This window comes from Macrosteles quadrilineatus, unplaced genomic scaffold, assembly GCF_028750875.1.
Source record: "Macrosteles quadrilineatus isolate MER2022 unplaced genomic scaffold, UCM_ALF_1.0 Scaffold_48__1_contigs__length_938360, whole genome shotgun sequence".
Classification (NCBI taxonomy): domain Eukaryota; kingdom Metazoa; phylum Arthropoda; class Insecta; order Hemiptera; family Cicadellidae; genus Macrosteles; species Macrosteles quadrilineatus.
In genome coordinates this window covers 278268-411836 of record NW_026542641.1, presented here as the reverse complement: position 1 = coordinate 411836, position 133569 = coordinate 278268, and the positions used below count along the sequence as shown (strand labels likewise).

The following is a 133569-nucleotide window of genomic DNA, read 5'->3' as shown; positions in this document are numbered from 1 at the left end:
AATCGGAAATGCTGGACCTCCTTGACTTAGTCTCAACGTCATCTCTCCAAAATGCAAGTATTACAGAAAGTAGTAAATCCAACTCTTTTCTCAGACCAAAATTGCCTCAAATATCTTTGCCACAGTTTGCAGGAGATTATCAATCCTGGAAACCGTTTAGCGATCTTTTCGATTCTTTAGTAATTTCTAATCCTAACTTAACTGATGTAACAAGATTACATTACCTCAAAAATAGCTTGGTAGGCGAGGCTGCTCAGTTGATATCTAGTTTTCAAATCACTGGGGAAAACTTTATTCCAGCTTGGGAAAAACTAGTAGCTAGGTTTGAAAACAAACGGGTCTTGATTAACAAACATCTAGATGACATTTTCAATATCCAACCTTTAAAACAAAAATCTGCCAAAGGTCTTAATCATTTGATCTCAACTGTAAATGAGAGTTTGGGCTCACTTAAATCTCTTGGCTCGCCGATCGATCAATGGGATCACATCTTAGTATATCTGACTGTTCATCGTCTAGATCCTGATACACACGAGGCATGGGAGCTTCACCAAGGCGTATCGACGGAACCATCATCGCTGCAAAACCTACAGACCTTCATCGAGGGACGTGTACGGGCTTTGGAAAACATCGAAGCCAGGGAAGTGTCTCACTCGAATGGAATGGTGAATCAACCAAAACCTCAAGGTAAACCTCAGCACAATCCTAAGATAAATGCAGCTTTGGTAGCAGAATCTAAAGAAACAAGTATGTGTAAACTGTGTAGTCATGCTCATTACATAGTATATTGCAAAGAGTTTTAGGCTAGGCCTTTTAGACTTTTACCTGGGCAAAATTAATAACAAAGCAAAACCAACTGGAATGTGTTAGGCATGCTTCCCTTAACATTTTGTGAAAATTCCCAACTTTTCCCAATGTAGCAAAATCCGCCATCTTGGAAAATGGCGGACAATCTGTAAAATACTGCAAGGTTCCACTTAAAAACTTATTGTTCCCTAACCATTCCATCTAGAAAAGTCTAATTAGTCTTAGATTCTTCGCCATAATATTATCCACAAGAAAACATCATATTAAATAATAGTAATATGATTTTTAATAGTGAAAAAACAAATTAAACTTTGAAATATGTAAAAAAGTAAGACATATTCTTACTTTTTGGGGGTTTTCGCCATTATTATTGAGGAAATGCAGATTTTACCTTCAACAATCATGTAGAGCTTTAAATGCCGCTTCATTTCCATATATAATATAACAATGTTTGGGCAATATTGACGTAAACGGCGAGTGTCAAAGTACACTCTCATGTAACGCACCTGTGGGACCAAAATGTATATAGTGTGGTTGTATAAAGTGGCATAATACTTCAGTTCTGGCGGGGAACATGCAACTTGAGGTGGTAGCATAGTATAGAAGTCCCTGAACGTAACTGCCCAGACCCCAATTTTTAAGGACCTCGGTCGTCCGTAATGACGTCATCAAGATGGGGGCTGTAAAAGGATGCTGGGTCGCCATGAATCGGTTATAACCTCCAATTGCCTGAACCGATTTTAATGAAATTTGGCATACAAGTGCTTGAATACATTCTCTCAGCCCAGGTTGTCAATGGTCGAGTTTGATTAAGTCATTTCAAAATGGCGGTCGTTAATAATTAAAATAATACAAATGTATCAGTTTGTTGTGTTTTCAACTCCCTCCAGAGAACTGCATCACCCTATTAATTTTCCTTGCAACCACAGGTTGTGATGCCGTCCCTACTTTTCATGGAATTGGTTCCCCCACCACAGCAAACCTGCAGACCAAGTGAGTTCCATTTGCCTATTTTGATATTCAATTAAATATATTTCAATAACATTCGTTTTCATGAGTACCTAGGTTTGCTGCCACAGGGAGAGTTATAAAGTGAGTTTTTATTAATATAATAATAGCTTAGTTGAAAATAAATAAATTTGCCTAGTTTCATCAAAATATATCTCCAACCAAGCAAACTAAAACAGTTTATTTATTATCCGTAAGAATAATTGTAAATTTACAATTCTTTTAATTATCTCCGTAACCAATACCCGTACAAAAATACATCAGTATACTAAATTATTTGTTTGCCTAAGCTCTTCACAATTTTTTAGAGATAAATTAGGGATTTCTATGTTTTGATGGTCAAAAATGAGAAAAACCAATTTTTACCCCATAAATCCCCCCAACCACCCCGTTCCCATGGTCCGGTCAAGCTGGTTCGTGAACTTATTCGAAGAAATGTAGGTTTACACGTTTGTACAAAATTTCATCGAAATCGAATCATTTTTGTGTGATTTATTGTGCTAACGGACACACACATAAACAGGATGTTCAAAAACACCTACATACCAATTTTAGGGAAAATAATTACCTTGGTCCAATTCAAAATTTCAAAATGGCGGGCAATTTAATTTTTAAAATCAAAATTACTGAAAATGGCAGATTTTATGAAAAAGTGTCAAGAAAACTTTTGGTTAGCATTTAAATTTCCTATCAAACTACTTCCAGTTAAAAACGATCGAATAAAAATTATTTAAATATTAAGACTTTTAGTTGTAAATTGAAGAAAACCTGGCTAGCTTAGCCTCATTCCGACTATATTTACAACTAAAATCATCATCATCATCATTGAACTTGGTATCGTTTGATAGGGAATTTTAAATGTTAAACAGAAGTGTCCTTGACACTTTTTCATAAAATCTTCAATTTTCAATAATTTTGTATTTAAAAATTAAACAAACGCCATTTTAAATTTTTTAATTGGACCAAGGTAATTTTTTTACCTAAAATTGGCATATTCTACCTTTACAAACATAGCAAGTTTCATAAAGTTCAGTCAAAATAATCCAAAGATAAAAACTTTAATAAAAAATTACAAAACAGTGGATATCTGAACGAAACTATGTTCTTCTTATTTTGGCACAAGGGATCAATTTGTAAATTTTGTTCCTACCCTTTTTGAACACGCTGTTTGTATAAATGTGTGTCCGTTAGGAAAAATTATCCGATTTTGATGACATTTGGTACAAACGTGTAAACCTACATTTCTTCGAACAAGTTCGCGAACCAGCGTGATCGGACCATGGGAACGGGGTTTTAGGCGGGATTTAAGGGGTAAAAATTGGGGTTTCTTATGTTTAAACCTCAAAACATGACATTCTCCAATTTATCTTTAAACAATTCCAAGATCTTGAAAAAACAAAAATAATTTAGTGTATTGAAGTGTATTTGTACGGTTATAGTTTACGGAGAAAGTTAAATTTTTTTTATTATTCCCATGTTATTCTTACGGAGAATACATAAACTGTTGTAGTTTGCCTGTTTATGAATATATTTTATGAAACATGGCAAATGCATTTATTTTAAACTATGCTACTATTATATAAATAAAAAAACTTGCTTTATTACTCTCCCTGGAGCAACAAACCCAGGTACTCATGAAGACTAATGTTATTGAAATAGATTTAATTTAAAATCAAATCAGGCAAATAGAAACTCACTTGGTCTGCAGGTTTGCTGTGGTGGGGGAACCAATTCCATGAAAAGTAGGGACGGCATCACAACCTGTGGTTGCAAGGAAAATTAATAGGGTGATGCAGTTCTCTGGAGGGAGTTGAAAACACAACAAACTGATACATTTGTATTATTTTAATTATTAACGGCCGCCATTTTGAAATGACTTAATCAAACTCGACCATTGACAACCTGGGCTGAGAGAATGTATTCAAGCACTTGTATGCCAAATTTCATTAAAATCGGTTCAGGCAATTGGAGGTTATAACCGATTCATGGCGACCCAGCATCCTTTTACAGCCCCCATCTTGATGACGTCATTACGGACAACCGAGGTCCTTAAAAATTGGGGTCTGGGCAGTTACGTTCAGGGACATCTATACTATGCTACCACCTCAAGTTGCATGTTACCCGCCAGAACTGAAGTATTCTGCCACTTTATACAACCACACTATATACATTTTGGTCCCACAGGTGCGTTACATCAGAGTGTACTTTGACACTCGCCGTTTACGTCAATATTGCTCAAACATTGTTATATTATATATGGAAATGAAGCGGAATTTAAAGCTCTACATGTTTGTGCAGGTAAAATCTGCATTTACTCAATAATAATGGCAAAAACCCAAAAAAAGTTAGAATGTGTCTACTTTTATTTACATATTTTAAAATTTAATTTGTTTTTTCACTATTAAAAGTCATATTACTATTATTTAATATGATGTTTTCTTGTAGATAATATTATGGCGAAGAATCTAAGACTAACTAGACTTTTCTAGATGGAATGGTTTGGGAACAATAAGTTTTTAAGTGGAACCTTGCAGTGTTTATAGATTGTCCGCCATTTTCCAAGATGGCGGATTTTGCTACAGTGGGAAAAGTTGGGAATTTTCACAAAATGTTAAGGGAAGCATCCCTAACACATTCCAGTTGGTTTTGCTTTGTTATTAATTTTGCCGAGGTCAGGCCTAGTTTTATGCTACTGGTCTTAGACTATTTCTCGCTAAAACACCCGTTCAACGTAAGGACTTCTTATCAAGTAAAAGGTTATGTTTCAACTGTCTTGGTCCTCACTTAATCAAAGAATGCCGATCTCAAAAATCATGTGTGAAATGTGGTAATCTCCACCATACATTGATTCATGACGCTGTCAGTAAATCGTTTGATACATCTAGTCAAATAAAATCCACTTATCAAACCCCAAATCCACCAAATTCTGAAAGCAAACCATCAAACACGCCTCAAGTGTCCTCAAATTCTCTCCCCACTGTAAATCGACACACAGTTCTTTTAGCTACTGCTCAAGTTAGAGTAATCGGCTCGAAAGGTAACAACATTGTGTGTAGAGCTCTAATCGACCAAGGCTTCGAAATTTCCTTTATCAGCGAGCATCTAGTGCAGACTCTTCATATTGAACGCTCCTCATCCTCACTCTCTCGTCCTAAGGCCCTTTTCGGGGCCCTTTTTGTTCCGAGGGGGGGGGGGTAATTCCTGAATGATTTTGTTTTTACGTTTAAGGTCGAGTGAGGTGTCGTTTTCGATGGTTTTAGTTATTTTAAAATGATTGGGACTAGTTTTACGTGTATTAAACCACTCCACAGAGTGTTCACAAATATTATTACTTTTTACGATATTTAAACATCTATATCTATAAAAGAGGAACTATGTATGTATGTGTGTATATATATATGTATATACGTTATGGACTCCAAAACCGCTCGACAGATTGTAATGAAACTTTCAGGGATTGTTAAGCATCTTTCAAGGATGGTTCGAGTAAAGTTTGGTGCAGATCCGTCAAAAGGGCTCTGCCCCAGAGGGTTTTAAGTGGGAAAATGTCAGACTTTTTGATCTACAATGTTTACAAATAAATATAATTAAAAAGCAGATGTTTACTTTCACCAACTGTTTTGTAGGTTTGAATAATCACAACATTCTGTATTAGCAGTCATGATTTGAAATAGTGCCACAGTGTTTCTACAGAGTGCAGCACAGAGAACTATTTTACTTTTTAATAAGTCCAAATGTATTAAACCCCAATCGCAGCACACCTGTGCAGTCAACAACGTTTAAATTCTCCAATGTTAAATATTAAAACATAAAAACCTTTAGCAAACAATTTATGACAACCGCTAATTTGCAACCAAAAGGTGAGTGAGCGTAGCGAACGAACATCAACCTGGAGGCGAGTAAGCGTAGCGAACGAGCTAACCTGAAAACATGTGAGCGCAGCGAACGATTTCCAACCTGAAGGTGAGTGAGCGTAGCGAACGAACTTCAACCAGGACGTGATTGAGCCATGCGAATACTTATGAAGTTAAGCGGGGCAAAGCCCGCGGGTACAGCTAGTTAATTCATAAAGTAATAAAATTAGTACCCTTATGCTCTATAAAAAGTGGATTATTGAAAATAACTGTAATTCTTTACTACGTAAGGAGGAAGGATCACAAGGATTGAGAGAAAATATTAAATACCCCCGTCACAGCAAACCTGCAGACTAAGCGGATTTCCATTTACTTTAATTGATTTTCAATTGAATCAATTGCAATAGCATTGGGTTTAACGATTACCAAGGTTTGCTGCTACAAGGAGGCTAATAAAGGTTGTTTTTAGTAAAATATTAATAGCCTAGTATAAAACAATTAAATTTTACATGATTCATAAACAAACTAACTAAATCATTTTACACTCACAAACTTTCTCACTCACAAACACTCACTGACAAAATTTCTTGTACCTACGATGCTGCTCTGATGTCTTAGTGCTGTCCTGGCTGTCATAACCATCAAAGACAACCGTACTTGTATGGGTTTATTGATTGAAAATGGTATTGATACAAGTTGCAAACGTCAGTATGCATGAAAGGTGTTTTTACACCACATCACATTATTCGTGCTTCAAGATTGGTGTTTCCTGTTCTGTAATCTGCAATGTTTGTGAGGGAGAATCCTGCTTGAACAACAACTTGAACAAAATCAGTAAAGATGGACTGACAAGTTGCTAAGATTAATAACATTTTTAATGAGTCGTTTGAGAATAATTATTGTGGTGATGAAATTGTAGAGATACTACGGAAATTGTAGAAAAATAGTTTTAGTTAAGTATTTAATTTTAATTTGTAATGTAAAGTTTTATGTAAATACAATTGTTTTAATTTTTAATAAATGTTAAACAAAAATAATTTATATAACTGAGGAAAACACATATCAATTTCAATTTGGTCTTAATATATTTCCATAAATATTTCAAACCACCGAAAAAAATGAAATTAAAAACCTATGTTAAAAGTTCTCATGGTAAGACATAGTAAAATAATGTGTTTTTGAAAGGTTATTGGTTACGGATAGAATTCAAACATTTTTAATTTTAAATTCCCATGTTATTCTTATTTAGAATAGTGTAAAATGATTTAGTTAGTTTGTTTATAAATATGTCTTAATCAAACTTGTAAAATTTATTTGTTTTATACTAGGCTATTAATATTTTACTAAAACACACACTTTATTAGCCTCGTTGCAGCAGCAAACCTAGGTAATCGTTAAACACAAAGCTATTGCAATTGATTCAATTGAAAATCAACTAAAGTAAATGGAAATCCGCTTAGTCTGCAGGTTTGCTGTGACAGGGGTATTTAATATTTTCTCTTAATCCTTGTGATCCTTCCTCCTTACGTAGTAAAGAATTACAGTTATTTTAATAATCCACTTTTATATAGAGCATAAGGGTACTAATTTTATTACTTTATGAATTAATGTTTAAATATCGTAAAAAGTAATAATATTTGTGAACACTCTGTGGAGTGGTTTAATACACGTAAAACTAGTCCCAATCATTTTAAAATAACTAAAACCATCGAAAACGACACCTCACTCGACCTTAAACGTAAAAACAAAATCATTCAGGAATTACCCCCCCCCTCGGAACAAAAAGGGGCCCCGAAAAGGGCCTTAGGACACCCAAAATTTTGGGGACTCATCGGATCTTCATTTCTCATATTATTAGTAACTCACAGGTGAAATTTCATGAATGTACAAATTGTGTTGTTTATACGGTGTGTTTTTGTATTATTTTACCTGTACTAATAAGTGCAAAAACAATAATGATATTAATTGCGTTAGTTACCAATTATGATTGATCATTCAATGAATAAAATATTACCCATACCGTACGTCATCGGAGTTATTATTAGTAAGTTATCTGGTATCTCTTCCTTTGGAAGAACCTTTAAATAGTATTAAAATCGTATTGGTAGATCTTTTGTAGTTAAACACTTCCGTGATTTCATCAGTGTAATGCAGATTAACCTATGGTTTTATTTGAAAAAAAAAATATCTGTTTATTGGGACGACACGTTCTAACTTCAAAGGGAGGTATATCCGTTGCAGTGAATGCGAGTTTGAGCATTTTGTATCTATATGGGTAAGTTACATAGATTTTTTAGATTCCCGCTCAATGCACTTTATGAATAGGTATATTTTTTAGAAATAAATTAAATTGTTTTTGTTGCTGAGTAGCGCTAGTAAACATGCACAACCCTTTTCATTAGTCTAATAACATTCAAAGGCTCTCTAAGAGCTCAAGTTCTTATTTGTATACATATCTAGGCTATATCATATTTTCACTAAGCTGAATGAATACATCGAAGTAACCTCTCTCAAAAGTCTGCAGTATATTGCAGTTTTCCAGCTTAATGACCTTCTAAATCATACACATATTTCAACATAAATATTGTAAAATGTTTTATCCAGTTGCTGTAAACCACTATTAATTTAACAAAATATGGACACGGCTCAAATAGGCAACGTGCCTTTCTGCAATTGTATTATTTTGTATCGTATTACAAAATCGAAGATTTTTCCAAATAATTGAAAGCATGTATGACAATAATCTCATGAACCTATGATGATCTGTCTAGAATAATATGATAAAATATAGGGAAAAGGTGTGAAAAAGGCACACACCAACCCGTAAAATAGATATAAGATAGTTCAATTAGAAATAATTGTAAGAGTTATTGTGATAAAAGGATTTTCCACTGATTTCGTAATGGAACTTTAAATCTATTGGCAATCATAAATTAATATGATTTGACTTTTTTTGCCTCCTACGAATGAAATACCATGTGCATATTGGGCCTCTGGTCCTGTTAATACAATTTTGTGAAGGGTTTCTTTTATGATTTAAAACTATATCATTGCACAAGCATTTTCAAGGACTCTCTGCAGTTTTGCGTACTCTTGCAACTACTAATTCAAAAATTCCAGAATCAGTTTGGTGACCAATTAAAAATAATGTGTTGATACGTTATAAAAATTCAACTGTTAAATATCATAGTTTTTGAGGGTGGGACTGGAAATTTAGACTATATTAAAGATTTGCATTCATAGTAGAACATTATAGACTTTAAGTGAACCAACAGAAAAAAAGATTGTTTAGAATTTTCAAGTTCATTTTAGAACAAACTGTTTTCTCCGCCTCCCAGTTAACTGAGAATTTCAAGAAGTAGAAACATATTAAATAAATAATAAGTGAAGTTAAATATAACACATAGTGTTTTTAAAAAACATGACACAAACTTCACGGATGCCAATCTATTTCCAACCATACTAGGAATTTCCTAAAATTGATATTGTATGTTGAAATAGATTTATTATAAATAAAGATGAGAATACTAAAGGTTCTACAAAACCAAACTATGAATAATAAAAATACATTTGTATTAAGGTAACAGATAGATTGACAAAATTGTAAAACGATCGTATAATATCAAACAATATCAAATGATTTGCAGTATCACGGTTACAACTTTTAAACTACTCTTGTTATGACTCAAAGTTAACCTCTTATGACCTTTCATTTAATGCTTTTGTTAGTGGGGACTGGTTAAAACACCACAGTAGGTTTTGCAAATATGATTGTGAGATGATATATAATCTGAACTAGTTTATGCGTGTTGATAATAATATGTACTTTAATTGATTCGGTTATATGTTTACCTCATGTAACATTTGAACATGGATTGAAACATTAGATGTCTTTGGAATACTCTGAGAGTGAGAAGCAAAACATAACTTTCAGCAATGATGCATCGAAATCTACCTTTACTGAGTGATTCAGAAATGTAATTGTAAAATATTTTGTCAACATGACTAGAATGTTAATAAAATAGATGTACCAGCACGAAATAGTTTGTAAGATAAAAAATTGCAGCATAGGACAACTTATATAGTGTTCTAACCTAAAACATTGTTATTGTTTCAATGTAAAAATTCAATTGATACAAAATAACTACGTTACGTTACCAATTTATGTTTGTAAACAAAAATAAATTTTTTAATGGTGGCATAAAATCAATTTAAATAATTATTTACTAAAAAAATTATTTGTAATGTAAAACATTGTTCACCACTCGGAGCAAAAGTATATTATTTATGGTACTTAAATTGTTTTATAGTACGTGGCAGTACAGTATTATTAGTTTATTAGTTGCTTGTTGCACTGTTCTACACACTGCTCAAGCGCTACAACTCATTAAGTGGCATCCTGTACACACACTGTTGATATATACTGAATTGCGGCATGGTGCCTTTGGTGGACCCTTACTACTGTATATTGATACTTTACACTGTAGTTTATTTTTTGCATAATACTATCAACAACGATATTTAAGATACCTAGTGTCCCTGCTGCTCGAATTCGAGCAATTGCTAAGTATTACAGGCGTTATTTTAAAACGAATAACAGTAATAATTTATGATGACTTTATAAGATTCGACTCAAAGGTTATGGAAATACTCAAGATGTACATAACAGATCGATATAATAAACATTTCTTATAAGTATCTTATCATTTTTCAAAAGCTGATCTTGTTTTTAAGTGTTTTCTACAAATAGCCTTACTAATAGCCTCAATTGGTTGTCCATAATAACGATTATAAATTTAAAAAAACATTATTTCTCTATTTCTTCTCCTTGGTGGTGTTCTATGACTTTCCTATGTTTCCAATAGTTTGCAAATCGGCTCTTTCAATGGTTACTAAGAAATGCAGCACAGTGTTAATCAGTTTTCGTTTTTGCATGTTTCCTAATTTAAGGAAAGGAAAGAAGGGAGGAGGGATTTTAATTTTTGTAAAAGAAAATATAAAAGTAGAGGAGAAACCCTGCAATAGTAACCATTTTGAAAGCGCTATAATTAGTATTAAAAAATGTAATATTGATTTGAATATTATTGCTGTCTACAGACCACCATCTAAAAGCAAAATATTATTTATAGGCCTATAAGAGCTGGACCACATTATAAAAGATCATAAAGAAAATTTATTAGTAATGGGTGACGTGAACATTGATATAAAAAATTTACAAAAGAATTATGTCCAGGAATATATGAGTGTTTTGGCAAGCCATGGTTTAAAATCTTACATAAATGACTTTACAAGAGAAGAAATCAGAGCAGGAAAACTGTGTCAGAGTTGCATTGACCATGCATGCTTGAGAATAAGGAAGGCCAAAGCTCAGTCAGATATCGTTCAAGTCAAGATAGCTGACCACTACGCCTGTGTGATCAACATCCAGCCTGACGATTCCTGCCCAGCTTATCTGGTAGATAAGACATACAAGGCTGTCAATGGTCACCAGCTAGGATAGGTCTTAGGGATTCCGTCTCCCGAGCGCCGAGTCTCCCGAGCGCCGCGTCTCTCCAGCGCCGCACAGGTTATCTGGTATAATCTGACAGTTTTGACAGCCGAATTGGAATTCACAAAAGCAACGAACTGCGGTTAAGGCGTGTGCCAAAATGCCCAATTGAGCATTGTAGACAATCAGCACTGGAATTACGTTAATTTTACATACATTTCATCGCAGACATGATACGTTTCGAATTCTAAATTGACATGTAATGAATATTTTTAATTCAGCTTACCGACTCTCGTACTTTTGAGATGCTCGCATTTAATCTTAAATAATTAACCTAACCCAACCTAACCTAACCTAACCTAACCTAACCTAACCTAACCTAACCTAACCTAACCTAACCTAACCTAACCTAACCTAACCCAACTTAACCTAACCTTTACTGCTTCACAGATTAAAATAATTGATACTGTTGGATATGTTTAACTTAGTCTCCTTTGAATTATTTTTGAACAACACTTTGGGAAAACCATATGTTATTAGTTTTCAATTTACATATATCTGAATAATGATATAATTGTGTTTTAGAAATAAAATAAACATATACCATTTCAAAATAGAAGGTATTAACCCTCGTCAATTCTGCATCACTGAGCAGACCCTTTGGTAATTTATGGCTTCGGCGCTCGGGATACTCATTTGCCTTCGGCGCTCGGGAGACTCGGCGCTCGGGAGACGCAACGGGTCTGATTGCAGATGGACTGGCAATCTGTAGATAATATAGATGATATTGATGAGCAGTACAGAATGTTTTGCTCTTACTTTACAAAAGCGTATAATGAATGTACGTATGATAAAAAAGTTAGTAAAAATAAAACACCTAAAAAACGTTGGATGACCCATAACATTTTAAACATGATTAAAGATAGAGATGCATTGTTTATCAAATATAAGAAACATCCCAACAGAGTTGATTATAAAGAGGGATTCATGTTTCTGAGAAATAAAATCAACAAAGAAATTGTTAAAGCAAAAAGGAATTTCTATCACAATATTTTTACCATTAATAAAAGAAATATCAGAAAAACATGGTCCCAAATAAATAATATTTTAGGACAAAATCACAAAGAAAGTATAGATAATATTATGATTAAATTAAAAAACAACATGAAACTTAAAATACTTAACACAGGTTATCTCAGTAAAGCAACAGTTTTCTTCAATTCTCAATGATAGAACAACTTTTTTGCAACATGTTAACTCGAATTGAAGCAGTGTGTTAGCATTCATTAGACAAGGTGACAAGGTGATCTCAAATTGTCCCTCCGCCATTTCTTAGCTGATTTTATCTATTGTCGTCTGATTGGAAAGAGCGTGTCGCGTAGATTTGCAAACTGACCTTACATTTTTTTAAAGTCCCTTGGGCTCTGCCCCAGTGGCTTTTAAAGTTCCCATGTTATCCTTATGAAGAACATAATTGTTTACATTTTGATCAGCTGTATAATGTAATGCTGTTATTAATTTTTCAATTCGAAACGCATTGAGTACATTTATTTACTACTAGCTTTTTGCCCGTTCTACGTACGGGAATCTTGTAGTAAGTTAAAACCTTATATTCAAAACAGGAGTTGGTTTGCATATTTAGTGTGCATTTTTCCAGATATGATGGCAAAACTATAACTGTTTAGGAATACATATAAACCTTCTCAAATACAATATCTGACAGTTTCAAAGCCAAAACGAATGCTTCGCAATTAAATGTCACCCGATCGTGTTTGTCCATATTTTATATCTAACGATGAAAGGAATTGCTTTATAGTATAGATCTATGAGGCATAGCCCTAAGGTAGGCCTGTAATTGAAAGTTACTTTTCACACTGGTTAAACGTAGTTAAAACACTACCTCAACCTCACTACTGCACGCTTTATTCGGGTTGAAATTTTTATTAACAATGGTGCTCTTGTCTTTTCCACGAAAAATAAGGACATTAATGCATTACCAATAGACATACACACACAAATACAGAATTGAGTCCACACAACATTTTGGAGTCCAGACAGAAAACGCTAAAAATTATACAGTAAGACATCAATTAAATTTAATAAGCAGTAAGGTGCAGTGTTTATAAATAAATAGTGAAAATAGTGATGTGTTTGTATGTAAAAATTATTCTTACTGCTACCACCGGTTCTAAGGAAAAGTAGCAGTACCGGTACCAAAAACCAACGTTTACATTTGAGAAAAGAACTGTAGTACTTACGGCTAATTCAAACTGTCCTTCTAATCAAACTGTATTATAGGTGTTAATCAGTTGGCAATTATATAAATAAATACCCCCGCCGCAGCAAACCTGCCGACTAAGCGAATTTCTATTTGTCTTAATTGATTTTCAAATAAATATATTTTAATAACATTAGGTTTAACGAGTACCTAGGTTTGCTGCTACAAGGAAACTAATAAAGTGTGTTTTTTTGTAAAATATTGATAGCTTAGTACAAAATAAATAAATTTGCCAAGTTTGATCAAAATATATCCATAAACAAGCAAACTACAACATTTGACAATATTCTCCATAAGAATAACATGGGAATTTTAAATTTACAATTTTTTTTTTATTTTCTCCGTTACTATTAACCGAACAAAAATACTTTTATATACTAAATTAATTGCTTTTTAAGCTCTTTAAAAAGGTCTAAAGAGAAATTGGGAAATTTTGTGTTTTGAGGGTCAAAAGTGAGAAAACCCAATTTTTACCCCATAAAACCCCCCGTAAAGCCTCGTTCCCATGGTCCGATCATGGTGGTTCGCGAACTCATTCAAGTTTATCCCGCTTTACACCTTTAAACCAAATTTAATCAAAATCGGACAAAGATTACTCAAGTTATCGCGTTCACGGACGTATATATATATATATATATATATATATACTTTTGTGCCCACCCGGTTTGGCAGTCAGTGCGCTGGTAATTTACTCGGTGTGGCAGTCACCCGCCCGAAAGCCAGTCAGCTCTCCCATAAGCCAGTCAGGTATGGCTTCCCGTGCACTTTATACGAATGAAAACAGCAAACCGGTGCTGCTGCCTGTGTCGATAAGCGTAACTGCAATACTAATGCGGAGACTGTCTCATCGTGTGTTCTATCGTGGAGTAGTGTAGCCAAGTACGTCACCCTACCCTACTTTGTAGCGGTAACACCCAGCGGTCTGTAACCTTCGTTTACTCCTTGTTACTATTTGTTTTGGGATAGTGATTAACTACGTGTTAATGTTTAAACATGTTCATGCTCCAAATAAATATGATGCACCTCTAATAAGGATCGTCGAATATTAATTAATTATAATTGGTTGAATCTTGATCTTACCCGTTCATCATCTCATATTTTAAGTTATTTTAATTTTTTTTACCTTCAGTTGAAATTTTAGTCAACTTCTCCTTTATACAATATTTTATATCCTAGTACAATATTTACAGTGTTTCTACGGACCGGGAACTATACGGGTTTTCTTTATCTCGAGAAATATACGTAAATCTTGTCCGAGATACGGGAACTGTTTTTTACGCAATTGCGTAACGCGAAGGAGTAACTATTACATATGACAACAATATTATTCTATCTGAAAAGAATAACCATGAAACTACACTCGAAAGATAAAAGATTTTTATAATAATTTTAATTTTACAAACAAACTATTACAGGAATTCTATTTTGGGACGGATGAATGATAAGGAAGCAACAAAAAGTGGTCACGAGTGCAAATGCGGGGGAGAGGGGGGTACAATATAACAAACGCCAGAAACGATTATTTGTTTACTTTTCAGATTCCTTATCAAATCTCTCTCTCTCTCTCTCTCCCTCTCTCTCTCTCTCTCTCTCTCTCTCTCTCTCTCTCTCTCTCTCTCTCTCTCTCTCTCTCTCTCTCTCTCTCGCTCTCTAACGATGTACAGATTGTGGACTTTACGATTTAAGTTTTCCTGCAATTATTTCAGTTCAATCCCATACCTATCCTTATGGTTTCCTATCTATTTTTTTTCAAAATAAATAGTAAAGCTGGTTAAACTATTTTTTATTTTATTTTCTTGAAACCAAACACTCTTTACCATCCGGTATTCCGCAGAGTCAAATGTTTAACACTGTGTTTATAAAAATTGAATGGCCACACAATTTCGTGTTTTATTTTTTTTTAGTAATAGTAACTGGGATATTTATATATATCAATAAGTGCTGCAAGCTGTAATAAATGCTTCTGATTAATATCAAAATAAGTTATAATTTATTTTGTATAATACATCGGTCATTGAATACAAACCATAATGGGTTTTCTATTTGTAACTTTAACTTGCAAATACTGTACAGTAGAACCTCGCTTAACTGGAGTCGCATCATCATGATGCCTATATATTATATAACCTCACAAATCCCAAGAAAATGTTTTATGAACTGTGTTTTTCAGTCTAATATTTCGATATGAACGATATATTTAACTATTTACGGTAATTTTTATGTGCAGTAGGTTCCCAATTATTGAAATATTACAGTTCATTTGACAAAAATAAGATGGAAGCAAATCGGAGAAATATCGATTAGTAGCGTCAAGGTCAAGCTATACGCTCGCACCTACAGACTGACAATCTTGCACTGTGCTCCTGTCTGCTGTCACAACACTACAATATTTTGTGGTTGGGTCGTTGGGTGATTAGTAACCATGACAACTTGTGGATGGAGAGAAATTAAAGAAAGAATAGAACAAAGAGAAATAATAAGAGGTGTTTTACATCATTGTTATCTTTATCTTATTATTATGTTATTTTCCCATAAAAACCCCATAAAATGACGAAAAATAGGATTTTAGAAGAATTTGGTTTTTATTTAACATAGTATGTTATGGTCATTACAATTTTGATAGTTTTTTCAATTTTTTTGAAATTTTGATTTTTAATGGGCATTTTCCCATAAAACCCCATAAAATAACGGAAAAATAGGATTTTCCCAAAAACGGCAAAGACCGAACGATTTTGATAAAAATTTAGTATGTTATAGTCCTTTATATTCTAAACAAAATGGTACAAATCCCATTTCTTTAAAAATTACGGTTCAAAAGTTATTGTAAATTATGTTATTTTCCCATAAAAACCCCATAAAATAACGGAAAAATCGGATTTTCACAAAAATGGCCCGAACGATTTTGATAAAAATTTAGTACGTTATAGTCCTTTAAATTCTGATCAAAATTGTACTAATCCCATTTCCGGATATTTACTCTCACCGCTTACACATAATAAAAGCTGTTGACAAACTTATGGGAGAAAGTATGTGTCAGAATGCTGATACCGTTTATTATCATTGTTATTATTACCAGAAAGACTTAAGTACAGTACTATGATTTTATGGTGTTTTATGAGTTATTTAATATTTTTATCCCATACTTCTGTTCTGAAACATCATGTAGTAGTAGCCTAGGATGACTACGGTATCAGTAGTCTTCTAGTCTACATTTTCTTTTGTTTTGTTCTTTACGTGATTTATTGCTGTACAGTAAGCAAGTTTTGTTTTGTTTGAGTAAGCATACGGTGTAGTTTTTATTAATGAACCAAGGTTAATGACTTAACATATCACGGTTGCGCAATACCTATTGTATTTTGACTATGTAAAATGCAAATTTATAATCACGTTAACGTCCATTTATATAGTGTCCTGGAACGGCATTGTTCCTGAGTAAGAAACATATAAATATCATATTTAAATTATCCAGAAGCCCTTAGTTACTCACACAGGAAAAAAAAGTTTTAGGCCTAAATCATTTGAAACCTGTACATTCTACATATTTTTGGTCGAGTTTTCGACCATTGGACGACCACTAGTTAAAGTTAATTGTATTACAACAATTTTTATAGTAAGCAAAATAAGCTTGAATTGGACTTATCTGCCTTCAGCTAATCCATCATATGATAGTACGTTAGAGAGTATGCCCATGCTGAAGTTTTACTTATACTTGAAGAGTGACTTAATTTAGTACCAAGAAATAAATCACACCCCTTACATACACTGTGCTGTTTTAATGCTGTGTAGTTGATTGCTACTGTATTAACCTGTGATCGCATATTAATTCCTTCATTAGGAACGTATTTAAAAAAAATACTACTTTATTTTTTTAAATTTCTATGATTTATTTACAATAACAGAAATGTTTAAGATTAAAATAAATTAATGTGTTGCATAGTCCATTTAAAGTTACATCATAGTAAATTAAAATTCCACTGAAACTTAAACAATAAAAGCCGAAATTAGTTATAAAGAAAACACGAGTTTCCTTTATATATCTTTTACAATCGAAATAAACACAGGCCTACTGAGCCACGGCTCGATCCCCCGGTACTTTTCATTTTAAATATTCAAATAAAGTCGATTATTTAAAATTTTTTATGAAACGTGACATGTCAAATTTCCACGGAACTTGTTTTGTCGGCTACTACTTTATTTTATTTTTTGGTCAGGTAAGTTTAAAAACAGTGGATTCTGTATACAAAAAGTAAAATGTTCTAAATCATATTTTTTTTATTTTTGGCTTATGTACGTAATTTAAATTGTACGAGAGGGGCTTCCCACCGTGCCGGGTTGCGCCGTCCGGGCATATTTTGATCCAGTTGCGGGTCTATCTTTGGTGTTTTGAATAAGAATACTGAATTGCTCGTTTTAAGATCGTATCATTACAAATCCTATCATTTTCAGATTTGCTTACACTTACGAGAAATGCATTTTCCATTTGTAAATTTCTCAGGTACAATTTTTATGAAATAACGTACATTATTGCGTTGTTTGACAACAAGTAGCTAGGGACCGAGCTTTGTTCGGGAAACTTTATCACTACACTACACTTTCAGAGTATTCCTTGGTCAATGTAATTCTATCCCAAAAATAATAATTTGCGGTATTTTTTTTTCTTGACATTTAACTTCTATTCAAATAATATCATAGTTTACTGAAATGATGAGATAGAAGAGTTTTTAAAATTTGTTTTGGTTCCCCTAAATGGCCCAAACTATAGAAATTATCCAGTATTTTTCACGCTGAATTCAAAGAAGGCTATTAGCAGTAAGAAAATCTTCCCACCTTCCTTCCTTTGAAGTATTAGTCACTGCAAGAACTTGGACTCGCTCCAAAACCAGAACCGAAACGTTTAATTTACCCTTAATTTTTCAAATGTAATAAGTTACAATTTTCTGGAAACTCTGGACACTTTCTGACTGAAAACAATTACGGTTGATCCTTGTTGGTGAGTACCAAAAAGGAACCTTAGGTATAAACATGGTTGTATATCCAAGTTTGGTTGTCCTTGATATTGCACTATTTCATTGACACTGACAAATTAGGGCTAGGCTGCACTATAAGTTAATTGGGAGTTTATTTGATATCTAGTCCTAAGCTTATAGCCATCTTAAGGAAAACATAACCAAAACCTAACCACAGAGATATAAATATAAGTGATATAAATATAAACACTCATCCTCTGTAGGCCTAAAGCTACCTATCTATATTTTTTGGATTAGGATTAGTACTTTTTTGAGTGTGTGTCATTATGTACTGAGCACACTTAGATGATATAGGGTATCAGTGATTTATGAAATTATTTATTTATAAAAAGCAACCTAACGGAGTTACCTTAATGATGCACCCAGTATTTAATACAAAAATTAAAGCTTATGCCTATGTATATTAGTTTTAAAACGGAGTAGAATAAGGCACGTATAATCTAGATTAGGCATTGATTAGTGTTTATAAACTAAACATGGATGAACCACTAAGTCAAGCTACTAATCCAGTTGTTCAGGCTAGGCTAAACTGGCTAAACTGAGCTCTGAAAGCATCCATCTCAAAACGGCCACAACTTAAGAACAGATCCTAGAATTTGATTTATTTTAAACTTTATTTTTCTGAAATAGATAGCTAAACTGTCCAGTGCAATCATCACACACTGCAAATAGCAACACTCAAACTTAGTTAGGTAAGCTAGTGGTAGGTTACAACTAATTATTATCCCTGTGACCGATTCAGTGTAACATCTGACATCAGTCAGAATCAGACGACATTATTGACAACGACACGACTCGATAACTGACGAAAAGAGTGATTTAGTGATAATAATTATTATAAAAAGCGTTAAAAATAAAAAAATAAAATGTATCGCTCGTTTATATTGGCAAAAGTATTAAATAAACAGTAATACACCTGAGGATAATGTAAGAATAGTCTTTTAATGGATTAGAAACTCATTACTCTGGAAAGTTTTATAATGTAATACAAATTCTTATACATCAAACTATTTAATGAAGTGGAGCAAAGTCGAGTCGTCCTCTTTCTCTCTGTCTCTAGTTGACAAAATTGTATGTCAGAAGCTAATACACATCAGAAGTACAACAGTTACCTCGGAAAGTGCTTCAAGAGCTTTCTGCGCATGCGCAAGCTGAGGTGCCCGTGGGTACAGAACGCCGAGTTATCTTAAAATGTAAACAAATGACAATAATGGCGGAATGTTTTCTCATAAGGCCCATGTTAAATTTTCAAAAGTTTGTACTCATATTATGGCGAAAATAGAATTTTCCTGGCTATACCACTGGTCTAGAACTTATTTTTGACCCAGAACTTATTTATTCCGTAAAAATAAACGTTTTTGTTACTGCGGACTTGCATTTGCTATTTTATATTCAGGTCGGATTTTTTTTTAAACTAAACATAACAAACTCATTCGTGGTCCAAAAATCCCCCTCTTCCAAGTAAGGCTATAACGGCATATTGCAAAACGAGAAAGTTGAAATTCTCAGAAGTCATCTGAATGTTCCTCTACCTCTGCGCGCATCCCTTGCAGTGATTCAATGGTGTCAGATTCAGACCAGCTTGTCGAGCAACTCTGACGAGTGCTTGAAACTGTGCAAATGTAGTCTTCTTCTATAGAAATAAAATTACAGTTTTGTCTGTCCATTGCGTAGAATCATGCAGTTTTTGGTTATTTTTACGTTTCTGGGCTATGAAGGCTCAAACGAGTCTCATTTCAATTTCTGTCTGTCTTTCTGTCATTCTGTCTGTACCGACAAAATGTAAATTTACGCTGCCTACTCCGAAAAAACTATATTACCGATTATGATTCAAATCTTTTTCCTGCATTCACTGGATTGGTTATAGTGAGTTTGGCTATTAAAATATGACCTCGCTACTTTGGAAATAAAATAACGAACCATCAAATTCTGCAGGTTTGCTTCGGCCTTGGTATTTCACTGTTAGCAGGGTAGTGATTATTATTAAAAAAATATCACATTTTAAAACTTATCTTGCCTGCTATAGTTGGTAGATAATCAAAAATAGGATTTTTCAAGATATGTTTGGCCTACAGGATGTTTTAGCGAATTGTATCACTCAGTTTATACGTAAACTAAATTTACTCCCATGTGCCTATGGGAGTTTTGGTTTTTCTTTTCCGAGTTCGTTTGGCTCTTCCACCCGACCGATTTTCATGATTGAAGCCTCAAATTGAAGGTATGCACGCAGAGATTTCACATCAAGCATCGGCATATTGATATTTATTTATTTAATAATGATATTTATTTCAATACTGCGGGGCAGCATAGGTCCTCTAGTCTTATATATATATGTATTTAAAAAAATTGGTTTTTATTTTCCGAGTTCGTTTGGCTCTTCTACCCGACCGATTTCCATGATTGAGGTCTTATGTTTAAGGAATGTTCGCACAGATTTCACATAAAGTATCGGCAATATTTATCTAATGTATTACTCCACCAAAAATATATATTTGATTTTTTTTAATTTCTACTTCGATTTAAGATGCATTTCACCAGTTACAATTTTATCTAATCCTATATATTTTGGTCTAAGAACCTTCAGTGAAATACCGGATTTAATTTAAGCTATTAGTTATTGAAATCGGACGAGTTTCAAGCAAACACAAGATGAATAACCAAAATAAAACTTATTTTTCATAAGGTTTTTCTATGGTTAAAAACCAATAGTTCCACTGTAATTTATCTTTTAGATTTAAAATAATCCGTGAATTATATTAATTTGAGCTATTAATCTTTGGCTTTAATTTTAACTATTAATCTTTTGAAACAGTTAAGTCCAAGATACTGTATTACTCGATATAAAATCTTAAATTTGACATAAATCGAAGGCATATATTTTAGTGGAGACCTAGGTTTCTACGTCAAAACGTTATCGTCAGTCCTGTTGTATCATAAATTTGTTTATATCTAGGATATGCTATGTTATTGTAAAGCTGCGTAGCAGCACAGGGCTAGAGATATCTCTAGCCCTGGTAGCAGCACGAGTCCGCTAGTTTTGTTTAAATTTCAAATCACACTTAATTTTATATAGTTAACCCTCTATCTAGTATTTGTCCAAAAAAGGACATGAAAAGTTGACGTGTGGGATAGCAATGTCATGTTTTTTACATTTCGGACATTATTGGACCAAACAATTAAATATTGTAACCAGCAAACGGCCTCAAACCGTAAAAAAAATCAACGCTGGAGGACACGTATTGAGAACATTTGGTTTTTCTTTAATTTACAGTATAATATAGTATAAAACATCTACCACATCCATAATAATGTTCTACCACTGCACCTAAACAGCAGAAAAAAGCAAATCACCAAAGATTCGCACAATATGACAAATTATTTATAAATCAAAAACAGTATATTTTCTGTGCCAGTTATTAATGCGTGATTGAACTTCAAACAAACAAACACACAAACTTTCACATTTATAATATTAGTAAGATAAGATGTATTAATTAAATATTAATTACTAACTGTGTGCCCGTTCTACACACGGGGATCCTCATCTAGTGGTCAGTTGAAACCTTCCTAAATAAAGAAAAACTATTGGTTTGCATATTTTCAGATATGCTGGCCAAACTACATATTATATACAAACAAATACAGTATCTGACAGTTTCAAGTAAAAAAATTGCGTAATAGATCTATGAGGGGTACACTTCCATATCTGTTGGCACAAACAACTAAATGAGTAATATTTATTATTCGATTGTTTAATTCGATATATCGTTTGGTTAGTTAGGTTAGGTTAACCTTACCTAACTAACCAAACAATATATAGTTAAAATACTATACCTCAACCTCGCCATTAAACATTCAGGTTGGAAATTTCACTATCAAAGGTGCTCTTGTCCTGTCCGTACGGAACACTGAGTTATATGCGCTACCAACTTATGAATAAATGTTTAAGCCTACGAACCCAAGAGATGGATAATTGGTCTGTTGGGCGTATGGTCCAGCGAGCAGCAAATAGCGTTGAGAAGACACATTAGAAATACGATTTGAGCATAATCCGTAAACCTCTGTTACAATCACCCACTGCAGTTGTCTCTAAACACTTTACACAACCACCATTGAAGTGCCGTCAACGAGTTGAAACCTTTTATGTAAGCTATTGTTAACGCTTATGTAAAAAATGTAAGTTTCCCAGGCATATAGAACACTGAGTCAATGTCTTTTCCCCGGTTATCAACCCAAAACTGAATAGAAATTGTATACACAAAGAAGCTCTATTTTCATTTACGGTTACCCTACACATTATTGCACTTGCGATTAATTAAATCCGTTATGTAAGGAAAAACGGTTTTAATCCAACTTGATTTGGATTAGCTTTTGAAACTTGATCTTAAATGATTGCGGTATTCTAAACAATATTCAATGTAAACATATCAGTGAGAGCTAGAGAAAAATAATCTTGATCCGAACAGCTGTTCGCTATTTCATATGATGATTATGTGATAAACATTGTGAGAAAACTTGACAAAAATCGCACAAAATTGGGTTTTAAACGTCCGTAAGTTTTTTTACGAAGTAGTGAGGCCATATTTTAATAGCTAAAGACACTTTCGCCAATCCAGTGAATACATTAAAATGATTCGAGGATCTTGATAGGTACTCTCGTTTTTTCAGGAGAAGGCCGCATAAAATGGCCTTTGGACCGTGACAGACGGATGATAGACAACAACGGAATTGAAATAATAATTGATTATTGAGATAATAACGGAATAATTGAGATGAAACTTGTTTCGGATTCTTGAATGTTTAAAACGTAAAAATAATCTAAAAATTGATGATTCTGAGCAATGTACAGACAAAACTCTAATTTTATTTATATATATATTAGTACCTGTGGTGATTTTTATTAGAAATTTATTAAAGTAAATAAACAGCAAAGTTAAAAACCATCCGACCAGTGTTTTTATTTTAAAAGTACGTAGGCCTATTTGATTGGCTTTGTTTTCTGAACTAAAATATCCATTTTCCTGATCTATTTTTAGTTCCTGGTTTCGAAACATAATTTGGCAAAACAGTTATTTATTCATTAAACAACTTGATCGAAAAATAATTTCTAAACATTGGAGGACAATTAAAAAACTTTTGAATTCTAATAAACCTAGCTGCCGTACCTGTGTTTTACATCGGAGAGGATTTTGAAGAGAAAAAGTTTGATACACGTCACATATTTCAAATCCTACTCCAAATACGTCATGTTAACACGTTCGCTGCGGGCCATCAAACAGCAGGCGTAGCCCCAGTGCGGCGCAGCCCGCAGCGTCGAACAAACCCGATTGCCGGGTGATTGGCTCTCATATTTCGGTATGACGAATAGCAAATAACGTGCGGTGATGTCCTGTTTTATAACAAGAGTCGACGTAGTTCGCTAAACACTCACATATAGCAGCACTGCTTGGAACGTAGCCGGTCCCATCGTATTAACAATTGGAGGGAGAAAGACGGGACAAAAAGTTGATTTTTAAGTTTTCAGACGGGGATTTTATGGGGAAATTTTACTACCAACCTACAACACAACAAAAAGCAAGTCACCCACTACACGCTAACGTGGAAACATTCTGCAAAGGGTCGTAAACAAACGCACGTGGCGCGCTCGCCCACCCCCATCCCGCCCCCCCTACTGATAACGCGACAAAAATAGAAACCAAGGTCACCACGGTCATTCAACTGTGTCAACGCAGGTGGCTACAAAGTATTAGTTCGAAATATCAAACGGCTGAGCCACAGGAAAATATTGAAGTTCAGGAGGACCCAAGTATCCATATGGATACCGCCGCCTCTACGTGATGGACTCCAGGTATCCATATGGATACCGCCGCACCCAATGTGTTAATACGTTTACTTCCTTAAATTAAGAAAGTCACAATCTCCAATTAACAGGCTCGTAGCAAAAGTTAAAAGTTTCACAAATCGAATCGTTTCTACCTTTTGGACCGCAAAATCAAATCACTGCATTGACAGCATTTACAGCTGACTTCGTTAAACATTCTGTTATTTACATTCTTCAAAAATGTAAACATTGTGAAACTTTGGAATCCCATGGGGCGTAACTCAAAGAAAACACGTTAAATGTAATCGGTATATTTGTTAACCATGTACAGGGCTACCTCTTGAATTGATATAGATAATAAATCGAAAAATAAATAAATATAAGTTGATTGATTATTGGCTATTACAAAAGGGTAAACAATCAAGGAACATGATTTAATTAAGTAACCACACATCACTGAGTCTATATCTTCATTCTTTCTTGTAAAAATCGCTTTGATTGTGGCTATATTAAATAGGGAAGTAAGATTTCACTGCACAACGAGCTCAAAAAGCTCGAGAACCAGCACTAAGATGGAAATAACCGGCAGAACCTTTAACCATCCACTGGCTCGCTAGTCGCTACCCCAGGTCCGTGTCGTGCCATCTCGGACAAGTGCTATCTCGGCCAAGTGCTATCTCGGCCAAGTGCTATCTCGGCCAAATTCTCGGAACTAAGGGTGGTGAGTTAATCCCCTACCGCCGACTAGTGCTATCTTGTCCAAAAACTGTTCATTGATAGTCTTATATATTTTATTAAGTCAGTTCAACAATGTAATGTACAACAATAATGTAAATTAACGCTGTTGGCAAATAGGACTAAACAATAAAAACTACACAATGTGTAAAACTGAAACAACCATAAAATTCAGCATGAAATCTATAAACACAAACGAAGTCTGGAAATGCAAAATGCGGCATTTCGGCCTTGTCAATTTATTTACATATTTTAAACGATTACATAATATTTACATATTTACAAAATGATATTAACTATGTACAATATAGCCACATATGCTTTGTCATCATGTTTTCCGTGTCTTGTTTAATCCATTTTGATAAAGTAAGATACATTCCTCAAAAACTTTTTAACGTCCCCAGAAACCTCAAACTGCTATGTAGCTCTTTCCTATGCGCGTGTCTATCAAAAATATACTTATTTCTCTTTACTCCTTCTAAATTCAAGCCCACTCTTGTCTTATGGTGTAATATTTGTATCACTCACTTTACGCACCTGTTTCTATAGTTACTAAGTATTTAGTCCGCTGTTTTCTGAAATTTTAAAATTTAGTTTCTTTTTCATTTAAGTTCTTATTTCTTTTTAACTATCAAAGCTATATGAATGATATTTTTACAACAGATTGTTTATACTAAAGCAGATATTTGTGCATGGATATCGTAATAGGTTTAATAGCAGTTCATGAAAAAAACAAAACAAAAATTATATAGTAGTTTAAAAAAGGATTTAAATACGATGAAGCCATAATTTAGAACATTACTAGCTGTAACCCGCGGGCTTTGCCCCGTTTAACTTCTTAATTTTCAAGATTATCTCGTTCGCATGGCTCAATCACGTCCTGGTTGAAGTTTGTTCGCTACGCTCACTCACCTTTAGGTTGGAGCTCGTTCGCTACGCTCACCCACCTTTAGGTTGGAGCTCGTTCGCTGCGCTCACTTGCCTTCAGGTTAGCTCGTTCGCTACGCTAACTCGCCTCCAGGTTGAAGTTCGTTCGCTACGCTCACTCACCTTTTGGTTGCAAATTAGCTGTTGTCATAAATGTAAAAGAAATAATAGTGCTGCACCCTGTTGGTAATCCTTGTAACTTTAATGCTATTGAACATCATAGAACAGAACCAACTTGTTTAATTGAAACAGCTGTTAAGATTCAATAATTCCATTTCTCATAAGGTTAACATGGGAAACTCCAGAGCCACTGGGGCGGAGCCCGAAAGGATTTTTGAAATAAGAATATGCCTATATGTTAATCGGGAATGTGAGCTATCATCATGCCAAATTTCAGCCCAATCCGACCAGTATTTTTCGAGTTTACTTTTCCCATACATACACACATACAGCAACCACCTCTTTTTTATAATAGTATAGATAGATGAGTATGCAGAAAAAGTTAGTACTTTACTTGCTCTTTTAAACGAGATATCAAACAAAAAAATTGGTTCAGCAGTTAAAAAGTAATACTGTAAAATATTTTTAAACCCATATTTTTCCTAAAAAAAGCTCAAAAGACTTCAAAGAGTATGTAAAAATATTTTTTCGCTTACACAGCGGTTAATCTCTTCTAAGACTAAATAAACTCAAAAAAAGTATATGTGATAATTTTTAAAAGGATTTTGTTTTAATCACTAGTTTCAGTAGCATTATATACCCTCCTTTAAAAAATCTGAACTAATAGTTTCAGCAAGAAACAAAATTCAAAATAATACTTGAAAATTCTAAGAGCAAATTAGTAGATACTACAAAATCTATCATTTGTGAGATACTGTGTAACCGTTGTGAGATAAAGGAAGTTGGACAAACACAAAGAAATGTAAAATTAGATCCAAAGAAGACATCTCGCTTGAGTGGGGTATTAAAAGTTAGTGCAATTTAAATTTTTGTTTTCAATTAAATCATAAATGCTAGTCACATTATTTTTAACCACAAATCAGCACCTTTTCTAAACCGATCCAGGATGATCATAACAATTCAAATCCCCATCAGAAATTAAAATTAGAAAATTTAACAAATTGAGTGGTCAAATTATTGAACTGGGGCAGTTTATTTAATATGACAGTGATTGGCTGGACATGTCTCATCAATTTCGCTGAAGAAGAACATGACTATGTAAAATGAGCTAACGTAATTGTTATATTTGGTCATTTTAATTATAACACTGTATATTCTCCCCTGTCCTATTAAAAAACGTTCAGGAAACAGCCTAATCAGGCTATTATGTTGTATAAGAGACTCTTCGACCTGATAACTCTGTAACTGGAAATCGTAGATCGCTCACTCAAAACTGTTTTTATTCCTCTTTCTCAGACGAACAAAATGAGCCTTCGCATAATGCTCAAAGTCTTATGGTTCAATTTATGCAAATTGTAATAGGACGCGGAATTTCTAGGAACAACCTAGAAAGATTCAAAATTGAAGACATATCGTCTTCAAAATTGGCCAAGATAGCACCAATTAGTGTGTTTGATCAACTGTAAATATGCACTGGCCGAGATAGCACTCATTTCTTAGGAAATTAGGCTTTGGCCGAGATAGCACTTGGCCGAGATGGCACTACATCCCCCAGGTCGGTCGGTAGCCGGGTAGCCCATCAATGGAACCCGTTAGACGCCACAGCCATATACACTTGACTTGACTTGAGGCTCGCCCCTACCTCTCGCCGCAAGAGAGACAAGAATTTTGCATTGTTCCACGCGCCTTTGATTGTTTGAGGCGGGAAAACTATTTGTGTGCTACGGCCCGCGCAACACAGGATATTGTTTTCGTATTAGTTGGCCTTTTTCCAAGATGACCGTGACCGTTAACTTATTTTATGGACTCCCTTGGAGAATAATTCAAAACTACAAAGAACATTTCTAATCCCACAGTATACTAGCTATTTAAATTATAAACACTTTGGTGTTTGAAAAATATTTTTGGACGATAAATTTTGCAGCTATTTTAAATCATCCAAGATGGCCGCTTGCCTCCAAGGACTCAACAATAGGCCTAATTGTGCGACTATAAAGCAATAACTTCCCATCTTGCGCTTGCGAATTAGTTCGGTACATATTTGTATCCACAGTTGCCAGGACGACTATTAAGACAACCAAAAATTACATTGACATTTAGGTATTTAATATGTAGAATAGTAATTGTTAAGTAATCTGGAAGACAACTAATTAAAATGAAGTGCGAAAGATGGGTTATGAGAGTGCTCAATGCCTGAAGCATAATCCGTTTGTTTGAGGTGCGAATTTTCAAGCTTGTAGAAAAAATAAATATCACAAAGTAAAAGGGCAGGGGTGAAAGTGACTGAAGTGACAGGATACCCGGTGGATTTTCAGTGACTGGATTCCAGTGGTATGCGGTAAAATATATAGTGACTGGCTTAGCAGCACAAATTTTACGTGACTGGCTTTCCCATGCAAATGCGGTGGTGACTGCATTAGCATAGCATTTTTTACGTAATTATATTTTAGTATTTTTTAGAAAAAAAGGGATATATACATTCAGAAATGTCTAGGCTTAAGATATTTACCAATATATATTATATATATATCATAGTCTTGAAATATATTGGGGGGTGCAACTGACTGACTTCCAGTGTAATTTTTATGTGACTGGCTTCCCGGGCGGGGCCGTGTATATATATATATATATATATAAATTTGAACGAATGGTGTTTTTGGCCTCTGGGGACATCAAAATGAAAAAGTAAATCGGTCCCGGGTCTAGGTCTTACCGTGCCACCTACGGTAATAGCTACTTCCCTATAGGGAAATTCGCTAATAAATACACACAGGCCACAAAACATGTAACATGTAACGTAAACAACGTAAAGCTTTGAAAACTCACTATGGTTTGCTAAAAAAAAACTTTCACTTGATGTGGTGCAGTACCGGTACCGAAGTTATTAATCTCCTTTGGTTTTAATTCTTTTTTTTAGTTTTCAAAAATCAAAGCTATTTCCTAATAATAGCATTATTTGTAAGCAGCTTTTAATGTTAACATATTAATGACAGTTTGAAGAAACCACCTTTATCCAAACAAAGGTTTCTTAAGATTACGTAATCTCTAAACGATAATCGGTACATATATCTAGCAAACATTCGGAGGAAATGTGACAAAAAACGCACAAATCTGGGGTTTTGTACGTTTGTAGTTTTATTTCCTAAGTAGGAAAAGTACCGATATCGTTGTCGAAATGTAAGTAAGTAGAAACCAAAAGTGACACATTGGAAAAGCGAGTTTAGCTACATCTGTTAAGTTAAACCTCTGTTACGGTACGATCACAGCGAAATCAGAAAGATCTTCCAAGATCGCAGCAACATCCACGATCACCCACTGCAGTCGTGATTTTTTTACTTTGCACTTTACACAACTGTCCTTGAAGCGCCGTCAATGAGTGGAAACCTTTGTAAGCTACGGTATTGGTGACGATGATTAAAAAAATAAAAGTTTCCTTGCACTAATACAACACTGATTCACGGTATTTTCCCCGGTTATCAAAACTCAAGAACAATCGTTGCACTTGCGATTAATTAAACCGGTTAAGTAAGGCACAACGTTTTTAATCTCACTTGGTTTGGATGTGCTGACAAAACTTGATCGGAAATGGTTGCGGTATTTGTAAACAACTTTTAATGTAAACATATCGGTGACAGCTAGAAGTGAGAACTAATCCAAACAGCTGATCGTTATTTCATAAAATGTAATGTAATAGTAAACACTAGCTGTGTGCCCGTTCTACGCACGGGGTTGAAACCTTCTTATATTAAGAACAGCAGGGGCCTATTGCATAAAACTACAATTTTACAATTTTACAAGTTTACAGGCAAATTTCTGAAGAATTCTTCAGAAATTGTAATTACAGGTGTTGCAAGAACTACAAGTTACAGACTTGTAACAACTACTCAAAAACCCAAATTTACAGGCATTTTTTTACAATTTTACAGGTGTATAAACTTGTATTTACAATAAAATTTTTACAATTTTACATATACCTGTAAAAATGTAAGAATTTTTTACCTAGCTTCTTTGGCCTGTAAACCTTTGTTGCTATTGTACAAGTTAGTCTTTTAAGACAAAAATGTGGAATAGTGATGATTCTTCCGATGAAGAGCCTCCACAACGCCGAAGAAGGACCTTCAAGGTGAGAAAGAATTTCAATTTTGAAAGTGCTTTTGAAATTAACGAAAGATTTCGAATGCCACCTCAAAAACTAGAAGAGATGTTAGAAATAGTAGGTCCTAACCTCGAAAGAGAAACGGCACGGAACCATGCACTAACATCAAAACAAGTTTTATGTATTGGCTTACATTGGATGGGCAATGGGAGCCAATACCATGGCCTCAGTGACATGCACGGTGTGCATAAATCGACTGTATGTCGTGCCGTCCATAACTTTGTTAGAGCAGTGAACAACACTCTCTTTCCGAGGGTGGTTGATTGGCCTGACAACATTGTACAAGTTGTTCAAGGGTTCCATGCAATCGCAGAAATGCCACTTGTAATTGGTTGCATCGATGGAACATTGATTAATATAGACGCTCCGGTTTTAAATGAACAACAGTATGTTGACCGTAAGAATAACCACTCCATCAATTGCATGGTGGTTTGTGGGCCAGACTATTCCTTCTTCTATGTAAGCGCCCGATGGCCGGGAAGCGTTCACGACGCTAGAGTCCTAAGGAATAGCACGCTCTATCATAGAATGGAGGGTGGTTGGCGCCCTATTGAAGGAGGGGTACTGTTAGGAGACTCTGGGTATCCCTTGCTTGACTGGCTGATGACGCCTACCGGAGTAAACCTCGAAGATCCGGCTGTTGCAAGATACAACCAAAAACACAAGAGTACAAGACGTATTGTGGAAAACTCCCTTGGCATGCTAAAGGAGAAGTTTCCTTGTTTAAATCACCTGCGAGTGCAACCTGTTTTTGCATGTGAAATTTTCAAGTGTTGTGTGGCCATATACAACTTCGCACGGCGTGCTGGTTTGATTGAAGTGGTTGAAAATGAGAACGAAGTCGAAGACGACGTAGAAGAACAGAATGTGAATGTGGAACAATTTGACAGAGACGGGAATGTAAGGTTGCAGGAAATAATCAACCACTTCAGACATTGACAATAGCCTGAACACTGCCTTTACGTTAAATCTCCAATATATGACTGTTTTCACATTAATCAAACTGAAGCTTGTTTTCTGTATTGTGAAATAACTTACACAGATAGATATATATAATATATATATATATAAATAAAATGTTCATATCTATTTGTATGAATTTATTTATTTATTACATTAATGATATTAATATACTAACAAATAACTATTCAAAACAGAAAATCATTAAACTAGTTAGAGTATTCTATTAAAAACATTTAAAAACCATTATTCATAGTCAAGTGAGCTCACTTCGGTCTCATTTTCAAGGGTTTCATCGTCAACAACAATCATTTGACAGTTTTGCGCAATTGGAAAGTTTTGTGTGTACTTTGATGGAGGCAATGTTAGTTCACGTTCAAGCTTTAAAATGTTTAATGAACGTTCATATTTTTCCATCTCCATGATTTCCAGTGTCAACTTGAGTTTTTTTAATTTCAACTCTTCCTCCTCTTCTTTTTTGGTCATCTTCTTTTTCATAATTTTTTTATTCTCACTTCGTTCAACTGGCATTTGGTTGTTAGTAGTCTCAGGATCATCAACGTCTTCTTCATATGTTGCATGTTCTGCAGTTATTTCTGAGTTGGTGTTCCCCCATGTGTCGGAGACAGGTAGGCCGGTCAGCACTTCACTGTCCTTTCCAATTATCTCACTGACTAGAATGTCTGTGTCAGTAAGTTTGAACTCCGGCCCGCCTCCTGTCCCAGTTGTTCTTGCATTGTCATATTTTTTCTGCAAATCAAAAATCAAACTTTTGTATTAAATCTAACTACTAAACAGTTGATACAATTAAAATAAACTCTCACAATTTTTAAATCATCCTTTCCTGGTACCTTGAAATAGGGAACATAAAAAAACCTATGGTTAACTTTTCGGTCCGCTAAACTCGAAATTTGTTATTGGCACACAATAATGGTTATTAACTAATTGAAACGAATAGATTACAGAGGTAAATAAAGTTGTTTTGATATATTGTTATCGTTTTAATAATTTTATAGTATGATATGTTAATCAAATTTAATACAAACTACCGAATAAAAAAAAGCATTACTGCACATTTTTGTCAACATTTCTTAAACTCAAATTATGTCCTCTTTATATTATAGTATTTTAATGATGGTTATATCCACGGTATGATAGAAAAATTGAAAAATGGCTGATTTCTACTATAAAAACTACTATTTTTTTATCACACTTACCATTGAGTTTTTCCTTATGTTTTGCCATAGCGTGTCTCTTGTATAGGTGTATTCTTTTTCATAAGGCACAAGTCCCAGGGCCTGCGCCTTCTTATGAATCTCCCTCCACTTGTCATTCTTCATTTGTTTCGTCAGAGATTTTGAAAATCGGCCGAATAAAAAATCTTTCTCTTCTCGAATCTGTTTTAGAATTTCTATTCTTGCTCCCTTCCGAATTGTATTATTCATTTTACTAAGGGCTTTCTTTTACAAAATGAAATATATGAAAAAGGAAGTAAACGATGTTGAATTATTCGTAGTATGCAAATATTGGGCTTGAAGTACAACTGTATAATAGTAGAGAAGGACGAAAGTGAAGTTAATAATTGAGATGAAATAAGATGAGAACGGGAGTAATGATAAATAGTTGAAGGACTATAGGGGTAAAATGTAAAGAAATTGAGATATTGCAATTGAGAATATGAGAGAGGGAAAAATTAACACAGTTTTAATGGTAGTAAGAGAACAAGACACTATTATTTATTTACATTTCTAAAATACAACATATGTTAACGATTTAATTTTATTGTAAAATTGTAATCAGCTGTTTACAATTTTTGTACTTGTTCTTACAAGTATACAAATTATTCTAGCAACACCTGTAATAGTTAAATTGTAATTACAGGGACCTGTAAACTGTAAATTTGTAAACTTGTACTTGTAGTTTTATGCAATAGGCCCCAGTTGGTTTGCATATTTTCATATATGCTGGCAAAAATATTATACACCTTCGCAAATACAGTATCTGACAGTTTCAAGCCAAAACAAACGCTTCGCAATTAAATGTCACGTCACCCCATATGTTAGTCCATGTGTTAAATCCAATGATTAAACTAAAAAGGCTTTATAGGCCTACTATGAGAAATAGATCTGAGTCATAGCCCTAAGGTAGGCCTATAGTTGAAAGTTACTTTCCACAATGGTTAAAAGTATTTAAAGTACTACCTCAACCTCACCATTTAACACTTTATTCGGGTTGACATTTTCATTATCAAAGGTGCTCAAATTGTCCTTTTCGTGACACTAAGAAATAAGGACATTAATGCGTTACAAACAGACATACACACAAAAATACAGAACTTAATTAGGGAATTTGTTACGTTTTAAGCATAACAAAGTACACATGAAATTAATATTTGAAATCTTTGTCAATGTCATCAAATTTTATCATAACAATTTATATTTGCTTGGACCGAAGATGACGCGAAATGCTGTCGAAATGACTGCTTACTATATGAAATGAAGTACTATAGACGATTTAGATTGGTAATTTATAATACAAATTACCAAAATAGGCAATGAAATATTAAAACATAACAACCTAAATCGTAAACAATTCACGATGGTTTGCTAAACAAATGTTTTACTTAAATGAGTTATCATTTTCTTAGCATAAACTAACATTTTGGAATCCAGACAGAAAAAGCAAAACTTATACAGTTAAGACATCAATTAAACTGAATAGGACTGTATAAATAAGGTGCAATACCAACGATAACTAATTTGTAAATTACAGTGATGTGTTGGTACGTAAAAATTATTCTTGCTGCTACCAATGGTTCTAAGGAAAAGAACCAGTACCAAAAACCAACGTTTACAGTTAGCAACTAAAGTACATTCGACCAATTAAATGCGTTAATCAAGTCCCAAGGTTATTGATTTCTTTGTTTTGAATTTTCTCGTAAAAAGTTATCGGCAATCAAAGTTATTTCCCATAAATTGCTTTATTCGTAAACAACTTTTAATTTAGGCCTAAACTTATTGGTGTCAGTTAAAAAAAACAACCTTATACAAACAACTTTTTGTTAATTAATAGATTACGTATTCTCTAAACAATGATTGTATATCTACGAGGCATGTTTTTTAAGTAAGTACCGTTTTTTAGTTTCTCCGTTCCAGCACTGCGATTGGCATTTCGGACATTTGCGCTGTATATGTGCATCTATTGGCTAGCCCTAGCCCGAAATTCGACAAAAATCGGCCCTGTTTACATCCGGTTTCGAGCAATTCAAAATGGTGCCGCCAAATGAGACTGCCGCCGACTGTGAAGTGCGCGCTGTAATTATGAGTGACGGAATGTTACGCAAGTGGGTAAGGGCATCTAAAGACGGCCCCACCAACGCCCATCATGAGCAACGCACTGGACGGCGTAAATGTCCCCAGTACTCAGTGCATTGCTCATCATGAACGTTGGTGGCGCCGTCTTTAGATGCCCTTACCCACTTGCGTACCATTTCGTCACTCATAATGTTCTTGCCATACACCTCACTAATCTGTCGATACATTTCAATGGATTTCACACCTTTAGCACTTAAAAATCTAATTACAGCGTGCACTTCACAGTCGGCGGCAGTCTCATTTGGCGGCACCATTTTGAATTGCTCGAAACCGGATGTAAACAGGGCCGATTTTTGTCGAATTTCCGGCTAGAGCTAGCCAATAGATCCACATATACAGCGCAAATGTCCGAAATGCCAATCGCAGTGCTGGAACGGAGAAACTCAAAAACGGTACTTACTTAAAAAACATGCCTCGTATTAACATTAGAAAGAAATGTGACAAAAATCACACAATGCTGGGTTTTTGGACGTTTGTAGTTTTATTTCTTTAGTAGGGAGGCCGTGTATTCTAGGGAAAAGTACCGGTATCAAGGATCGTCGTCAAAAAGGTTGTTATGAATAATGGGGTAGGCCTAAGTACCCAAGAGTTGGGCTATGGGCCTATTGGCTATATGGTCCAGCGATTGCATCACACGGTGAGTAGGAACAAAAAGTGACACATTGGAAGCGAGTTTAGCATCATCCATAAACCGTAAACCTCTGTTAATCGCCCACTGCAGTTGTTTACTTTACACTTTACACAACCGCCATCGAAGCGCCGTCAATGAGTGGAAACCTTGTTTGTAAGCTATTGGCGACGATCATTAATAAATTTAAGTTTCCCAGTCCTATACAACACTGATTCAAGGTCTTCTTTCTGGTTATCTAACCTCAAGAACAATTTTATACACAAAGAATATCTGGTTCCTGACCTGGATGACGCCTAGTTATTTAATATCATTTACGGTTACACTATATTATTCCACTTGCGATTAATTAATTAAATCCGTTATGTAAGAAAAACGTTTTTAATCTTACTTGGTTAGGATTTGCCTTCAAAATGTGATCGGAAATGGTTGTGGTATTTGTAAACAACATTTGTAAACATATCAGTGACAGCTAGAAAAAATAATCTTGATCCGAACAGCTGTTCGTTATTTCATAGATGATTATTTGATAAAAATTGGACGTAAACTTGACAAAAATCGCACAAAACTGCATTTTTGAACGTCCGTAATTTTATTTACAAAGTAGTGAGGCCATATTTTAATGGCTAAAGACACTCTCACCAATCCAGTGAAAACATCAAAATGACTTGGATCGTGATAGGTACTCTCGTTTTCCTGGAGAAGATTGCGTAAAATGCCGTCTTGAGTGTTACAGAAAGGACAGACAGAAATTTAGATGAGACTTGTTTCGGCTTCTTTAATGTATAAAACGTAAAAATAACCTAAAACTTTATGATTCTGAGCAATGTACAGACAAAACTCTAATTTTATTTATATAGATTGGGAGAAAATTTGACAAAAATCGAACAAAATTGGGTTTTTGGTGGTTCGTTATTTTGTTTTCGAAGAAGCGAGGCCATGTTTTTATAGCCAAAGACGCTCTCACCAATCCAGTAAATACAGAAAAATGATTAAAACCTTGATCGGTACTCTTTTTTTCTAGGAGTAGGCCACGTAAAATGACATTTTGGCGTTACAGACGGAGTCACAGAATGGACAGACAAACAGACTCGTTTCGGCTTTCTTAGGCTATGAAACGTAAAAATAACCAAAAACCGCATGATTCTAAGCAATGTACAGACAAAACTGTAGTTTTATTTATATAGATTTGAGTTTGTGTAAACATAACCCCCAAGACAGACCGTGTTAGTATGGTTGTATCTTAAATTTGTGCATTTATCGTTGTTTTGTGTAGATACAATTTGTTTATAATAGTCAGCACCTGACCTTGGAAAATCTCAACCATTAGGTTACAAATGCGCCCAAACACTATCCCAAAACGACTTTTCGTTCTCAATTTGGCCCCCTATCAATGACCTGTGTTGCATGTACAGCGAGGCATTTTGAGAAGGAGAAAACCGGCCGTAATGCTTTAGGTTTATCAATAATGAAGATAAACATGGTCTGAGTTACACACCGGTAATCTCTGAGTTGACTCTTTTAAACTCATTGTATTCGTAAATTCGTTTTGAAATAACTCCTGTAATACTTTGCAATTGTTCGAATTCAAGCAACATGTACACTAGCAAATATAATTTAAAGGCAGATGTTTACATTCACCAACTGTTTTGAAGGTTTGAATAATCACAACATTCTGTATTAGCATAAGTCATGATTTGAAATAGTGCCACAGTGTTTCTACAGAGTGCAGCACAGAAAACTATTTTACTTTTGAATAAGTCCAAATGTATTAAACCCCAATCGCAGCACACCTGTGCACTCAACAACGTTTAAATTCTCCAATGTTAAATATTAAAAACATAAAAACCTTTATCAAAGTATTATAAACATTAAAAGGGGTGACAATGCCTTAATATTTTTATCTTTCGTTCTATACCCACACAATCTATATATATAAAAGGCAAAGCCCTCACTGACTCATAACTAATTCTCTTACTTCCCATTTACCTAGGAGGCTGAAATTTGGAACACTGATTCTTTAGGCATTAAATAGGAAAACTAAGTTGTTTTTATTCTGACCGGACTCTCGGGCTCCACCCCAGTGGCTCTGGAGTTTCCCATGTTAACCCCCCCCCCATGTTTCCCCTTATGAGTACTCATGTTTAAATGGAACTAGTTAACCGCCCGTGCTCCGCCACTGGAATTTTGTCAGCAATAAAAGACATAACAATTAACAAATACTGTTTATCTTTGTATTTTATTTGGGGGTTGCTTAAGTTTTTACATGAAATAGAACTGATAGTTGGCCTGTATAAACTATTTTATGTTAATCAAACCAATAGGCTATATAAGTTTAACCAAATTAATGTTTTACTTATATTCATTCGAGTTACACTTTAAACTGGTTTTTGTTTATTACATTTGTTGTATGGAATAAATATAGTCACTTACATGTAAATCAAGCATCAGCAGTTCATCAGGTAGCATTTCACGAACCTTTGACCCATTCTGTGAGTAACAGCTGTGTTTACGTCGTATATATAAAGTTGGGCATACTTTGGTTCATGCCATCATATTTACTTATTGTTTAATGCAAAACAGATTGTAAATAAAACTATGTTAAAAAAAAAACTTTGGTTCAATGTTAGAGGGTATTAACGGTCCAATCCGATGGTAAAGGGATTCCCGGATCTTAAAATTATATAGACTACTGTAACGGTACGTATTCCCCTTGGAATACTTACCGCTACTTTGGGTGACGTAGCTCAGGAATGAAACTCAGCACTCGCTTACAAAACCCAATTGTATTAATTACTCAAAACACAAAGAACACAAAGATAAACTAACAATCAAAAAGGTAGAGTAGACTGGAACTGTATAAATTAGTTAGTAGCTTAACCCTCAATTTGGAAAAGACTCTAAACCCCAATTTTGAAAACCGTTTACATTGTCTTACCTGAACCCAAGGCCAAGGGCCTTGGGCTCCAGCTCCCCCAGCAGGACCCTGTCCTCCGGTGCACCACACAAACACTACCCACCAAAACTGACCCCCTGATCAAGTGCACTGGCCTACTTAAAGCAACAGCTTTCAGTAGGTCAGCACAACAAGTTAAACCTGCCAAATAAATAAACATAAACAATATCACCAACTATTATTATATATTATTAATTATATATTATATTATTATTTTATTATTATTATTATATATTATTAATTATGTATTATTGTATATTGTTATTTGAGTTGGGTGATTGCGCAAAATGGCAGATGTTCAAAGATTTTCAAAATTAGCCAATTTCTTTAAATTAAAACACTTTTTTAAATCTTTAAACAACAAACTGTCATTTTTTAACGGATGGTCCTTTTGAAGTACGGTTTGCGGCATTGTATTCTACTAATAAATACCTTTAATTTGATGTGCATATCAACCTATGCTTCCATTCAAGATTTACTTCCGACTCCTTGTGGGCCGTCGCCCTGAAGAGTTATTTGGATCACTGAATGTGAAGTTATGGGGATCATTTTAAAGGGAATTTTAAGCAAAGAAGAATGCCGCAAACCGTACTTCAAAAGGACCATCCTTTAAAAAATGACAGTTGTTTAAAGATTTAATAATCTATACATATGTGGAGAGTATAAATACTTGCAAGATTTAAAACGAAAAACGTGGGGTGAATGCAATAGATATTTTACAATTACCTTCACCTATTGAACTAATGTATTATTATCAATTGCATGCACCCCACGTTTTTCGTTTTAAATCTTACAAGTATTTATACTCTCCACATATTTATAGATTATTTTATACTTTTTAGTGCGTTTAAAAACGTTTTGTTTTAAAAAAGTATTTATTTATAAATTATTTTCTACTTTTTAGTTTTTAATGTGTGTGAATGTTAAATCTATTTCAAGCATCTATATCAGATTAAGACCGAGGCATGTGGAAAATCTAAGGTTTACTGTATTTGAGTTTCTTTTTATATAATTATGTATTAGATTGAATTTATGGCCTACCTACTAACTATAGATATATCAATCTATTTAATTTACTGTTTACTTTAAAAGAATACTAAATAAATAACAATTGACATTATTAACAAACACCTTTATATCTGCAAACAGGGGCCCATTTCATAATAAACTACAAGTTACAAGTTACAACTTGTAACTTGTAATTTCCATTAGATTTGCATTGGGCGATCAGCTGATTTACTAATAATATTAGTCTGTACTTGATTATGAAATGGGCCCCTGATTGTTACTTTATTTTGAAATGTTTGTTTGTATAAAGAATCTCTTGGGAGCATAACCTGGACCTCTTAACCTCTGCTCTTCGAACTGTCAAATTTAAGTATTTACAGCTGACTTAAATTAATTGATATATTTACATTCTTTCAAAATGTAAACATGGAAAATTTGGAAGCCCATGGGGGCGTAGCCCAGGGGAAATATGAAAATTAAATGATATAATATTGCATTGTCATCCATTTGTGAGCTATGTTTCAAATTTCAAGTCTCTAGCTCATCAGGATCTTCGTTTAAAATTGATATCAAAATTTGTAGGAAAGCGAGCTAATAAAAACAAGCCCATGGGGCGTAGCCCAGGGGAAATATGAAAATGCAATGATATAATATTGCATTGTCATCCATTTGTGAGCTATGTTTCAAGTTTCAAGTCTCTAGCTCATCGGGAATTATCAAAATTTACAAGAAAGCGAGTTAATAAAAACAAGCCAATGGGGCGTAGCCTAAGGGAAATATGAAAATTAAATTATATAATATTGCATTGTCTTCCATTTGTGAGCTATGTTTCAAGTTTCAAGTCTCTAGCTTATCGGGAAATTAGTATAAAATTGATTGCAAAATTTGTACCGGACAAGAAAGCGAGCTAATAAAAACGTTTTAAAAAAGTGTTTTAATTTAAAGAAATTGGCTAATTTTGAAAATCTTTGAACATCTGCCATTTTGCGCAGGATCAACCTTTTGAAGTGCAGTTTGCGGCATTGTTTTCAGTTGAAGTAGACCTTTAAAATGATGTACAACTCAACATAGGCTGTCATTAAAGATTTTCTTCTGACCCCCGACGGGCCGTCCCCAAAAGGTGATATCCGGCCACCATGTACACAGAAAAGTAGCTTACAATTTCCAGTAACGGTATACCAAATGTGGTTGTGATATCGTTTGTCGTTTAAAAGTTATAAAGTCGTCCTAAGACTTAACGGTCACCCTGTATAACTACGGTTAACTTTCATACGTGCTATAATTGCTAATAAGTTCTTCAAAGAACCAGAAGTCAAAATATAGATTATGGACAAGTTTTCGAAAAAAATGTGAAAATACACATAAAGGAAACACACCGACAGAGGAAAGCAGGGCAACGTGTATTACAGTATGGGCGTTCCTTTCAAAGTCCTTGAGCCCTCATACTCTACTAAACACCCATGTGGCGTGGCACCGTACGTTGTGCAGTTTGCAGGTCTACTGAAATTCGTGGTATAAAAAACCAATAAAATGTTTCAAATGTTTGCAGACGACATAAGCAGTGTACGAAATCATCGAGAAGTAAAATATTTCTCGGTGACGAAAGTAAGATTGCAGAATAATCCGCACAACCCACGTTACAACACATTAAATTTGTTGAATATGTGTTCTGAATACCCTAGTTCGTTATCACTGAATAGGCCTAACGAAATTCAATGATAACAGATAACAACATATTATTAATAACATTAATGTTATTACTTGTTCAATACACTAATTGAATGATTGATACAATCTAAGTTTGAGTTGTCATTTAAATAAGAATGAACTCAAATTTTTCGGCCCCACTCGTCCGTCGAGGCCGGGGCCACACTTGTAATTTTCAACCAGCGAGACTGTTTTTTCCGTTTTCACGTGCGACGCACGTGAAACAGTTTGCCCGTGGCCACACTCGTCTTACGAGATAGGTTTTTCGGGCAATCCAGCGAGACTGGTAGAGCATGCCACACTGGCAATAAAAATCGTCCGTGTCCGTGATACGCACTCCCCCCCCTCCACGTTCACTGCACAGTGAATCATTTGTTGGTGCGCGGAGATGGATGTTAGACGAAGGAAAAAGTTGGTGGTGTTATATTATTTGTATTAAAAAAACCAAGACGAGAAGGTTAAACGAAGACATTGGTTACACCCCATAGTTGAAAAGAGACCACTTCATGGTGCGTTTTATACGTTGTTTATTGATTTAAGACAGGGCGATGACAAGTTTTTTTAGTTATTTTCGCATGTCAATAGCGTCGTTTGATGAATTGCTTGCGAAGATCAACAGCAACATCCAAGGCAATGATACAAGATTAAGAAACTGCATCAGTCCACAAGAAATGTTGGCAGTGACGATAAGATGAGTGACAAGAAGCTGATAGCGTAGCTAATTATTACGCATTTATCTTTTAAAATTTGACCAACCAAACCCTTGATATTAGCCCCTAAGACTTTATTTTAATTTTAGGGTATGAATTATGAAGAGTGCCTGATTTGATATTTTCTAAGGTTTATGTATTTCAAAGTGAATACAGTAATTTGCGGAAATAACGAAATTCCTACGAACGTTATCGCCCAGAATGTCGGCCATGTACTTCCGGTTTCCGTTCTCATAACATCAACTACACTGATGTAAACGTTGTTTTAGACATTTACTTTATAGAGCAAATTGTATTGCTATTCTGTAAAGGAAATTAATAAATCTGTGTCCACGTCGGCAAGAGTAGACATAGTAATTAATTATACACCTTCAATAAGAAAACAAAAACACTTAATCAAACTTGAAAACTAAATAACTGGAGACGAGTACAACATATCTCGACGATCGGTCGTAAACTCAGAACGAAACTGATGAATGGGGGAAGGACACTAGGGTTGTGATGCCAAATAGACAAAATGTTACCAACACTACCAATTTTAATTTCCTCAATGGGGAATTCTAAATCCCTGACAAAACTCATCATTTTTAGTTTCTATGTCTAATAAAAATGGTTTTTAACTACGTTTTGAAGACAAAATAGTAATAATAATTGATTAAAAATAATGTAATATAATTATATTAGGTTTTATGCTCACAATAACAAATGTGTGATCAGACTGATAATTACTTTCCAGGTAGCAAAACACTAAAAATGTGTTATCTCACAAACAATTTAATACATTATAAACAAAGTAATATAAGTTTGACTTCTTTAAAATGCTGTCAAATCACACAATATCACATTGATAAAACAATAATAGCACTTTCTGTATATAGTTTAACGCAATAATATTAACAACAACTCCACACCATAGGTTAAAACTAAAACGTCCGTGGAAAAAATTCAGCGAGATAGGATGAGTGTGTTCACTCCCATAAGCCGCAATGCCCCGCGACTAGTTTTACGTGCAACGCCCGTGGAATGTAAGTAGAGAATACACGTGCAATTCCGTTTGTCAGTCTCGCTGGTAAAACCCCCCCCTGCCCCCCCCCCAAATGACGCCCCTGTTCACAGCCCAAAAATTCCTTATCACACAAGAATTCTCACCATTCATTCATGGTGGTGAGCTATTTCTTCAATACATTGTTGCTGTATTAATAAGAATCAATGGTAAATGGCTAGAATTCGACAGCAAACAAAGTCAACAAAACTCATTGTGGAACATATGAATCTCCATGATGGAATACGAGTTAGAGAAGGGAACAAAGATTAATCCATAGAATGGACTTTTCAAAAAATTCCAAGATTTAGCAATATATTCATAGTAACTACTTTAGGTGCAGTGGAAGTTCAATAATGTTTTATCTTCGAAGTTTACCATTTAAGTCAAATGTTGACTTGTAGATTCCAATTTCCTATGTCTATAGGTGGTAAGTTTTCTTCAAGATGGTAAGTGGTGATCGATTTCGATTGGACACTCCAATCATCATCAGACCCAATAGGTGAAGATGCTGCTACGGGGAAGATATTGACGGGGTTTTTTTTTTTTTTTATCAAAATGTTGATAGCTTGGTATGAAATAAATAAAATTGCAAAATTTGATTAAAATATATACGGACAAACAGACATAGATCGTATTAGAGTATGGGATTGAAGATGCATCAGCTGTTAGAGTTGTTGTTATTTATATTTTGTTTGTTTACTTTTTCCCAGAGTTAATATTTTGTTCTCATAATAGGCTAGGTGTTTAAAATTACAATAAAGTTGTACTAGTTTTGATTCTGCTACACAGTTTTTATACAATAGTTTTTCATTAAAAATAAGCAGTAAGTACGATTGAGAGTTGCCAGTATAATTTTAATGGTTAACGTGTTTAAGTGTTTTTTACAGTAGCATTAGCGACCCACATTATTCTCTTAAGTATTCTTGCCCCGTTGTGAAGCACGAACAGAACAGTTAAGTATAGTGTATATATTGTGATTTATTCGTGGACAAGTTAAGTTATGTTTTGGTTTACCTGCTTTAAATTAAGTTTTAAGTTAATAAATTGTAGGATAAATAAAGAGTTAAACTTGTATCCTCTTTCTTTCTTTAGTATTAGTTTTCAAATCAAAATTGTTTCCATAGTAACTAAAGTCAAAACATTAAGAAAATAAAAATCAGCTGCTCTTCTATATATTGCTTTAGCAACAGTCTATAATTAGTCTGTATAGCTTGAGTCCCAAGTAGGTTCCAAGAATTTTTCTTTTAACTTTATTTCCGGATATTCCAGTTAAATATCAAAAACCGATATCATCAAACCGACAAAATTAAATTATCACACATATTAGATGGGAAACAACGTACGCCCCTATAACCAAAACCATGGCTGTCAATGGTTAAACATTCTTTTTCGTCGTACTGCAGCAAAAACAGCCGTTTGAAGCACAGGTAGGTACCGGTAACTAAGCAAAATCTTACAACAATCATAGACCCTCCGAATCGGCTTGGCATTGTTTCCTTATCATTGATAAGAAATCACAATCCAATTACTGCAACGCGATTACGACTGGTTAGCTACTACAATCAAAAATCAAACTATGTTACTATGCTAATCTTGTAGAAATCGTAAACAAACCAATGCACTCTTTTCTTATGACGAATTTTGTTGTTCGTCAAAATTTACACTCTTAACTATACAACGACATTGAAGTCATTAAATTGGTTAAAAAACACAGTGTAATTAAATCATAAAAACTTTGTATACCGATACTATCTGTTTGTAGACAAAAGAAAAGTTCACAATGTTGTTCCGTAAAAATTGAATTTAACGGAAAATTATATTTTTGAAAAATCTGGTTTCGATTAAAATTTGTATGTTATGGTCCTTATAACTCGAAACAAAATAGTTTTTTGTCCATTGCTGAAAAAATTACGGTTCAAAGGTTATGACAACTTACTCCCACCCATTATAATGGTTGTTGACAAGCTAATGCGAGAAAATTGTTCAGATTGCTGATACCGTTTATATTTCAATTACGTATTTAATTGTAATACTCGCGATATCACAATGGTTACCTCCCTGTGGCAAAGCCATAACATTTCCCAAAAGACTGTTTGTAACATATGTAATTAATACCAGATGTTGTGAATATAAAAAGAAAACAATTGAGTTGTACTAGTTGAAAAAATAGCAAGAAGATGATGTTAACTAAAACTTAAACTACTTTAATTGTCAAAAATAAAACTTATTTCACGCTTCCACATTTATATACTTACTTAATTTAGAACAAAACTTATAAATCCGCGACAATTGGTAGCAGAGCTGGAAAATGACCTCAAGACTACTGAAGAAGATTGATACCTTGAGCAAGAGATTGGGCAATACCATTACCGAGGCCAATTTACTTCTACAAGGGGAGGACTCTTCCAAACCTGACCTCCTAGGGACACTGACGTTTTTAGACGGATATCGTAGGCGTCTGGAAGCCTTACTTGATCAACTTGATAATTGTAATCGATGACTCAACGAATGGAGAGGCAAGTACGTCAGTGGGAGATCCATTTGAACTTGTTCTCAATTGCGAAGAAGTAATTGCTAAACTACAGGTAAGAATAGATTCCTTCACACCCCATTATGCAGACAAACTATGTAACTCCCATGATCAAACTGTAGTTTCAGAACCTAAACGTTGTTTGGTCAAACTACCTAAACTTGTCATCCCAATCTTTGATGGTGACGTCCTCAAATGGCAGGAGTTTTGGGATTCCTTTTCCTCCTCCATTCATAGCAATGATGCTCTTACTGTAATTGACAAATTTAACTATTTGAATTCATTACTTGAGGGGGAAGCTAAATGTTGTATATCCGGACTCCCACTAACATCATTAAACTATGATACAGCAATTTCTTTACTGAAGAGTAGGTTTGCTAACAAACCGATAATTGTAAACTCACACTACAAGTCACTAATAGAAATTCCTCCTGTTAAGTCTAATGACACAAAATTCTTGCGTCGTACCTTCGACATAATTGAAAAACATATGAGATGCTTACAAGCCTTAGGGGAGGATACAAATTCAAACTACTTCCTCACACTTATTACTAGTAAATTACCTCTCAATGTTTTACTGAAGGTTGAAGAACTAAACTTAGGCGAAGAATTAAACGTAAATCGACTTTGTAGTACAATTCAAAACATTCTAATCGTTAGAGAGAAATCAGAGATGCTGTTGGGAATCTCTACTAAGTCTAGGGATGTGACTGTAGAGCATATAATTCATAAACCTACCTCAACAGCTGAGACCCTGTTATCTGGTGATAGGTCCTGCAAGCTAAGACGATGTATATTTTGTGATAAAGACCATTGGAGTGATCAATGCACGGCATTCAGCACAGTAAGTGAGCGCAAGGACAAAATAAAGGGGTTATGTTTTATTTGTTTAAAAAGGGGACATAGCCTTCAAAATTGTAAAACTTTCAAGGCTTGTGTTTTTTGTAAGCAAAGCAAAAATCACCACAGGAGCCTTTGCCCTAAACAGTTTCCACCAGGTATCACCAAAGATGCTGTGAATTCCCCGACTGTTCCTACGGGACGAGAGTTACAAGTACTAAAGCCAATTGGAGGCTCGTCACACTTGACCACAACTCAATTAAAATCAACTAAGTTATCGTCTCTTCTTGCAGTTAACGAACAGGTAATTTTACAAACTGCAATTGTAATTGTTACAAATGAAGTTAACAAACTAACTCACACTGCTAGACTTTTATTCGATTCAGGTAGTCAAAGGTCATACATGTCAAAGACATTAGCTTCTAAGTTACAATTAAAATCCGAACAACATCAGATTTTAAATGTGTTCACTTTCGGAAACAAAGGTTGTAAAACTCTTGAGACACCTGTTGTTTGTGTTGGTATATCGCTTTTAAATAAAGACACAATCAACGTACAAGCAAATGTTGTGCCTCACATAACTGGACAAGTCCACTCAAGCGGGATGATAGATATTATTGATCAAATAAAATCAATATATCCTAACTTAACTTTGGCTCAAGGTCAACACCTGAACTCCGAAATTGACCTTCTTATTGGAAATGACTATTACTTGGACTTTATAAATGACGACAAAATTGAGGTAAGCAATGGACTTTTCCTCTTAAACACTAAATTAGGCTGGGTCATCAGCGGAAGGAGCTTAATAAACTCTATTGAAACTGACTGAAACTGACTCTTACTCAACTTCATTCTTAACTACGGTCCAGCCATCTAACTTGTTTGTTCCTAAAGCTTACTTTCATTCTGCAGATTCTCAACTTGTAGAACAACTTAACGTCAAAGACCTCTGGAGTCTTGAAACTTTTAGTATACATGATAATCCATTTGAAATTGATGATGATATTGCTCTAAAGCAGTTTAATAATACTATCCAATTAGTCGAGAATAGGTATTCGGTTTCTTGGCCATGGAAAGAATACCCCCCAAACTTGCCGGATAATTATTTTCTCTCATTAGCTAGACTGAAATCGCTTGTAAAAAGGTTATCAAGTCAACCAGATTTGCTTCAAAGGTATGACAACATAATCAAGGAGCAGAGATCAGCGGGAATCATTGAACAAGTTCCGGAAACTGGAAATGCCATTGTTAAGCATTATATTCCACATCATCCCATAATTAACGAAGCAAAATCCACAACAAAGGTAAGAATAGTGTACGATGCTTCAGCCAAGTCAAAGAAATCTTCTAATAGTTTGAACGACTGCCTTTATGGTGGCCCAGTAATACTAGAGGACTTATGCGGATTGCTGATACGTTTTCAACTAAACCCTATAGGGATAATAGCTGATATAGAAAAAGCTTTCCTTCAACTGAACTTAAACATACCTGATAGAGACGTTACTAGGTTTTTATGGTTAAAAGATTTGTCAATGCCAGTGAATCAAAACAACATTGAAGAACTAAGATTTTCCAGAGTTCCGTTTGGTGTTATTTCAAGTCCTTTCTTATTAAGTGCTACTATAAAGCACCACCTGTCCCATAGTGAACTAACAGAAGACACCAAGAAATTGAAAACTTCATTCTATGTTGACAATATGGTAACTGGAGTCAAAACTGATGAAGAGGCTCTTGGTTTGTACGACTTTGTAACTGATTTGTTTTCACAAGCAAACATGAACCTCCAAGGATGGTGCTCCAACTCTCAGGCGCTCAAAGAGAACATACCTCATGGTAAGCTCACAAAAGAAGACGAATCAAATGTAAATGTCTTGGGTGCAAAGTGGGATACTACAGAGGACACTTTAAGCATAAAACCAATCAACTGTATAGAAGATATTTGTACAAAGAGGGCTGTTTTGAAACTCGTATCCTCAATATTTGACCCTTCATTGAAAGCGAAGCTTTTTATTCAAAGTTTGTGGGAAGAAAATTTGGACTGGGACGTGCCCCTAACCGAGGACAAATGCAAGGAGTGGCAAGAAATAAAACGTGATATTGTCAGCATTTCTAATGTTTCAATACCAAGATATGTTGGTTTAGAACCAACCTCAATTGAGTTACACTGTTTCACCGATGCTTCGAAATTTTGCTATGCAACTACAGTATATGTTCGTGTGCAAAACGGAGCGGTTTCAAAATCTAAACTTGTATTTTCCAAAAGCCATTTAACTCCTAAAACTAAGAAAAATATCACTGTGCCTCGTCTGGAACTACTTGGGGTTTTAATAGGTTCGCGTGCCTTGAACTTTGTGGAGAAGAATTTAGAACAGCCAGTTTCAAGAAAGTTTCTTTGGACCGACTCCCAGTGTGTCTTACATTGGATTAACACAACTAAGATTTTACCTAAATTCACTGAACGAAGAGTTTCTGAAATAAAGGCAAATAAAGATGTTATATTTAAATATGTTCCATCTGAAAATAATCCATCAGATGTAGCAACTCGTGGCATGAATGTTAACGAACTTTGCAGCTGTCAAATGTGGTGGTCAGGACCTCAGTGGTTTAATCTGCCTGAAAACCAATGGCCGAACTGGAACTTTAATCCCACTGAAGAAATTCATGAAGTTAAAGAAGAATTAACAGCGTTTAATGAGACAGCTGAAGAAAGGATCTTAGAACCTCCATATGGAATTGATGTCAAACGATTTTCGACTCTGAATAAACTACTACGAGTGACAGCGTTCTGCGAAAGATTTATTTCTAAGTGTAGAAGACAATCCATTGTTCATACCACAATTAACGTGACTGCTGAAGAAATCCAGTTGGCTAAACTAAGATGAGAAAAATATGTTCAAAGGAAACACTTTTTCGAAACTATAAGTAACATCGAAACCAATAAAGGAGATCCACTTCAAAAACAATTGAAACTGTTTCTTGACTATGACGGCCTGCTTAAATGTTCTGGAAGGCTTTCATATGCTGAACTTTCAATACTCCAGAAACACCCTAAACTTCTACCAAAAAATGAATACTTCTCAACTCTAGTGATACAACACTACCATAATGCTTTATTTCATGTTGGAGTTCAACATACTCTGGCAGAAATAAGAAAAGAATACTGGATTTTGTGTGGAAGATCTCAAGTATACAAAACCATCAAGAAATGTCTAACTTGTATTCGTTGGGAGGGTGGTCCATACAAATTGCCACCCATGCCTCCACTTCCAAAAGAGAGGGTTACAGAACAGATCCCATTTAGCAGCACTGGACTCGATTACTTCGGCCCATTATACGTTAAAGACTATCACAACAATGACTCTGGAGATTTAAGGAAAGTTTATGGCTGCGTATTTACTTGTCTTACAACAAGAGCCATTAACGATTTAACAACTGAAGAATTTCTTCTATGTCTCAAACGGTTCATAAGCAGAAGAGGTAAACCAAAACAAATATTTCTAGACAATGCTCCTCAATTCAAACTCGCCGCTTCATTTACTGAAGATATTTGGAGAAAAAACTTCAAAGACTCTAGTGTTTTATCTTACATAAATAATGAGGGATGTGAGTTCTGTTTTATTCCTGAACTATCACCTTGGATGGGTGGTTTCTATGAGCGACTTATATCCCTAGTAAAGAGGTGTTTAAGAAAGACAATTGGTCCGACAGTACTTACATTTACTCAGTTGGAAACTACTTTAACTGAAATTGAAGCGGTATTGAATTCAAGACCTTTAGTGTACGTCTCTTCTAGTGAAGCCAGTTTATCAGATTGTATCTTAACTCCCGGTCATTTCCTGAATTTTCACGGGAAAAATGGAATTGAGATAAGTGGAAAGACAACTAATCCAGACCATAAGCTATCCAACACTGAAAATTTACTTCAAACTTGGAAAAAAGGACAGAACCTCATAAACTCATTTTGGGTTCTTTGGAAGAAAGACTACTTAACTAGTTTGAGAGAAAGGACTCAATCTGAAATCAAGCAGAAACGTTGCCGGTCTTCACAATTCCCCAGTATTGGAGATATTGTTCTTATTCACGATAATTTACCCAGAGGATGTTGGAGACTTGGTCGAATTAATGAACTACACTCAAGCAAAGATGGAAATATCAGAAGCGTAACAGTCACTTTAAGCAACAAAAAGAAAATAATTCGACCTTTAAAATTACTCTACCCTCTTGAAATTAACCGTGATGAGACTAACCAGGTGTGTTGAAGAAATTTCTCAAGTGGCCGGAGTGTGGCAAAGCCATAACATTTCCCAAAAGACTGTTTGTAACATATGTAATTAATACCAGATGTTGTGAATATAAAAAGAAAACAATTGAGTTGTACTAGTTGAAAAAATAGCAAGAAGATGATGTTAACTAAAACTTAAACTACTTTAATTGTCAAAAATAAAACTTATTTCACGCTTCCACATTTATATACTTACTTAATTTAGAACAAAACTTATAAATCCGCGACACTCCCGCTATCTCCGCGTCCCGCCATCTCCGTGTCCCGCTACCTCCGAATTTCAGAGTGACCCCTATAATCCTCGGTTACTACATGCGTTAAGACTTTCCGTCCTATCCTAACCTAACCTAACCTAACATAACCTAACCTAACCTAACTTAACCTAACCTAACCTAACCTAACCTAACCTAACCCACGGGTTAAATTTTCATTAAATCTTCCATCCACGGGGCTTCGCAGCCGTGGATGCAATGACAGCTACCAACGCAGGACGGGATTATAAGGGTCACTCAAGAATTCGGAGATGGCGGGACAGATTTGGGTTCGGAGATGGCGGGACGCGGAGATAGCGGGAGCACACGATCACAATTGGTGAATCGCGTATTCTAACGATGATAGCATTGTGATGGCGGAACTACTTTTGAGCTGATTGACGAAAGTTAAGGCCTTTTTAGCGAATTTCCCTATAGGGAAGTAGCTATTACCGTAGGTCTCATGGTAAGACCTGGGCGCGGGACCGATTTACTTTTTCATTTTGATGTCCCCAGAGGCCAAAAACCCTAATCGTTCAAATTCATATATATATATATATATATTTATATATATATATATATATTTATTTATATATGTGTCCGTTAGCGCGATAACTCGAGCAAAAATGATCCGATTTCGATGAAATTTGGTACAAACGTGTAAACCGACGTTTATTCGAACGAGTTCGCGAACCAGCATGATCGGACTATGGGAACAGGGGTTTATGGGGGGTAAAAATGGGGTTTTCCCATTTTTGACCCTAAAAATAAAAAATTTTGCAATTTCTTTTTAAACCGTTTTGTAGAGCTTAAAAAAAGAAATAATTTAGTATATTGAAGCGCTGTTGTATGCCTAACGGTCACGGAGAAAATTAAAAAATAGTGTAATTTAAAATTCCCATGTTATTCTTATGGAGAAAATGAAAATTGTTGTAGTTCACTTGTTTATGGATATATATTGATAAAATTTGGCAAATTTATTTATTTCATCCTATACTATGCACTTTTGACATATGGTCAAAAAACACTTTTTACCTTCCCCGTAGCAGCAAACCTAAACACTCGTTAAATCTAATGTTATTTAAATAGGGAATAAAAATAAGTCTTATTTATGGAAATATTTGAGCAAAAATGTAATAAGACAAGTTGAAATTCGCTTAGTCTGCAGGTTTGCTGCGGCGGGGGTATTATTTTTGGTTAGGTACATTATTTGCCATTGTCTTTTGTAAACTCTGGTTTTGTATGTAAAACTGATTCAATGTTTCCTTTCTCACATATCAACAAACGAAAATAAGTATAGCTGCGAGACCTAGGAATAAACTATCCTCAACATCAGACACATGTAGATATCTGCTGAAGCAGTGACGTAGATCACGCAGGAATATTTCTTTGTTAAATTTTATTTTGTAGTGTTATGGAATTTAAACTTTGTGTTTTTGTGTTAACAATGCTTGATTAGCACATGAGTAAAGCAGACTAAAATACTGTACCAATAAGCGAGTAAAGCGAATAAAGCAGAAACAATAAAGTTAATCAAAGTTAGTCAAATTAAATAAAGTTATTGGTACTATATTATAGTAGCCTACCAATAACAACATATTATTAGTACGCTCTTATACGTCGGTTCTTATGCATTTCGTAATACGCAAACTCCTCCTAGACGGCTGAATCAATCGTTTTCAAATTTTGCATGGTGATAAAGACCATATCGGTGAGTGCCAACATCTATATGGCGTTAAAAAAGTCTCTCAGGAATCCGCCCCACTGGGTTTCAAAGTGTCAATGTAATCCTTATGGACGCACTATTTGACACATAAACAAAGACATATGATCAGCTGTTGACTTTTGAATGCAGTAGATAAAGAAATAGCTGATAGCATTATTCCACAGATATTAGAACAGAAACGGTATGGATCATAAATATAATCAAATGACGACACTGGCTTGAGGTCCGTGACGTAGGAAGTGGTGAAGGTAGTAGTAAAGGTGAGCAGTCTGGAGTGTGGGAACTGTTTATGACGATTAGATTAATGTATCTGCAATCCTAAAATGCTATGGGAAGGAAGGGACAAAAGGTCCACAACGTAGGAAGTGGTGAAGGAAGTAGTCAAGGTGAGCTTTCCAGAGTGTGGGAACTGTTTATGACGATTAGACGATTAGACATGAAGACTATGTCACTTATATTTATTATATGAGTGTGGTACAAAGAGAAAATACTATTTAAGCAGCTACTGTCATGACAGAAAGGTCATATTCCTTTTAAACTAGATCACATAATCCTTTATAAGATACGTTGATTAACAGGGTGTCCACCGACCGGGAAAACCGGGAATTATGCGTGATTTTTTTGAATCGGGAAAACCCCGGGAGTTATGCGTGAATTTTGTAATTAACCGGGAATTTTTTTCCACGATCGCGCATGACGACGATGACGTTCCCGTGACCGCGGGAAACGACGATGACGTTCCCGTGACCGCGGGAGATGACGATGACGTTCCCGTGACCGCGGGAGATGACGATGACGTTCCCGTGACCGCGGGAGACGACGATGACGTTCCCGTGACCGCGGGAGATGACGATGACGTTTACGTGACCGCGGGAGACGACGATGACGTTTCCGTGACCGCGGGAGATGACGATGACGTTTCCGTGACCGCGGGAGACGATGATGATGTCCAAACGGCCGCGGGACATGTTAGAGATTTTGCCGCGATCGCGCATGCGGACGGTTAAGCACGGGTCACAACAGGCTGCTCGCCAGCCGCTGGTGATCAGCAGCTGGCACCAGCATCACCAAGCAGCGGCTTTTGCACGGGTCACACTAGGCTGCTTGTCAGCCGCTGGTGATCGTGATATTAACGATTTGTGAGAAGGAACAGCTGTGAGGTTTTGCAACAAATCACTGTAAGTTGCTTGATGTTCTTACTTCTTTAAAGAAACGTCCCACAAGCACGTATAGTTTTGGAATAAATTTAAGAAATCAATAACCTGCTTCCTCGACCACCTAAGCTCAATAATTTCTATGCTATTAAAAGTACTATTACTTTTAATCGCCTAGTTTAAAGCTCAGTTCTTGTCGCCATTTCGTACTTTTTGTGTCATCATAAACCAGCACTTAATATTGAGGATGTGTGTGAAAGAGAAATAGGTAATTTTATTAAAAGATGCTTAACCGCAAGAAGAGACGTTAGTGGACCAGGCCTTGGATACAAATAATTTATAAATAAAAATACTTTTAAAAATACCACGTTTTTAAACGCACTAAAAGATGAATCAGAAACATACCTACAGGCATGTTTTACGAATGTCACCACATACATTCCAGGAATTACTAAAATTAGTTTAACCTCTAATTAAAAATTTGAGACTATTGCTTTTGTCCTTTTGTGTTAAACCAAGTTGGAAATTATCTTTGGTCGCCGCTGGCAAGCATAGAGGTGGTCAGACTACGCTGCTCGCTGGCGTCAGCGAGTGCGAATGGTCACGTGACCTCTAGTCGCCGCTGCCTCGCTACCAAAAGTTGAGCATGTCCAACTTCGCCAGCCGCTGACAAATACTCGCCGGATGGCGGTGCCAGCTGCGAATTTTGTGGTCACATTAAGCTGAAAGTAGCGGCTTCTTTCAATTCGCCGCTGATGCCAGCCTAGTGTGACCCGTGCTTTACGCATAGATATATAATAACAACACTTTACGTGGCGCGAGCGCCGGGTGGCCCGAGCGCCACGTGGACTACCAGACTATGTTTTGACAGCTTGTTACCGAACCGGATAAATCAAGTGTACACTTAAACTTGTCACATTATCCATGTCGTCATGACGCATCTGCGTCTAATAACATTGGAATAAAAGCTTACCCTCTTATCTACGATTAAGATGCTTGCAGATTTTTTTATATTTTTTTAATGAGGTAATCTAGACCAACTATATAAACAACTCATGTAAATGTAGTTCTTTACATCGTTGATATAGACTCAAAAAACAAATAGTTTAGTATATTGAAGCGTCATAATGCGTCTAATGGTTACAGAGAAAATTACAAAAAAAATGTAAATATAAAATTCCTATATAATGCTAATGGAGAATAGCTGTTTCAGTTTGCCTGTTTATGAATATATTTTGATTACATTTGAAAGATTAATTTATTTCATACTAATTTATTAACATAAAAAACACTTTAACAATTTAAATTCAAACACTTTAAAACAGAATCCATTAATACATTAAATATGCTCAAAAACACCACGAAAAATTAATTTGAAATAAAAAAATAACATGGGTCTTATAGGCTGCTAGGCTGGTGACAAAAAAACAACCAAATAGTTTATAATCAGAAAATCAAAACAAATGGAAAAAATTCAAATCACATGTTTTATTAATGTTGGTTTTGTTATATTAGGTTTTTAAATAAAAACTACGATTGCAACTATCTCACTTGTAACCCAAAAACCACTTAGAAGTTGTATTTATAATTATTAATATTTGTAAACTATAAGCACTACTTTAATATTGTCAGTTTGTAGATACTTAGTATATTATACAAATGTAATTAAATAACTTTTTTATCTGCATCGTATGTCTTATTAAATTACATAAAAGCACAAAGAATACGTCAAATAACACTAAAATTATTATATTTCGGCTAACAAACAATATTATAATTACACAATACTACAATATTATACAACAATAACAATAATTATATTAAACAATATTATATTAATGTTATATTATAATTACAAACGGGAAACGTGTATGGATATTATTTCAGTTTATTCTCAAATAAATGTGTGTATGTTAATTATTATCGACCCTTACTAGGTACTGTATATTGATACTTTACACTGTAGTTTATTTTTTTCATAATACTATCAATAACGATATTTAAGATAACTAGTGTCCCTGCTGCTCGAAATAGAGCAATTGCTAAGTATTACAGGCGTTATTTTAAAACGAATAACAGTCATAATTGTTGATGACTTTAAAAGATTCGACTCAAAGATTATGGAATACTCAAGATGTACATAACAGATCGATGTAATCAACATTTCTTGTAAATATCTTATCATTTTTCAAAAGCTGATTTTGTTTTTAGTGTTTTCTACAAATAGCCTCACTCATAGCCACATTAGGTTGTACATAATAACGATTATAAAAAACAAAAAAGAAAACACACATTATTTCTATTTCTTTCCCTTGGTGGTGTTCTATGATTTTCCTATGCTTCCATGGTTTGCAAATCGTCTCTTTCAATGATGACTAAGAAATGCAGCACAGTGTTAATTCAGTTTTCTTTTTAGTATATCAATTTATCCAGGTTTTCTCGTTTTTTTCCATTGTAATATTTACGCCAACCCAAATTCAAATAGTAACTATTTCATTTCAACCAAGTAAGTAAATGTTTGTAGCAAACTGTTAAATTAGCAAACTTATTGACTGTTTACAATTAACATATGTCCTTCTTCTCACTTTTAATTTCTGACAACAGCTGGAGTTTCATAACAATTTTTGTTTCCCATGTTAATCTTATGGAGAAATACGAAACTTCAAAGGGCCCCAGGGCCTCACCCTCTAATTATTTCCCTTAAAAGAAAGTTTCCTGCACAACTTCACGTTACGCTCTTTCCAATGACACCAAGAACATGTAAATCGGTTCAGTAGTTTCAGAGGAGTAATTGGCACAAAAAAACCTGCTTGCGTATTAAATAAGTACTAGTGTACATGTTGCTCGAAATCGAGCAATTGCAAAGAAGTACAGGAGTTATTCATAAACAAATAACTTGTTTAAAAACTAATAACAGTCATAATTTCCGATGATTTTAAAAGAGTCAACTAAAAGATTAGTAACTAATGGCAATACTCACAATTTACATCACAGTCCTATTCCAGTTTAAAGGGTTAATTTTTAACAATCAAACTGTCCATGGACGGGAAAAGGTAAGCTTACAATTTAAGTCAACATAAAAAGGCTGTAAGCTTTTATAAAGTACCGTACCGTCCGTACCTAAGTTATTTAGCCAATTTGTAGACAATAAGGTGTAGGCTACTTTAAACTCTACAGGACAGAGTTAGGCAAAAACTGGCAAAATCTCTGAAATGGTGTTATTTATCATAGGCTTACTCATATGCCAAATCCTTAAAATAAAAATTCAATAACTAATAACTTATATCATTAAACACAAACCAACATCCAAAACTATACGCATTTTTAATACAACATAGATAATTTACACATTAACTGTTTACAATTAACATATGTTCTTCTTCTCACTATAAATTTTTGCTTCGCAACGGGAAAAATCAAATCAAATCAAATCAAAATCTCTTTATTCCTGAATAAATATTACATGTTGTTAAAATTGTGTATGTACAGGAAAAATAATTCCCAAGTAGACTATCCGTCTGTGTTTGGGAATGAGTTGCTAATACAGCTATACACAGGTCCATAAATATTCAGGAGTACTTAGACAATTAATGATGATAGTAATATAACAAAATATTAATAAGATGAAATGAAAAAAACCTAACTGCATCGAAACATCCAAAATTCAACTTTAGTGATTGTAAGTGGTATATAGCAATGAAGAAAAAATAACGTGATTTTGGTGATAAATGAAACTGCAAAAAATTATGAGTACAACGATTTGAGTAATCCTTCTGATTGCTCCCCGCCGAGATTTAATAGCCAGCTCATGACTCTACGTTTAAACACAGCGACGCTGTCACTCTCCGCCTCTCGTATATGTGAAGGCAAGTTTCGATACAATGTATGACAAACGTAAAAAGGTATAGTTTTAAGGGTTGAATGGGAAAGTCTGGGAAAAGAAAATCCGAAGTTAATGTTACTTCTAGTCAAATAACGATGTTGAACAGGAGAAAAAACCGAACATTTATTAGGTTTTATGAAAATAAGAAGATTTTTTATGAACAATTGGCGAATGTTTAAAACTGGAAAGTCGCAAAACAGTTGCAAGGAAGAAAATCTAGAGTTTTTATTTAAGATAGTTTTTATAACAGATCGTTGAACGACAGAAAGTGGTTCCAGAGCAGTGGGAAGGGCACCACCCCAAGCCAGGATACCATACTGCAACACCGACTCATTCCCAAACACAGACGGATAGTCTACTTGGGAATTATTTTTCCTGTACATACACAATTTTAACAACATGTAATATTTATTCAGGAATAAAGAGATTTTGATTTGATTTGATTTGATTTTTCCCGTTGCGAAGCAAAAATTTATAGTGAGAAGAAGAACATATGTTAATTGTAAACAGTTAATGTGTAAATTATCTATGTTGTATTAAAAATGCGTATAGTTAGTTGTGTAGGCAAAGTACACGGTCCGTAACTGCTGCCCCGAAAGCACCTCCCGAAGCTGCGTGAATGCGTAAATGAGCTTACGTACTTTGTTTTTGACGTATTGAACATGCGGAGCCCAAGTCAATTTACTATCGATCACAACCACTAAATACTTATACTGCTCCACACGCTCAATCACTCCACATGCGCAGCCAATCGCAAGTGCATCGCCACAGCAGTGCAGCTTCAAAGATCTCTCACCTAGTCCAAAGATATTTCTAAGAAAAATAGGAAGACATTTAGTTTTTCCAACATTGACTGTAAGTGTATTATAATCAAACCAAGATTTAAAATTGTGGAGATCTGTCGATGCAGAATCGTACACCTCGTCCCACGTACTGCCGGTGGTCACAACCGCCGTGTCATCAGCGAACAGTATCACCTTGCTATTTAATTTAACTTTAGATATGTCGTTTATGTAAATAGAAAATAATAGAGGCCCGAGAGTACTGCCTTGAACCACACCATATTCTACCGGTGTTACATCACTCACAACTCAATTTATGGAAACTACTATTGTTCCCGAGACTTAAAATAGTTCGCAAACAATCTTAGAGTTGGTCCTTCGATACCTATACATTCTAATTTACTTATTAGAATGTTTCTGTCAATTGAATCGAAGGCTTTGGTAAGATCCAAAAAAGTTATAAGATTTTTTTTTGTTTTCACTGAATGATTCAAAGATAAATTTTGTAAGATCGAATAGAGCGTCTGAAGTATTTCTGTCGTTTCGAAAACCATACTGTGAACTGGAAACTATATTTTCTTGATTTAAGTAATTTGCCAATTGGATTTTAACACATTTCTCAAGTATTTTGGAAAACACCGTTAGAAGGGAAATAGGTCTATAGTTCGATTTATCAGATTTTGGTCCAGATTTATATAAGGGAATGACTTTAGCTATTTTGAAAATATTCGGAAACTCTCCAGTTTTTAAACTACGATTGATAATATAGTAAAGTGGTTCAATAATACAGGTAATAGATTCCTTTACAAATTTTGCTGAAATATTGTCAAGGCCTGGTGCAGAACCTCCTCTAATACTCCTGACGACCTCAGTAATCTGCTCTCCGGTGACCGGCTGGAATCGGAAGACAGACTCCTGGCTGGGATCGGCCTCCACCAACACTGGAGGAGGGCCATCAGGGTGTAAAGCTGTAGCGAGCTCTACTCCAACCGATGCAAAATAGTTGTTGAATGAATTGGAAATAGATTTGACATGGTCGGGAGTGACAGCGTCGTTTGAATCTGCAAACTCCTGCACAGGGAAAGGTTGTTTTCTAACTGGGCGGCCGGCAGCCTCATTCACAATTCCCCAAAAACGCTTTGCGTCACCATTAGCCTGTTCAATTTGGTCCCTGTAATAGTCATACTTAGCGCGCTTTATAAGTGAATGAACGGTATTCCTGTAAGTTATATAATGATGACGTAATCGTAAATTGAATGGTTGTTTTTTAATCTTTCTGAATAATTTGTCACGTTCCCTAATTGAATTAATTAAACCTACTGTTATCCATGGCTTAATTTTCTTAGTCTTAGGCCAGGCGCACACAGGCGATTTTGAGTTGCGCAACAGTTGCCCGACTAATCGGGGGACTGTTGCGCGACTCTCTCGGAGACTCTGAAGTCTAGCGACAGTTGAGCTGGAGTGCGCACACAGGCAACTTTTTAGTCGCGGATCTAGTCTTGAGACGTGTTGGAAATACATTCGTTAGGCCTGGCGCACACGGTCAATTTTTCGATCGGCCGATTAAAAAATCGGCCAAAAATAAATCGCCCTTGATTTATGTCTAGGCGCACACGTGGCGATTTTTTAGTCGAGAAATGGGTTTTTTTAGTGCGTTTAAGCTATCCTAAAATGGACTTTGTTGAATTAACCAGTGTTTTTGTGCTCTTCTAATTAGACCAAAGAAAAAAAGAAGAAAACTTAAATATTGGGTTCATCCGATAGTAAGTCAGAGACTTTTAAATCGACAGTTTTATAAACTATACACTTTACGTGATGACAGTAAAAAGTCCTTTAATTACTATAGAATGTCTGTTTCAGTTTTTATTATAACACCTGTGGCCTTTTTAACAAAGAAAACAACACAACTCACACTGAAGTTCACTACTCCTGTGGAGAACAACAAGCGACTGGCCGATTTTTAGTCGACCGTGTGCCCGGACTGATAACAATCTGTACGTTACAGATTTTCGGGCGACAATCGCCTCGCCTACGAATCTGTGGCAAAACCCAGATTTTAAAATCGGCGCAATTCTCGATGGCCTGTGTGCGCGCTTCCATTCAAATACATGATGCACAGATCGGCCGATGAAATAGTCGCCTCAAAATAATCGCTCGTGTGCGCCGTGTGCGCCTAGCCTTACAGCGTTCCGAATGGATTTCAATGATACAGCCGTAGTATGTGCTTTGTTGCTGAAGTTTCGCGCGCGAAAGAAAATGAGAAGATACTGGGTTCATCCCATATATAGTGAGCGACTTGTGAAAGGACAGTTTCAATGACTTTAAATATAGTCGGCCTCTTCTCGACTTCATCAATTAATTTTTCGACATCCTCATCACGCACACTCATACTTGTAATTTTCTAAAAACTTCACACAACAAGAGAGCAAACACTAGTGACAGTTCTGGCCACGAGTAGTTGAACTCCTGGGGTGAGACTGGGCGACACAGCGACTATTTAGTTGCATGTGTGCGCATCTACACTTGTTTTAATGGATACCAAACCTAGAGCGACAGTCCCGCAACAATTGAGTCGCAGAGCAGTCGCTGGCAAATTGGGTCCGGGAACATCGGTTGCAACAGTTGCGCGACTGTCCCCAGACTGTTTCCTTCGTGTGCGCACTCCAATTTAAAACAATGTTAAACATTTTAGTCGGGCAACTGTTGCGTGACTCAAAATCGCCTGTGTGCGCCTGGCCTTACAGTTTAGTTTGGCTGGGGACGTTGAGCTCGGTGGGGCACACGGGAGGGACTAAGGCTAACATATCTTGTAGTGTCAGCGTTCGCCGCTAGAACTGCTAAGTTGAAAAAATTTAAATTAATTTTTTGTTTTAGTTATAAAATTAACTTTTTAATTATAAAATATTGTTTTAAAATTATAAAATAAATTATTAATTTTTAAAATTAAACTGTCATAACATAACCTAACCAACCAGACTTGCTGATAATATAAAAACTATATAAGATAAAATCTAATTAATGATTACCGGTACTTATAATTTTTAATTAATTATAAAATTAATTTTAAAATTTAGTATTATAAAATTAAACTGTTATAACCTAACCTAACCAACCAAACTTGCTGATATGAAAAATTTGTTGACAAAAAGTTAGTGCTACCAGCGGGATTCGAACCCGGGACCTCCTGAATACCAATCCGAATCGCTACCAACTATGCCACGAACGCCGCTGAAATCCCATCGTTTCGTTATGGTAATCGTGTTGCCTCAAGAGAAGACATTAGCCCCTAGAGATATGACGTCACTACACCTTTAGCCTTAGTCCCTCCCGTGTGCCCATTCCACGTTGAGCTAGTCATAGCACGTGTGACAATATCTACCGTTTTTGTAGCACAGGTGTCTAGGTCCATAGAATCATCTTGCACAGATTGCCAATTAACACATGATAATAAATTTTGAACTTTTACCCAATCAGTTTTTTCCTTAACAATTGACGTATGTTCACTAGTTAAGCTAAATTTTGAATTTAAAAACAAAAAAATTAGTCTGTGATCTGTATTTGATGAATTTAGAACAGCTGAATGGACATTGAATGACTTTAACAATCGTACAAAAATGTGGTCTATACATGATTGACTCTCAGGTCGGGTTACCTTATCGATGCAGGATACATATCCTGCGTCATAAAGAACATCTAAATATTGGTCTTCTACTGAGTTATGATTTACATTTAATATATTAATGTTTATATCACCAACTAAAATTCTTGTCATACGATTTCCTTGATTACCGTTAATGTAGTTTTGAAGGCCATTTACAAAAGATATTAAATTTGAACTTGGGCTGCGGTATACACAGAGCAGCTCGCACGGGTGACCGGCCCATTGAAACGAGATCGACAAACAGCTGGCCACGCCTCCTAGACACAGCTGACGGCAAGTCACCGAGAACGCACTGTCCATCTACACCACTAACCCATCGTTTCTGTTCAAGGGATTTTCTGATTTATGTACATCATAACCATCTATGTGTACCAACTGGGAATCGTCATTCAGCCATGCCTCACTCAATACTATACAATGAACTTTTACAGGAATACTATTTAACACTACTACCAGTTGGTCAATATTTTTCGAATAACTTCGGATGTTTTGATGCATTACATTGAAATTTAAATAATTACTTGATACGTTGCAAATGTCCTTTATATCATCATAATCGTTAACTAAGTTGCAATCAACAGTAAATTCATTAGCATCGTTATCAATATTGTTATCTATATCGTTATCCATACTAACATAGAAACGGTGCTCGGCCTAATAAGATAAGAAACTGAAATGTTAGTCTGAAATGAGGTAGTTTACGTTTCTTAACGTTTCACTAACCAAAAATATGTAGGCTACCTATATCAATGCTGATGAAAGATTTTTTCGTGATTGGTTTCGTTAACATGATAATGGAACCCTAACCAGTGGCAAAAGAGTTAGTAGTCAGTCGATGATTAGCTTTTTTAACTGTAGGCTAAATAAATATGAAAACGTTAAAATATTTTCAAACAAAAAATACATCCATTGAATGAAAAATAATATATAGATTAACAATTAAGTACTTAAAAATAAGGACGGATTATCAAAGAAATACTTTACTATGGCCAAACTATGAACCCACTGAATGTTTAAATAGGCCTATTTTGATAGATGGTGTAAAATCAATCACAGCTTTAGGAGAAATGCCACCAGATAAGCTTACACAAAGAGTAGTTTCTATTTTATGTTGATCAGAAACGAGTTGCGCCTTTAAAAAAAGAGTAGAGCTATACAATTAGAAATAATAAGTGGGCCAGGGTACTAATGTGAGTACATGTATTATTGTAACACTGTATCAATTCTGACACATAGATAATTTTATTCTGAGTTTGTTTAAATATTACAATAATTTGTTTTACATTTGAGCTTTTTAGGGACTTATGTCCCTACAAGCCACTAGTTCTTTTTAATCTTGTTGTTTTCAAAGTGAAATCAAATTCATACGATTATATCATTAGTTTTTTTTTATTATTCGTTAAATCATTTTTGGAATGGTATTTCGTTTTAAACTATTAAGAAAAAATCATATAGATGCCTAAATAATCATCCTCTTAACTTTTCTTTATACATCTTAAACTGATTAACAACGGCATCCTGATTTACTTAAAAAACCTTTTCACTCGTGTATCGGTAGTAAAAAAAAAAAAAAATTGTTTACAATCACATATTACACAAAGAGAATAAATAAATAAATATACCATATTGATAAGTTCAACTAATAAACTTCCAAAGATTATAAATATTCAATTAATTATTATAAATCTACAGTAATTGCCATGCACATCATCGTAATAACAGAACTCTCTGAACATATTTATAAACTCACCACCTCTACATCTACAGGGAGTATTGCTGTATAAGTATGAAAAAAGTTAGCCTGATCCCAGTAGCGTCGTCAACAATATATTGCTTTTGACAAAGGATCGGTTACGACCTCGCTAAACGTTATTGTGGCTCGAACCCTTCTTTGTTTATTCCAAATATGTACTTTTCTTCGCCCTCTACACCCTAGATAACAAGTTATATTCGTAAAACACCTTCAAGTGCGTTTTACCGAAAATAGTGTTTTTTAAAAGTTAGGTACGCATAACTTATAAACTATAAGAGATAGCAATATGAAACTTCACACACATCTTCTTCACATCATGGTGAGTAGTGCTTGATACCTCTTTTAGTTTAAATGATTTTGTTTAAGTCATTACCAAGGTAACAAAAAAAATAAATCAGGTAAAAAAATTACATATTTTATTTATCAAAATAAAAAATAAGAAACAAGAATATATTTAAGTTTTAACTAGCAAGCCGTAGTAATCGCAATACCATCCTTAAAAATGTTACCCTATGGCATAGAGATCATGTAGTAAAAATTTAACTTTAAATGGTTAATAGGTTGCTGAGGAATGCGTACCTATATTGGTGCATATCTTCCTATTTAAATAGCATTAGGGCGTAAATAAAATTAGATTACTAAAAGTACGCACTGAAAAACATAAATTCTGTCATATAACACATAAATAGACAGACTATTCAACCTAAAACGACTACTCAAACAAATACAAGAACTTAAAACCCTCAGTCTACAAAAACTACATTTAATACTATATTTGTAAGAATATTTATTTAATCTACGTACAGATGTAGATAATAAGCCCATAATGCACAAAATGGATATGTCTTGATGACTTGATGCATAAATGTATCTGATGAATATTTAAATAATTGTTTAAACTTATTATTTATTGGAGAGGTCAGGGTTTAAGAACTGTACAACAAATAGTAAACAAACAAAACTACAAAATATTTACTAGAAATATGTAGTATAAATAAAGAATCAATTTTAAATCCATAATTATATAATAAAACTGCTATGAAAGTAAAATTAAACCAAGAATAAAAGATGAAACTTTATTTACATAAATTTCTATTTACAAAAAGTTGTTACACAAAAAAAATGTAACACAGGTATTAAATATTAAGTTACTCAAAACATACCACTCAATTATTTTCTCAACACATTCTCTAAAAAACTACAAAGAACCCATAACACTACAAATACGACTGAACATAAATTGCCTAATCTACAACACAGTTTTGAAGAGAAGAGGAAACAAGAAAATTGAAGGAAGTCAAGTACTAGTAATAGATAAACTAAATCAGTAAGTGAACGATTGTCATTCAAACATGAAAATATCACAAAACACTATATACAGTATGTATATAGTGTTTTGTGATATTTTAATGTTTGAATGACAATCATACTTTAGATCCAAGTATTTTACTAGTTGGTGCGTTAAACTACATATTTACAGTTGGATAGTGTGTGTAGTATATACGTGGGTTTTGTGTAAAGCCAAAGACAAATCTACACACAAAAAAATCAAAATGTACATTAATAGAATTTAGCCTATATTTTCCTATATCGTGTAACTTGGCCACTACATATTATCAACACAATGATAATAGAGTTAAACACTATTACATATCACGATAATTTATAACTCAACTAATATCATTATAATAAAACCGTCTAAACTTTAAAGACAATTTCATTCTATGACTTTTAGAAGTTGATTGAGACAGTTAACAAAATAATTGGGTGTAAATCTTACTTACTCATATTATACAGTGTGTAAATTAAGTCTTGAAACAAATTCGTAATTTTTAAACCGAAATAGATAGAAATATTCTGTTTGTGGCGTTGATTGTTAACAAACGTTCCGTAATTCTTTACATCAAAAATATTTTAACCCCCCTAACAGGGTGTAGGGGTGACTTATTTGTTTCAAATAGCAATCCCTATTGAGGGACACCTCATGTTGAAGGATTTGTCAAAAGAAACACAATGACACAAACCCGAGGTGGGTCCCTAGCCAAAATGGCAGGTACCGGTATTCCAAAATTTGATTTAATGTATGTGAAAAAGCACCAATTTCACAAACATATGGAAACAAATCTGTAGATAGATATATTCTGTTTGTGGAACTGATTGTTAACATAGGTTGGAAATTTTTTACATCAACAATATTTTTTAACCCCTTTAACATGGTAAGGGGTGGGGTTGATTTATTTTTGAGCGAAGCTCTTAAACTACACTCCTGCTTTTGTTTTACAAATACTCCTCCTAAACGGCTGAAGTGATATGCACAAAATTTAGCACAATCATATTAACTAACCATGGGAAGGTATAAATCTGAAATTGTACAAATCGGACCACAGGGCTTTTCCCTACGCGAATTTAAAATGTAGAGATTTAACATGGGCCTTATGGGTTAATTGGTTGCCATGCCATTATTTGCAAGATTACAAACAACAAAAGGTAAACAAGAATCGTATCATATGTTAGTCAACGAATCATCTAAAATAGCACATTACAAATACCGTACAGAGAAAAAGGAAAGAACAATCCGATTAATAGCATGGAGCATAATTTACTACAAAATGAGTAACCAATAATTAGGGTCACCTGAATTAGACTGCTGCATCATTGACTTTAAATACTCCAAATAGCCATTCCATTTATGTGAATCAAATATAGGCCTACCATTGAGTTTGGGTACTGCTAGTAGACTTTCCATTTAGACACGTGAACTAGACTAATTAATGCAGACTTTGAATACCTATTCAAAGGGGTGCAATGAAAATCATATTTGCAGACTTACCTACTGCAAATATGATTTCTATTAATGTGAACCAAAGATACTATTAAGTTTGGATACTGAAAATATGCACTCCATTTATGTAAATCAAATGAACCATTGACTTATAATAGGATGCTGCAAGTGGACAATTACGGCAATTTACGAGAACCAAATAAACCATTGAGTTTGGATACTGCAAGTAAACAATTTATTTACTTTTACCAAATGTACCATTGAGTTTGGACACTGCAAATAAACAATTTAATTTACTTTAATCAAATGTGCCATGATTTTGTATACCGCATAAACAATTCGTTTATGTGAACCAGACGTACCATTAACTTTAGAACCTTTAAATAGACATTCCATTTAAGTGAACCAGACGTACCATACAATTGACTTCAGATCCTGCAAATAGGCATTCTATTTATGCGAACCAAATACTGTATATCATTGAAATTGGATACTGCAAGTAGACATTTAATTTATGAGAACCAGATGAAACATAGACTTTGGTTCCTGCAAGTATACAATTCATTTACGATAACCAAACATTGACTTTGGATACTGCAAGTATATATTTCATTTACGAGAAACAGATGTAGCATTGACTGTAGAAATTAAAGTATTGGATTCAGCTCAATATTGCAAGCAAACAATTGCATTGCACACCTAGTTTAATAATAACCCCTATTGAGTGACTCCTCTTTTTGAAGGGTTTGTCAAAAGTCGTGTCATTGTGTTTCTTTTTACAAGCCCTTCAAAATGAGGGTCACTCAATAGAGGTTGCTATTTGAAAAAAATAAGTCACCCCCTACCCTGTTGAGGGGTTAAACAATTTTTTTTGTAAAAAATTGCGGAACCTTTGTTAAGAATCAGTGCTACAAACAGAATATTTCTATATATTTTGGTTTTAAAAATACAGATTTGTTTCAATACTTAATTTACACACTGTATAAAGCGACCAATGCAGTCATAGAATGTAAATAGTAAACAATTTCAATAGGTTTCAATGTATTGGAAATTTAACCGAACGAAAAACGTTGTAACGTGTATATTTATTTATTTATTTATTTATTTATTCCAACGGTTTCTCCATAAATACAATTTTGTCGAACTGAACTATACATAAGTAGCAAATAATAAGTTAATAACAGTGGTTACAAAAATCGTGCAATAATAATAAATAAGGAAGCTGGCAATAAATACATGAGTGGGACCTAAGAACTACAATAAATAACAACAAATAACAACAGAAGTAGACTATGCCTAGTAATAATGGTAACAAGTAACAAGCAGTAATGACGGTAACTTTACAACAGGTAATAACAACAACGATAAAGTAAGACCAACAAAAATAGACTATGGCAACAAAGATAACATATTATAAGCTGTGAAAATAATAACAAGAGACAGCAAGATATTAGAGAAGTATTAACAAGAGTATAATTTGTGGGAGTGTGTGTGTTTGTGCATGCATGACATGGAAAGAACACTATGTCAAACACCATCACCATGCTAAAAAGCACCAACTTTCATTTGTGGCCCTTTAAAGGCACCACCTAGATTGCACTGCACCTCACTGAGGTAACACCAGCCTCAAAAAAGAACTAAGGTGTGGCCCTTTAAAGGCACCACTTAAACAAGAACTACACATCACTTGTTCCCACAGGAAGGCAGGAAAATGCTTTTAAGATGTTCTCTCTTGTAAATATCTTGAGGCGTTTCTCTTGAATGAGGAAGAAGAAAGCCCGAAGAAGTCGATGTGCGTCGAAGCCTCTCCGCCCAACCTCAGCAACCTGGACATCCCATGGTGGTAGGAGTAATTTCTTGCTTGGAATCCTCTGGCGAATAACGTTTTGGATCTGGTTCCTCTAGGGACAGAGAATTCTATATTATTCAGCAAAGATATATTGTTTAATTAATATATTTTTGTACCTAGAGGTGATGTGTAGTAAAAATAAAATATTTGGAAAAGTAAGAGAACTAACTGCTACAACATTCTTCTTAGGAAAAACTATTACTCTTAAAGTGATAGTAACATGACAATAGGTTTTGTTAAACGTAAATTTGCTACATATTTGTACAGTGACGATGTATCATAGGGAGGGCAAATTAGGTTAGGTAAAGGAATGAGGTATGAATGTTATAACATTTTATTTATATTTGAATTTATCAAGTTTATGTCGTTTTCTTCAAAACTGTTACATTACGCACAAGTTTTGCGCATTAAGAGCCATGCATTTCAGCCAAGCCTAATTTGGCAAAGTCCACTTCAATTCCCATGATCCTACGCAGATATCCCTGCCTTGAGTTCAAAATATAACTGTGTTTTAACGGTAATATAAATTGAGATATTTAAATTCTTCAGTGAACACATTCACCTACTCACACATGTACCGCTATATATACTAAAAAAACATTTTTCTAATTTACACAACTAATTAAATAAAATTTAATGTCTAAGGGGTCTTAATTATAACGTATAATCATTTTTATTCTTTATACACAATAAACAGTAAAAATATTAAATATTTTCCGAAATTTCATGTTAATAGTAATATTACTTTTATCGTTTTCACTTTGATCCTAATTTCTCTTGGCAATACTGACAGTTCCCGCGTTTTTTCTTACCTATTTTTAATCGTGACAAACCTATGCTTGTTAAAACGAATTTTAAAACAATAAAATTCCATGAAAATAAACTACTTTCATGATATCAAAGACGTTAAAATAGGATAGTCAAAAACTACAATTTTTACTACCCCATTAAATTTTATATTTCCATATCTGGAACAATACTTCGTAAATTAATTTATGCAAACAATAAAATAAATTTAGTAAATACCCCAATAGCAAAAATCAACGTAGTTCCATTTAATAATAACGACTTGTTTTGTATCATATATTATACAAAACATGTCAATGGTTGGTTTTAAAAATGCCAATAATTTGATGTGACAAAACATTTGACTAGCTTTTGTAAAACTTCCTTCGTGAAACAAATGGTTACCACTGTTTCCTTTTGAAAACAAAAATGTGAGAATTGATGGTGGACTTAGGGCTGATATATACAGCAACTCGGCATCTCATAAACTTGAACACTCCAACTCGTGTACTTACTTCCATCCCGTCCTGACAGACAAGAACAAACAAGCAAACAATGGTCACGGGGAAAACAGTTTCATTTGCTTTAAACAATAAACAACGAAGTGTGTGTGTGTGTGTGTATTGAAAGCCTAACTGCTGTGGTAATGTGTTAATACAATGATTATTTAATAAAGCATTACATGATAATTAATTATGGTTGACAGTTAATATACTATTTTCATAGTTTAAACCAAAGATTTTTTCATACAGGGAAAGGCGTTTGTTTATAAGCCAGCTGTTAAATAACTGCAACACTCGATAAATGATGTTTTCAAAATTTATGAAGAAGGTTTCGGTAGCTGGTTGTGGAAAACTGATTTGAAATAAAACCACAGAAATAAAAACTACATTTTACAATGTTTTATTTTACTGTTCGGTGAAAAATAATGCTTGGAAAGCATTTATTACTAAGACAGCTGGATAGGGAAGGTTTTATTTTGTTCAAGTTCAAAAAAAAACAGTTCAGTATTGTAGTCTAGAACATACCTTAAACACTTGCCGACATAGGAAGTTTTCCTTCACAGGCAGCAGCCTACACAATAACAACTTTAACACATATTACTGTCAAGAGTCCAAAGCAGAGCGATAACATCGAGTTGTGGTTTTCGTAACGTATACTCAAGACAGTTTGCTTAAGGTTTCAAAATCGTAAACAATATATTATTTTACTTATTATCTATTTTGAATGGTAACACATAGCTGAAATATTTTAAAATTAATAGTTGTAAGTACTGTATGGAATTGATTAATATTTAATATAGCCTAGTAACTAACAAATAATATGTTCACATGTAATCAGTGAACAGTAAATATTTCAAAGAATGACAATAATTAATAATAAGAATAACTGAAGACTATATAACTAAACTATTTTAAAACTTGCTCATTTTTATCAATTAATAAAGAATATCTAAAAATTGTATTCTTTTTTAACTCTCAGGTTTAGGAAATGCTGAAATAGACTCCTTATAATTGAATGGATGTTTGTGTTTTGTGTTCTTTTTCAAATACAATGTTTACTTACTTAGCCATTTCTGAAAGTTTAAGTCGTCCATCTTTGTTGGCATCAAATACTTGAAGCTGCAACATACGCATAATGAGCTTAAATCTCCAAAATGGTACTAAGTTATGTATAGCGTTGCACTTTTTCATCTGCATAAAATGTTCAAAAAGCTTTCGCTAAAGGTGATAAATACAATAACTAACTCCTAATAAATAGTGATTGTTTATAACAAGTGCTATTCGATATTGTGCATGCTGTATTTTAGGTTAGCCTGAAAAAGAATCTGTAAACTTTAAATAAATAATTGAACGTGCCAATATTGAAACTAACTAGTTACACAATAAGTATACAAACTTTAAATAAAAACACTTAAAACTGTGAAAACTCAGGTCACAAGAAAATATTTGATGTTTTGTGTAAATCGTGGGTTACATTTCACAGCCTTGTTTGTATATTTTTTCTAATCTTATGGAAATACACTACTATTGCTATTTTACCCAAAGATATCTCAACTGAAAATCCGTTGGAAATGTTCAAATAAAATTTAGTTTTGATTTAATCATATCATAGGCTACTAATATTATGAATGTGAATGTTTGTGTGTTTTATCAACTAGGCCTACTGGTCAGATTTGGTTGAAAATTTGTATGATGATAGCTCACATTCCTGATTAACATAGACATATTCTTATCTCAAAAACCCTTTCGGACTCTGCCCCAGTGGATCTAGAGTTTCTCATGTTAACCTTATGAGTATTTATATTTTAAGGGAATTAAAGAATTTAGTCAGCTGTTTCAACTAAAAAAAGTTGGTTCTATGATATGCAAAAGCATAAAAAAAAGTTATAAGATTCACCAACAGGGTGCAGCACTAATATTTTTTGCATTTATGAAAACAGCTAATTTGAACCAAGCAACACCAAAAAACTGTGATACGCAATGTGAACTGTCAAAGTAGGATTGTTTACAGTTATGTTTATGTTTTCAATTTCATGAAAAATGTGTGATATTTTGTGAATCTTTGATAATTTATTTTTCTCTATTGTTTAGGTGAAGTAGTAAAATATTATGGCTATGGTAGATGTGTAACATTATAGTATACCGTAAATTTAAAAAAGCAAATTTTATCAAACTGTTATTTTGTCCTCTCCCATTACAAACGCAAAGCTTGAGTAAAACTGCAATAAGAATTTTATGCCAACCCCGTACGAAGGACGGGTACTCTGCTAGTAAAATTATAAATGTGACAGTTTTTGTGTTTTTTTAAGTTCAATCACGCATTAACCTGATCTGACGCATGGTCAGATTAATCTGAAATTTGGCATGATGATAGCCCACATTCCAGATTGACATATAGCCATATTCAAAAATCCTTTCGGGCTCCGCCCCAGCGGCTCTATAGTTTCCCATGTTAGTCTTGATGATGATTATTCTTATGAGTATATTTAAAAGGAATTAAAGAATGAATGTTGTCAGCTGGTTCAACTAAACAAGTTTATTCTAAAAAAAATCAATAGCATTAAAAATTTAAAAGGTTTACCAAAAGGGTGCAGCACTATTAATTTGTTTGCAATCATGACAACAGCTATAGTTTGAACTAAGTAAAAGTATACTGCAATAGGCATTTTATACTTACACCCAAAATAGCCCAGTCAATATAGGTTTTTACCCGGAAATGCGAGATATAAAGCTAATTTTTTGCACAGATGTCTGTTATGGTATGTAAAATCACACCCTAAAAGTCCCCGCCTGTCCCCTGTGTACTTCCCCCGTTTTAACGAAATAAAGGGGGGGAGGGGGCGAGACTTACGCGCCGTTCGCGTTGACGTTGAATTCTGTGAGCGATGACAGCCTCTGCCTCACCGTGCCGGCATCCGGCTTCACTACTAAGCCGACGATTGTCTTTAAGATGTGTATACTTTATTAACATGTTATAGAGCTTTTACATTTTTACATCAGGAAATAACCCAAGAATTGCAGCATTATGACATAAGTTCTAGCTAAAAAATGTAAAAAAATAATTAATTAGTTTTTAATGCTTAATGGTTACAGGTATCACACTTTATCACATGACCTTCTATTAACGAACGCATTTTACTGCATCTAAATCAGTTTTTTTGTATATCTGTATATCTTACCGTTCACAAGCATTGCGCGTTTGAGCGTGGTTTAAGTAATATTCGTACCCTCCCCCCTTTTTTCTTTATACCGGAAGAAGCACACATGGGACGGTAGGGGACTTTTAGGATATAGTCAAGGATATCATAAAGAACACATGTGCCAAAATTCAGCTTTATATCTCGCATTTCCTGGGTTTCCATGGTTTTTTACCTAGATTGGCTGGGCTAAAACCCCCGTACGAAGGACGGGTACTCTGCTAGTGAATAATAAAGCGACATTTTTTACCTTACAATTAGCATAAGGCCAAGTTCTCTAAAAGCGGTCTTAGATCTTTTACCTAGGATAGTTAAAAAATTATTCACTCTGACAAATACAACAGTTATCATAAAATAATAAAAAATCAGGTCATAAAAAATATACGTGCTATTTTTTAATTTTAGCAAATTGATTATAATCCATGATTAGATAGAAGTTTTTTTTATTTTTTTATAATATAATGTAATGTGTAATTTTATTTTATCTGTAGCTGTAACAACTGTAGTTAGATGTCGTGTTAATGTTTTAGATTATTGGTTTTATATGATTTTAGATGATAGATGGGTTCATATTAGAGATGTACATGTTTCAAATGCATCTTTTCAAATCATCATAACTATTCCAACTAACTTATACTATAAGTTACACAACTTATAGTTTTAAAAAAATACCCCCGCCGCAGCAAACCTGCATACTAAGCGAATTTTCATTAGTCTGAGTTGATTTTTAATTAAATCTATAACATAAGATTGAGTACCTAGGTTTGCTGCTACAAGGAAACTAATAAAATGTATTTTTTAGTAAAATATTCCTAGCTTATTATAAAATAAATAAATTTGTCAAGTTTGATCAAAATATATCCATAAACAAGCAAACAACAACATTTTACAATATTCTCCATAAGAATAAAATGGGAATTTTAAATTTACAATTTTTTGAATTTTCTCCGTTACCAAAAACCGTACAAAAACACTTTAATATACTAAATTATTTGTTTTTTTAAGCTCTTTAAAAAGGTCTAGAGATAAATTGGGAAATTTTGTATTTCGAGGGTCAAAAATGAGAAAAGCCATTTTTTACTTTATAAAACCTCCCGTAAAACCCCGTCCCCATGGCCCGATCATGCTGGTTCGCGAACTCATTCAAGTTTATCCCGCGTTACACCTTTAAACCAAATTTCATCAAAATCGGACAAAAATTACTCAAGTTATCGCGTTCACGGACGTATATATATATACATATATAACAAATTTAACGAATAGTGTTTTTAGCCTCTGGGGACATCAAAATGAAAAAGTAAATCGGTCCCGGGCCTAGGTCTTACCATGCCACCTACGGTAATAACTACTTCCCTATAGAGAAATTCGCTAAAAATTAATAAAAACTGTCAAAAGTGATCAAATACGCCTTCATCCTCAAATACAAAATTGTAATTCTCACCATGGTGTCAGTGTACTCAATGAGTTTATCCTCGGACACATCATTAATCTTCTTCGCTTCCTTCAACAGATCTCGTAGAAAGTTCTGTAAACACCGAAACAAACAAACATTTAATGCGCATTGATGGGACTTTTTCATGTCTAAGCTACGAACATTGATGGCTAAAATAATGGAAAACATATTCACATACTACAATTTATAGATACTATTTGTCAACAGACCTTTAACCCAATCGCTGAGAAAAAAATATGTTAAATTTTCATTATGAATATTCTTTTCATTTTGTTTATAACAAAATTAATCAAATTTAATTAATTAATTATTATTCAGATAGTATTTTACTGCGTGTTACTGTAACCAATCCTTTCTTTATTTTAACTGAGATAACACCTCACTCGCATGTTTACGGTTTTTATATTATTATTCCTCTCTTAGAAATGTCTTACCTTTAGTTCATCAGCTTCAATGTATCCACTCCCATCTGTGTCGTATTCTCGCCAAATCTATAAATGAAAAAGCTATAATTTAGTGAACTCTACATTTACACAAAACGTTTTGTAAAGTGTGCTTGTTAGTTATTTGAAATAACTTAAATACTTACAACTTGCGGCACAGTGATACTCTGTTTGAACTAGCTACATAAACACTAAACAGACTACGTTCGATGTGTCCAATGACTCAAAGTTCAAGATGTTGCCCAGCATTGTGGTTAATAATTACTGTTTCGTTGTAACATTAGCTAATGATTTATTACCTTAAAGAATATATATCCCTATCGGTGTTTAATATGTAGCCAGTTCAGGAATAAAAAGTACAGTAAATTAAGAAGGCAGATATGTAGGTATGTATGTGTATGATATCATTTACTTGCTTATAAATCAACTAACACAATTGTTTAAACTAAATGCGAAATGTATCCATATATAAATCCCGAAGTACCCATACACTTTTGAGAAAACTACAAGTCACACCCCTATAAACCATATACTTAAAATGTTCGTCATGACGAGAAACCTTGCGCAAAACTATCCATTATTTCATAAATTGCCCCTTTAGGTCGTAATTCCATTTTAAAGGGAACTTTCCATATACCTAATGTTAAAAATACCTCAGCTGTACTTATTTGTATGTTATTCTTTTAATTTATTACCTTATTAAAATCAGGTGTGATTATTTGTTTGAATTACTGTATTCTGTTTTGTTTATTTCAGCTTAACCAATCAATAGTTGTGTTAATGTCACTGACTATACACAGACTATACACTTATGAAGTCAACTGGGTGAAGCCCGTGGGTAACAGCTAGTTTAAATTATAGATTTTGTGTACCTATCAAATAAAACAATATGGCAAATTAAAAGACCTGTCATAGATTTAAAGCCTTTTGAACGATTTAAACCAAGGCCTCTAGTGCTAAAATCCCGCACTCTGGCCTCCATCAGGCAAGCTCATCTATACTATTATAAAAAAGAGGTGGTTGCTGTATGTGTGTATGGGAAAAGTAAACGCGAAAAATACTGGTCGGATTGGGCTGAAATTTGGCATGATGATAGCTCATATTCCCGATTAACATATAGGCATATTTTTATCCCAAAAATCCTTCCGGGCTCCGCCCCAGTGGCTCTGGAGTTTCCCATGTTAACCTTATGAGAAATGGAATTAATGAATCTTAACAGCTGTTTCAATTAAACAAGTTGGTTCTGTTCTATGATGTTCAATAGCATTAAAGTTACAAGGATTACCAACAGGGTGCAGCACTATTATTTCTTTTACATTTATGACAACAGCTAATTTGCAACCAAAAGGTGAGTGAGCGTAGCGAACGAACTTCAACCTGGAGGCGAGTGAGCGTAGCGAACGAGCTAACCTGAAGGCAAGTGAGCGTAGCGAACGAGCTAACCTGAAGGAAAGTGAGCGCAGCGAACGAGCTCCAACCTAAAGGTGAGTGAGCGTAGCGAACGAGCTCCAACCTAAAGGTGAGTGAGCGTAGCGAACGAACTTCAACCAGGACGTGATTGAGCCATGCGAACGAGATCATCTTGAAAATTAAGAAGTTAAACGGGGCAAAGCCCGCGGGTTACAGCTAGTTTAAAATAAACGTAATCGATGTTTTTACCTTCATGAATTCAACGCTGGACTCGAGAGGGTTATCGAAACGGAAGAGCAATAGGAAGTTCTCTTCCATCGGCAACAGCTGGGCAAGCTGTAACACGTTGTGACGAAAATTACAACATCGTGCATTCAACTTGACGTTGTAACAGTGTAAGAGACACCCGGCCAACTTTTATATCTGTTCAATTTTTGTTCTACTAAAACAAGTTCAACTGAAAGATATGATAAAAATATGTTCCCCACCAATAAATTCTAATTTTTATTACTGAAATTATCGTACCTTTAAGTTAGCACATAAATAAATGTGTATAATGATATAGCATCATTGAACAAAACTAGGCTATTTTCTTAAGAAAAATCCGTGGTTGAAAACACAACCAAATAAATTTAGAGCGTCTTCGACTTAAGCTTAACATTATTCTACCTAGAAAGAAAAAAATGTTTTCATTAACTCCGAAATACATGCATTGAAAGCAAAATGCGTTGTGCTGCAGTATGACGAATAGGTTAATCGACTGAATTTGTAGGAAGTGAATTATAAAATGGACGTAGCTCCTTTTGCATATCAAATAAGCTAACTTATTTCCTTTTAGTGTAAAAGTAATTGTAAAAGCTACATAAAATGTCTATTTCACGTATACTTGTCACGATCACTCACCTCTCTTATGTCTATTTTGCCGTCTTGGTTGTCGTCGTATGCCTCCATGAAACACTGCTTCAGCTCCACCAACATGGCGTCTGACACCGCCTACAACAACGCATTATTTTCATATATGCTTGGATTTCATTTTACTTAGTTAATATCAAATCAAATCAAATCAAATCGTTTATTTCCAAAAGTTAAACAAAACAATAAACAGATACAAATTATAAAGAAATATATTTTTCCGCATAGGCATAAGCCCGTGTGCGGAAAAAGAGTTCTAGATCTGCTATAACAATATCTATTACATTCTGGATATACAATAATTTTATTCGTCTAAGTAAAACATGTATTAATATACTGGGTGACTATTCCTTAAAAATAAGTAAATATTAAATAAAAACATAATTTAAAAGTTAACATGTACTAAATTGAATAAGGACAAAATAACACAATAAGTAATTTCAGAGAAGAATTTCCTAAAGTAACTAAAGATTAAAGTTAACAACTAAAAATGTATCTACAATGCCAGGGTCTCAGCAGTTTACTGACATTTTACTTTTTTTCTAATAAGCTCAATTATATGGGGATTTTATCAGCGCCTCCGTAGCCGTCCGGCCAATGCTGGCAAGCCATGGTGAGTCCTTTCTTTTGTACACCGGGACACTGCTCTCCTCATACTCTAGGATTTGTGGCGGAAGATTGCGATATAAGATATGGGCGATAAAACATGGGTTACTCTTTTTAGGGAGGTTATATTTAATCTAGGAAATTGGTAACCAAAGTTGATTCTATGTCTTGTGGGATAGTTATGCTGCAAATTGGTAAAAATGTTGTTTTTGTTTGACCTAATAAAGACTAAAAGAGTTTTAACAAATAACTGTCGTATATCATGAACACGAAAATCTGAGTACAGATCCTCTGTTGGATATCTCGATGGTTTGCTTAGGACGGTTTTGATTAATGACCTCTGCGCAACAGCCAGAGGCTCAAGCATGAGGCCGAGACACCACCCCACGCCAGTATACCATATTGAAGCAAAGACTGCACGTAGGCATAGTAAACTGTCCTACAGTAATCCGTGGTCAGAACACCAGCAAGTTGAGAAAATGCATATATGAGCTTTCTAAGTCGTTGTTTGAGATAATGAATGTGGTGAGCCCAACTAAATTTTTGATCAATTATAATTCCTAGATAAGTGTACTTCTCTACCCGCTCTATGACGTCACAATTACAAGCCGCTGGCCGAAAGTCGCCGCAGGTATGAAGGAATAGTTGCCTAGGGCTAGGGTCACTTTCACTCTTAAAAAATATTGGTAAACTTTTTGTTTTATTTATGTTAAGGGTTAACGTGTTTTGGTCTAACCAGCGTTTATTTTATAAATGTCTGTAGATGCGTGTTCATATGCCTCGTCCCACGTGCGTCCTGACGATACCATGGCCGTGTCGTCAGCAAACAAAAAAACTTTCCCTTTAGTTCTGACTTTTGAAAGGTTGTTAATATATATCAAGAATAGGAGGGGCCCGAGTGTACTACCTTGGACCACTCCATAGTCAATGCTAGTTTTATCACTATCAACACCATTGATGGACACATATTGTAAACGATTTTCTAAATAACTGATAAACCAGTTTAATGAATGACCACCGATGCCGACTAGTCTCAATTTAGAAATTAGATATTGTCTGTTAATGGAATCAAATGCTTTAGCCAAATCTAGGAATGTTATCAATACAATGTTTCTTATTATTTATTTCTTCAGAAATAAATTTGGTTATATCAAATAATGAGTGTGATGTACTGCGGTTCTGTCTAAATCCGTACTGCGCGTCACATATAATTTTCTCTTGTTCAAGGTAATCCGATAGCTGGAGTTTTACACATTTTTCAAGAATTTTAGACACTGTGCAAATTAATGAAATTGTTCTGTAATTTATTGTTAGGTTTTTTTGGCCAGACTTATAAACAGGTATGACTTTTGCGACTTTAAACACCTCTGGGAACTTCCCTTCCCGTATACTAAGGTTAATTATGTATAATATTGGTAAAATGAGAGAGTCTACATTATTTTTTATAAATTTTGAGGGAATGCCATCCCATCCCGGTGCAGAGTTTCCTCTAATACTTTTTATCACTTTTAAAAGCTCCTCAACGGTGACAGGCCTTAGTGAGAACTGGGAATCTGTGGCGTGGTCAGCGTCATCGACCTCCAAGGGGCCGGCGGGCTGCAGCGCTTCGGCTACCTGTGATCCAACAGAGGCATAGTATTCGTTGAAATGATCACAAATGTGTTTAATATCGTTGGTGGGGGCAGTATCCCGGTCCACACTGAAAACTTCCAACGGAAATTTAGACTTGCCAGCAGAACGCCCCGCTACATCATTAATAATTTCCCAGAATTTTCTTGGATTTCCCTGGAACTCATCTAATTTATTTCTATAATAATCATTTTTTGCACGTTTTAGTTAGGATTTCAATGAGTTACGGTATCTGACATATCTAACACGGAGCTGTGTTTTGAATGGGTTTTGCTTAACTCTCTTACTTAATTTATCCCGATTGCGGATAGAAGTAAGAAGACCATTCGTAATCCATTATTTTAATTTAGCCGTTTTAGCTCTCAATATTTGTTGGGACGTGTTTTGTTCTATGATATTCTGCAAAATAAAAATAAAATGTATAGTTGCTGCATCTAAGTCATTTGAATTTAAAACTTGTTGCCAATTTTGAGATTTCAAGGTTTACTGTTATATTTTTCCAATTAGTATTCTTGTATGTAAACTCGTTGCCGTTACTAATACCTGTAAAGCTTTTCAGTTCAAGAGAAACAATAAAATGATCTGTAATGTAAGTTTGTAAAACAGAAGTGTTGACACTCAGCCTGTTTGGCAGTTTTATAAAATAATGGTCGATACATGTATCACTAACTGGCCGCGTGATTTTATCTTTACGTGGAATAAATCCGAATTCATAAAGCAAGTCAAGGTATGGTTCCTCTTGTGAATTTAAACATGGATTACGAAATTCACAGTTAATGTCACCGGCGATAATTTTAAGTGACTTTGTTTGTCGTACTAAGAAATGTTTGAAGACCGTCGAAAAATGAAGCTAGTGACGAGGAGGGACTTTCTGTAGATGCATATTAATTCACAATCAATATTGGCCCAGGTAAAAACTATGGACAAGCTGGTGGCGACTCCACCAATACAAATCTGGTTACATGTTGCTAATAACGTGTCATCTAAGTACACAACCAGACCATCACATTGATTGAGGCTATTGTATGTTCTAAACAGGGTATAGCCTTCTAGGGCTGTGAGCTCACTGTCGTTCCTCAACCAAGCTTCAGTCAAAATTATACAATGGAATTTTATCTGGGGACCCTGCCATAAAACTAAAAACTCGTCAAAGTTTTTATTATAGCTCCGAATATTTAACTGTAATACTCTAAAACTGAATTTTTGGTTACAAAGTGAATCTGAACTATTAAAACTATTTCTAAATTCATCTATATCGGAAAATTCCTGACATTCAATAAAAGGTTTCTTATCCATAGATAATGCTAGCGTATCGTTCGGCATGCCTGGATTGGCTGTAGGAATGCCTGCTTTTGTTGCCTTATCCGCGGCTTTCGGATACGATAAATTCTTTCTGCACAAAACAGAGTTTTCCCTTTATCTGACAACATGTTTTAAATGATAAAAGAATCATGATTGAATCAAAATAAACTGAAATTCCCAGACTTCTGGGGTATTTTTTTTTATCTGCCTTAACAATGAGGTCAACCGATTGTGGGACATTGACTAACTAATATATGGTTTGGAATGACACAAATAGAAAAAATATATATACATATATACACACACACACATAATATTTATTATATTTGTTATATTTGTATATGTACATATACACACAGACACACATATATTATTATTTTCTTGTTTATATATAAGTATCTCGTATATTTACTATCGTGGATCTAGAAAGACTATTTTACAGACAAAAAAAATTATTATTATTTGCAAACATGTATCCTGGGTTATATTCATTAAATATAAAATACTAAAACCCTTTAAAACATTTACTTGCGATGATTAGAGAAAGCTTATGGCAATATTACAGTTTAATCAAATAAAACAAAGAAATATAACTGAATAACAAGACTAATATTTTAATGACATGATAAAAAATGTTTTTATTGGAATCAAATCTTTACACTTAGTATTACTTTTGTTAGTATAATTTGAAAACGTACTCTAGCTGCAGCAAAGTACCTGTTGAACAGAATGTAAAGTGACAAAATTTCAATTTTAGACTGTTCTGTTACATTTGCGTTCTTTAGAATTTAGATTTATTTTATATTTTTGTAACGCTATTATACAGATTTTCTGTGCGAAATAAAGATGATTTGATTTGATAGACACTATGCGTTTATTTTTTATTTTTATTATTGTTTTTTTTTGTAATGAAGAGTTGTTACCTTACGAAAAATTAATGTTTAATCTATATATTAATACGCAAGCAGTTTTCTTTTCACAGTCATAACTCAATAACGGCTTGATGGATTTTAAAGTTTGAGGTGTCAAATTAAAGGTATTTTCACGTAGATGTGCAAATACGTCTCAGAATATTTAGAAAGGGCACCACTTAAGTACACTTAAGGGCTAAAGTTTGGAAGGTGGCGCTATCTGTTGACATTTGATCAAACTCATTTCCCTTTGTTTACAAATAACATATGGACGTAGTTTGAAATAGTTTTTAAGGTTAACCACAGACTGCAGGACTTAAAACTTCCAGAGCAAAGCTGGAATTTATATTTTGTTTCAATCTGTTAACTAAGTCTGGTTCATAATGAAGAGTTTCTTATCAATACTAGACAACAAAGTGTTTAAGAATAAATATTTAATAAATATTTAATTCTTTTTATCTATGGTTAAATTGATTTACCTTACATCGTATTTTACTAATTATCATGTAGTTACAGTTCGATGTGATGAAGTGAATGTTTCAAAGTGATTATTCACTGGGCAGTTATCCGTTACATTACCATATTATCATGTAATTTACAATGTGTATCAAAATTCCAATTCCTTTAAAGTATTTTCTGTTGTTTGGTTAACTTTCTTATTTCATTTCAATTTAAAATCAAATGCCGCCAGTACGACGAAGAACTGTGAGTGGCTGGAGGGAACGCGAACATGACCGCTTGCATCAACCTCTCAATTGAACATTTGATGGGTACCTACATAGTGGTAGTACCACCGTTGTGATAGTCCAATCTCGGACAAATGAACGTTAAATGTTTACATTGTAGTGGCTTACATATTTTTAAGCAAGAAAAGACTGGCCGAGACAGTTTAGTTTTTACTCTTAATACTTAATACTCTTATTAACAAATAAATATAAATATAAATAAATACTTTTACTCTTTACTTAATATTTACATCATAATATTTGTATATTTCTATAATCAGTCATATAAATTATTTTAGAGTGACTCTTTGATTAAGGTCTTGCTGTTTATATTTTTCTTTATTTTTTTTATACAAGTTTCAGTTTTGCTCGATTTCGAGCAACAGGTTATCTAGTGTTATATTACTAGCCCACCTCAATATATTACTTTATTAATCACATCAAATCAAATCAAAAATCACTTTATTCAGCTTGAAATATACATGAATACATAATCATTGGTAAGAATACAAGTCCGTGCTCGAGGGAAGAGCTCTTACCAGCAGGAAACATGTATTGTCCATTGTCCATAGATCAAACACAGGAGCACAGTTTATAAACAATGTGTACGTCTAAGCTCTTGGATACATATCAGGATCTCTTAAAAATATACATGTATACTAGAATATTATTTAACAAATAAAGAACCTTAAGCACAACAATAAAAATATATGTATTCTATATATGAATAAAAGTGTATGTTGATAGCTATTATGGTGGTGTTTGAGGTAGAGGTGAATTTTTATGTAAGGTGAGCGAATTATAGCCTCTGCAGTCATCAGCCACTCACAGACGTTGCTTTTATACACAGCGACACTGCCTGATTCAGCATCAGTTATGTTGGGCGGCAAGTTGCGGTAAATGATGTGAGCTATGTAAAATACGTTATTTTCCAACGAACTATGGGTTAGTTGTGGAGTGCGGTATCCAAAGTTATGTCTGTATCTAGTGTGATAACTGTGATGTAAGCTAGAAAAAAATAATAGTTGTAATAAAAACCTAAACCATAAATTGTTAAGTTTTGATTCTTCGAATCCTTTTAAATGTTTTTGGGTAACTTTTCTAAGCATATTGCAAGAGCTCAAACCTACCTCAGGGCTGACGTTTTCTGCGTTGGCACTGGATACAAATTCTCTCAAAAACCCATCTAGTTCCGTCCCTTCTATATACCCATTGCCTGTAACAGATAATGGACAATGAACGTCAGGGAATTTAAGAACTTCTTATGTATAGTTACTTTAAATTAACTTAAAAGCATTAAAGTTACGAATCGATCAAGTTCTAATTTATATGTAGATCAACCTAAAACTGAGTAGCAAGAATCTCTTACTGTATTGTAGCCTAGTTGAGTATTTGGTTACGTAGCTCACTTAACTATTGGTTCGATCCTCAGAAAAGCTATATTTAAGTTTGATGGCTTGAAATTAATTGGATTCAGGTGTATGATACATAAACTATCCAGGCCAAAACATCAACGGAGACAAGTTGACCCATTAACATCGATTAATTAGACAAAACATTTGGTTAAAAAAAAACGAACCACAAAGTACTAAACATTTGGTTGATTTATAGTAACTTTTAAGCCAAGCATTGTTATTATTTTATACAACAACGATTTGCGGTACAAACTTAATTACGGTAAGGAGTCGTTAGTCTAGTATCATTATGTTAAAATAGACATATTCCATAACCTCTGATGTTTGATTCTGCGGAGTTTTTTGCCGCTTCAATTCTAGAGATTTAACTAAACAATTGCGTTAGCTTGAAAGATTTCCAAAACCTAACTAATTGAAAACGTTTAGAAAGGAATTATTTCAGATTGTCGAAGCTTTCAGAACCAATCCATCAATCAATATTGGATTATCTTTCTTTTGGAAATTATTTTACTGTCAGTTATTTCACTCTCTTGTCGAGAGGGTTGTTTGAGTTTGTTTAAAATTGAAATGAAAATCTCTCTCAATCTGTATATTGCAATAATGAAAATATATCACTACCTGTCCATAACAATGCACATTTTCACGCATTTTATTTTATTTTATTTTATTTATACATGCCAACGGCTTAGCCAATAATTGCATTATGTGCATGATTGTTATGTTTTGATTCTATAACGTTTATTATTACGAAGATTGTGAATATAATATTTTCTAACGATACTGTAATAAACTGAGAAGTATTAGTTTAAGACGAAGATTCATACGTGTCGACCTCCCATTTGTATCTTTTAGAGCTTGAATTTCTTTAAATGTTTGACCTTCAATTCTACCGAGTCCATTTTTCATCTCATAGATTGTGCTTACGAACAATGGAATCACTCAGTTTTGTAAGCTGCATGCTATAGTAAGTTTGAAAATTATTTTACTGCAATTGCTTATCGTATTTAAAATAATTTACAAAAAAATATTATCTGTCTAGAAAAAATAGTTTAAAAAATCGAGACTTATTACAGTTTACCTAAATCTATTACTGGGTTATCTTATCATGTTTATTTTCTCTACTTGTTTTGTTTCATTTACGAATATGTTGTAGTTTCCTCTAAATTTCAACCATTCACCTACCGTTTATGACCATTGACTATTAGCTAGGTTTATTTACTCTCATTAAATTTGTTTAACAATCGAGCCATTTGTTTAAATTGTTTTGTACACTAACTTTGACTCCTTGTTGTTGTTCTTTCTACCCTTCTTACGATAATTTACTATTTCTCCTAGTACTCGGACTGACCGTCTTTGTCGTAATGACTCCAGACCTCCATGAACTGGTTGGCGGACAACTTCTTGAGTTCACGGGACTGCGGGTCTCTGTACTGTCGCATGAAGTTTGTGGCCCGCTCCAGGTTAAGCTTCTTTTCGGCTGCTGACGTCATTTCTGAAAATAAGACAATTTTTAATCAACAGAAATTGGTGGGTTTATTTGTGGTTAAGTTTAGAAACCTGGCAAAAAGTGTGAAACTAGTATTTATACTGGATTAAACTTGAAACTAGAAGTTTGATTTAATCAATATGTAGGCTACATCAAAATACACACCCATATTAGACAATGCTACTTTAAAGCAATTGGTCAACAGTAATTAAAATAACATTATTGAACCAGGAATTAGGAACTATATTTCAAATTTCTACAAAATGGCTTGTAGGCTACTTAACATGTAATCAAAAATAATAGTAAAACTGCATAAACGCTGAGAAAATGAAAAAAGAATTCCGGTTTTGGTTTCTATTATTAATGTCCAAATATTTTTGACTATTCAAATGGTTGAATCGTCTTATTATGTTAAATAGTTTTCTGCCCTATGTTGGGTATAATAAATACGACTTAGTCAAAAACAATAATTATCAGTTCCTTTAAAACTATTAAGAGAATATCTTAATTCTCTGTAATTAAAATTATGTTTAGATAATGGTCAACATAGTCATAGGCCTACATTTATGGAACCGGAATGATTATATTTCATGCTGTTTCGGTCCAACGTACAGTTACAAAACCACGATAGCCTCTGTTCCATGCAATCACTACCACAAGTTTACAGCTAATTAATGCAAGTTAATGGAGGTAATGAATCTGATTATGATGTATTTATAGGTACTAAAACTACCCTTTGATAAATATAGATAAACTGTAACCGTTACAAATCTAACGGAAATGTATGTCAGCATTTGTAGTCATTTTCATTTTGTAATTTTGAAAAATAAATTCATTTGGTTCATTGTATGTTTCGATTTATTCATTTTTGTTGAGCAGTATGTTTTTCTTCTATATTTTTATTTGTAGAGCGATTGATAAAGGAGTTCCCGGTGTAACTAACTGTGTTCGTACAATGCTAACGAAATAGCAGAATCGTCTTAAAAAGCTTTCTTGTCGTTTAAATATTGAATATAGAACTTAAACTTATTTGTTGTGGTAATGATTCCTGAACCTCAGTAGTTCATGGAATGTTTAATCTCATTTATTTCACTGATTTTCTATTTTAAATTAAAATACAAGCAAGGTAATTTTCACTATCGGCAGTTGTTTGAATGTGCAGAAAGTAAAATTATTGTCTACAAAACTATACCTACTAAATACTACGACCGAAAATGATTACTTATTTTGCCTATGCTGTTACCTGTATCTAAAAGGGAGCGTATTGCGTAGTTTTTGATAGGCTACATATTTATTTGAAATTCTAAGAGCAAATTATATTATATTCGTTTTGAGGTCCCCAGAGGACAAAAAACACCATCAGTTCAAACTCATATATATTTAAGGTAAAAACGGGGTTTTCCCATTTATGACCCTAAAAACAATAAAACTTGTAATTTCATTCTAAACCATTTTGTAGAGCTTAAAAAAGGAAATAATTTAGTATATTGAAGCGCTGTTGTATGCCTAACGGTTACGGAGAAAATTTACAAAAAAGTGTAATTTAAAATTCCCATGTCATGGAGAAAATTAAAACTGTTGTAGTTTACTTGTTTATGGATATATGTTGATAAAATATGGCAAATTTATTTATTTCATCCTATGCTATTGACGTATGGTCAAAAACACTTTTTACCTTCCCCGTAGCAGCAAACCTAAGCACTCGTTAAATGTAACGTTATTTAAATTGGGAATAAATATGTCTTATTTATGGAAATATTGTAGTAAAAATGTAATCAGACAAGTTGAAATTCGCTTAGTATGCAGGTTTGCTGCGGCGGGGGTATTATTCTTATGTACATTAAATCCAACAATTAGCTTTTGTTTTACCACTCGAAGGCACACCCACTCTTTTCCTGTGAGGAGTTATGAGTGTGATAAATACTGAGGTATTACACTGAACCCTTGATGAGATTTAGCCCAGTCAATAAAGGTTTAGAAAGGGAAATAATTAGGGTAAAGCTGAATTTTACCCTATTGATAGATATATACTAGAAGGACATTTTTACAAGAGTCCCCGAAAATCCCCCCCGAGCTTCCCCCCCCAGCCCCCCTCAAAGGTTCAAAGTGTCGATTATTACAAATTTGCCATTTTCTCTGTAATTAATAATCCGATCGCATACATCTTTTTGTCATTTTGTTTGCCGTTAACAGAGCTACAATATTGATCCTTTTCATTTTTACGTTAACCCAATAATTAGTTATCTACAGACTTATTTACACAAAAGAATAGGTAAATTTAAAGTTTACTTTTGAGTTTTTCAAGTTAACTTGTAAAATCTAATATTTTAGTACATGTTGAATACCACAGTACATAGTCAAAGGGCTTTGAATTATTGAATACCAGGTTAGTATAGAGTATTTTATAAATTCACAGGTCAGAAGTAATTAAAAGAATAAATAATAAACATTATTTTTTTAATTTAAGTTATTTACAGAACAAATTTTGAAATACAAGAGGATATTATTTAGTTTAATTGGAAACAAACAGAAACATGGAAAAGCTGCACTTAAAAAATTGGTAATATGAATAATATGTAGTTAAAACTACCTGACTGTGTGTTCTTTAGCTTTTCTTTATTGGTGCAGCTGTAATCTTATTGGAAAGGGTTCCTCTCAACTTTTGTACAACTACGGTCAATTATAAAGCTTTCTCAAGTCCTCTTCACTGTATACATCTGTAGTACAGTATACACTTCACTATTAACGAATGCCAAAACAAGGAATAAGATAGGCATAAGATCAGGGAATCTGGCTGTCCATGCAAAGGGTCTGCCTCGTCCAAAAATCCAGATGACTTAAGTCTCTTACCTCATTAGTATAATAAAAAGGAATGCTATTTTAAAATGTTATACTTTCTATTTAAGTTTGACAAAAATCTAAGTAATCCAAGACTGCAGTTAGGGTGTGCTGCAAAAACCTAGATAGGTTTGTCAATTAAGTTTGTCGAATAAATATATGTCCCATTAAATAAATTGTTTGTAAAATAATTTACGTGTGCAGTATATGCATCAAGAACATGCATCAGACATAACCTGTATTTAAGATTCTTAAGGTGCAGCTTATCCATGATATTTGTATGTTTCCAATAAAAAATATATCAGGCCTACCTTGTATTTGAAAATTCGTTCGGTAGAAATAATCTAAATTACAAATGATCAGTGTCTTCGTAATCACAACTAACGTGTGTATTTATAAATATCACTACTTTTACGTTACATTCAAAGCACTACAACTAGTTTGGGCTGTACTATACTAGAGTATTAGATTTTACAAGTTTACTTGGGGTATCCTTAATTATACAGATACCTTTTGCACACAACATTCACTAAATGCGTTCTTGTAATTAATGAGTGCACTTTATGAAAAAAATGATTAATTTTATGTTTGACGCAATATTTCTCCCCTTAGGCTGACATTACATGTCACATATGATTGCATATAATTTTAAAGCTTAAAATGTAGAGATTTTTTTTATACTATTTGACAGTTTTAAACACGACTTGATAAACAATTTTCTTAAACGAGTTGTAGTGCCCTTTTTATAGATTTTTCAAAATTTGTTATTTAAGTCAAATTTACAAACTTTTGAATGGGTTAACCTGTACCATATTTTACGGGTCCTGGTAGAAAATTTAATGACGATTCTAAAATTCCAATTGAAAATATCATTATGTAGGTTAACAGTTGGGACATATGAGATTTCATTAGGCAATGTCAAGAAATTTGGAAAAATCTAAACATGACTGTTGTCGGAAATAGGAGTGAGATATAACGATCCAAATTGCGTATTTTTATCGCAATTTGCTTGCTTAATAATGCCTTAAAATATTTGACACTGACTACCAAACACCCTGTATATATTTTTAACACAAACAATACTAAGCTAGTTATTAAAATAAAATCACATTTTTAAACAAACTAATAATACACCAAACGGTTTTTAAATGATAAGGCCTAAAGGTATTTCACTCAAACTAACTGCACTACTACTACTACACAAAACTGTCATATCAATGTCAAGTCACAACACAAAATAAAGTGTAGTGTTGCCAATCTCTGGCGCACAAATTTCCCTACGCCAGCTGGTCGTCGCCCGCGCGGTGTCTGCCGCGTAGAACCATTCACATTCTTTCTTCCTTCCTGATGGTAATATCACACATAACCGTATATAAGTGTATATCAATGGATTCGTAAAATGATTGTCTACATTATTTATAGTAAAGTATTTGTTCTAATACCACCTACAAAAAAGATATAACTGAAAAACTCAAAAGTAAACTTTAAATTTACCTATTCTTTTGTGTAAATAAGTCTGTAGATAACTAATTATTGGGTTAACGTAAAAATGAAAAGGATCAATATTGTAGCTCTGTTAACGGCAAACAAAATGACAAAAGGATGTATGCGATCCGATTATTAATTACAGAGAAAATGGCAAATTTGTAATAATCGACACTTTGAACCTTTGTGGGTGGCTGGGGGGGGGAAGCTCGGGGGGGATTTTCGGGGACTCTTGTAAAAATGTTCCTCTAGTATATATCTATCAATAGGGTAAAATTCAGCTTTACCCTAATTATTTCCGAAGTTCACTGTTTTTGGGTCTTTATTGACTGGGCTAATTGGGCGAATAACCACTTTATCCTTGTAACAATGGCCTGGGGGAGAAGTTTGCCGGGGGGGGGGGGGGTGGAAGGGAGGGAGGAGTCAACGACAAGGAACATTTCTTATTGTCTTGTATAAGCCTCACTTGGTGCCTCTGTTATATAAACCCTTCTTATCCGCGGTTCCCTCGTAAGCGGGCCTTTGTTTAATGTCAATAGTTTGGGTTTATGTTCAAGACTTTTCCACACCACTTACACCTCCAAGTGTCTGGGATTTTTTACAGTGTATCTAGTTGTTTTACCTAAGCTTGAAATCGGCAAAACTGTTCAACCTACTTCCTCCCTCCCTTCAGCTGGAGTCGGACTTGATCCGCTTCAAAAGGCGAGTAAAAAAATACTCTTGGCCAAGAGTTTCTACATTGTCCGTGCTTGTATCACTGGGTTTAGTTATTTCAAAGAAGCTTGTCATTAATCTAGTTTTTAAAGCGTCGTTGTTTTATTTTAATTTTAGACTTAAGTATACATTTTGTTTGACACGACTAATGCAAATTTGTATTTGTTACTTTGGTTGATAAAGAAGCTATTGAGTTAACCACTACTACCACCTTTTTAAAGAAAATCACATATTTTCTCATGTGACCAATACTATCAAGAAATAAAATGTCATTGTCCTATTGTATGTAATTACGTCAGTGGGTTAAATCGTAAAATATATTAAAACATAAATGTAAATTAAGATTACCAAATAATTAAAAATTTTGATTAGTATTGTTTAAAAATAGCTGGTTCAAGAGCAGGTCCATTTCTACGGTCAGTTGATATTGGAAATTTTGTATTGTTTAACGAAGATTGTATAGACAGCGTGTTAATGCATAAGTATATACAATATACATTTGTTCATGTATATGATATCGGGTTTTTCAACTTAGTTTTAGACATAACATCTCAGATTATGTTTCTTTTCTGATAATCACATACCTATGATCTTGTTATACAAATAATAACAAAGTTATCTGCCAGCAAAATCACAGTCAAACGTGTACATCTCGCATTTTAAGCAATTTTTTAACAACATTTACTTATAAACACTTATTTTTATTATTTGAGGGTTATTATAGCAACCGCCCTAACAACAAACTATATAGATATTTTTCCAAATTTCAGTAGCTAAAGTAGCAAATTAATTTCAGTAGCGAATTTTAGTAAAGAATTAATTTAGCCTATAGCAAGAAGTATGCAGTAAAAACCGAGCAAGCTTTTGATAATTTAGCACCGGTGTTTTGGAGCTAAGCCAGGTGACATTCCTTTATGCTTTACCTTTTGCCGGTTTAATCCTAAAATTCTTTTCGTGTTCTATAATTTCATAGATTCAAAAATGTCATTGTGTTCTACCATTGACTCTGACATTGATCTGAGGATGAAAAGATTGGCTCAATATTGAATATCTATATATATAAAGCTCAAATACCACTGACTCATTCATTCATTCACTCACTCATCACGAAATCTCAGAAACCATAACACCTAGGAACCTGAAACTTGGCAGGCATCTTCCTTTTGGTTAGTAGACGCTCACTAAGAAAGGATTTTACCCTCCGACCTCTGGGCTCCGCCCCAGTGGCTCTAGAGTTTCCCATGTTAACCTTATGAGAAATGGAATTAATGAATCTTAACAGCTGTTTCAATTGAACAAGCTGGTTCTGTTCTATGATGTTCAATAGCATTAAAGTTACAAGGATTACTAACAGGGTGCAGCACTATTATTTTTTTAAATTTATGACAACAGCTAATTTGCAAACAAAAGGTGAGTGAGCGTAGCGAACGAACTTCAACCTGGAGGCGAGTTAGCGTAGCGAACGAGCTAACCTGAAGGCAAGTGAGCGCAGCGAACGAGCTCCAACCTAAAGGTGAGTGAGCGAAGCGAACGAACTTCAACCAGGACGTGATTGAGCCATGCGAACGAGATCATCTTGAAAATTAAGAAGTTAAACGGCCGTAGAACGATTGGCACACATTTTTAGCCGATTTGAAATAGCACGACTGGCACAATCATTAGAGGGGATTAAGAAGGGTCAACCTGTAAGGTTCGGAAAGGCACGATTGGCACAACAGACCGGTAAGGAAGTAGCAGCCAGGTAGCCAGAATGCGGGAAAATGGAAATGGTTTTGTCCCCACAAATTCCCTGCTGTGGTGCTTACTGGAGTAAGCAAGGTGTAAGTTTGTGCGACAAATCTGCAGCTACGGTCACTGCGCTAGCTGGATCCAAATAAAACTACACTAACCTAAACTAACCTAACTTAACCTAACCTAACCTGACTTAACCTATCCTAACTTAACCTAACCTAACCTAACTTAACCTAACTTAACCTAACCTAACCTAACTTAACCTAACCTAACCTAACTTAACTTAACCTAACCTAACTTGACTTAACCTAACCTAACCTAACTTAACCTGTGAAAATACGCGATATTACCGGCAAATGACTGTCGTAGCAGAGTTGACGGGGAATTTTAAACTTACCGTTTTCCCTCGTTCGATGGCGTCTACCTGGTCGAGCGGTTGTGCCAATCATGCCTTTTCCAAGCAGGCGAGTTGACCCTACTTATTCCGCTCAAATGATTGTGCCAATACTGCCATGGGCAGAAGATCCAAAAATGTGTGCCAATCGTCCCGTTCCCAGTTAAACGGGGCAAAGCCCGCGGGTTACAGCTAGTTCAAGATAAAAACGTGTATTTTCGTTTTTAAAAACTCTAGAGCTAACAAAAGCTACAGCTGACAAAATTCTTTAATTCCTTTTAGATATGAATACTCATAAGGTTAACATGGGAAACTCCAGAGCAACTGGGGCGGAGACCGAAAGGAATTTTGAGATAAGGATAGGTCTATATGTTAATCGGGAATGTGAGCTATCCTCATACCAAATTTCAGCCCAATCCGACCAGTAGTTAATGTGTGATTGAACTTCAAACAAACAAGCACACAAACTTTCACATTTATAATATTAGTATGATATGATATGATTAGTATATAATACACATTTTCTCACTATCCTACGATTAAGGAACGTTTTTTCAGTCGTTAAATTTACTTTAAACACACACAATATCATCCATCAGCTTCCGCTTCGAGTTTAAACGGTTCTCATTGTCTTTGTGGAAATCTACTGTTATGTTTAAGCTTACTCTTTTGAATTATATTTGACCCGGGCCGATTTACTTTTTCATGTTGAACTACCCAGAGACTGAAAACACCATCCGTTCGAATTCATATATGTTATATATATACAAATATCCGTTGGCACGATAACCCCAATATTTGATTAAATTTGGTACAGACAAGTAAACAAACTAACAGGTATTCATGCAAACGAGTTCACGATCAGACGGGAAGAGCGGACTGCGGGTTTGAGGTTTTCAGGAGTACAGATTGGTCTTTCCAGCTTTTTTACTCACAAAACATAAAATTTAAAAACGTCTTTTCAAACCATTTTGTTGAGCTGAACCGTTGTTGTGTGCTTAATAGTGACGGAGAAGATTAAAAAAACTGTTGTTTTAAAATTATTCTTACGAAGAAAAATAAAACTAGGTGGCGTTCGCAGATGCATCCACAAAATTGAGCGGAGTCATCAAGGGTTCATATTATTTTGTTTTTGTCATACTGCAGTAAAAACAGTCGTCATTGATGCATGCGTTGCGGGTCTAAAGTAGCATTTTTACTCTTTAGGGAATAAAATTAGTTTTTAGCCTCTATGGAGTAAAACTCAGCTGTTGTCAACTCAGTTGTAAATTTCTATTGTAAACGATTGAATACGTATCGAAATATGTAACGATTCGTGCTTCATAATCATTTTAACCAGTCTCTTCCCATAGCATTTTAGCATTGCAGATACATTAATCCATTTCCACACTTAACACTGCCCACCTTTACTACTTCCTTCACCACCCCCTACGTCGTCGTGGACCTGTTTCCCTCTCATCCCATAGCATTTTAGGATTGCAGATACATTAATGTAATTGCCAAAGACAGTTCCCACACTCTGCACTGCAAGCCTTACTACTTCCTTCACCATTTCCTACGTCATAGACCTGTTTCCTTCCCTTCTCATAGCATTTAAGTATTAGATACATTTATCTAACTGCCCAAACGGTTCCCTCACTCTGCACTGCCAGCCTTTACTACTTCCTTCACCACCCCCTACGTCGTGGGGCCTGTTTCCTTCCCTTCTCATAGAATTTTAGGATTGAAGATACATTAATCTAACTGCCACAGACGGTTCTCACAATATGTTCATACTTTATTACTTCCTAAGCCACTTCGTACATCGTGGACCTATTTTCATCACTTTCCATAGCATTTTAGTATTTTAGATACGTTAATCTAATTGTCACAAACATTGCACACACTCCGCACTGCTAGCCTTTACTACTTCTTTCACCATTTTCTATGTCGTGGGCATGCTTCCATCCCTTCTCATAGCATTACAGCATTGCAGATACATTAATCTAACTGCTACAAACGGTTTCCAGTTCCCAAACTCCACACTGCTTACCTTACTACTTCCTTCACCTCTTCTTACGTCGCAGACCTGTTTCCCTCTCCTCCCATAGAATTTTAAGATTGTAGATACCAAGATACCTTAATCTAATCGTCATAAACAGTTGCCACACTCCGAAAAACTCGCCTTTACTACTTCCTTCATCTCTTCCTACGTCACAGACCTGTTTACCTCCCATCCCTTAGCATTATTGGATTGCAAATACCATAATCTATTGGTCATAAACAGATCCCACACTCCCGACAACTCGCATTTACTACTTCCTTCACCACTTCCTACGTCACGGACCTGTTTCCCTCCCTTTCCATAGCATTTTAGCATTGCAGATACCTTAATCTAATCGTCATAAAAAGTTCCCACACTCCGAAAAACTCGCCTTTACTGCTTCCTTCATCACTTCCTACGTCACGGACCTTTTTACCTCCCTTCCCTTAGCATTATTGGAATGCAAATACCTTAATCTATTGGTCATAAACAGATCCCACACTCCGGACAGCTCGCCTTGACTACTTCCTTCACCACTTCGTACATCGCGGCCCTGTTTTCCTCCCTTTCCATAGCATTTTAGAATTGTAGATACCTTAATCTAATAGTCATAAACAGTTTCCATTATCCGGACAGCTCACCTTGACTATTTCCTTCACCATTTCCTACGTCGCGGACCTGTTTTCCTCCCTTCCCATAGCATTTTAGGATTGCAAATACCTTAATCTAATGGTCATAAACAGATCCCATACCCCGAACTACTTCCTTCACCACTTCCTACGTTGCGGACCTGTTTCCTTCCCTTCTCATAGAACTTTAGGAATGCAGATACCTAAATCTAATCGTCATAAATAGTTTCCACTCTCCGGACAGCTTACCTTGACTACTTCCTTCACCACTTCCTACGTCGCGGACCTGTTTCCTCCCTTCCCATAGAATTTTAGGAATGCAGATACCTAAATCTAATCGTCATAAACAGTTTCCACACTCCGGACATCTCACCTTGATTACTTCCTTCACCACTTCCTACGTCGCGGACCCGTTTTTCTCCCTTCCCATGGAATTTTAGGATTGCAGATACCTTAATCTAATAGTCATAAACAGTTTCCACACTCCGGACAGCTCACCTTGACTATTTCCTTCACCACTTCCTACGTCGCGGACCTGTTTTCCTCCCTTCCCATAGCATTTTAGGACTGCAAACACCTTAATCTAATGGTCATAAACAGATCCCATACCCCGAACAGCTCGACATTACTACTTCCTTCACCACTTCCTACGTCGCGGACCTGTTTCCTTCCCTTCCCATAGGACTTTAGGAATGCAGATACCTAAATCTACTAATCGTCATAAACAGTTTCCACAGTCCGGACAGCTCACCTTGACTACTTCCTTCACCACTTCCTACGTCGCGTACCCGTTTTCCTCCCTTCCCATAGAATTTTAGGATTGCAGATACCTTAATCTAATTGTCATAAACAGTTCCCACACTCCGGACAGCTCGCCTTGACTACTTCCTTCACCACTTCCTACGTCGCGGACCCGTTTTCCTCCCTTCCCATAGAACTTTAGAAATGCAGATACCTAAATCTAATCGTCATAAACAGTTTCCACACTCCGGACAGCTCACCTTGACTACTTCCTTCACCCCTTCCTACGTCGCGAACTTGTTTTCCTCCCTTCCCATAGAACTTTAGGAATGCAGATACCTAAATCTAATCGTCATAAACAGTTTCCACACTCCGGACAGCTCACCTTTACTACTTCCTTTACCACTTCCTACGTCACAGACCTCAAGCTAGTGCCATCATTTGATTATATTTATGATCCATACCACCGTTTATGTTCTAATACCTGTGGAATAATGCTATCAGCTATTTATTTATCTACTGCATTCAAAAGTCAACAGCTGATCATATGTCTTTGTTTATGTGTCAAATACTGCTTCCATACGGATTACATTGAAACTTTGAGACCCAGTGGGGCGGATTCCTGGGAGACTTTTTTAACGCCATATGGAAGTCTTTATCACCATGCAAAATTTGAAAACGATTGATTCAGCCGTCTAGGAGGAGTTTGCGTATTACGAAATGCATAAAAGTCGACGTATAAGAGCTTCGCTCAATAATATATCTTGATGTGATTTGGAAAACTAGGATAAAAGCATTTTGATAACGTATCATATACCAGTCAATCTACTAAATATTAAAAACCTGAATGCAGATTTCAGACATGCTTTTAATTTGTTTTCCTACAGTTACCTAACAATGTACATGTTCTCTCACTGATTTGAGAAAGCAAAGTGGCCAATTCGCTCATCAGTGTGACAATGTTAACATTGTCTCACTCCAGATTTGCAACGTGAAGGCACGAAATAGTGAGCGCGTAACGTACTGACAAAGTCGTATGCGCGCGAAATACGTTGGCAGCACTGGCTGTAAATCAGCTGGTCAGCTTTTGTACTGTTGTATCAATAAATTTTATATTAAAAGTTCACTTCTGAGTAAAAATATGTTACGTTTCTTTACCAATGTATTTGTTTTATGGTAACTGTAGGAAATATATAATGTGCAACTCGAGTGCAAAGTGCAATTGCCTCACTCGAGAAACCATTCCTCACTCGGCTCGTGAGTAAGTAATTCACTCGAGTGAGTCAATTGCTCACTTTGCTCACTAGTTGCACAAATAACTATTTACTAAAGTAGTTTTTAAAGCAAATCAAGATATTTTCAGTGCTAAAAACTCGTTAACGAAATAACCCATTTAGACGAAATTTCTCGGGCAGTGCTCACTGGGACGGTTGTTCCACCTCTACCTCTCCCACCCCAAATACACTGCTCGGGACTAGACTCTATTCTATTTTATAGTTGTACAGTAGGAATCACAACTGGGGAAGTAGTTAGAGGGACAATCATTTTTGGCCTAAAATATAAGGTTTTTTTATTCTAAGATAACATTTTTACTTTGTGTCATTGTTTCATTTAATTTTTGTTTACTTGTTCAACATTTTATAGCGAGGTTATATCAATTGATACACGCGTGTAAGCGGGAGAGGGGGGAAGTATGCATATTTAACTTTAAAAATCCATCTATGTATTTAAATATATATACTATTTTTTACATTTTTAAATGCACCCCTTAAACATTTAAACCTAAGAATCCAAAAGCAAATTTGTTTTTAATAAAATATTATATTAACTAACATTGCAAACTGTGAAGCAGAACAGAGTAGTTCCTATAATCTACCTTTTTTAAGCTACGTATAAATGTGTGTGCTATATACTGCGGGTAAAATCTTACTAATATTATAAATGTGAAAGTTTGTGTGTTTGTTTGTTTGTTTGTTTGTTTGACGTTCAATCACGCATTTACTACTGGACGGATTTGGCTGAAATTTGGCATGATGATAGCTCATATTCCCAATTAACATATAGGCATATTCTTATCTCAAAAGTCCTTTCGGGCTCCGCCCCAGTGGCTCTGTAGTTCCCCATGTTAACCTTATGAGTATTCATATTTAAAGGGAATTAGTCAGCTGTTTCAACTTAAAAAGTTGGTTCTATGATATATAAAGCATTAAAAAGTTATAAGATTTACCAACAGAGTGCAGCACTATATTTTTTTGCATTTATGACAACAGCTAATTTGAATTAAGCAGCAACAAAAAACTGTGATACGCAAAGAGAACTAACTGTCAAAGTAGGATTGTTTACAGTTATATTTATGTTTTTAATTTCATGAATAATATGTGATATTTTGCAATTTTTTGATAATTTATAGAATACTGTAAATTTACAGAAGCAAATTTTATCAAACTGTGTCCTCCCTCATTGCAAACGCAAAGATTGAGTATAATTGCAATAAGCATTTGATACTTATATGCCAACCCCGTACGAAGGACGGGTACTCTGCTAGTTGTGAAATAATATATGAACAATTTGTGTTCACGCGTAGGCACCTGGAGAAGTGTTTTTTGAAATCCAATTTCGCTGAACATTGTCTGGTAATAAGACAAATTGAAACACATGTTCCTTCTTGCAAAGAGAAAAGAATTGCTAAGACGTACGACCTAGCTGGAGTAGTGACAGCGGCAAAATACAGTTTCATAGTAATTCTTTTGTAGGTGACAACAAATACAGGATTTCATAAAATAATGGTGGGATTTTAACTGTCTTTAAAACTATTATAAACTAATTAAATATTTTATATTGGTATCCCTGCATCCGGCAGCCCAAACTGTTTTCTTTAGATTGATTTAAAAAAATGTGTTGATTGTTGCAATAATCGACAACCTACCTATTATTTAAATAAACTTCAAGTTATATTTTCTTTGCAAACATGTTCTCCGTAAAAAAATGATAAGTGTTTTAAGTTATTTAAGTAAACTAAAGTCAGTGACTCTAGTACAACGAGCATTTAGAAGAACATTTAACAAAGCTCCATTTCATTAAAATAACATTTGTCGTTGGAGCAAGCATTTCATAAACACTAGGTCAGTTGAAAAAACATTTTGAGTTACTAAACATGTGGTACATTGGTAGATGTGGCCCTATAGCATGGTCTCCAAGAAGCCCGGGCCTGTCTCAATGTCATTATCTCTTTGTAAATGTCATGAAAAACATACTTAATTCTAAAAAATCTAAATTCGGCCCATCTAAGAGAAAGGATCAGAGATGCTGTCTTCATTGTTACAAGAGAAATTCTGCACAACAAGTGGGCTGAACTTGATCATCAAGAAATGGTAGCCATGTTTAAGTTTATTAGTTATCATGATGGAATGGCCTCGGGATCGTCTGAATTAACTATATAGTGGTTTAATTTACCTTGTTACTGTCAAAACGATCCTTTGTAGTTAGTAAGACTACAGCTGTTTCATGCTTCGAATGGAGCACATCATCAGGTCAGAAGAATGTCAAGTAGTCTTCATATTCCTCGCAGTGGAGTTCGTCAAAAGTTTAATAATAAATAGACAAAAAAACACATAACACACAGAAACACGAAACATTTAATATTGGTCGACCAGACGACGGTAACAACACACGTGATACTATTACTGAATAACACACGTTATTCAAATGGTTGAGGGTGAGTCGCGACTGTCAGGTGCCGTCAGCGTTGACCCCTACCCCTACTCCAATGTTATTCTTATATCGTTCCTTTGTTTTCTGTTTATTGTGTATATGAATAGCGGTGTTGTAAATAATTTTTGATTCGAATGATAATTGTTCGTTTAATAAAATATTCTGTGGTTGTTCTTTTGACGCCTTGTAGATTTCAAACTCCTCAACTGTATCCATGTATCGTCCTTTATTGCAGAGTTGTACTATTTCTAAATTGTTGTCTATATTTGTGTAATTATGGTTGGTCGAAATTAAGTGGTTGGCATACGCTGATTTGGAATTTTTCTTTGGCATATGTTCCTTAAACCTGGTGGAAAAAGATCTTGATGTTTGGCCTATGTAAAAATTGGGACAATCGTCACATTTAAGTTTGTAAATTCCTGTTTTGTCCATTGTATTAGTTCTAGGCAGTTGTCGTTCTTTGACGATGGTAGACAGTTTATTGTTCGTTTTGAAAGATACGACCACATTATTCTTAGCCAATTCTTTAGTCAAGGTGTGGTTCAGTACGACACCGTAGTTCGCACTTACGTATATTTTACTCTTATCTTGTGGCTTATTATCATTTCTATTGCATTTTTTATGTATCAGTTTGTCAATCAGGGAACTATTATAGCCATTGGCGACTGCTATATTTTTTAACGTATTTACTTCGTCGTTGTAATCAGTTGGATTCATTGGTATGGAGAGTAAGCGGTGGACAAAACTATTGTATGCGGCTGTTTTTATGGTTATGTGGGTGATGTGATAACGAATGAATCGTCTGATTTGTGGTGGTTGGTTTTCTGTAGATTTTAAATTGCAATTGGCTGTTGTATCTGGTAATGGTGACGTCTAGGAAATTAATGGATTTAGTTTCTTCCATTTCAAGGGTAAACTGTAGGTTTTTGTGGAATCTATTCAAGTATGCCTGGAGTAAGCTGATTTGTCTCTCGTTGCCGTTGAACAGTATTAGGGTGTCGTCTACATACCTGCTATAGTGGATTATTTTATTGGTTACCTCCCGCTATCTCCGCGTCCCGCCACCTCCGAATTTCAGAGTGACCCCTGTAATCCTCGGTTACTAAATGCGTTAAGACTTTCCGTCCTAACCTAACCTAACCTAACCTAACTTAACCTAACCTAACCTAACCCACGGGTTAAATTTTCATTAAATCTTCCATCCACGGGGCTTCGCAGCCGTGGATGCAATGACAGCTACCAACGCAGGCAGTGACGGGATTATAAGGGTCACTCAAGAATTCGTTTTATTCATGTTGAAGCCTTCCGGAATTAATTTAACGTTCCGTTTTTGATAATGACTACGTAGTAGTCGAAACTATAGTCAACGGATACCGACTAAGGAATTGTGGACGTCAAGGTACGTAACCTGTTATAATTCAAGAATTCGGAGGTGGCGGAACGCGGAGATAGCGGGAGCACACGATTTTATTGAGGTGTCGGTTGGAATCAGACCAAAGGTGTTCATTTTCTACATGGTTCAGGAATAACTCTGATACTCTAATATTTGAAAGAGGTGAACCCATTGTTAGTCCCTCGTTCTGGATATAATATTTGTTTTCAAATTCAAAATAATTCTGTTTCAGTACACTTCTGGTTAAGGTGACTAATTCATTTTTCGCCTTCGTTGGTAGTGAGGAATGTTTTTCCAAATTGTTTTTGAGTAAAATCAATGTTTCATTGATTGGAACGTTCGTGAATAGGTTGACGACGTCAAAAGAGGCTAGGATGTATGAATCTTTTAGCTTGATGTTGGATATTTTATTTACTAGGTCTATGGTATTTCTAACGCTGTGGTTATTTTCTAATACTATTTCTTTCCTTATTATTGTATCTAGTTTTTTGGCTATTTTGTAGGTGGGGGCAGGTGTGAAATTTACTAATGGTCTAATGGGTACATTAGTTTTGTGTATTTTCGGCAACCCTCTTAACTTGGGAGCTTTAGGGTTGGTAACTTTTAAGTGTCTAATTTCTTCATTGGTTAACAAGTTATTGCATGATGGTATTAATTTATTGATTTCCTTCGAGAAAGAAGTGGTGGGGTCCTTGGCTAAAGTTACAACGTTATTAGCCTCAATGCAGTCCTGGACTTTCCTGACGTACTCATTCTTATCTATGATGACTGGGCAGTTACCCTTATATGCCTTTGCGATAACGGCGTTGTTCTGTTGTAACTTGTGTTTGATGCTTTGAGCGACTTGTTTTAAGATGTATATTTCGACAAATATTTTATTCTAGGATTGGGGTTGTTCATGGATTTATGGATCTTATTAGATATCATGGCTCTGGTAATGTCGCGTGATATATTGTTTTTTAAACATTTAACGGCGGTTTCTGCATTTAAAAGCTCAGAAATCAAACTGTTCTTTCTATTATTTGGAAAGTTGAAGTTGAAGTTGAAGTTGTACAGTTATACTCAAACTTGCGTTTGCAATGGGGTAGTACACAGTACACAGTATAATAAAATTGGCTTCTTTTTGAAATTTACGTTATACTATATAGTATTACACATCTACCATAGCCATAATGTTCTACCACTTATCCCAAACAATAGAAAAAATAAATTATTAAAGACGAGAAAATCTGCGGCGAACGTGGCGAGGGATTATAGGGGTGGCCACAGGTAGGACCGGGTCCATCGGCCAACTTGAAGTATCGCAGTATAGTTCAAAATAACACATTTCCTGATAACGCAGATCCTTCACGGTAGGGAAAAACTACCTACAATGTGAAATAGTATGTAGGCAAACACCAACGAACAATATTTTTGTAAACAAACAACTCGTAACATAAACATTTCAATGACAGTTATAAACCAGCTGTTAGTTAAACCAGCATTGAAAATACTTTAAATTGCTAGCGTCGGCTGCTGGACTTTCTAAAAATTAAAACTTAATTCCTAAAAAACTGAAACCCTAAACTAAAATTATGGCTTCGACATTCCCTAGTTCTCAAAATTATCTTTCTTTCAACACAAAAATCATGAAAATCCGTCAAGTGGTTGATTCAGAATCGTGAAATAAAAAAACCCTGTTTCGTTTTAATATTATAGATTCGCAAAATATCACAAATTATTCGTGAAATTAAAAACATAAACATAACTGTAAACACGACAGTTCTCATTGCATATTACAGTTTTTTGTTGCTGCTTAGTTCAAATTAGCTGTTTTCATAAATGAAAAAAAAATAGTGCTGCGCCCTGTTGGTAAATCTTATAACTTTTTTGCTTTTGCAAATCATAGAACCAACCTCTTTAGTTGAAACAGCTGACTAAATTCTTTAATTCCATTTAAATATTAGTACTCATAAGGTTAACATGGGAAACTCCAGAGCCACTGGGGCGGAGCCCGAAAGGAATTTTTGAGATAAGAATATGCCTATATGTTAATCGGGAATGTGAGCTATCATCATGCCAAATTTCATCCCAATCCGTCCAGTAATTAATGCGTGATTGAACTTCAAACAAACAAACAAACAAAAACACAATCTTTCACATAATATTAGTAAGATTTATTCGTTCGTGAACGCGATAACTTGAGTAATTTTGTCCGATTTTGATGAAATTTGGTTTAAAGGTGTAAGGCGGGATAAACTGGAATGAGTTCGCGAACCAGCATAATCAGACCATGAGAACGGGGTTTTGAGGGGGGTTTTATGGAATTAAAATTGGTTTTTCTTATTTTAGGCCCTCAAAACACAAAATTTCCCATTTTCTCTCTAAGCCCTTTTAAAGAGCTTAATTAAACAATAAATATGGTGGTTACATCAAAGTGTTTTTGGACGGTTATTGGTAACGGAGAAAATTCAAAAGATTGGAAATTTAAATTCCCATGTTATTCTTATGGAGAATATTGTAAAATGTTGTAGTTTGCTTGTTTATGCATATATTTTGATCAAACTTGGCAAATTTATTTATTTTATACTAAGCTATTATTATTTTACTAAAAAAACACACTTTATTAGTTTCCTTATAGCAGCAAATCTATGTACTCGTTAAACATATTGTTATTTAAAAAAAAAAAATATCAAAATCAATTCAGACTAATTGAAACTTGCTTAGTCGGCAGGTTTGCTGCGGCGGGGGTATTTTCCTATAACTGGTAGGGTTTAATACAAATTAGGTATTTACCTTAACGTGTAACTTCCGTAACATAACCTGGTATCAAGATAATATATTTAAGAAAGGTCCTTAGAGACCCAGATCTCAAGCCATCCGGAAAGGTAAATGTGATTAAGGTTCTGGCGGTAACTTAGACTAAATGACCTGTCACAGAGGATATGTAGTGGGAGGACTGAGCACCGAGATGTGCACTCTCTAGGGAGGTCAACATTACTATTACAGTATACTCATAACAGTTGTATGTTAACTTTAAAAGTTTTTTAATATTATAACAGAAACATTATTAATCATTAACAAATGAAGTCACAAGCCCAAAAGCAAACGTCATGTTTGTGTTCATATTTTAATTTAACTGTCAAAGCCCGACCAAACCATATGTTAATGTTATTATTGGTTCTAGCTAGTAACGTCATTTGTTTATGTTTATGATCCACACAGTTTCTGTCCTAAAATCCTTGATAACAGTTGCAAGAGTTCCTTTAAAGTAATTATATTACCATATACATGCCTGGGCCGTGTTTTTGAAGATTTTGGCATTATAAGATATTAAAAAAATATTTTAAATAAATATTTTAGTTATGGTATTTTATAATTTATTTTTTACAATTATAATATAATTTTTTGGTCCTTTTTCATTAATTTTGTTGTTGCCCCCGGGGGGGGGGGGGCTAAAGTATACGCGACCGTGGATTTTATGACGTTAAGAGTCCTTGGAGGCTAGCGGAAATCTTGAATTATAATTAAATACCCCGCCGCAGCAAACCTGCAGACTAAGCGAATTTCCATTTGCCTGATTGGATTTACACTAAAATGTCTACTTAAAAATATAAAATTTATTTCCTATTTAAATAGAATTAGATTAACAAGTACCTACTTAGGTTTGCTGCATCAGGGAGGGTAAAACTGTTTTTTTTTTTTGTAAAATGTTAATAGTTAGTAAGAAATAAAAACATTTTCCAAATTTGATCAAAATATGTTCATAAGCAAACTACAACAGTTTACTTGTTCTTTATAATAATAACATGGGAATTTTAAATTTACATTTTTTTGGAATTTTCTCCGTTCAGCTGGTGCAGCGTTTCCCATTTCAATGTTCAATGTTTGGATTTGTAACTGTTAGGTTAACCTAACCTAAACCCGTGTTGTACAGTGTTTGAAAGACTAATTATTTATATGATTTATAGTAACTGTATGAAAAATATAATGGGTAGCACAAGTGCAAACTGCCTTTGCTGCACTAGAAAAACTTTTCGAGAACTGTAAACATTTCTGTTGTGTGCAGCAAAGTGCCACCTCACCCACTAGTTACACAAATAACAATTTCAAACGCCTAAGTGATTAAAATTTAAATATCTAGTATACTGTGAGATAAGAAATGTTTTTTGCAGTTTTGAATTGTTCTCCAAGCGAGTCCATGGAATCTAACGACCATATTGGATATGCCTGCCATAAGAGCAATGTTAATTTCGTTAATTTCAAACAGCCCCTGAAGAGTTATTTACAATCTTAAAATATTTTTACTAACACCAAAGTGATTGTAATTTAAATATCTTGTATACTGTGGGATTAAAAATTGTCTTTGTAGTTCTTTGTTAGTTTTACGAATTAGAACGTCTAGGCCCCAAGGACTCTCAAGTCAACAGTTGATCTTATGCCTTTGTTTTTGTGTCAAATACTGCTTTGATAAGGATTACATTGAAAATTTGAGGCCCGTGTGGTGTATTCCTTGGAGAATCTGTTAACACCATAAATAGATGTTAGCACTCGCCGATATGATCTTTATTACCATGCGAAATTTGAGAATGATTGCTTCACCCATGTAGTAGGAGTTTGCGTATTACGAAATACATTAGAGTCGACCCGAAGTACATTTACAATAAAATTAATGTTGATCAATGTGTTTTTTGTCAAAATATAGCTATGAAGAGAATGACCACCAAACACCATTACTCCAATTTAAAATATAGTTCTAAATAACTATTTCTAAATGTTTTTAAGATATTTACAGAATGTAATAATATATACTAGAGGTCGTCCAGTGGTCGAAAACTCGACCAAAAATATGTAATGTTGAAATTCTTTAGCTAGAAGCGGTTAAGTATGGTGGAATATATTTGAGGATGAACCTTTTTGGCTGTAGTGAGTGTAAACATGTGTTCATACATGTAAGTTTTTTAGGTTTAATCAATACAAATAGACTGGCTTGTTAATTAATTTAGTATAATTATTGTCTAATTTATTACAAAACATTCAGTACTTAGGCTACTGCATTTTATAAACCAAACTTGAATCTTGCTTCCTTGGCCTATCGTATAACGTTATCCTGTTTGGTTGGCGAACGCGATAATATTCCGTTTTCCTTGTCACCAATTGTACAGTACGAGGTCGACGTACTGTACAATTGGCGACGAGGAAAACGGAATATTATCGCGTTTTAAAACTTAAATTCGCGAACAAAGTGACAGTGCAAGTAAACAAAGTGACAGTGCAAGTAAACAAAGTGACAGTGCAAGTAAACAAAGTGACAGTGCAAGTGAACAAAGTGACAGTGCAAGTGAACAAAGTGACAGTGCAAGTGAACAAAGTGACAGTGCAAGTGAACAAAGTGACAACTGAACGTGAAGAAACGGTCGACGAACGTCAAACAACCGCGAATATTGACTCAGACTCATATTCTTGGCGGAAACGTTTTCGTGAGTGTAGTAAGGTACACCTAACATTACTTTATTCTTTGTTTTATGGACGTAATATTAGACTACGGACAGTTAAATAAGTGTAAAAAATGCACTTATGCCGTTGAATGAAAGTTATTTCGAGCAATTCGGACAGTTAGCGGAAACGTATTTTTCAACAAACATGACAACAATTGGTAATATCGGTCCTTTTGACAGTGCCGAAGAAACTTGGCAATCGTATACAGAGCGATTTGAACTTTTTGTAGACTGCAACGGGATTAATGCCACAAAGAAAGCGAGCACACTACTAACGGTAATGGGAGTCAGGACGTATAAATTGTTAAAGGACTTAATCACACCGGATAAACCTTCGTCCAAGACGTACGAGGAAATTGTAGACACGGTCGGTAAACATTTACACCCGAAACCGTCGTTTATTACAGAACGTTTTAAATTCAGCCGCAGACATCAGTTAGAACACGAAACAGTGAGTGATTATATCGTACAACTTAAGCAGCTATCGCAACATTGTGAGTTTGGAGACAAGCTTCCAGACCATCTACGAGACAGACTGGTATCAGGCCTCAAGAACCACCACATCCAGAGACGACTGCTGGGGGAGGAGAACCTGACCTACGACAAGGCAGTACAGCTGGCAACGTCAATGGAGTTCGCCGAGAAAGGAGCAGCCCAGATGACACTTAATCCAGGAGGACGACTTCAGCGCCTCAGCCAGACGACAAGGACAGCACCGAGCGGAAGCGGGGGAAAATTCGCAGAGCCAACAGAGGTTCGACAACGTCACAGCCCCGGGAGTGCAACTGCTGTGGAAAGAACAATCACAATACTCTGCAATGTCGGTATCGTGAGTACAATTGCAATTTCTGTAAGAAGAAAGGACATCTTGAAAAAGCATGTAGATCTAAGAGTCGAAGTGTAGATAAGCCCCATTTTAGTAAACAGTATAATGATGTATCTAAGACTAATGGACAGGCTAGGGGAGGAAATAAGTCGTATTTTAATTCAAAGTACAGTTATGCTAAGGCTAGGCAACATTATGTCACAGAAAATGTCCCTGAACAAAGTGTAGAAGAAGACACGATATATGACATATCTAACTTATTTCAGGTACAGGGAGTAGAAGTTAGGAAAAAAGTAGAACCAATTAGAGTGCAATTAGAGGTAGAGAGCAAAAACATCCAATTTGAAATTGATACCGGAGCTTGTGTGTCAGTTATATCTGAAAAAGATTACAAAGTTAAGTAAAGTTACTACCAACAAGCTTAGTTCTTAGTTCGTACACTTACGAAAAGATCGTACCTATCGGTAAACTATGTGTAAATGTAAAACATGAAGGCATTTGTAAACAATTAGAGCTGTATGTTGTCCCTAACGGTGCAAACCCCTTGTTAGGTAGGGGTTGGATGAAAGCACTGCAGCTAGTTGTTAGTATCCCAAATAGTAGTAAAGTAAACAATGTTCAATCAGCTGTGGATGACAGCTCAGATGGTACACCTGTCAGCTGTTCTGCTAGCAGAATGGTCGACACTAGCGCGCCGACTGAGGTGGCCGACACCGCAGTTACCAATGTAAACAAACAAACAAACGTCACAGTACATCAGCAGGGCAAGCAGCTAGTTAAACAGTTGTATGAGGAATTCCCTGATGTTTTCACAGACAAGCTAGGTTGTTTTAAAGGAGAACCAGTCAAACTTAAACTAAAACCTAATGCAACCCCTAAATATCATAAGCCAAGGACCTTACCTTTCACACTTAAATATAAAGTAGAAGCAGAACTAGCACGTTTAGAAGCTGAGAGTATTATTTCACCAGTAAATTCAAGCCAATGGGCTACCCCTATAGTACCAGTTTTGAAAACAAATGGTCAGTTAAGATTGTGTGGAGACTATAAAGTAACGCTAAATCCTTTCTTAGAGATAGACAGACACCCTTTACCTAAGATTGAAGAATTGTTCTCCAGTTTGCAAAATGGAGACAGGTTTTCTAAAATAGATTTGTCACAAGCGTATCAACAACTAAGACTAGATGATGAAAGTAAAAAGTTATGTACAATTAGTACCCATAAGGGCTTGTTTGAGTACAATAGATTATGTTATGGCATATCATCTGCTCCTGGTATTTTTCAGCGCACAATGGAGCAAACCTTACAAGGAATACCAGGTGTAGCGGTATTTCTAGATGACATTCTTGTAACAGGACAAAATGACTCTGAACATATTAGTAAATTAAAGTTAGTTTGTAAACGACTACAAGACAATGGTTTCACAGTCAGTAAAAGTAAATGTAAATTTTTCTGTGAAAGTTTAGAGTATCTAGGGTTTGTCATAAGCAAACGAGGGTTGGAAACTTCACAAGACAAGGTCAAAGCCATTGTAAACGCCCCAGAACCAAAAGATGTCACCCAATTAAAAGCATTTTTAGGCTTAGTTAACTACTATGCTCGTTTCATACCTAGAATCTCAACCATACTTACCCCTATGTATAATGTTATTGAGGAAAGACACTGAACTTGTATGGAATTTAGCGTGTAAGAAAGCTTTTGAAGAAGTTAAGCAAAAACTAGTATCAGCCCAAGTACTAGCTTATTTTGACCCTAAGTTAAAGTTAACGTTAGCATGTGACGCTAGTGCCTATGGTATAGGTGCAGTTCTAAGTCAAATTCAAACAGATGGTACTGAAAGACCTATTGCATTTACAAGTAGAGTGTTAAATGATACTGAAAAGCAGTATTCACAGATTGACAAAGAAGCTCTTAGTATAGTGTATGGAGTAAAAAAATTCAACCAGTACTTGTATGGTAACCATTTTTTGTTAAAAACAGACCACAAACCACTTGTAGCTATTTTTGGACCTAAACAAGGTTTACCTGCATTTGCAGCTAGTAGGCTCCAACGCTACGCATTGTTTCTATCAGGTTATCAGTACGACATTTCTTATGTTAAATCCGAATTTAACGGAAATGCTGATGGTCTATCACGTTTACCAGTAAGTAATCCTGTGAACGATGAAATCAATGACAATGACTTAAATGTAAATATTGTAGGGACCTATTTACAGTGTTTAATTGAGAGTGAACTTCCTCTAAGTTACGTGGAAGTAAAACGAGAGTCAGCACTAGATCCTATACTAAGTAGAGTAATAGGTTATGTTAGATTTGGATGGCCAAATGACGTAAATGAGAGGGATCCTATGTTAAACCCATTTTTTGTGCGACAATCGCAATTAACTTTTGAACAAGGACTCTTAATGTGGGGTTACAGGATCGTCATCCCAAGCAAGTTTAGAACACATATTTTACAAGAATTACACAATGGCCATGTAGGCATTGTAAGAATGAAGGCGTTGGCAAGATCCTATGTTTGGTGGCCAAATATTGATTTAGATATTGAACAAATTGCTGGTAATTATACATCATGCTTGAAGGAACGTGTAACTCCGCCCAAGTCGATTTTGCACACTTGGAATGTACCGGATAAGGCGTGGTCCCGAATTCATATTGATTTTTCGGACCTTTTCAATCAAAGTTATTATTAGTAATTAAAGATGCTTATTCAAAGTGGCCGGAAGTGTTACCCGTTCCATCAACGCAAGCAAAACACACAATATCTCATCTTAGAGAATTGTTTGCTAGATTTGGCTTAGTAGATCACATTGTCAGTGACAATGGACCACCTTTCACAAGTACAGAATTCCAAACATTTTTGCAAAAAAATGGAATCAAACACACATTTTCTCCACCATACAACCCAAAGACTAATGGCTTAGCCGAGAATGAAGAACAGTAAAACACAAACTTAGAATAGCACTACAAGACACTTCTGATTTGAACTTAGCATTATCCAATTTTTTGTTTACATACAGAAATACAGTACACTCCACAACCAATCAAACACCAGATCTTTGAAATCAAGGTTAGATATAATTAGACCTAATGTGAAGGATGTCATAAGTAGTAATCAAAACAGACAAGTTTCAGCTTATGGTGGTGTCACAACACGTAGATTATTTGTTAATCAACCTGTGTTAGCTAAAGATTATAGGGGAAGGGAGAGATGGATAGAGGCTACAGTTATTGAAAAACTGGGTCCTGTAACTTATTTAGTTGAACTAGAATCAGGCGTTCAGTGGAAGCGTCACATAGACCAGTTGATAGCTTTACAGTCTAAGCTAGGGCAGCAGTCAGATTTAGTTTTAGAATTTTCCAAAAGCGATCTGACAACGTCGCTTCAAGACAGACAACCGGCATCATTGCAAAATTCGCCAGACCGCACACTGACAGGGAACAGTAGCGAAAGTATGCGAGCTCTTCCGGGCACAGTCGGACAGAGAACTCCGATATTGACTAGGTCACCTGTCAATTGTTTTGGTCACGGCGCAAACCAAAACATTGAAAGAGCGGGGTCATTGGCTTCGCCTCCAAATGTAAACAAATCGCCAAATGTAAACAGACGCCTACTAGACGCTATCCTGTACGGGAACGCAAACCTGTAATAAGATTAGACCTTTAATTGAATACCCGGACATGACTTGTATATAGATTTATTTATTATATCTCCTTATTAATGATTTTAAATGTTTATTAATTGAATTGTGTGTACCCTTACTTGTGTTATCAATATTTAATATCATCAAGGTTCAATGTTTAATGCTATTAATGTTTATGATTTTAATTGTGTGTTTCATTTACTTTTGTTTTAATTGTGTATTATCACAATATTTTGACCATGTATTTTATATTTAAAAACTGATGATCGATTGATTCTCATTTTTATTTAAATGATTGACAAACAAAAATAATAATAAATAAGATATTCTGATATTGTTATTTGTGATTGTAAGTTTTCAAGATTATAGTAACCGATAATATCACAAAACTTAAGAGGGGAGGATTGTACCATATTATTTCCAATAAAGCAGCTCATGGCTATTTCCTGTGACGTCATATCACGCCACATCACGCCACCTTTCCGAACACCGCCAAAATCCCCTCTCCTCAGTCAGTCCACACCATGTATTAGACGGTTGTGTCCCGTTTGCGAACAGTCCCATTTGCGAACAGGGTAAAATCTGTCCGTTTTGCGAACAACTTTAAGATGTCATACGTCACCTGTCCGTTTTGCGAACACATATTTGAAACGACCCTTGACACCCAAGATATTACCTGGAACGCGTAGCGATTGCCCCTAGTAGCTTTTGAAGTTGGGTAGTTTTTCAACCGCTTTTGTGTTTGACCATTTATCTCTCATTTACTCTATTGGTTTAAACGAACAATTGTTAGCCAATTTGTCAACAAGATGTATTTAAATCAAACTAAAATATATAACAAATAACGTGATTTACATAATTTGGTTCTTTGTAATCAGTTCAAACTCCAATCCCATACGTATGGATATCATTGCATTTTGTATGATCTTTTGACAAAAATGCATGGATAATTTTTGGTATAGTACTTAGAAACCTACCTCATACTTAAACAATACTATAGTATATTTACAAGCAGCTAAATTAATATAATGATATGTGAAAATGTTAACACAATACTGATCAAATATGGTACATGAATTCACTGTCAGAAAATAGAGTAAACTTACAAAAAATTATTTGGTTTTAAAATACACGAGCTGTTTGCCCGTCCTACGTACGGGAATCGGGCAGTCAATTAAAACTGAATATGATTCAGAACAGCTAGTTTACAACTTGGTGGCCGATTCACACACACACTGGCTTTGAGTACAGTAGCTACATACCACCTTCCACTGCATAGGCCTACTATCACTTACCGTACCTTATTTTACCACCTTGGCCACTGAAACCTCTAAAATGATCCTGGCCTCCCGTTATCTTCTATCCCCTGCCATTTCTAAGGAAGATACCAGTATGAAGATGTCTTTCATTACTTGGTCTTCCAAGTGGTCGTCTACCTTGTAGTACTCCTTGGAATACACTTTTAAAAGTTGAAGTATCTTCTCTCCGACATGCAAAGCCTGCCCAGCCCATCCGAGATCCGAGCCTTTTGGTCTACTTTTGGAATGTACCCCTTTATCAAGTTTCTGAATCATACAGTACTACTGGGATAGTTATGATATGGTATGAATCGATTTTGGTTTCTACTGACACCCTGCAGATTACTGGTCAGTTTTCTGGAGACCTACTACACCGATTGACATTTTCCTTACGAATAAAATGTGTACTGTATGCAGTCATACTTGTATTCAAACATATAGAAAAGATGTATCAACACGTAAACCACTTATATCTTAAAGGATTAAGCACGTATACTTAGACGGATTGCATTTATGATAAACTTGATTATACGTTTAAAATGTTTAGTTCAAAATTACACAATCTCCTGATAACATAGATCTTTTACGGTAGGAAATAAACTGCATTTTAAAGTGAAATAGTGTGTAGGCAAACTCTGACGATCAATATTTTTGTATACAAACAACTTGTAACATAAACATTTCAATGACAGTTAGAAACCAGCTGTTAGTTAAACCACCACTAAAACGACTTTAACTCGTCCGTCGGCTGCTAGACTTTTTGAAAATTAAAACTTAATTTCTAAAAAACTGGGACCCTAAACTAAAATTATAGCTTCGACATTCCCTAGTTCTCAAAATTATCTTTCTTTCAACACACAAATCATGAAAATCCGTGAAGTGGTTGATTCAGAATCGTGAAATAAAAAAACCCTATTTCGTTTTAATATTATAGATAGCCTAGGTGGCATAGTACGCAGTGTAAAGCTGTATTTCAACCGAACCATGAAATATGCGACACAATGTACACAGACATGATCATCCTTGGAATCATAATTTAATAGGTACTGAATGTAAATTTTTTCTATTTGTAACTACAATATTATTTTACACAATACTACACAGAAACAGGTACTTTTCCATCCGTATGGACGGCTGTAAAGTTGCCCTTTGCCGTGCCTACACACGAAAAAGTAACGTTATGTACTTTTACCGTCAGCTGATGAAATAAACAGCTAATTGAAATAGCCTATTTTATTTTCTGAAATATGAAAAATATTATGATTTATGTTATGTTCTAAATAAATTGTGTTATGAGTTTGAAATGAGCCAATTTTTTTGTGTAGTATGATGTGTTGTGACGTAATATGCTATTACGCCACACTACACTATAACAGACTCGGAACTTCCCATGCAAGGATTTAGTCTAGAAAACAGCTGTTTACACCTTCTTCGACTAATTCGTGGATCAATGGCTTGAGAACAAGACAGTCTTGAAAGAGGAAAGTAATGTTCTTATATTAGTTTTATTTATTGGTCAGTGATTATTCAAGACCGTGAAATGTAAATTTTTACGAAAACTTTGTATTTTATGTTTATTTTTATGTCGTGTTGAATTCTTCCCGGTAACTTATAGCCCAGTCAATCTAGGTAAAAAATTATGCGAACCCGGAAATGCGTGATATAAAGCTGAATTTTGGCACAGATGCCATAAAAATAAACCATAATACCCCTTTTAAAATTATTTTTAATGACTAGCCAATGCATTTTGACTCTTAGGTCATGGTCACAGTCACATTATTACTAAATTAAAAAATTAAACAAATAAAATACAAATAAAATAACAAAATTACAAAATCACAAAACTAACTACGCACTAACAGTTGCAACTATCTATGAACACACATACCACGATAATAATTATTTTTTTATAATAATAATTTATAATTAGTTTTCTTTGTAATGACTAACCTTAAGTAATGTGAAAAACAGTTCCGGGCTAAACTAGTACATTGTCTTGGTGTAACATTCATTTTAAGTTCCATTTTCCAAAAGGATGAAGTAGTGTTATTTCACTTTATAATATGTAGTGGTTGAAATAACTGCATCAATAACTGTATTTTATTGAGTGTTATTTAAATAGTTAATTTGTTTACATTTACTTTAACTAAATTTATCTTGTCTTGAAAAAATATATAATTTTGAAAATCGTTAAGCCCGTAGTTTTATTTATTTATTTTGTCTTAATTCTTTTATCTTTTCATAAATTGGGTTTACATTTTGTGTTTGCATTATGTTTATCGGTAGTTTCTTTAATTGTTTCTTGTTGCTATATATATAATTCCTATTTTACATTCATCCTTTCTCCTTTTTGTTCATATTCTAAAATGTAGACACTGGTTATGTGATAAAATATGTTCAGCGTACATTGATTTATGAGTTGTTCTTAATGGTTTATCAATCAAAGTACTGAATGGGGGACATACGAGTATAAATTCTTTTTTCTGTTATTTTTTTATTTTTTTGATTTTATTGTTTATTAATTTAGGGTTATAGCCATTTGTTTTTGCTAAGTTTTCGATGATTGCTTTTTCATTTTCGTAGTCTTGTTTAGTCATTGGAATTTGGAACATTCTGTGATTGTGAATTAAAACTTGTCATTTTGTGTTGTCATATGGCGTTGGAATTTATTGGCATAACGAGGTCTGTTTGGGTTTCTTTTTTATACATTTTTAATGAATGTTTTGAATTATTTCTTGTAATTGTCAAATCTAAAAAGTAGATTTTGTATTTCTATTGTAAATTTGATTTGGTTAGATATTGTGTTTAAGTAATTTAAGACCTGATTACATGTAGTTTCTTTCCCTTTGAAAAGACAAATTACGTCATCTATACCAATATAGTAATTTAATATATCATATAGTAACTTATATGCTAGTTGTATACTTTATCTGTAAATATAATATTAAGATCATAAACTTGATATCGAGTATTATTTATTTGCACACCTTGGTCTGACATTTTCTTGGACATTTGGTAGCAAAAGAATAGAAGTATTATTTTGACTAAACATATTTAGCTGATAGCCAATATCATAGTGGTGTTCTGGAATTAAATGAAGCTCATGAAGCTTCTAAAATATGTAGGATTGTGTATCCCTTTCTTTTTAACATTAGTTGGTCAATATTGTTACTGCAAGTAAAATCCCATTTCCTGTATGCCATTACCTATATTCAATTTATTTCAATACATTTTAAACTTCCTGTTATTATTAAAAAAATTCCAGAAACAAAATGAACAATGCCACTTAATTTAGTCTTGGCAATACAAATTCAAATCACAACTGAAAGTCTTAGTACGGTACGGTACTGATAAACACTAGCCTAACATAGGCTAGACTGTAGGGAATTACGTTTTTTTTAGCGCTACATAACTACTCTCTGATATTTAGTTAGTTATTTACTTGGTTACCTATATTAATACTGAAAACTGTACTCCTGGCTATTAGGCTCTATTTGTTTTCTGTGATATATATTTTTCTCTTTTCTAAAAGGAAACATTGTGTAGGCCTATATACATGCATACTGTTCCAGGGTAACCAGAAGGGCTACAGAAAACATACATTGTTAGTATGTAATACCTTTGACATCTAATAGTCAATGGTAATACATACAGCCAAATTACATTACAGGGGTTCTCCTTTATAAAATAATCTAATACAGACTACAAAAATATCATTTGGGGTTACAGTATTTATTCCAACGATTGTTCAAAAATGAAATACTTAAACTATAAATCTTTTCTCGTTAAGAAAACACAAACATGCATTTTAGTGAATAGCCTAATTGGAAGACGCTAATCGGTGGTGAGGGTTTCGTAATATAAAAGGGTTTTGCATAACATAGCATTTTAAAATTTAAATAGCCCATTTAATTTTTATCCTATACGATTAGAATATAAACTTATGACAAGATTGATTGCTGTTTGAGTCAAACAGTTGAAAAACCTATAAATATTTTAAAATGTTAAACATGTGCTCTATAAGTTGTAGCGGAGATCAAAAAGGTGTTTTTCGCAAGTCTGTACACTTGATAACATAAGCATTAACAAATCTATTTCAGTCGAATTTGGTAAATAACTTTTGTAAAATCGTACATTTTTATCGAGTGAATTTTATCTAATCAAAAGAATAGTCCCTGCTCGTATTGATTCATTGTACTTGTTTACTGCCGATGAAACAACCAATATTAATACAATCAATATTCAAAAGTAGGCCTAAGAAGCAGATATTCAGAATGAAATGTCTTTAAATATTAGCTTTGTATTCTACAAGCAGAAAGACTACCTGACTGAGGGTAGAACAAAACTTGTTCGCAAACGGGACTCCTCCCCAGGTACCTCACCCCACAGCCAAAAATTTGTTCGCAAACGGGACTGTTCGCAAATGGGACTGTTCGCAAACGGGACGACACCGTATTAGACCCGTCAACATCGTATACCCCTTGCGGCCCTCTGAGCCTTATTTAAAATGTAACCAGTGTTCTTATTTACTTACAACACCCCATCCCTGACTCTAAACGTACAGTACGATGTCGACGTACTGTACACTTATCTGATTGCATTAGTGAATTAGGCCTATTATCAATACAATTTTAGTTGTTAATTATAATTTAAATGGGTCAAAGCGTTAGTCTATAAAGGCTTATCTTGTCATCTCGAGAGTATTTAATTCTGGCCCCTACCTTGAAACCCTTAAAAGGTGGGTATATTTTTATATGTTAGGCTAAGAGATTTCCAAACGATATGTAAATCATCATTATGTCCCATGTGTATCCCAAACACAGCAACTTATTCATTAGTTGGTTTGGAATTAGGAATCACGTCTCTATATCACAGTATTAATATTCTCTAATGACCAAGTGATTTTATAAAAGTAGAGTAAGTGTATATTTAAACCAATTCCAAGAAGAATATTTTTAATTGAGATATATCGGCGGTACCCAAAACTTGTTAACGTAATAGTCTCTGCCAAAAGAGGTTTCTCGGACAGAGCTCGCTGAAGCGGCTCCAACTATCACTGCCCCGGGCGAAACTCATTTTATTCCATAGTTATTACGGTCATAATCTGAGATGGGGAAATAGAAATTGGGACGATTTAGGATGTTTCTTGAGATAAGAAACTATCAGATTGGCCTGATATGTCTTTTTAGGAATATTTTTCAATAAAAGAATATTCGCAGTTTTGTGAGGAAGAATTTAATCACGTAGATTTTGATAAATAGTATTATTCTGGTCCAATACAAACAACGTTTTGAGCTATGAATGGACTTTATTTTACATTCTAATATGTTTGAAGAGGGGGAGAGGGCTTGTCTAGTGGAGGAATGCGAGGCTTCAGTGCCCGGGTTCAAATCCCGCCAATCACCAATGGATTTTATCCACGTGATAATGCCGCGACCCTCTACGACTAACCTTAAGTAATGTGAAAAACAGTTCCGGGCTAAACTAGTGTCCTAGAATGTGAAGGTGGGACATAAAAAATGTGTTTGAAAACATGTTTGGAGAGGATGTTTTTGATTTTATTTGTCACTGAAACGCTGCTCACTCAGTCATTGAACCATGCTTGATATTATTATTATTTATCAAGGTATATTGCAATTTTCTAGCTTAAATATTAATAGGATATTAGGGATTTTTCAGGTTATCGGTGCAAGGATGAACCTAAAATAAAATTAAAATACAAAAACAAGTCAAATATCCACCTTCATGTACGTTTTACCGTCACAATCCATTTTAAAGTAAAGCTTTTCCATCGCAATTTCGGACACGTCTCTCCTTAGGAAATATTTTACCCGCAACTCATCTTTACTTTCAATTTACCAGCAATGAGAGACATTTTAAATACTTTCAGGAAATTAAAAAAAAAACAGTTACAACATTATGACAAAAGAGCCTTTGGGTTATAGATATAATTTAATTTCTCTACACATATTTGATTTTTAAACTTTTTCTCATGAAACTGCAAACATACCTTAATTCTTTGTAATACAAATGCAAAGGCATAGGTTCTGAAAGTAAAAAGACTCAATTTTCTTTTTAATTTGAGAAGGCTACCATAATTAATATATTTTCGGTCGAAATCCCTTTACATATTTCCAGCTCGATTATCATTTCTGTATGTTCGTGTACGCAACCCTATAATTTACTTTCTTGCAAGACTTTCCGCCTTCATTTATTCATTCTCTGAAATATTAAACCCCATTGTCAAACAGAAACGCATAATAATATTTTTATACGTAAACTGAGATGTATAAACACTTATTTAATAGGACGACTTTTTTATAGTTTTTTTAGGAGTTTAAAGACTTTCCAAAGACTTTGACTGATAATCAATTCTATTTTTCCTACAGTCGCCTGATTGGAAATAAGTTTTTCCTGCATTCACTTACTCTGCGCACTTTCCAACAAACAGCATACAATAGTGTCCATGTATTAGGCAGGTAATACGGGTACGCTTGAAAATAAGTTTGAAACCCTTATAAAGATACTACGGCTACGATCAGCTGGTGCAGCGTTTCCCAGCCTTTGTATATTGATACAACGACTTGACCTGTTGTTTTTTGTTAACATTCTACAGTAGAATGGTTTTACAATTCGACAGTAACTGTCGTTCAACGCTTGGATTCAACATAACCTAAAACGTGCTGTTTAGTATTTTAAAGATAATTATTTATATGCTTTATGTAGGAAAAATTTAATGTGTAACGCGTGTGCAAAGTCCCTTTGCACACTAGTTACACAAATAACTATAGGAATAATATTCCTCGACCTAGAGTCTTATTATGGTGGATTATTAGGTGTTTTTCACGGTGATTTTTTTGTGTGCTGCGTGTAATTCTAGTTATTGATCTTTCTGTGGCAAGATGAAGACTATTCCGTTGTAAGTAATGGCTTTAACGACTTTAGCAATTACAGACTTCGTTATAGAAAATGCAAATATAACGAGCTCTGTGCATTAAAGTACTCCGAACTCTCACATTTACTGGGTTATATTAATTATCAATTTATAATTTTATTTGTTTAGTTATATATAAAAAAACAGTAAAGTGAAGTTTATTTCACTTTATAATATGTAGTGGTTGAAACTGTTAGGGATCAACTGATGGAAGTCAATGATACGATAAAAAATATGCAAGATTCTCTAAACTCTCTCGAGGTCGATAGTGTAAAATTAAAGGACGATGTAAAGGGAATTGGGAAAAAACAAGAGGAAACTGATAAAATTATAAGAACTTTGCAAACGCGTGTGTGTGAATTAGAACAGTATTCTCGGAAAGACAACATTGAGATCGTGGGTGTAACATTCAAAGACAACGAGAATATACACGCACTTATTGAAGATATCGCCGGACTCATCGACGTCAGATTCTCACGGGCAGAGATTTCAACTGCGCACAGACTTGAAGTGACAAGAGATCGGCCGAACCCATCTATTATAATTAAGTTCGTGTGTCGTGACTACAAGCAACTGTGGGTTACGGAGGCTCGTAAACATAGAAACCGTTTGAATAATACCAATCTCTGCAGCACATGGGCATCAAAACCCTTTTATGTCAACGATCACCTGACTCTCCACTACAAAGTGATCCTAAGCAGAGCCAGGAAGCTGGTGCGTCACAAGAAAATCGCCCGCGCCTGGACCAGAGATGGCAGAGTGTTCGCAAGACAGTCTGAAGACCCCGGATGTCGTACCCAACGATCGGTCGTACCACACTCCTCAACACAATGGCTGACCTAGACGCATTGTACAGTGGTTGAGAATAATATTAAACACAATAGTGGGGGTGATGTAATTTGTTTTAGCGAATTTCCCATATAGGGAATAAGCTATTACCGTAGTACTCATGGTAAGACCTGGACGTGGGACCGATTTTTTTTTCGTTTTGAGGTCCCTAGAGGCCAAAAACACCATCCGTTCAAATTCATATATATATATATATTTATATATTTATATATTTATATATTTATATATTTATATATTTATATATTTATATATTTATATATTTATATATTTATATATTTATATATTTATAAGTATAGGAACGTTCCAATTCTGACCGTTTTCATATAAGGACATGCCAATCCTGACCTCACTCTATACAATTCTGACCTTGCTGTACAATCCTGACCCGACTCTCAACCTATAGATTTAGCGTGGTTTGGCTGTTGTGTTAATAGTATTTTACAAACTTAAGGAGTTAATTGTAACATGTAAAATAAAATTACAGTTTTATTGTTTTACTTTCTCCCCCTATACCATAGTATATGGAGAAAGTATTGTTTTCGTAAAAATTTTCGAGTTTGAGTTTTGAGTGGATATATTCGTTTTGGGTCCCCCTGTACCCAAAAAAGTGGTTTTCTATTACAGTGTTGTGATGTTAAGCTCATTGATGCCATATCGAACGAGCCATTTGGCGAATATACCGAGTCCTTTGCAATTATCTATTTTATGGATTTGGTGTACTTTGAAATTAAGAATGGCATGTTAGGGGTCGTAAAATCTAATTTGGTTTTAAGATAGTACATCTTATTTGGTTGTTCACGTGATAATTTGACCCTTGTTATACAATTATTAAACTCTAGACTTAGTAATGTTGCACAAAACCAGTAAGAATTAGTAATAGTAGTTTTTTTCACCACATTATGATGTTTTTAGCTGTCTTACATACGTTAATTGGTGGCTGAAAGTTACGTTTTGCTGGCCATGCCAGCTGTCATCGTCATTTGGGGACCGAGCATGTTTTTACATCCCTAGGACTGCAAAATCAGCTACCCGCTTACTTTATTAAAACATATTATGAATGCATATTAAATACACAATCAGTATCCATAGCATTGCAATAGAATTGTTTTAATGTCACCGCTACCTATTTATTATTATTTTTACAATTTCTTCAAATTAGCTTTCTTTACATAACCTTAAAGTTGTAGTTGTGTTCACTATCAGTGTGAATTATTATTGTGGTGAATAGTGGTGATAGGGTACAGTGTGGTGAAAAGTAGCGTTCGTACCACAGACCGAAATGGTTTTGCCGACTCGAGATAGTTTTTTTAAGTTCGCGACGAAGTCGAGAACTTAATACGATCGAGAGCAGAGGAGTAATACGACCGAGCAGGTTTTTACATCCCTAGGTGACATATGACTATAAAGTCATATGGTTGTTAATTATTATTATATTGTTTTGTAAACAAACTTACTTGTAAACAAACTAACTTGTAGTTCATTAAATGGAATTCTTCTGCAAAATCAGCTACCCGCTTACTTTATTAAAACATATTATGAATGCATATTAAATACACAATCAGTATTCATAGCATTGCAATAGAATTGTTTTAATGTCACCGCTGCCAAGCAACTATTTATTATTATTTTTACAGATTCCTCAAATTATTGTTTCTTTACATAGGTAACCTTAAAGTTGTAGTTGTGTTGACTATCAGTGTGAATTATTATTTTGGTGAATAGTGGTGATAGGGTATAGTGTGGTGAAAAATAGCGTTCGTATTACAGACCGAAATGGTTTTGCAGCTCTCGATCGTGTTCTCGACTTCGTCGCGAACTTAAAAAACTATCTCGAGCCGGAAAAACCTCATTTTCAGCCCTAGGTACGAAATATACTGTTACAAAACACAGGGTTGTAAAATGTTTGGTATGGTTAAGTTCCAATGAACAATTAAGTACAAATGTCACCAATTCTGATATTACAACTATACCAGGCGGCATGAAATTGCTAGTTAAAAATATACTTTAGTTAATACTGTTTATATTTTATACTAGCTGTTGTACTCGTGCTTTGCAACGGAAAGAGTATGTGAAATAGGAACATTTTATCCTCACCTAGCCTATGTCGTATAACACATTTAGACATCCGCCAACAATTTTAGAAACAAAATCCAACCATACAATTTCATTTTGATTAACGTTTATGGCTTTTAAATCAGATAAGTAGTGTTAGGTTAATGACCGATAAGACCTACATTGATGTTATAAGTGAGAAACCTCCTGGGCCCCAGTTCAAGGTCGACGGCAAGCAGTTGTTGGTGATATTGGTGATATGCGATGTACGCGCCCTGCCATATGAATTCTTTATCAATCTCTGTCTGCCTCTGTTATCTCCACTAATCGCCAAAAAACATCTGCTGTCCCGAAAACAATACCGAATACAAACCATACTTTCGCTCTAGACATTTTCATTCTTTGGCCCAAATAGTAGGCCTATTGTATTTTAATTAGACACATGGGACTACTGAAGTCAAACTAAGGGAGAATTCTTCATTAGCAAAAATTAACTGGCTTTCTACCAAGAGCTTCGAACTACTGTCTCTGGAACAAAATTAAAATGTTTTTTACTAAGTTACTAGGCCTATTCCCGTTCGATCTTAATACTAGTTATTAAGGATTTAACCGAAGCTTATACAGCCTAGCCACCTAGGCTATTTAAACATATGGGACTACTAAACTATGAATATCAGCTTGTGAAACATCATTTATAGTTTTTAGCAAAATACTATTCCCGTATTTTGGTACCCGTATTCCAAATTTGCCAATAGTACAGTTTAGTTTTCTCATAACTTTATTAGATAGGCTATCGTAAATTAAGATAAAGTAACGTAAAACTCTTAACTTTGTGACATAATAATGTTCTCCGATGTATTAAAAACTTTTTGTTTTTATGTTCTTAAGATAAATCGATTAGAAAAGTTTGTTTTGACATGAGCAAACATTTAAACATGACATCTTATCAACTGTCATGATTTTATCTTTCTTGGTCAAAATCTGTTGTATATCGGGTGAGGACGCATGTTTGGTTTAATTTAACTATGTATTAATTTTTTGCACGAAAAGTATCTTATATATTAAAACGTGACAGGGGTTTTTTTGTTTCACGATTCTGAATCAACCACTCGACGGATTTTTATGATTTTTGTGTTAAAAGAAAGATAATTTTTTAAACTATCGAATGTCGAAGCCATAATTTTAGTTTAAGGTCCCAGTTTTTTAGAAATAACTTTTAATTTTTAAAAAGTCTAGCAGCCGACGCTAAGATTCTAAACTGGCTTTTGGTATAAAATAATTTGCTTAACATAACAGCAGTAAACATTCAGCGTTTGTGACACAAATTCAGCATTTGGGTAAAAATGAAAAGACATACTTAGGGTTGACTTATTTATACCATGTGTAATGCTAATCCTTGATACGTTTAATTCTTCCGTAAGAGGATGACGGATTAATTAAATATACATAGTAAAACACTAGGATGTTCAAATTATTCTTTAAGGCAATCTTTGTAATCTTCGATTTGTTTTAGTGGAATATCATTTGTTTTAACTAACAGCTGGTTAAATATAAAAATATTCTATAGAACTATAAGGTTATTTTATTCACTATCATTTTGTCATTGATTATCGGAAATAAGTAAGATTAGTAGAGATAATTAGACCACAGTTTTAACCAAAGTTAATTAAACCACAGTACAAATCGAGGCTTTGTACACGAGTCTTAATAGAAAAGGATATATACATTATTTTACTGCTCGACTTTTCAAGGAAAGAGTAGAAAAATGATAATGTTTACATGTTTAAATTCATCTTGGTATCTTTTTGTTTATAATTAGTGTTTATCTGCTTAAACTTTGTTTGGATTAGGCCCCGAAATATTGATGTCATAATAAATGAGATCAATAATAATCAGGAATCACGATTTTAAATTCCCGCAACAACCTCAGCCGGGTATGGATGACATAGATTGAAAACAACGTCAACATTGACCTAGGATACCACAATTAGACAAACCATCCTTTTATGAAATCTTAAAAGAAGTTTTTTGGTGTTATTACTTTGATTTCAACTATGAAAATATATTAGGCCTAGATAGTTTAAATTAAATATGGAAAATTACGATGTACATTGATTAATGAGGGTGGGTAATTATCAAGGATGTTAGAACTGATAGCGGTATGGATAATAAACATCGACAATTACGTCACTAGCTTTACTAGCGTGTTTACTTTTTTAATTCCTTCAACATTTTACCAGTACTTTTTTTCAAATGAATGTTATTTGAACCAAACAGCTGTTTCAAAACAAACAATATGTTATTGTTTTGATTTTTTTTTACTCTTATTTATTAAGCAATTGGTGCAGTGAAATTGATATGAAGGATAGGTAGGTGTGGACGATTCGTTTAATGATGTTAGGAAATTAGAGTTAAATTATGTGTACTGTGAATTTTATTGGATATTATCGTTTTATTTTATGAGTTGTTTCTATTTAGACCTACTGGATATTGTCTATAGTATGAGTAATTTTATTGTGGTGATAATAATTATGGAAGAGGCAGGTATGCGATGGAAGGTGATATCGTTGACTAGGTCTATACACTTCTGAATTGACTATTACTCTCTCTACTGTAGGCTACTTATAATCAGAGTGCGTCTGTGCGAATCGTCCACAAATCTCACTTCAACGCTTTTCACATCGTCACAATTGCAGAATTGCTGTTTTATTGTAGAATTATCGAATTTAAAATGCATATTATATAGGTCTATGATGGGATAAAAACATATTTGGTCACGCAACATTTGTTTACAAGAAGATTTTTCACATTAAATTGCAAGAAAATTGTCTTTACATGTGTAAACTAGCTGTTCTGAATTGTACACAGTTTAGCTGACTACTCAATCCCCGTACGTAGGACGGGCTAACACCTCGTAGCTATTTTACTTTAATAGGTTGGCTAGTGGTAACAGCTAGAACTAAAAATAAAGGCTTAAAATAGCAATAGGTTGGAAATTTTCAATGCTTTTATTCGGTCTAGCTGCTTTGCAACAGGGGGGAAATTCGCTGCATGGTAAACCTTGTAACTTTTAATTATAAAATTGGATCAACATTAGCTATTGAAACACACAGAATTCATCTCGTTGTTTATTTTAACAGCTCTAAATAATATTCTTTCATTCTTTTTAAATATGAATACCTACTCATAGGTAAGCATGAGCCTCTAGGACTTGAAGGGGTTCAAGACTGGGAATGGGACAGAAACCGTCTTGGGGGTGCATAGAACATCTTCCCAAAGTCTCATCTCGATCGGATGGCCGGATTTATTCAGGACAAACATACGACAGACAAACGACAATCATACATTGGATTGTATTTACAGGGTGTTTTTGTCTTTTTTTTCCCGGGCCACCATTGGAATCTTGTACTCTATACATATTACAGTAAACTTTAAATGGGGAACATGCCCTTGTTTTTAAAGTTTGATAATAAGTAAGTACAATGATTGTATATGGGCACCATTTTCCAATATTGTGGTCGAATTAATCTTTTCTTGTGAAATACCAATACAATTTTATGGTAATTTCGGGCAGTAAATGGAAATTTAAGACTTTTTCATCCTTTAGTAACTTTTGATAAACTAAACTGTAGTATGATCACCGATGCCAAATTAAAAATATTTTCTATAGTGGAATAGTTTTGCCTGAAGCCCGAAAAGATGTAGTTTCATTGAATCAATATTTTTAATTTTTGATTATCATAGCAATAATTTTACCAATACAATTTATAAAATATAATCCTCTATAATTTTGAACTAAATTAATATCAACCTTTTTAAAAAATGGAAAAATTATTGATTTCTTAAAGCTTTCTGAGATGACCTTATTCCGAAAAATGTCATTACAAATAATAAGTAGTTTAAATAAACTACTAAAAAAGAATACCCAGGCCTATTTTTATAAATATAAAAATAGGTCTGGGTATTCTTAAAAAACACATAGGGAACCCTATCTACGCCGGTGTCTCACTGTTTTTCAAGGTTGTCAGTACAACTTTTGATTCCAGTAAATTAAAGTCCCTATCAAGATAATCAACTGTAATAAAAGGTTCTACAAACGAAATACTGTAGTGCTTTCTACCAGAGGGTTCAGTAAAATTTGAATGTGTGTAAAATTATTCTATTCATAACCTCTAAGGGAGGTTATGTTTTTGATTATAACCACTCATTGCGAAATATAATAAGCTAGTGTCCGGTAAATGTCCAGATGTTTTCTGGACTAACTACTTTCGTGGAAGGTTCGTTAAAACAGTGTAGTGTGGCATAAACGTTATTAAATTCATCAAACAATTCACAAATTCAAACTTTAATTTAAGAATAAAGTTATACAGATGTTGTCTCACAGTGCGTCCGTACTATTCTTACTGAAGATTGTATGAGAATTCTTAAAATAACAATAGATTTGAAATAACTATGTTGAATGCACTTATGGCCATTTTATTTTAGCAAATACATACAGGGTGTATATAAAGTCCCGCACGGGCTTAATATTTTCTAAACGACAACAGATAAATCAATAAGATTTGGTACAACAACACCACACCTAAAAATCTATTTTTTTAAGGAACTATCATTTTTCTGTCATATCATGGGGACGTCCCGCAAGGAGTCAGAAGGAAATCTTAAGTAGAAGCATAGGTTGATATGTACATCAAATTAAAGGTCTTTACTAGCAGAATATAATGCCACAAATTTTAACTCAAACGGACAAACGAGCCAAGAATGACAGTTGTTATTATACGCTTACTCCTCTGGGGGCACAGCCCTAGGAATCGGAAGAAAATTGTTAACGTAAGCATAAGTCGATATGCACATCAAATTAAAGGTCTTCACTAGTACATTACAATACCGTAAATTCAAGCTCAAAATAACGCCTGAGTAAAAAATGGCAGTCGTTCAAAGATTCAAAATGGCAGATTCAAGAAATCTTTGAACGGCTGCCATTTAGCGCAGGATTAACTTTTTGAAGTGCGGTTTGCGGCATTGTATTCTACTAAAAAAGACCTTTCATTTGATATTGACCTATGCTTCCATTTAAGATTTCCTTCCGTCTCCTTGGTCCCCATGATATGACAGAAAATTCATAGTTACTTGAAAAAGTAGATTTTTAGGTGTGGTGTTGGTGTACCAAATATTATTGATTTATCTGTTGTCGTTTAGAAAATATTAAGCCCGTGCGGGACTTTATATACACCCTGTATATTATTTTAAACCGTGATTTTGCTGTTATTCTCTATCTGTGAGAGTGAGGAAACCAAAATTGGTGCTATTTTGTCACCAATACTTATTAGTTTAACACGTAATATTTGTAACACTAACTTCGTTTCACCCTGCACATCACAGGTTAGGGAGTGATTTGTGACCGTGTGGTAATTTTACAAAGAAAAAAATAATGAAGTATCATATAGTAGTGTTTTTAATACTCTTACGTTGAACATTTTTCTACAAAAACTGGGAACATTTTAAGCTAAGGTCGAACACCTTTTGTTGGCAAACAGCCTGCTTGGTTTGACCATGCAACTTTTTAAACGCAAGAAAGAAGGTATTTAAGTTATTAGAACTCTTTAGATAAACCAATACAACTGAAACATATCCGAATATGTTGAGGTGCAGAGGAGATATAAAAAGCTATTTACAGGAAAAAAGACTCATACAACTCTTCTTTAATTTTAAATCTTACTTTTTTAGGCTTAAAACGTGATGGTGAACCATACACTCTTTGAACTGTCAAAATAAAGTGAACCGAGTGGGAAACATAAAATCAATGGTTGAAAAGTTAAGAGGGGTGCAAGTTACTTTTCAGCCACCCTGTATAACGACATGTACAGGTTTTTTGTTTAGATAGCTTAGAGTATGGCGTAAAATATCGTACGTCACTCGTCCAAAATGTGTTTACCGGACTCGTATGGTAACTCGACTTCGTCTCGCACGGGAACGACCATACTCGTCTGGTAAACACATATTTTCAGGACTAGTAACGTAATAATAACGTGGGCTTTTTATGGGCCACTACACTGGACTGTAGTGAGTGTCAATATATATTACAATACTAAAAACATCTTCAGTGAATAGCATTAAAAATTATGTATAAAACCTACTGTTTCTTAGATTTTTTGTGAATTTCTCTATGGTGAAGTAGCTATTTACGTAGGTGGAATGGTAAGACCTAGACCGGTACGGATATACTTTTTCAGTTTGTTATCCCTAGAGACCAAAAACACAAATCGTTCGAAATCAGCTGCTCTTACTTGTTTTATTTGCTCTTTTTAAAGTGTTGATGGTTGTTACTGGTTTGAGATTCCAGTGAGAATTTGTTGTCCACCTTACCAGTTGTTAAATTTTATTCATTGTCATTTGTAATCCAGTGTAACAAAGTCGCATTTAAAAGATTTCTTTAAGATATTGTTAACGATTCAACGATTGGTGTGATTATTGTTTGGTACAATGAGTCGTTGCATCACTATCAGTGGCAATGAGAGGCTATAACGAGAACATAACCTCTCTTAGAAGTTTTTGGTAGTGATTATTTGTAATTAAGAACCGGTCGTAGGTAAAGTAGTGTACGCAACTCACGTAAATAGTGTTACGCGATCGTTGCGTAATATTTCAACATTATACAGGATGAATAAAAAGCCAAGACAATATAATATTTTTCTAAGTAAAGATACTGAGATATCCTTTTGGTGGTCTTGCAATCTTAGCAGGAAGTTTCATTTTATGATTTTGAACATTTTGAGTGCCCTCAGAAGAGAACAAGGAATGTGAGAAAAAGACCATTTCAGAGTAAAAATATTGTTAATTACAATATTTCAAAGAAGATATGACCAAAATGAATCAACCATATAAAAGGTTCAAACATTGTCGAGAACGGTGGTACAGTTTGGTGCAAGTCAGTCCATTCTTCTTGCACGTGCACATTGTAGATAGACACTTGGATAAACAATTACAGGCTAGCATATCTGTGGAGGCTTTTGCGACGGGCACAATGCTAAAGGATGGGAAGTACTGGTTTTGGTGAAGCCCCCAGCTATATGACTCGGAATCCATCATCACCGGTCGGTCAAGATGAGAAGTTTCCAACACGTTCAAATGGAAAGATTTTTAAAATTGTCAGTACAAAAAAATCAATTGGTTTGTAAAACCATTGAGTACAGTATGCCCTCACTTACGATCGTGTCTTTACCTAATGACATCTTAGGAGTTGTAGTCGTCACAGTACATAACTTGTTGGAGGCAAGGCTTCCAGTTTTTTCATAACACCAAAAAGAAGTTGTGTTCCAAGCGCCCCAAAGTTATGATGGAGAATTTTTTTAGAGAGGTCTCACTGCCAAAAGTTTGGAACAATTTTTTGCACTGAGAAAAGCAAGGCTGGCCTTGCCCGCTTCGTCTCTTAAAATTAATAGGCCTACATCAGGTATTGATTGTTCAAAAGATCAGTTAGACTACAACATTTGAATTAACTGCACATGCAATTTTAGATAATACAGGACCACATTGAATTAATGATTGATGAAGATGACATTGAAGATGAACTCGCTTACAGCCAAGAAGTTGAAAACAATCATAAAAGACCATTTTTATTCCAAATCTAAACAAAAACTAACAACTAATAATACCGTACTGTATTTTAACATGTGATTTCATGCATTAAGCAACATTAACTAGGAGTACGGTACGCTCCGAAGTCACGTATGAGATTGAACGAAGACCATTTCATACATACCAATATGTTATTTAACAGTAGGCCTACCCACATTTATATCATTTTATCAGCTGCTCAAGCAGTTTTTGACTTCATTAAGGCACTAAGTTAAACCAAATTCATAATATTTTTTTCACCGAAGCACTTTCTTTACTGCACTTTGGGATTAGGCTTGCGTCATTAAAAAGCAGCACCAGGAATCAGGGAGTTGGTTTATGCAAGGAAACCTTGTTCCAAAGTCATAAGGCAGGTTTGAGAACATTTATTAAGGAACACGTCAATCTTTCCAAATCCTGTTATGTATAATCAAAGAATGTATGTCTATGTATTATAGGTTATATAGGTATGTTCATATGGTACAGTGTCACCAACATGAAAAAAGACCTTCAAAATTTACAAGAAAGTCGAAAACCCACTTTCATCTGTTAGTCTATGGTTGTATTTATCAGTAATAACAAAGTTATAGAATTATTCCTATCCACTTCTAGGTATAGGTAGTAGCAATGACTCTAGCATATCAATTATTCTCGATACCGTACACATACCAATGTTCCAGAATCGGTGGTATCGAGAATCGGCAGATCCCAACTGGAATGATTCCAGTATCTTTTTCTTATTTTCCTGTCACTTTGCGCTGTCTTTATGCTGAGTAATCAGCTGATGTGATATAGCATCACTTGGTCGTTGTCTGATATCCACAACAAGCATGTCTGATATCCTTATGGAAGCAGTATTTGACACATAAACAAATGTATAAGATCAGCTGGTGACTTTTGAATGAAGTAGATCAAGAAATAGCTGATAGCATTATTCCACAGATATAAAAACAGAAACGTTATAGATCATAAATAATATAATCAAATGACGACACTAAGCTGAATCGTATACTAATAGCCTTAACATCTTGTTTGGACGCCACCTAGTTTATTACATTCAAGAAAGAACACCAGCGGTTTGTGAGATTATTAGCATAAAAGTCTTTGATAATCAGGAAGAACATTGTGTCATACAATAAAAGCCACGCAAGTGTAGATGAGTACGTTGAGGTTATGAGCCGTGTTCAAGTTTTGGTATGGACTAACCACGGAGTAAGTTTAATCTATGGTTTTGGTGAAGTTGTTTAGTTAAAGCCAATTCTGGTATTAAAAAAAATTACAGGGTTTTTACTTTGATGTCCACATCTAGCTAGGTTGAACAACGCATCTAAACCTCACTACGTACATAACATTCGGAAATAAAACAGTGCCATCACATCTAATCTCATTTGCATCATTTGTTGCCAACCAAGCCGGACTAGGTCATGGATGCGGTTCCGCAAATGTTCAAGATTTGTGGCCAAATTCACTACAATTATGGTCCATCCCATCCACAAAATACATGCACAACTTTATGTGATCCATACGGCCAAGTCAATTGACCCTCGGATATCAATAGAGTTACAGTTTGACAGCAACCTCATGGCACGATTTCACAAAACGACGCCAGAAGTTAATCAATTAGCAGATAAGTACATCATGATTAAATACATTGGTTGATGTGGCAAGAGAAGGAATCACAATTGTTTAGAACCCCACTGAAGTAAGAATGTTACTGATTTCTGGAAAATCAGATTTTTTTTAATAAAAAAAAACTGATTTACTTTGCCTCCCTGGTTATAAAATTCTGTATATTGATGACCAAAGATGGCGATTCACTTATACAATCCAAATACTATCTGAATAATTTTCCTAAAGCAGATGGAACCAGTTGTTTTAGTAATATTGACTCTTTCCATCAGATGACAAACCAATTATATGAACTCATCTTTTCCCCATATAGTGAAAGAGACTTTAACATGAACAAAAGTCATGAACAAGAAACAATTTTAAGACTTCTGAAAAGCCTTTTGGGCAACCTAAAGCCTACGAAAGGACAGAAAATATTGAATTCAACGAATTTATTAACCACGTTTTTTTAAGATACACAATCGTCTTACTCATAATTATGTTTAACCTCCCTTCATTTAACTAAGATGTTAATAGCTTCACTATATCCATCGCAGTCAGCTGAATTTACGTAAAACCTCAAGAGTAACCGTAGATTTCGACGGGATTTAACTAGTAAAATATTAATAGGCAATCATATTTCTTACAAAATGTTTTTCTCAGCTTGTGTGCATCGCAGGGAAAATCTTTCGGTTAGTTATCCAGAAATAAAGTTATAGGCAATAATAGGCCCTAAATAAAGACACAAATCTAACACTTTCGGTTTACAGCACGCAACTTCATCTTGCGAAAAATTATTATATCTATATACCAATAATTTATTTTTCGTTATTTTTATACACAGTTCTCCAGGACTTTCGTTGGTTATTAAAAAATAAAACAAAGTCATAGCCGATAGAAATGGGTGGATTAACGTGTCACTTCCGATTTCCATCCAGTACCTTAATCTGGCTCAAAAATAACAAAATACACAAAAATAACAAAAAAATCTAAATAACACTCGAATTTACTATTTCTTGAGCCCCTGCTAAAGCTACATTCTGATTGCATTGTAGAAAGTGCCTCACTGGTTTGCTTACATAACCAGGATACAGTTTTGTTGTTTATGATGCGACAAAGCCACTTGTGGCTTCTACTTCCTGTCAATGTTTATAAAAGGGGCCTTGACTACTTGGTTGTTAGACATGGACACAGATAAAGCTTATCAGCCAGGAATACACACGGTTACATCTACATCTAGAACAAAACATTCTTTCTTTCCTAATAATTAATTCAATTCTCCTTTCTCGCGCAAATTAATCCACCCACTATAACCATATTATAACGAAATCAATTGAAATGGTTAAAATTCATACTATCCCCGTTCGCCATATAAATTCACCTTTTGCCAAATAAAGATACTACTAGGTGAAACCCGCCAAAATCTGAACGATGAATATCGTATGAATTTGAACGGATGGTGATTTTGGGGTCATCAAAACGAAAAATAAAATCGGTCCCAGGTCCAGTTAAACCTCATTCCTAATATAAGAAATTTGCTAAAATCATGCTACCAAAGGCTGCGTCCATAACAGTGTCTTAAAGTAATCTATCAAGTCAGGACTATCTAATCTATCTACAGCTGCAAACTTGTTATGCAGCCTGTATATGTATGTTGTACATGGTTGTACTCGTGAGAACATCCTACACATTTCCACATTTCCAGCTGTAATGATAAGATAAAGCCATTTATTTTTGGAGAGGGGATTTTCTGCTTCTGATACAACATTATTTTTCCCATTTCAGTTCCGAGTGAGCCGTGATCTTGTACGTCCCTACCTTGTTTGTATACCTAGTAGACCTAATTCGTTTGCCTCGTACATTGATTAAGATGCAAGACAAATGTGTAAAAGTTCTATAAACGTTTACTATACGGAAGTATTAATTGCGTACGTTTGTAGTTGTATTTGGTTACATCTTTTGTGCACGGTGTAATTCAGTTGGTATGTGAGTTTCTACTTTTGTTAGAACATTATATGAAGAGATGGATAATCATCCCAACCAAGGTAAGATGTTTTCTTATGCTACAAAGGTTTTATTTTACCCTTGTCAATAAAGTCACCTGTTACATGTATAAAATGATTTAAATTAAGTTATACACTTTGTAGGGTACCGAATTTTATTTAAGGGGTTAAAAACTTTGGGAGTATCCAGATTTTAACAATTAATTACGAATAATACTGTAGTAACCCAAATTTATTTGAGACCAAATCACGATAAAATTTTCGTTTGAATTTATTAATCTGGCCCTACGACTCTGTAGGGATTTTATACTATAGTTTGTATATTCAATCGCCACAGGTTCGTTTATTTTACCAGAGCTTTTAGTTAAATAGGTTAAAATTGAATAAGAGTTGTTGAACAATATAATTGATTTACATATTATTGAAGTTTTTAGATCGATACAAGCATTTCATACTTTTACAGATACCAAAGCTACGGCAAAATGTTTAAAAGATAAGGTGCTATATGAACGTTCACTTGGCAAAATAAAAAACCGACCTACCTTGCAGCCTGGAGGTACAAGAAATGTAAAATGTAAAAATGAGCCATTCTACAAAGCCAAAAAAATTAAGTTTGGTAAGTGTACTGTAAATCGTTTTAGTTTAAAATGTAATCCTTTATTTGTAAGTGTTTGTATACAGCACAAAATGTTTGCATACAATTCACAATATAATAAGTTTGG

The 133569-nt window shown here is 34.5% G+C and overlaps 2 protein-coding genes across 2 annotated transcripts; one reads left to right on the top strand and one right to left on the bottom strand.

The window, feature by feature from the left end:
* The first annotated feature begins 30125 nt into the window (after positions 1 to 30125).
* On the top strand, positions 30126 to 31160 carry LOC129005966 (putative nuclease HARBI1). The gene has a single exon (XM_054435043.1). It carries the CDS (start codon positions 30126 to 30128, stop codon positions 31158 to 31160), a length of 1035 nt encoding a protein of 344 aa, XP_054291018.1.
* A 22833-nt stretch (positions 31161 to 53993) lies between these two features.
* Positions 53994 to 84884, bottom strand: LOC129005965 (calbindin-32-like). Its single transcript, XM_054435042.1, has 9 exons — positions 84743 to 84884; positions 83110 to 83195; positions 76798 to 76887; positions 76144 to 76230; positions 74476 to 74532; positions 74030 to 74113; positions 70455 to 70510; positions 58865 to 59228; positions 53994 to 54089 (listed from the first exon to the last, which is right to left on the bottom strand). The coding sequence occupies exons 1-9, from the start codon at positions 84882 to 84884 to the stop codon at positions 53994 to 53996; spliced, it is 1062 nt and encodes a 353-aa protein (XP_054291017.1).
* Between the last annotated feature and the right edge of the window lie 48685 nt (positions 84885 to 133569).

Coding starts and splice junctions, on each gene's coding strand:
- LOC129005965 (XM_054435042.1), bottom strand. CDS start 84,884: ATGACGTCAGCAGCCGAAAAGAAGCTTAACCTGGAGCGGGCCACAAAC. Junction 74,533..76,143: donor CCAGCGTTGAATTCATGAAG/GTAAAAACATCG, acceptor TTTCATTTATAG/ATTTGGCGAGAATACGACAC. Junction 74,114..74,475: donor TTGAAGCTGATGAACTAAAG/GTAAGACATTTC, acceptor CGGTGTTTACAG/AACTTTCTACGAGATCTGTT.
- LOC129005966 (XM_054435043.1), top strand. CDS start 30,126: ATGTGGAATAGTGATGATTCTTCCGATGAAGAGCCTCCACAACGCCGA.